The 144,179-nt window shown below is 44.4% G+C and overlaps 1 protein-coding gene across 1 annotated transcript; it reads right to left on the bottom strand.

Annotated features, from left to right (window-relative positions):
* Positions 1–85,014: 85,014 nt before the first annotated feature.
* LOC146210340 (uncharacterized) lies at positions 85,015–139,821 on the bottom strand. The gene is made up of 4 exons (XM_084582312.1): positions 139,666–139,821; positions 139,311–139,481; positions 86,453–86,715; positions 85,015–85,084 (listed from the first exon to the last, which is right to left on the bottom strand). The coding sequence occupies exons 1-4, from the start codon at positions 139,819–139,821 to the stop codon at positions 85,015–85,017; spliced, it is 660 nt and encodes a 219-aa protein (XP_084438438.1).
* Between the last annotated feature and the right edge of the window lie 4,358 nt (positions 139,822–144,179).

Raw genomic sequence — 144,179 nt, 5'->3', positions numbered from 1 at the left:
CGTCTTCTGGTCCCCCAGTAGTGTACCAAAATGAATGCGACGAAAAACAATTTTTTGGCTGTAGGGCACGACGGCATTGCCGGGAACATCCAGGCCGATCTCATAGCTCGAGGTGATGCAAACCGAGGGAGGTGAAGGGAAGAGATCGAGGCAGTGACCCGTACCTACGCAGACATTTTGGTGCACTACTGGGGGACCAGAAGACAGTATCATCCGCCTAACAAGGTGCTAAACAGGGAGCTGTGTCTTGGCGGCAGCTACAAATTCTTATCCATGCCTATCTTTATACATCCGACGAATGTCTCTGGTGTGGACAGAAAACGACACTTTATCATATTACATGGGCCACGCCGGAGCAACGGGAAGTTGCGCTGTCCACTTCGGAATCGAAAGACCAGCTTTGGCGGATTTAACGGGCCAGCAGGGCAGCAAAGACCGCGGGAGTCCTGGAATGGGGACCCAACCACGGAAGCTCTACATTATTTTTTTTTGCACTGAATAAAGTTTGCTCTCCTCTCTCTCTTTCTCTCTCTCTCTCTCTCAGTTTTAATCAGTCACCTGTGAGTTTCAACTTTGAGCACATGAAATATTTTGCGTAAACGAACGCATCGCGTTTCCGCGTGTCCAAGTCACACCACTGCGATGACCTGCATCTCAGCGAAGAGCGCGGGATTAGGTTCGGCCACATAGAATTTTCCCCCCTCCCCAATAAAAAATTGCGTCCACCACGAAACAGCATCATGCCCACGGTGTTTTGAGGAGCAGCACATCGCGGCATCCACCGTCCCAAGGTGGCGGGCTCATGTGTCTATGGCGTTGGACGAATATTTAGGGAAGTGTCTCTAGCATTAAGGGGGTAATTACTCCTTGACATCCACCCAAGAGAATCCGTACGGCTTTTTAAAACAAGCCAGAAAAGTATTCCTTGTGCCGCATTTCAGTCTGCTTAGATGCAGGTATTGCACTGCTAGACTACCAACTAATTTATTTGCAAAATCGGGGCTCAAATATATAGAGGTGCCAGTCGCGTAATTCCGTCTCCTCAACGGTAGGGTCCCGCAACTTCTTTCTCCTCACTAGTTGCCTCTAAGCGGGTTAAACGGCGATAGTTACCAAAAGGTGTCTCTGAGCGCGAGGTAACATACACTCACTGAAGGTAGAAAACGATTATGCTGAAGGTAATTGATTAGTGTCATCATTGCCATGCTATCACCTCGTGGCTCTGTTCACGGCTGGTTTTTCGGCTATTAAGAAATAAAAACAGTACATATTGCAACCTAAAGGGGAACACTCCCCAGTAATGATCTTGGTAGCTTATTTTAATGTAGCGGTTAAAACCAAAATTCAAAAGTCTATTTTACAGGATTCGAACAGATGCTTTATTCATTCAGTGCTGAGGTAAGTAGTGTCGATCCATTGTGCCACTGAAGCAACAGGAAGGACGAGCTTTAAACCCACTATTATTCATTTTTACAATACTTCCGCTATCTGTCGCAGGTGACGCTGCTCAGCGGACCCTACCTAGGGCCCAGGGAACAAATACACCAGGGAACAAATTAGCAAAGAATTAAATCATCTTGTAAAGAACATATCTGGGTTTCAGGAACAATTGCCGGCATAAGGACATGGCTAGGGGTAGTTTATTTAGGAACAGGACATCAATGCAGGCAAGAAAACAGGGATCTTGTTGAATGTCTCAGTGACGATATAAGCCAGTTTGGAAACGGGGCCAATATTATTATGCTGGGGTACATGAACGGCCACATCGACGATCTGGAGGGATACACGGATTGTAACGGGAAGCTAATGCTAGATTTCTGCGAGCGACACGATCTAGTTATAGTAAATAGAGAAACAAAATGTGAAGGCCAAATCACGTGGGAATTCCGCAACAGGCAGACGACCATTGACTATTGTCTAATGTCGCAGGAAATTTATAGCAAGGTCACAAAAATGGAAATAGACGACGAAGGGAAGTGTAGTCTGGGAAGTGATCATAAACGTATTAGTCTGCAGATGGGGCTCTTGATGAAAAGAGAAATGGAACTTAGACAAAACCTAAACGAAAAATTAAACGACGATCAAATATCGCAGATAGCAGCAGACATAGAGGAAGCAATAGAGAAAAGCCCCATGGAAGACTGGGATTATGAACAGGTAGAACTACTCATAAGGAGGAAAATCCAGGAGGTTAAAGTAGCAAACCGCTGGAATGGAAAGAGGAAGCTACAGAGCTGGTGGAATAAGGAAATCAGGGAAGCTATTGAACAACGACGGGCTGCTTCAAGGGAACACCGAATGGCAAAGAAAGCACAGGTATCTCAGGAGGAAATCGACCAAAAATGGGAATCATATCGACAAAAGAAACTTCAAGTGCAGGCCCTCGTCCAAAGTAAAATAAGAGAGTCCACCGATCGCTGGATGGCTGATATACACGATGCCTCTAGAGGCGGAGCAAGAAAATTCTGGAACCATATAAGCTGGCTAGGGAATAAGAATCAAAGAAAGCAGGATCGGATTCAACATAACGAGGGAAATTGTTTAAAGGGAGATTACACAGTGAACTCCATTACATCAGTTATAGCCGAGTCATTTAAGAGCGACGATAGAGTAATCTCCGCAAATCAGGAAGCAACACAAGTTAGCGTAATACAAAGCAGCTTAGAACTGACCAATCTAAACTGGAAAAAGGCAGAAAAAAATATTCCTAAAAACACATCTACAGGAATAGATGGAATTCCGATCAAGCTGATTAATGAACTCGGTCCAAAAAGTATGGAAACGTTGTTAAAAGCTCTGGAAACAGTCATAACGAATAAGCAAATTCCGGACAGCGGGCCGCAGAGTAAAATGAACTTGATTTATAAAGGGAAAGGAGACAGGATGCACATAAAATCCTACAGCCCGATTACCATAACATCTGTTATGTACAGGTTAGCCATGCAGGCGGTGAAATTAAAGGTGCAAGCATGGGTTGAAAGTAACAAGATACTCGAAGAACTTCAGAACGGCTTTAGAAATGGTAGGTGCTTAGATGATAGCCTGTTCCTGCTTACCCAATGCATCGAAATATCTAGAGTGGAAAATAGACCTTTGTATTTGGCCTTCCTGGACATAAACGGGGCGTACGACAACGTAAGCAGGGAACTCCTGTGGAACATATTAAAAGAAGAAGGTATCGGTTATGAGATAATAGAGTTCCTAGAGGAAATATACCGGGATAACAAAGTAGAAATTACGTGGGAAGGGATAAGAAGTACGGAGGATGTCAAAGTATGCAAAGGATTAAGACTAGGCTGTCCTCTATCACCGCTGCTGTTCATGCTTTATATGATAAACCTGGAACGGAGGATACAAGACAGTAACCTAGGTTTCAACCTGTCATATAGATTAGGTGGCAAGGCGGTAGAGCAGCGCCTCCCCGGTTTGATGTATGCAGACGATATTGTGCTGCTAGCTGAGAGTCTGGAAGAATTGCAAACTCTAGTTAAGTATTGCGGAGACGAAGATGACGCTCTAGGCTTCAGTTTCAGCGCAGCTAAGTCGGGTCTGATGATTTTCAACGGCTCAACTGATCAGGGTCTTAAAATACAAGGCCTTGAAATACCTAGAGTAGCAGAATATAAATATTTGGGGGTATGGGTAAACGAAGGATTGGCATACATTGGAAAGCATGAGCAATCAATTAAGGCCAAAGGGCGAAGGAATGCCGGGATAATGAAGCATAAGGCATTGTGGGGATACAATAGGTATGAGGTTTTGAGGGGTATTTGGAAAGGAATTATGGTGCCCGGACTTACTTTCGGAAATGCGGTTTTGTGCCTAAAATCAGAGGTACAGTCGACATTAGAAACAAATCAGAGATCCGTTGGACGATTAGCACTAGGTGCCTACGGCAAAATTACAAATGAGGCGATACAGGGAGATATGGGCTGGGCATCTTTCGGAGTACGGGAAGCTCAGAGTAAAATATTATATGAGTAACGCCTGAGGAAATTGTACAGTAACAGATGGGCAGCTAAAGTATTTAAATACCGGTACCTAAAAAGCGTTGACTCACTATGGAGGAAAAGAACTAGGAAACTAACTAGTAAGTATGCTATTCACAAGGACGGAGAAATAAAGAGCGTTAAGCAACAGGTGAAAAACACAGAAGGTAAAAATTGGATAAATTCGATAGAAAAGAAACAGAGTGTGGAATTATACCGAAAGTGGAAAATGCAGATCAGGAAGGAAGATTTCTTTGATAACTCAAGAGGCAGTGCCCTACTTTTTGAAGGTAGATCAGGGTGCCTTAGAACACGCAGCTAGAAAAAGAAATTTAACAATGGAGATGACGCATGGGCTTTATGTGGAAACTCCAGTGAAACAATTGACCATATTATATTCGAATATAATGGTATCTATCCGGAAGTTGATGCAGGCGCCATCACTGTTCCTGAAGCTCTGGGGTTTAGAGGTAACAGTGGCCGGGTGAATAAACCGGCGGTGGAAACTAGCAAAAAACGGCTGGAAGATTGGTGGCTTAAAAGAAGAGAAGTGACATAATGTTAGTAATGTAGAAACAAAATTTAATAAATAGAATGATGGTTTAGGTAACCATTCTAAATCAATAATTAAGGTATATGGAGAAAAATGAGCATGATAGCTACTGCTACCACCCCGTTTCAAAGGGGGACGCTCCTATATTTCATCCATCCATCCATACCGTTGAGGGAACGGAATCACGCGTGCCAGTCACATGACCTTCTCACAATCTCCTTCATAACCATGGAAACACAGTTTACATAACTCCTTTATCGCTACCTATTTGCAAAGCAGTAATGTTGCGCTCTTTAGAAGTGGTAGGGGGTGCTTTTTTAAGTGAGTGCACTTTATTTTGGGCCCTTAAAAGGACATGCTGCGCAATGCGATCCTTAAACGTGGTCAAAACTAAGCTATAATTTATCTCTCAGGTGGCAACTTGGGCCTCCGGCAGGTGATGGCGAGAGAGACAGCTTCATTTACATCAACCGTCTACAACACTCGTTGTACTAGGTTTAGCCACGTTGTATATCTCCTGATTTTTTTTTTTTTGCTTCGTTTAAAGAGGATGTTTTTCAATCTACTGCTATAAATGCGTTAAAATCTGCTTAAATATAGCGCGAATACTGCCGGAATCACTGCCTACCATGATACACTATTTTCTTTTTGATTCGGAGAGGAGAGATGAACCAGACTAATATGGATCAAAAAGCCCTGTCCTTATAGAAGTTGGGGTGGGTTAATAAACAATTCTTGGAGGGGGCGTCCGAATTCGCACTACGATGCGCATTGTCGAAAAACTGAGGACTGTGCAATTATCGCAAAATTTCTAGCTGGAATGGAAGCCCTCTTTCGCCATCCCAACTTACGGTGGCCTGAATGGTGGTGGTGGTGGCCTCGTCTGGGGAGGAGGTGGTCTGCAAAAAACAGAGGCAAGGGGAGGCAAATAGATGCGAATACTTTTGCTTGTGATTCTTGGCTCACTGTCAACAATTATTTATTGCCTGTCAGTAATTTAAATGAACTCAACATTTCTTATACGCTTTAATGTTCGGGCTTCATATATACTTATGGTGCGCTCCGTACATGTCGTTTATGTGCCTTTTTGTGTCTCGTTTTTTGCGCAAGTATATATAACCTTTCAAAAATACTTATGGTAGCGTGCATATAGTCAGAATACACCCGAGGCGTACAAATGCACCGTAAGCGGGAATAATCTATAGAGTATTGAAGAGTTACATAATCACCTCTATCTGCTGGGAAGCCATGCCCTGGTATAAACTGGCACTATCTGTTTAGCGCCATTCGTATGGATTTTATAGGTATGTAGAAAGAGTCGGCATGGGACAAGTTTTTATTTTTTGGCAGAAACAAGCAAGCGGATTAAAAAATGAGATAGCGCAGCGCTGTCTGTGTCCAGAGGTGTAAAATTTTAGAGTTCTTGATTAACCAGCGAACAAGGCTGAAGCTCGGCTACCACGAAGTGTCTTAGCTGTGCTCGAGGTTCGCGGCCAAAAGCAGAACTGGGTGACTTGATCTGATGTGAAATGCAACACAACTTTCGTTAGACAATTATTGTATTTAGAAAAAACAACAAGATGAATGTCCGAGAAAAAACAGCCGCTACTTACGGTGGTCTGCCAGCTGGGGGAGGCCGCGTCGTCGGCCCACTGCATTGAAAAGAAGAACAACACTCGTTGGCGGTGATGCTCGACACATTCATTAAAAACATATTTAGAGCTCTCGGAAAAAAAGCGGCCCAGCTAATGTATGTTTGCAATACCCCAAGAAGGAAACATAGAATTCTTTCGTGCATAGAAATGTTCAATTCTTTCTGGAAATCTTTTTATGGAGCTGATCATAACACAAAACTTTCGGTGGATATATCTTTCTAATAGAGTCGAACGTCGTTTGAGTGCCATGCTTTCCTCTTATGCAGCAGTGCACGCATGTCGAGCTGCGTCAAGTTAAAACGCTGATTTTGCTTACACTGGCCATTTGAGTAATACAGAGACAAACCGTTGACCAATTATACATCAACTGTTCTCTAGCATAGCGCTCATGTTACAAAACGTACACTTTTTGGTTTCAAAAAGTAAATGTCGAGCGTCATATTAGGCAGTGTGAACTGTGGGAAACAATAACACATCTCCACGGTGCAGCATCATGCATTCAAAAACTCGGCATATATAGAGCGGAGGAAACATAGCATTGCCGGGAGTAGGAGACTGGTTAAAACAAAGGCAAAACATGAACATTTTCACAGTCCATTTTAATATTTATTTATTTGTTTTTTTTTTTAAGTAAGGTGCTTATTGAAATTACATCCTACAGATAATATAGACCCTTACGGAGGCCTTGACATTGGGGGGGGTCCTGGTGGAGGCCTTGGAGGGGGAGGAGGTGGCCTGGAAGAGTATATGCTATTTATGTAGGATATAAATTCAAGCCAGCAGAGTATCATGCCGAAAATGATTGGTGAAACAATTCCCCTTACGGTGGTCGCGCAGCTGGAGGAGGAGGTTGGTAGGCAGGAGGGGGTCGAGTTGGTGGACGGGCAGGTCTGTGACGGGGGAAGGCCCGGGAGAAGGCCAGGACAAGACACCGGTTCAGAAAAAAAAGATGCTATTTACTCGGACTTAGAAAACACAGTCTATTGCATATGAAAATTCAGCAGTGTAAGCACTGCCGAATTTGCAGTATTTGTGAAAGAGGGCGTCACAAATAAACAAGACGCAGATCGCCAAAATAGGCAATTACCAGCCAGATGTTTGACAAAAAAAATTACTTGTTCGGCATATGCCATATTTTTTTTAATATGCGATATTTTTAAAGGTTTTATTCCAGCACCTTCATTTCACGTAATTGACAAAGTGGGGCATGCGTACGGTAGTCTGGCCACAGGTGGCGGAGGCTGGAAGGAGGGAGGGCAGAAATGTGAACAAATGCGTTAACCGGAGTTTCTCAGACAGGCGACAACTTCAGTGGTGAGAACGCGACGAAAAAAAAAACCGGATTGGACGCCCAGCTGAATTGAAAAGTGAAACAAAAAACTTCTTTACAAGGTCTCAACCTAACTTGTCATTAAAACATGCGAAATTAAACACGAGAGCAGAGAAATTAACACGAGAATTAAAAGGCATCAATCTCATCCACAAGAATTCTGACACGTCTGACCATCTGTTATCATTCTTCCCCGAGAAATCTCATATCTTGACGAAACTGGTTGAAGTGAATTGTTGTTTTATCTGAGAACATGCGCACTTGGTTGTTTTTTATATATACGCGTTCTTTCAATAAATTATGCAGTTTATAGTCAGTGCTGTTCCCGTCTACTCGCTTGTCCTACGTTTGTTGCGCTGTGTGTTTTTCAAAAATGATGCACCAACCAGCTCAAATCTCAGTTTTATGCGAGTACATGAGGAGAAACGAGTTGCGCTGAGAGAGTAATAGGAGCAAATAGCAGTGAATCGAACGCCTATACCCTTAGGTTGCTAGCCATTCGCGCACGTTCGTAGGACTTCGTAAAAGTGAGGCTTTACGAAAATGGGAAACGGTCCCTCGCATTACGGCAGCGTACGAGTACTAAAAGAGCGCAAGTAACTTTAGAAAGGTACTAATAATTGTAATTAAGCCGTGAGTCAGCGAATAGGGAAGTTAGGGGTGACACAGTGACACAGCGATGCTTTAATCGGTTCCAATTATTCTAGTTAAATAAACTTTGTCATAGGTTTCAGACAAAAGACTCCTTGAAATTAGAGCACATAAACGTACAGTTGTTAACATCACAGAAATCAAACTAAGAGATTCCCCTCCCCCCCCCCACCAAAAAAAAAAAAAAAAAACATTGCGTTGAACTCCCCTTCTTCAGTCTGCCACTGCCGAAATTGTGGCTACCAGTGAAAACGTCTATGCAATTTTCGTCTTGCTAGTTGGGGCGTTATGACTACGTCCCTGTACGCGTGGTAGACATGGCATGGGTGAGAAAATCAATAAAGGATAGGATCGGAAAGCACACTGGTGGTCCCCAACCTCGTTTCTATTTGGTCTTTTAAAGTGTCGGGAGGGTTATTTTCTTAGGTCTTATTTTCGCTGCCGAAAATCACCGCTGCGCTTCGACATTATCGGCTTGAAAGGAATATTTGTGGAGATTGTTAAATTGCTGAACGTTTTCGGTCATCACTTTGGAAGCTCAGGCACCACAATGTCCTATAAGCCACACGCAAAATTAAAGATCACATGCATAACTAACATCGCATGACCGATGTAACGCTGTGGCTTCAAGTCGCTTTGGAACGTTATAAACCCCATAAACCGAACGCTGATGCATCAGCTTTAAAGGTAAATTAACGTTCCCTAATTTTTCAGACATTATTGGATCAGTACAATATACATTGAGAAATTGCAGAGCATAGCAGTTTTCCTTTTTGTGGTCTCGAAAACAACAGGGGGCAATTTTGTTGCTCCGGCAGTCGGGTGCTGGCAGGCCACATGTGTATAGGAGTTAACGCGATACTCACGGTGGCCTCGCAACAGGGGGTGGTCCGGGGGGTGGCCTAGGAGGAGGTGGTCTACAAAGCAAAGTATTTGTTCTCGTCGGTACACTGTCAGACAGACAATGGGGAACGTGGTAGATTTTCTTACGGAGGTCTGGGCACCATTGAGGGAGGCTGGTAGGGGGGACCAGGAGGCCTAGAAGGTAGGAAAAATGGCAATGTAAATCAGGAATCGAAGGAGCAGATGTCTGATCTTGACTACATCGATCAGTATTTTAAGCCCTCTTACGGTGGTCGCGCCACTGGAGGAGGCCCTGGTAGAGGCCTTTGTGGACGGGGCCTGCATTAATTTGTTACAATAAATCGGTGCTAAAGTCTCTCGCTGGGTGAACCTAAAACAGAATTGAATGTTGGAAGTATTCCCCTTACGGTGGTCTGGCCACAGGAGGCTCATAGGAAGGAGGGGGCCGGGATGGAGGACGGGTGGGCCTATAAGATTGCAACGAGAAGGGTTTAGGAAGGGAGCATTTGTTGCAGTGATACGGTGGGCTAGATTTCAAATTAAGAAATAATTTTTTATTGTTAAATCATGCGGACTTGGAACTACCAGGATGTTGACAATACAAGACATATTAGGGACCAAGCCGTTGAACACACTGGAAGATTGAGTCCGAGGAATTGCAACACTTTAATTCCGCTGACGAATTTACCGAAAACCAGTCCCTTATTGTTCTGGTTGTTATACAAGTTACGACTGCTATTTTAGGCTTGCTTTCCGACTAACACTATCAGAGACGTCAGCTTCGCGCCATCGCTGGTGCCTTCAGCCATATTCGCTTTGAGCTGAGGAAAAGTTGTGCTTGTAATTTTTTCCCATAATGCTCCAGGCCCACCGTTAGGAGTTTTCGTTACTCTGTCTTGTGAGAATAATAAAGGGTTTCAATGAAGAGCGCAAACTTTTTTGAAGTAAGGCACGAGAAACATGGGTGCTATTTTAGCGGTTAGAGCGGCACTTTCGTTTATACAAAAAAACTTAGGCCTGCTCGGGTCTACACAGTTCTTGAATATTTGACTAATCCGAAGCTATACGGGTTCTCTTTGAGATCGAATATCTCATCGAATACAGAAATGAGACATTTAAAAATCACGTAGAATTAAAATTTGCATTGTAATGCATACCTGAGGAGTATGATAATGATATCTGTAATCATTATGCACCTGCGTAAGGGAGTAGGCAGGGAGTAATAGGTCCTTCAAACCTTAGCAGAATTAGTGGAAGTCTATGTCAGGATGCTTTACCGCCCATAAATGGCAGCATTTTATAGGCCCCTTTTTCATTCCATGAAGCAAGGCCAGAATTTGAAGGAGGAAAAATGCTTAACAGGCTAGTTTAAGTTTCATTTCATTAAAGTATGAAGAAGCTGCGTTTGCCGGCTTTCCCATCACTTAAAAGAGCACAAGGACCAGCTCTAGTTTCTGCTCCTTCACTTGTGGGTGATCTCATTTGTCCTGTGGCTCTTGTAGCCAAGAAAGGGCGATATGAAGTATCCATCATTTCTTTATTTTCAGAACTAGAGAATCGTGCAAACCGCTATTGGCGCTATTAAACCGTAAATAGACCCGTATTGGTGCTTACAACGTCCAGTAACGACTCCGGCATGAGAACGCTAAGCAAGGTTTTAGATTTCCAGTTGCAACCGAATTTATATTTACTAACAAAAACTCTTTCATCACGTCTACCAATCTTACAGTTCAGTTTCAGTTTCAATCAAGAAGCTACCTGAAAATTGTAGGGTGCATCTGTGCCACGGACTAAAGTCTAGCTGAAAGACATTCGCATGCAAATTTCCGCTTATGCTTCATTTAAAAACGAGCGCAGTTATATATTTCATCACCATCACCATCATCCTCAGCCTGACTATACCTACTGCAGGGCGAAGGCCTCTCCCATGTTCCTCCAATTAACCCGGTCCTGTGCGAGCTGCATCCACTTGACCCCTGCGAATTCCTCATCGACCCACCCAACTTTCTGCCGCCCACTGCTACGCTTTCCTTCCCATGAAATCCAGTTTGTTACCCTAAGCGACCATCGGTTATCCTCTCTTCGGACATGTCCTGCCCTTGCCCATTTCTTCTTGATTTCCACTAGAATATCATAAGCTCAAGTTATTTCTCTGACCCACTGTGCGCGCTTCCCACTCTGACCCATTCTTCTTTTTCCTATCTCTTATTGCTACACCTATCATTTTCCGTTCCATAGCTCTCAGCGTTGGTCTCAATTTTAGTAAAACCAATACCGGTAATATGCAGCTTAAAAGAGTATGGTTGTAGGCCAGTTGGGGGGACATGATAAGGGACAACACCGCAGAAAAAGCAGGACAAAGGCAAAGAGACAACGGAGTTGTCAATACTACTCCCTAGCCTCTGCCCCGTCTATTCTGCGGTGTTGTTGGCTACTAGGATGGAACAGTTGTATACTTTCCTCTTGCTACTAGTCATAATCTGCAAGTGCTTGCCAAATGGGCTCCTTCCCATTGTTATTCTCCTAGTTATTCATGTGGATCTGCGGTTAATATCTGTATAAGTAGGCGTATTCGCCTAGAGCTTCGCTGGCTATTGTAAACTTCTCTTTCTTCCCGAGGCTTTTGATCATTACCTTAGTCTTCTGCGTATCTATTTTAGGCCTACCTATCTGTGCTTTACCTGTCCAGGTCATTCTTAGCGATTCGTCATCTGAGTTAACAACTCAATGTCATCGGTAGGTATTCTCCATCAACTTTTATCCCTAATTGCTTCCATTCCAAGTCTCTAAACATTTCCTCTAAACAGGTTGTGAATAGTACTGAAGAGACGGTGCATCCTTGCCTAACACTTTTAAAGTAATTTTATTACTTTTTTTTAATAAAAAACTATGGATTACTGTGCAGCCACTATAGATATCTTCCATTATTTTCACACATGAGTCATCTACACCCTGATTTCGCAACGTCTGCATGACTGCAGAGGTTTCGACTGAATCAAATGCTTTCTCCTAATCAATGAATGCTATTTATAGGGGCTGGCTATATTGCTAGTTATGTAGTATGAATATGATCGATGCTAGCGTACCCTTTCAGAAAATGTGTTTAATCTTTTGGTTGATTGATGTCTATGGTTGTCCAAAATGTTAATAGAATCTTGAAAACTTTACAATTCTGTCAATCAAGGGATCAAGTAGGCTTTCGTAAGGGTTACCTGGTAAAGTTGAGATAGAAGAAGCGAGCAGAATCGGCGATATAACAAAGGCGAGTTACTAATATTCAAATCGAAATAAAAATGAAAAAAAAAAAGGCCAGCGCAGGACATGTAATGCGAGGGTGAGATAAACTGCGGTGATTGAGAGTCGAGATTCCAAGGGAACGCAAGCGTAGCAAAGGACGAGATAAAGTTTGCAGGGCGTAGGGGATCAGAGTTCTGCTGGGATTGAGTGCATGAAACAGGCGCAGGATAACTAGAGAGGTATGGGAGAGGCCTTTGTCTGGCAGTGGGTGTAGTCAGGCTGCTAGTGATGATGATAGTGATGATGTATATAAGTGAGTATTCGTACGATGGTGTCGCCGCAGGAGACGGGGGCTGGAATGTGGGACCAGGTGGCCTGAAAAAAAAAAGAAGAAACGAATGCAGGGCTCAGCTGACCAGGGATTTGGTAGAGGAAAAGATGTGTGAGGGTTAAGGTGACCCTCACGGAGGCCTTGCAACAGGAGGTGGTCTTGGGGCAGGAGGCCTAGAAGGGGGAAAATATTTTGGGCCTCTTTGTAAAGTCGTCAGGAACATGCTAAGGGTGGTAATATCGGCAGGAACATGCAAGGTGGTATTAGAAGAGCTGGTAAGAGGTGGTATTAGAAGAGGTTGTCGGGCTAGTTGGTTCTGCATAGTATATAAGAGAAATACGCAACAATTTAGACAGGACAACATCTTCCTGTGTCCTGTCTAAGTTGTTACGCATTTCTCTTATATACTAAGGGGTATTATTTACGGTGGTCTCGTGACCGGAGTAGGTGGCTGGTAAGGGGGACTAGGTGGCCTGAAAAGATGGAGGGAAGTGCACTATGGTCTTGAGGTGCATTGAATTTGCAGATCCGCGCTACATCTCGAGGAATTTAGTGAGCCCTTACGGTGGGGGAGGTCCCGGTGGAGGCCGCGGGGGTGCAGGACTTGGGCAAAAAAATATATTCTAATTATTCGCTTCATAGTATTTATATCGCAACCATTTTTTGATTCAACATGCGAGCTGTTTTGAATACTTGCCGCCTATTTATTGTGAAGACCTATAGACCTGCTGCACCGATCGCTACGTCCTGGCGTTGAAATGTGAACGGCACTTAATGAACGCCACTTGAGGCATAGAGGCGCTTTAGGCTCTCTCCTTATAAGGCGAAATCGCGTGCGCAGCCGGCGTCCTCTAATGTGGTATACGCGTACACAGCTACGCTTACGTTATTCTATAAGCGCCGAACGAAAGTTCAATACGTCGAAATTAATTAGCCAACAGCGTCGAAGCAGTGGATATAATTACGCAGAATATCGCCGCGACATGTTCAACAGCCTCGAAACAACACTGTGAAATGAAACAGCGAAAGGATGAGAGCATATATAAAAGAGAACTAAGAAAAAATTTGCAAGTCAGCTCCACTGTACTCAAAGGAGGACGAATGATTTAACCTCCAATCAGCCCTTTCCTGTGTCAGCTGCATTCACAAAACTTCCTAATCATGATCATACCCGCACCTCATCCCTTGGAAGCTTCTTCTCACGAATGTCCTTACCTTAACACCTACCAAGATATCCTAAATCATTACAAATTAGGCAGATCAGTACTACCAAAAGCGTGTAAGCAACTCAACAAAAGCGAGGAGGTTATGTGGCGTAAGCTACAGACTGGAGTATTCCCGAACCCCCAGCTTTACAGCAAGTGGCACCCGGAAATTTTTAGCCCCAGGTGCAAACGTTGCGATGGCATAGCGGACATGATCCATATGATATGGACGTGTCCTAGATTTGGAGAACCTGACCGAACAGATGAGTCCTGGGAGGCACTACTCTTCAAACAGGACGAAAAAGGGCAACGAGAAGTCATCCGTCTTGCCCTGGCCGCTGCTAAGATCCAAGAGATCCAGGTCGACGGCTGAGGGGGAGGACATGGTTGGGACAGAGATTCGCCTCGGATCCTCACCAACCTTTCGACGGGTGCAATAAATGTTATTTCTCTCTCTCTCTTTCCGAGCACTGAAATGAATTTACCATACTGACCGCAGTTCATGAATATCGGAAAGCGCTTTATCTTATCGGTACTGAGTGGCGCCTAACGAAAGGAATTCACTTTAAATTCTGAGCCTCTATGGAAAGGAAGAATATAGGCCTAAGGTTGAGAGAAAGGAACGAGCAGAGTGGGTGAGACAGCAGAGGCGAGTACTATTATTCAAGTCAAAAACAAGAATGAGAAAATGGCATGCGTATGACATAATGCGAGTGCTAGATGACCCATTGTTTTTGAGAGTGACATTTGGAGTCCAAGAGGCAGCAAGCGTAGCATTGGGCGGCAGAAAATAGATTGGGCGCACGGGACCACATAACTCTGCTGAGAGTAAATGTACGCAACTGGCACAAGAAATGGCTAATTGCAGGGATACCTGAAGGGCCTTTATTCGGTTGGAGGCGGGGGGTGGCGGTACTCAAGCTACTGGTAATAATGATAATTATTAAAATTAATGAGGACATGCGTATGGTGGTCTCGCCTCAGGAGGGGGGGGGGGCTGGAATGGGGCACCAAGAGGGCTAACAAAAAATGCATGGTCCAGCTCACCAGGGATCTGGTAGAAGAAAAGATGTGTATGAGTGTTAAGGTAACCCTTACGGAGGTCTCGCAACAGGAGGTGGTCCCGGGGGAGGTCTTGGTGCAGGAGGCCTAGAAAAGGGCAAAACATTTTTTGCCTGTTTGTAAGGCCGTCAGGAATCGGGAATATGACAGGAGAGGTAATTAATAGCGACATTATCTTACGGCGGTCTCGGTACCGGGGTAGGAGGCTGGTAAGGGGGACCGGGTGGCCTAAAAAGATGAATGAAATTTCACTAAGCTATACATTATAGATTGGATTTCCCTGTCAAGGAATTTAATGAGCCCTTACGGTGGTCTAGCCATTGGAGAAGGTCCCGGTGGAGGCCGCGGTGGTGCAGGAGTTGGCCTACAAAATTATATTCTAATTTATTGATTGACAAACTTTTGAATTTTATTTTTTTATTTAGGGGAACATGCGGGAGCTTTTGCATGCTTCGAACTATGCGTAGAATGTAAAACGAGCACTACTGGCGAGTGTCTCACACCAATTGCGCATCCCGCTGTAGAAAGTAGAACGGAATAAAATAATATTGTCTTAGACCGAGCAAACAAGCTAAAAGGCATTTTCGGGAAAAGTAGTCGATGTCGCGAAATTTTTGAAACCGTCTAACTTGGGAATGTGGTTTTCCTGTATGAAAACGCGCTGAAGGTGTTTGAGTTCGTGGCTTGCAAAGAGCGTGTTGGTTTCTTCCCAAGAATTCAAGCACACTGTTCATATCATTCCTACAGACATCTGGACACATGTTAGTATGCCATTCACTGGACAACAAGCGCCGTAAAGCAGGGATGACTGTCGGGCTAGTTGTTTTTCACGCGCTTCAAAACAAAATTACAGCTGATTTGCATAGTCAATCAAGTGCGAAGTAGGTGCGTAGCACTGCTTACCCCTGCTAAAATTTCATGCATTTTACACGTTGTTAAGCATCGTTTTGCATGAGCACGCTCGGCACGTATCCTCATTCTTTGTGCTTCTAGGTTCTTGTGCCGTTTAGCTGGTATAACAGAATCAGTAGAGTCGCGTTCCCGCTGTCCTCGTAACTGGTGTACTTCAGCACGGCAAACCTGCGCCGCAGTGCTAGAAGGCTTCATCCATTGCAACACGAAGCAAACGCGCCTTACACCATCTTCAGCGGTTCATATTACAAATGAGCGAAAATAGGCACGATGTATTGCATCCCTCTTTGTAATGCACTGTTCTGCGTCTTAAGCGTTTGGGGTGGGATCAAAAAAAAAGATTTGAGGAGAATGTAGGGAATCAGCAAAACAGATGCTCCAGAGTATCTGCATCGACACATTTCGAACAGTGAAAGAAGGCCTCCAGGACGAAGAAAGGTAATCCAAGAGAAGGGAAATGTGCTTGATGGCGAGCGTCAATTAAGGCGAGGAGGTAAACACAAGCTGCTTCACGATGCGATGAGCGGTTCGGAGCCGAAGTCCAGAGATCACCGCGCGTGCACGTTTGCTGTCCTTGAAGGCTGAGGAGTGACTGATGAAGAGATGCCGAAGTTGAGGACGTGCGAGCGACACACGACTGCGCAGTCCGGAGTAACACATGCTTGGACAACAACACCCGGTGTTGGCCGCGACGTTCGAAACTGTGACGCGCCCCACTCTCCCACTGGTTAGATCTGTGCGGCCGCTCCGCCCCCTCACTGTTAGATCGCGTAATGTGGGCGTCGCCAACTTCTCTTTCCCTTCAAATTCATACCGAAACGGACAAAGAGAGAGAGAGAGCGGCTTCTGCTGCAGCTACACGGCCGCTGCGCCTCCTCAATGACGCGCGGCGCCCGGCGCCAATTTCTCTTTCTCCACTTCAAGTTCACGAAGAAAGAGAGTAAGCGTCTTCGGACAGACGTCGGCGAAATCCGTAATTGCGGCTAGTAGTGCTACGCACTAAGAAAACGATAGGACAGTGTACTAGCCATGGAAGCGAAAAAATCGTTGCAGTCGTAGCAATGATTCAGAATATTGCTGCTATTTCGCATCAGCTAAATCTGTAGTGCTCCACAGATATTGCTCGAAATAAATTTCCAGGTCACTTTCATTGGAAACGAGCCTTAAGAATACACAATTCACGAAATCGGCCAAAATGTTTCTTCATTAATTACATTTAGCCTGTGTTCGGTACAAGACCGAGACGCAGTGCAACATGATCCTATTCTACTCTACCCCCCCCCCCCCCCCCCCGACGCCCCCAATTGGCGCTACGTTATCTACGTGCATTGTTTTTATTCCGTGGCCTCTTCAGGCGCGACAGTATAACACTATGTGTTGCACACACATGCACTGATAATTTTACTCTTTGCTTTGTTAACAGGCAACCTCTATTTTTTAATGTGGCTCTTCATCGTCATCAGCCTGACTATACCCACTGCAGGGTGAAGGCCCCTCCCATATTTCTCCAATTAACCCGCTTCTGTGCTAGCAGCATCCACTTGACCCCTGCGAACTTCTTAACCTCATCCCCTCTCCTAATTTTCTGCCGCTCTCTGCTACGCTTTCCTTCCCTTGAAATCCAGTTTATTACCCTAAGCGACCATCGGTTATACTCTCTTTGCACTACATATCCTACCCATGCCCATTTCTTCTTCTTGGTTTCCACTAGAATGTCAGTAAGTTGACTTATTTCTCTGACCCACTCTGCACGCTTTCTATCTCTTCATGTTACCCCTACTATTTTTCCTTCAATAGCCCTCTGGGTTGTCCTCAACCTAAGTAGAACTCTCTTGGTTAGCCTCCACGTTTCAGCCCCATAGGTGAGTACAGGCAAGATGCAACTGTTGTATACTTTCCTCTTGAGCGATACCGGCAAGCTGCTAGTCATAATCTGCGAGTGCTTGCCAAATGAGCTCCATCCCAATCTTATTCTTCTTGTTATTTCATTTTCATGGTCCGGATCTGCGGTTACTACTTCTCCTAAGTAGTCATATTCGCCTACTACGTCCAGTGCTTCGCTATCTAACGTAAACTGCTTTTCCTTCCCAAGGTTGTTCAACTATACTTTAGCCTTCTACATAATGATTTTCAAGCCTACCTTTCTACTTTTCCTGTCTAGGTCACCAATCATTCTTTACAGTTCATTTCCTGAGCTACTTAGCAAGGTAATGTCATCAGCAAATCGCAGAACACTGAGATATTCTCCATCTACCCTTATCCCTAACCTCTCCTATTCCAAGTCTCTGGATACTTCCTCTAAGCAAGCTGTGAATAGTACTGGGGAGATCGTGTCTTTTTGCCTAACATCTGTCTTTATGGGAATTTTGTTAATTTCTTTATGCAAAACTATAGTTGCTGTGCAGCCAGTATATATAGCTTCCAGGACTACCCCCTGAATTCGCAATGCCTGCATCACCGCCGAGGCTTCTACCGAGTCAAATGCTTTTTTCGTAATCAATGAATGCTATGCATAAGGGCTGGTTATATTCCGATTTTTGCTTGATTGCAGTCTAAGGTTGTCCTGATTCGACTAGCGATTACCTTAGTAAATACCTTATACGTAACAGACAGTAAGCTGATTGGTCTGTAATTTTTAAGGTCCTTAGAGTCCCCTTTCTTGTGAATGAGGATAATGTTTGCATTCTTCCATGGTTCCGGTACCGTCGATGACACTAGGCACTGCGTATACAGGGTGGCCAGTTTTTCTAGCACGATACCCCCCCCCCCCCCCCCCGTCCTTCAACAAATCTATAGTTATCTGATCCTCTCCAACTGCTTTCCCTCGTTTCATAGTTTCTATTGCTTTCTTAACCTCGTCCTTCGTCACTGGTGGAACGTCTGACTGTTTTTCCCTACCACCAATCTCTTTACGGTCCTGACTACTTTGGCTACTGCAGAGATCAATATAGAACCCTTAAGCTACTTTGACTATCTTGTCCATATTCGTGATGACGTTGCCCGCCTACATCTGATTTTTGCCCATGCCCAATTTCTTTTTCACCGCTTAAAGGCTTCCCCCGTTCTGTACAGCATATGCTCAATTTTCTCCATTCTATACTTACTTACATCGGCCACTTTGCGCTTATTGATTAGCTTTGATATATCTGCCGATTCTACCTGGGATGTTCGATTGGAAGCTTTCATATTCTGGCGATTCTTAATCAAATTTTTTGTCTCCTTAGGCAGCTTACCGGTATCCTCTCTAACTATCCTACCGCCTACTTCTAAGCGTACTCAGTAATGATATCTCTGAAATTATCGTTCATTGCTACTAGGGTAATGTGCTATCCTCGGTTAGAGCTGAATATCTATTCTGTAGCGAGATCCTGAACTCTTCTGCCCTCCCCCTCACCGCTAATTCTTTGATGGACTTTTCTTACTAATCTGTTGCGTTTCTTCTTCATGCTTAGACTAATTCGAGACCTCTCCATTCTGTGCTAACTGCATCGCACTTTCCCGATTACCTCTACATCTTCCATATTGGCGGGGGTTGAATACAGTATGAAGGCAATTTCCTTTTTAGTCGCCTCGTTAGGACGTTTTCATGTCTAATTCCGGTTCTTCCGTTTGCTGAAGAAGGTATTTATTATTCATAAGTTATTGCGCTCTGCAAACTCAACAAGTCACTCCCCCCTGCTATTCCTAGAACAAATGCCATAGTCACCTACTACCTTGTCTCCTGCCTGCTTTTTCCCTACCTTGGCATTGAATTCGCCCATTAGTACCGGATACTGCGTATTTACTTTTCGCATTGCCGATTCTACATCTTCGTAGAAGCTTTCAACTGCCTGGTCATCATAACTACATGTAGGTGCGTGGGCCTGTACAACCTTCAGTTTATACCGCTTATTAAGCCTAATTACGATGCCTGCCACCCTCTCATTAATAGTATAGAATTCATCTATATTACCCGCTATATACTTATTGACAAGGAAAGCTACCCCTAGTTCTCGCCTCTCCGGTAAACCTCGATAACACTGTACATGTCCATCCTTCAGTACAGTATATGTCTCATTGGGCCTCCTAACTTCACAAAGCCCTACGACATCCCATTTCATACCCTCTATAGTTCCTCTAACAGCACTGCTAAACCAGCTTCACTAGCTAGGGTTCTAACGTTAAACGTTGCCAGGGTCAGTTTCCAATGGCGGCCTGTGCAGCGGAGCCAGGAATTCTTAGCACCCCTTGCTGCGTCACAGGTCTGAATGCCGCCGTGGTCAGTTGTGCCGCAGCCGCTGGTGACTGAGGGCTGAGGTTTGATAGGACAAATAAAGGGCTAATGTGGCTCTTGCTTGCATTCTAATGTTTTTCATTTCTACTGCAAGTATGAGCAATGCTTATAGCTGGAAGGGCAGAAAATTGCTCTCGTAATGCGAAGTTATAAACCACTCGCGGTTAGGGCAAATGGCTTACGGGGGCCCGGCCGCCGGAGGAGGGGGCGTGTACGCAGGAGGGGGCCTCTGGGGACGGGACCTGGGAAAAGAAAAGGCGCGCTTCGTCACAGATACGACGGAGGAGGCGCGCAGAGCTAAACTAAGAGAAACGTAAAAGAAATGCTAAAATACAACAGCAATGGCGACACAATCATTCGCATCGAAGGTCGCTCCAAGTCTCCCTAGAGCAAGAATGAATTGGAGGCTTTATGTTCGGCTGCCGCTGGTGCGACATCCTGGAAATGAATGCATGCATAGGATGGTCTGCATACAAGCGCGAAAATGACGAGGTAAATAGAGAACAAGACAATCCGACACAAGCGCTCATTCGTTCCTTTGTGGCCGTGATGAGCAGAATGAATGAGAGTTCCTTACGGAGGTCTCCCAACTGGTGGGGACGCGGGCGGCCTAGAAGGTGGCCTAGGAGGTGGCAGCGGGGTTCTGGAAAAACAGTTCATTGGGACGATCGTTGAAACCATGAATAAGCAGAATCGATGTCTGATATTTTCTTATGGTGCTGTCACCAAAGGCGTAGGTAAAGGAGGTTGGCGGAAGTTAGAAACGAAAGAATAGTAATTCATTTAGCTGACCCCAAGCACGAGAAGCGCTTGGTAAAAAATATTAGAGGGAAGACCTAGTCTAGAGATTTTTAATTCAATAGCCGTAAAATACATGATGGTCTATTCAGGAGGTTTATACGGCAAGGCGGATATTATTTTCCTTGTCAGTTCAGTCGTTCAGTCGTGTCCGACTCTTCGTGACCCTATGGACCATGTCACGCCACGCTTTCCGGTCTCTCACTATCTTCCTAACATCACATAACTTCATCTGCAGTGATTCAGGGCGATAAAACAACAATACAAAAACAAACATGCAAACAAATAAATGAGCAAAATATTTGAATTTAGGGCTGAAGCGCGAAGTTACACTGCAGGATTGAAAGCCTTCAACATTCAATGGCTTTTAATGGCTGTCCTGCGTTCCGATATTTAAGTAAGATGGACAGTTGGGCAAGTTGGTACAATTGCTTAGTGGGTTGTGCTTCTCTTTGTGCTTGTGCTTGTGCTTCTCTTCTTGTGTATTCTGTCTCTTCGCGCTGTTCCACCCACTATCCGATATTTGAGTTGAAGATTGTGTACTGCCATCATGTATTGTCAAGAGACGTTGTGACATCTGCTACATGTGATTGATTGTCTGTTTCTTTTATATACATTAATGACAAATGACGATGAATATCATGCACAAATAAAAAAATAATTTAATTAATTCAATGTGAATGCCATTCATAAACGTCCCGTTCAACATTGTGCTTCATGACAGCAAGCATGAGGTAAGCTTGCCGCGCTGATTGACGCAGTGGGCTTTCCAAGGCTGTATTGCGGCGCGCAGCAATTTTACAAAAATGTCGTAAACGCAACGTAAAATTTGTCGGTATTTCTATCAAGCAGCGCATATATATCAATGTGCCGCATGAAGAACTACTATCATAATTCCTACATTGTATGTTAGATACCGTGAGCCGCAATGTTGAATTTTATTTTAAAAAAGTGGACTTTTCTAAATCAACTTTTTGACTTGTCTATTCATGGCTTCACCTTTTTAACTTGGGTATTCAACGTCCCTTAACGCTGAAAATTAGAAAGATTATTGCGTTATTTACCTTAAAAATTATATACGCACACATGAAACCTGCACAGACTGCTCTGGAGTACATTTAGCGCAGTTGGAGGGTAAATCTCTGTAGAACAATTTAAAACGTCAGAAAGAACTCCGCGAAAAAAACGCACTCGCACGTGGAAGGTATTTTGAAGCCAACGTGATTTGTTGGCAGAACAAAAAGGAGCTCCACATCTCGAGTGCTACAAAATTTAATTCTAAATCCTCAAACCCACACTGTAAAAAGTGCTCCCCTGCACTGCACAAAACTCCCATCGTGGGACGAGGGAAGAAACAGCTCAAAAGAGAGATATTGGAATCCTCGCTTATTCACGGCTTGCATGAAAAGCGCGTAAGCGATGCATCAGTGACATTGCTGCAGAAAGAGTTGCTGTTTACATGCAAAGGAAGTTAGCGGTTCGTACACGCTCCTCATTGTCTATTACACCTGATTAAATTATGGCTGTTTTATCTGTGATGATTACGTTGCGCTAGTCGATGCGTCTGCACAGGAAGACTTTTTCTCCGGAAGTTTCCAACAGACACCGTTGCAAGTAGCGTTTGTCCCAATCACTCCTCTCGTGTATGTCTGCCTCAGCGCTTCCAAAAGTTATGTAGTCTTACTAGATAGCAAATCATGTACCAACTAGCTAAACTTTCCGTATTACTGTAGTCATACTATTAGTACATTTATAAAAGTTGCAAGGTATGTACGATAGCAAATCAGGCAGCGAAAATTCACCATTCTATTCATTTGAGAACATAAATGCCACAAAAATCAAAAGGGCGAGAAGGGTTCGTACGGTGATCTAGACACAGGAGGTGGAGGCTGGTACGGAGGACTGTAAAGAAACGGCGTACTTTGGTACTGCGGTTGCATATGAGAAACATTAGATACAGATTGCAAGCGACGCTTACGGTGGTCTCGCCACTGGAGGAGGTCCAGGGGGAGGCCTTGGCAATGGTGGGGGTGGTCTATGAGAAGTAACCAGTATTATGCAATGTCTCGCAGAACTTTGAAAGGAGTACCAAAAAGTGAACATTTCTTACGGTGGCCTGGCCAGAGGAGGTGGTGGTTGATACGCGGGAGGAGGCCGTGATGGAGGCAGCGAAGGCCTGCGGTTGTTTCGAATTATCGTGAAACTTCTTTACGTGTTGCTTCTCAATTTTTTTCATTAATGAGTTTGCACTGCTGTATGATTGGAACTCAGACCCGATCATCATCATCATTAGCCTGACTATACCCACTGCAGGGTGAAGGCCTCTCCCATATTTCTCCAATTAACCCGGTTCTGTGCTAGCTGCATCCACTTGACCCCTGCGAACTTCTTAACTCACCCGCCCACCTAACTTTCTGCCGCCCCCTGCTACGCTTTCCTTCCCTGGGAATCCAGTTTGTTACCCTAAGCGACCATCGGTTATCCTCTCTTCGCACTACACGTCCAACATGCCATTTTTATTCAAGAAAAATAACGATAATGACCCGATATCGCAATGCAAATATCGAGCAATAACAGCGAACCTTGGACCTTTCTCAATCAAGAGCACCCACAATCAAAAACGTAAAATAACGTAGGGCGCTGCCCTCTCATTGGTTCGCTGGCTATTTGCTTATTCGTTGCTAAATTTCCGTTACATAACAGCAAACATTTGATGACAGTCAGACTACCAAACTGTTTATCTACGTATTATGCGTAATTGTGCCATTCGACAAACTATAGTTGAAATGCGCTCTTTAAAAGCAGTCCATGTGGCGCTTCTGGCAGTCGCTAATTTCGACATGAGCGCTAAGAAAATGTCAGATTGTCATTTCTGCGTCTCACGCGCGCACTGATGAGTGTTAAGAATGTCTGGCTTTCGGTAAAATGAAAATATTAGCTGGAAAGAAGATTGTAATTGTAGAATCTAAGCATACCCATATAGATTACACTTTGTACTGCGCATACCAACGCGAAAGACGCCATTGTTTTCCTTCTTTCTTCCATTTCTTCTTGCATTCTCCTTAGCCACCGGTCTTGGCCCTCATACTAAGAGATCACGCTGCGCTAAGCTTGCCACTCAGGACACATTTACAGCGGCTGTATATTTCCGCAGCGGGTGCAAGCGCATGTGGCCACCCTACACTTCCGTTTCCCGAAGTTCTAAGGTACGCATGATAGCTTTTACCAGTTCTCCTCGAAATGGATGAATCGAGCTGCAAAAAATTCAATATTACTCCTTGCGGCTAGAGGAGCCAAAAAAAGGCTCATTGGGTAAAGGAGAGGGTGGCAAGGTTGCGTACGGTGGTCTTGACACAGGAGGTGGAGGCTGGTACGGAGGACCAGGAGGGCTGTAAAGAAACGACGTACTTTGGTACTGCGGTTGTATATGAGAATCATTAGACACAGATTGCAAGCGACGCTTACGGTGGTCTCGCCACTGGAGGAGGTCCAGGGGGAGGCCTTGGCAGTGGTGGGGGTGGTCTATGAGAAGTAACCAGTATTATGCAATGTCTTTCGTAGAACTTTGAAAGGTGTACAAGAAAGTGAACATTTCTTACGGTGGCCTGGCCACAGGAGGGGGTGGTTGATACGCGGGAGGAGGCCGTGATGGGGGCAGCGAAGGCCTGCGGTTGTTTCGAATTATCGTGAAACTTCTTTCTGTGTTGCTTCTCAAATTTTTTCATGAAAAAGTTTGCACTGCTGTATAATTGGAACTCAGACCCGATCATCATCATCATCAGCCTGACTTTACCCACTGCAGGGTGAAGGCCTGTCCCATATTTCTCCAATTAACCCGGTTCTGTGCTAGCTGCATCCACTTGAGCCCTGCGAAGTTCTTAACTCATCCGCCCACCTAACTTTCTGCCGCCCCCTGCTACACTTTCCTTTCCTGGGAATAAAGTTTGTTACCCTAAGCGACCATCGGTTATCCTCTCTTCGCACTACACGTCCAACATGCCATTTTTATTCAAGAAAAATAACGATAATGACCCGATATCGCAATGCAAATATCGAGCAATAACAGCGAACCTTGGACCTTTCTCAATCAAGAGCACCCACAATCAAAAACGTAAAATAACGTAGGGCGCTGCCCTCTCATTGGTTCGCTGGCTATTTGCTTATTCGTTGCTAAATTTCCGTTACAAAACAGCAAACATTTGATGACAGTGAGACTGCCAAACTGTTTATCTATGTATTATGCGTGAGTGTGCCATTCGACACACTATCATTGAAAAGCGCTCTTTAAAAGCAATCCATGTGGCGCTTCTGGCAGTCGCTAATTTCGACATGAGCGCTAAGAAAATGTCAGGTTGTCATTTCTACCTCTCACGCGCGCACTGATGAGTATTGAGAATGCCTGGCTTTCGGCAAAGTGAAAATATTAACTGGAAAGAAGATTGTCATTGTAGAATCTAAGCATACCGACTTAGAATAGACTTTGTACTGCGCATACCAACGAGAAAGACGCCATTGTTTTATTGCGTTCTTCCATTTCTTCTTCCATTGTCCTTAGCGACCGGTCTTGGCCTTCATACTAAGAGATCACGCTGCGCTTAGCTTGCCACTCAGGACACAAGCGCATGTGGCCACCCTACATTTCCGCTTCCCGAAGTTCTAAGGTACGCATGATAGCTTTTACCATTTCTCCTTGATGTGGATGAATCGAGCTGCAAAAATTTTTATATTACTCCTTGCGGCTAGAGAAGCCAAAAAAAGGCTCATTTGGTAAAGGAGAGGGTGGCAAGGGTGCGTACGGTGGTCTTGACACAGGAGGTGGAGGCTGGTACGGAGGACCAAGAGGGCTGTAAAGAAACGACGTACTTTGCTCTACCGCTATAGCTATAAAACGTTAAGGAAGGGTTGCAAGGGACGCTTACGGCGGTCTCGCCACTGGAGGAGGTCCGGGAGGAGGTCGTGGGGGCGCAGGTGGTGGCCTATGAGAAGTCACACACATTATGGATTGTTGTTTGCAGCAATTGCCAAGTTGAGCCAGAAAAATGAACGTTTCTTACGGAGGTCTGGCCATAGGAGGAGGTCATGACGTAAGAGGTGGGGGCGTGCGGTTGTTTCAGATATGCGTAAGACTCCCGGGCATGGATCACAACACAGACGGGCGCGGAACTCTGGCTACCGCCGTAATGTTTTGTTTCCAACATGCTCCGTTTGCGTTATGATCAAAACTACCACCCCATCATGAACGCCGCGGTGCGTAGAGCAAAGTCCCGGGTCGTACTTTTTTATTCCTCAAACGATTATAGCAACGACATTGGGCCACACAGAACAATGCACGCGTCACGGCCTGCTGAGTTTCTTTTTGTATCTTTAGTAAACAAGAGTGAAACCTTTACTGTGACACAGTTATCTCTTGTAAGCTCTTAATAGACCTCAGTTAAGATCGTCATCTATGTAATTTATGCGCCTCGTATATTTAATATTTCCGGGCCCATCTTAAACTCTCGTGCTTTATACTCATGTTGAAGACAGCCTATGTTCAAGGAAATGGGCCATATGCCATGTGAGCATGAACGCTTAGTCACCTTTTTAATTAGTCTCTCGTGCTTTATACTCATGTTGAAGACAGCCTATGTTCAAGGAAATGGGCCATATGCCATGTGAGCATGAACGCTTAGTCACCTTTTTAATTAGAATATAATTTTACATGCTGTTTTTCCTTCTGTTCACTATTGAGTATTTCGCTCCTAGTAACCGCTTACCAAAAAGCATAGCCTTCTTAACGCTGTTTCCCACGTAGAACTACGACTGACATTCAAAATCTACCGCATATTTGCGGCCATCTGTTGGCGGTACACGCAGACATGATATTTTGCGCTCTGCCAATACTCAGTACGCTAACAAGACTGTCTTCACATGGAATTGGTAAGCATAGGTAATTCAAAATTCTCCATTTGAGAAGCAGTTGAAATTCTGTTAAATGAACAAGTTACGACATAACTGCGCATAGAATGATAAGGCACGACACGACTCGTACGGTGGCCTGCGCAATGTAGGTTGATAGATTCAGAAGGCCTAGCAGAAACCCACTTGGCTAGAGAGCTAACGTTGGTTGTTTTTATTACTGTACCATATGTTGAAGGAAGCAATATAGGAAATAATATATCTAGGAGATCCGTACGATGGTCTGGCCAGAGGAGATGGAGGCTGATATGGAGGACCAGGACGGCTGAAAGGTAATGGATTTGTTCTACTTCTGAGGCTGTTGGTTAATACCGTCAATATTATAGAATGGGAGGAGGGGTGCTTACGATGGTCTCGCTACTGGGGGAAGCTCGGGAGGTGGCCTTGGAGGGGATAGGGGTAGTCTATTAAATGTCAATGGCATAAGGACTTCCATTCTATAAAGCTGGCAGTATGAAGGGGGAAATGAATGTTCTTACGGAGGTCTGGCCACAGGAGGCTGGTATGCTAGAGGGGACCGTGATGGAGGAGGTGGTGGTCTGTGGTCGTTTTAAAGTATCGTAAGAGCATAGTTGCATTTCACATTACACCCCAAGCAACTATGGGTATTTCCTTAAAAAAAGCTCCCACTTTAAAACACTATGAAGAGCATTTCTGAAGTGAAAAATGGATGCACAAATTTCCAAACAAGGTAGCCAGGAATAGTAACACTACAAAAAGTCAGAGAACAGGTCAGAACAAGTCAGTCAGTGTCCTATGTGTCTTCATTTTGTCAGAGAACAGGGCCCGTATACATGGTCGTCAACACAAAGACAAAAATTAGCTAAAAATACCCAGTTTCTATTACATTGAATTGTCTGCAAAAACTACATATATAAAACAAAAAAAGGAATGCAGGCTAGACATTTCTTGAGTCCTGGTCTTTTTGACCTGGGTTAATGCTGAAGCACGAATTTTAAGTTATGGTTGTTGAGTTTAAATAACTACAGCACCGTCATGCGGCCTTTATAAGCTTCAAAAGAAGGAAGATTCCGAAAAAAGTTGAATGTACTTGGGCTTTAAAAGAAAGGTATTGATCGTTCAACTCATAATACCTCCCGGCTAAGCGACGAAATCTTGATGTTATTGTTGTATCTCGCCGCATGGCTGTATTCCAGTACACATAAGGGTGTGGCTGTTGTATGATACACCATGTGTCTGTATTCATTTAGCCGTCTCAATATAACCTATTTTCCTTTTCTTGAATAAGAAAACGTAAAAAGTAGCACTGTACCTACTTTTAAAAAGCCGAAAAAAGGAAAAATGGCAGCGCCAATATAACGATTAAAAGCACGTTTATGTGTATATAAGCAGACACGCCATATGATATAGGAGCAGCACGCGCTCAATACCAGTATCCCAAATCTTTTTTAGAAAATATTAGAGAAACATTTTCGCGTGGCTAAAGACGCCTGTTTTCCGGATAAGCCGTTTTCATGCTGTTTTTGTTTTTTGTTCGCAATGCAGTCTATGGTGTGTCTTTGCTGCAGATGTGTCATTTTTGTGCCACCAACGGCCGAGTACGGTGACAAAGGGCGAAGCGCCCTACCCTCGTGAGGCATGCTTCTTTTAGTGTGCCGATTTGCTATTGCTTTTTGCCTGCTAAGGGCATTCTATTCCCACTATATTGTTTGTCTCGCAATGAAAATATTTTAGTGTTAGGCAAAGCTGTATCCTACCAACATAGTATATATGCCTGGTCTACGCAATTGTCTACTTGAAACTCATTAATAATGCATTGTAGAATGGCATGCAATATAGAGCGAAGAAGGTCGTACTGAGGACGGGACACTGGAGGAGGTGGAGGCCGGTACGGGAGACCAGGGGGTCTGTAATGAGAAAGGGGAATTAGTTATTTGTATCCCTAAACGATATCACGCGCAGGAGCGGAACTCAGCGGGAATATCTCTTACGGGGGCCTTGGAGACCCTGGAGGTGGCCTAGGTCGAGGAGGAGGTGAACTGCGGTAGGATGCATGTCTTATCAGACCATTCACTAAGAATATCCATTACAAATTATATACGGAAACGTTTGCTTACGGCGGTCTGGACACGGGAGGCGGGGGCTGGAAAGGTAGTGGGGGCCTGGATGGAGGAGGAGGTGGTCTACGAAAGGGGGATGTTTTAACACAGCTTGCCAGACAACTCGCTAGTGATATTCGTTGTAAAATTATGCGTGGAATCTTTTGCTTACGGTGGTCTGGACACAGGAGGCGGGGGCTGGAACGGTGATGAGGGCCTCGATGGAGGACGTGATGGTCTGGGAAGGTTTCTCATTTGATTACGGAGATATTTGACGAGCTCTGTGATCTCGAGATGAATTCAAGACTCACAAGAGAACAAAATATGCAGAACAAATTTGGCGCGCAACTACAACGAAGAGAGAAGTGGGTCGTTTCTTTGCTTGTTGCTTCGTTTTAGTTGCGTGGTTTCTCTCTGTATGTTGCCACAATGCTTGCGACCAATAAAGCCACGCCCTGTAAAATGCTTTCCTGAGGTTGACAACGTATGGGATGAACAAATTGTGCGGTGTAAGCGATTTCCGGTTCACTTCTGGATTAAACTGGCCCTGCATTCGGATGCACAATTGGCTTCCGTAAGCGTGTCATTTATTATGGAGTTTTGTCAAGTGAAAATGCGCTGCAAAACTCAATACTTAATTGTAAATGTGCAATATTTGTATCCACACTACGCCGATCGACGCGTTCTCCATTTCTGCATTTTAAACGCAACATACGATATTGCTTTTTTGATCTCTGATGCAGTGCCCTTACATCGATTTGTTCATATACCTTCCGAACGAAGCACTGTTACTTTAACCAACGACTTTCCTTCAAAGGATTAGAGATAAAAGTTTTCTTAATGCATATCTGTTTGGAAATATGCGTAATGATATGACATATAAATCACAGTACGCAAATGTAGTCAATGGTAAGCAAAATACTTATAATTCAACTTTTCTTTTACGTGCTTTTCGGTTTCAGGCTGCCGAACGATTGTTGTCGCGTTAAATGAGAGCAGAGCTACAAAAAAGCTTCAATATTATAGCTTTTTGTTTAGATACCGTCATTGTGATTTGTGAAACGGCTTACCGTAAGAGTGTTCTTGCAAACCAAATACATATCACAACTGTCTATGATACGCCCTTATTTAAACCGTGCAGCGAGGTTCCCTTACGTTGACCTAAGTCCTGCCGAAGGTCCCGTAGTAGGCCTGGGAGAGGGTGGACAATAATGAAGCGAAGGCAAGGAATGAGATACATGTTGCCGTGCACTGTATGTGCAGATATTTTCTTTTAGATTAGAGCAGGCATGCGCCTGCGCGTGCGAATGTTTATCTCTTGTGAAATGATGATTTCTGGAGGTCGGAGGTATCTCCACAAGATATCCAAATTACCGTTTATGCTTATATACTTGACAAGCAACTAGGTACATTATACCTTGAACAGCTAAACAACCAAGTGAAGGAGCGACGTTGAATTCCGCGTATTTTTTTTTTTTTTTGTCTTAATTCAATGAAGTGTATTCACTCATTCACTTGCGTGAGTAAACGAAGCTTTTTATTTACCTATTACGCTCACACCACATACCCTAATTTTTAGTTCAGAACGAGATTGATCGCCTACTTTCTTTCTTTCCTTCTTTCTTTTTTCTTTTTTTTTTGGAGGGGGGGGGGGTGTCTTGTTGTTTGATTACCGCAGCATAATATTTTCCTCAGGGTTTCGCTTGTCAGTTTAATACCATGACGAACACTTTTGATCCTCGTGCGCAGTCACGGCCGCGGAGAAAGGCAATTTCCGCTGCTGATGTTGCAAACACTGTGTGGTTGATCGTGCGTCGTCAGCGAAAGCGGGCATGCATTCTGTGCCACAAGTGCGGAGAAAGCCTGCGTGCAAGCTGGCACTCAACGACAATGCATCCATAAGTGAGGTGGTTAAAGTTAAAATTTTTTACGGTTGCTACTAATGATGGAACGCTTTATTGCCTGGGACAAACACAGCTCGAGCAGTCGGTGCAAAAAATGTTTGGCGCGGAACTACAAAACGAAGTTCCTGTTCAGCCAACACTGCCTCCACACACTGAAGTTAGACTTATTTCAGCACCTTAAGAACTAATTTAACAATAATATTGCTTGTCCATACCTGTGCTTTAAAGCGTATTTCGAGTTTCTCATAGAGACCGCAATAGAAATCGGAGAGCACGCAGGCATTTGTTGGTTACGCGGCTGGAATTCGATACTTTGATTTTGCATGCCTTTCTGGACGTTACGTCCCTTAAAACAATACCACTCAGTTCTGCACACCATTTTACAGCGCGGAGTGCGGAAAGTGCTCCAAGCAGCGTGCGGCAGTCAGAAGTTTATTCCGGTTTCTCCGCACAACCGGCATTCGCCCCTGTACGTCATTGACCTCATAGAACAACGCAGCCACTATTCGCTTCTCTCGTAATTTTTCCCAGGGTCTCCCCAGAACGCTACGGCGTCTTCGCGATTGTGACAGTCTTTCAAGCAGCACCTGCGCTTATTTTTATTCTTGTTCGCCCCCGTAGGAGTCGAAGCATCCCGCGAGGTCACTGAAGCCATTAAATGAGTAAATAACTCTCGATGGACAAAAAAACGCGAAAGCAAAAGGAACGCAGCAACAGTAGCATGCACGGCGTCCGCTTCTGGGCGGCCGCCTCATTGCTAGCTTATGTCTGCCGCTAGGTGGCGGCACTTGTCTGAGCAAACTCATTGCAGGGCGCCTATAACGACGCTTATAAACGACTGGAAGATTGGTGGCTTAAAAGCAGAGAAGTGACATAATGTTAGTAATGTAGAAACAAAAATTTATTAAATAGAATGATGGTTTAGTTAACCAATCTAAATCAATATTTAAAATATAGGGAGAAAAATGAGCATGATAGCTACTGCTACCACCCCGTTTCAAACGGGATGTTCCTATATTCCATCCATCCATCCATCCATCCATCCATCCATCCATCCATCCATCCATCCAATCATCCATCCATCCATCCATCCATCCATCCATCAATCCATCCATCAATCCATCCATCCATCCATCCATTCATCCATCCGTTGTTGCGTTAAAATGTGTATGCTAGTTTTTGAACATAAACTCGATGCAGTTTTTCCCAGTGAAACTCCTTCGTCACCATAGGCATCCCTGACACCATGCATGATGTGGAAACGTAAACGTTTGGGCTGCATACTTTTATATGTTTTATTTTGTAGCATTCCCTCGTTTTGTGCAAGCTGCGTGTGTCTCAGGTGGGCCTATGTACAGGCAAAATGCAAAACCTACGAGGAACAAACGGGCTTCGTATTCGTTCGCACGAGGAATGTGTAGTTTCTGACAGCCAGGGATACGTTCTCTAACAGCAAGGACAGTTACGGGTAAAAAAAAAATAAAATATTTAGCCCTAATTTTCAAGCGGTCATTGAAAATGCACTCACAAAACCTTGGGCGTACAAACTTTAATTCGCTGCCATTCGATTGGGTAATGCATTGTCAGAGTAAAAGTTACCTCTACAGGCATTCCGTCTGCCTGAGTACGACGAAGACAGAAGCTGCCCTCGAACACATTGCTAAACAAAGAAAGCGCGGAAACAATGACTGCAACCACTCCACCATAGCCACGTAATCATCAACTCGTTCATGCTAAAGAAGATTCCTTCGGTGCCTTCCTTCCACTCATTGAATCGGTGGAGATATCAAAGCTTCTCAAGACAGCGACGCAAGATAATGAACTCCAAGCGACCGCGTAGTTGTTTGCAACCAATTCTCTTGTTCCTTTCGTGCAAATGTTGTTTACTGAAATAATTTTTGCATAATATATTTATTCATATAATCTTAACGAGTGACGTATATTACCGTGTGCATTTTACTGAACATTTTATGTTCCCCTTTTTGTATGCTCCACACCTGTCACTGAGCCTTAAATAGAAAATCTTTGACATGTTAAATGGTCGCTCGCCAAAGAAAAAGAAATTCCCAGTTCTGAGCGTCAGTCTGTAGTCACTTCTGCTTGTCTGCACGCATCTATTATTATAAACACTCAAAACAAAAATGAAAAACACGACGTGCCTTCAGCCGTTTATGTTATTTCGCTGGTTAGGTAGTTAAAAATATCTGGAAAGAGCGGGTTTGAAACCACGTGTTCTTAGGCAGATTTTCCGTGTAACGTAGATAGCCTGTCCTCTTGTAATTTTCAGCGCCGTTTTTTACCACCGCCTCTCAATGCATATACGTCGAGTATTGATGATAAATTACCGCGGCTAATTTTCAGCTTTGTGTCTAGACAATAAAGCACACCTAGATGTTAAATAAGAGCTATAGCGTTACATGGGTTGCAGTAAACCTTACTGTGGTACTGCTGAGGGAGGAGGAGGGGTGTACGCAGGGGGCGGCCTCTGTGGACGAGTCCTGCAAAGGATGAAGCAATACCAGCGACCATACTGTCGGTCACCACAATCACCGAATGATTCATCAATAGTAGTATAGTTTTTAAAAAGTTCATAACTGCACCCCAAGTCATATTGCGTCAATGTGTCTGAGCCGATAGAAATAAAAAATGAAGCTCTGTGATCGAGTCACTTATGCTCTCCGTTTAAGTAACAAGCAAATTATGTTAGCCGCTCCAGCAGCTAACTGTAGGGAGTCAAATACCTTCCTATACGATTATTCGAACAAAAGAAAAATCGAGTCTTAGAGATGCTTAGAACCGAATGTACTGCTACTTTTTTTAACTATTGACACAAGGTTCGAATAAGATCCACCATAGTATTTTTATGCTTCAACTGTACCATTCTAGCATATGCTCCATTAACTATTTCAGCGGTGGTCCATTCGTGCAGCGGCGAATAAAATGGCGAGCGAAGAAACTGGGCGCCAGACAACTGCATGGCTTAAACTCCTGAGGTCAAATTTATTCTCTTACGCCATCATTAGGAAAATTTAATTTTTCGATTCGTATAACATATGCTCATATAGTTATATTGAATTCGTGTTGCAGCCCTTATCGTATTGTAGACCTTGCGCGTTTCAACGATCCGCTTGCTTTGTGAGAATATCCGAAAAAAGACGCAATAATAATAATCGATTCCGCTACACTATCTTCGTTTCGTTCGATTGAATTCGGTAAAAAAAAAAAACTACTCGTACGCATATAATTCAATAATAACAATAATAATAATGATAATAATAATAATAATAATAATAATAATAATAATAATAATAATAATAATAATAATAATAATAATAATAATAATAATAATAATAATAATAATAATTGGTTCACAGAAAGGGGATGGCGCAGTATCTGTCACACTTGTCTCCGTGAACACCTGACCCGCGCCTTAAGGGAAGGGTGGAAGGTGGGAGTGAAAAGTGAAACAGAGAAAGAAGAGCCGTAGTGGAGAGCTGGGAAGTAATTTCAACCAGCTGGGGATCTTTAACATGTTCTGACATCGCACAGCATTACATTTCGCCTACATCGAAACGCAGGCGGTCAGGATCGAACCCGGGTACTGTCTACTCCATGGCTTCAATAAGTGAAGCTCCACTCAGCTAACGTGGCGGGTCAAAACCATGAAAGGGCAAGACTCAGGCACTGATCATTCCTTAAAATACGTATAATGGCAAGAAAGGTATCTTTGTTTAGAAAGTCTAGACTTTCTCCCTTTGTTTTGTTTCTTTCCCTGCTATCGAAAAACGTTATGGAACAACACCATCATTTTTCGGAGGTTTCGGGCTACACAAAGTCGTAACCAGCAATTCGCTAAAAGTGAGAATAATAAAGATTGATACGCTGGGCGGCCCCAGGAAACTGCAAAGTGGTTAAGATGGCCGACTACTGCGCCGGAGTACCCTAGTTCGAACCCGATTGTCTGCGCTTGATGGAGGCGAAACGGAGAGGCATCTGTGTGCTGTGCGATGTCAGTGCACGTTAAAGATCCCCAGGTTGTCAAAATTACCCTGCTGCCCTCCACTACGGCTCTTCTTTCTCTCTGCCCACAAGTGCAGTTGAACGTTGAAGGTGCAGCTGCGGCGTAGCGGTAAAACATCCGCCTCGCATGCAAGAGGACCGGGGTTAAAATCCCGGTGCCACGCAATTCTCAAACGGATAAAAAAAAAAAAAATCCGCGTGTCGATGGAATTGCATAAACAGGTTTGGGGTGCGACCTGATGACGGTGAACACCTCCGGCAACGCACTCCCTCACCAGAACAGGAGTTGGCCACCCTGGTGCAGTAATTGACCGCAACCTCCTATGATAAGCTCCATAAAACCCCGCCCCTCAGTCAACAGCGGCTGCGGAACAACTGACCACGGCGGCGGTCAGACCTGTGACGCAGCAGGGGGTGCTAAGAAAGCCTGCTCCGGACAGGCCGCCATTGGAAACTGACCCTGGCAACGTTTAACACTAGAACCCTAGCTAGTTAGGCTAGTTTAACAGTGCTGTTAGAGGAACTAGAGGGTATGAAAAGGGTGAGGTCCCGAATGAGCCTAAATCTGAAGAAGGAACGCAACAGATTAGTAAGAAAGAAACCCATCAACGAATTAGCGGTGAGGAGAGGGCAGAAGAGTTCAGGATCTCTCTATATAATAGATATTCAACTCTAAACGAGGATGGCGATATTACCCTAGAAGCAATGAAAAATAATTTCAGAGATAGCATTACTGAATGTGCGGTAGAAGTAGGCGGTAGGATAGTTAGAGAGGATACCGGTAAGCTGTCTAAGGCGACGAAAGATTTGATTAAGAAACGCCAGACTATGAAAGCTTCCAATCCAACAGACCAGATTGAATGGACCGAGATCTCAAAGCTAATCAATAAGCGCAATGTGGCCGATTTAAGGAAGTATAACATGGAGAAAATTGAGCATGCTGTAAAGAACGGGGGAAGCCTTAAAGCGCTAAAGAAGAAATTGGGCATAGGCAAACACCAGATGCATGCGATAAGGGACAAGGCGGGCAACGTCATCACGAATATGGACAAGATAGGCAAAGTAGCCGAGCAGTTCTATACAGATCTCTACAGTAGCCAAAGAAGTCAGGACCGTAACGAGATTAGCGGTAGAGAAAAACAGTCAGACGTTCCACCAGTGACGAAAGACGAGGTCAAGAAAGCATTAGAAACTATGATAAGGGGGAAATCAGCTGGAGCGGATCAGATAACTACAGATTTGCTGAAGGACGGGGGGGGATATCGTGTTAGAAAAACTGGCCACCCTGTACACGCAGTGCCTGGTGTCATCGTCGGTACCGGAACCATGGAAGAATGCAAACATTATCCTCATTCACAAGAAAGGGGACTCTAAGGACCTTAAAAATTACAGACCAATCAGCTTACTGTCTTTTACGTATAAGGTATTTACTAAGGTAATCGCTAATAGAATCAGGACAACCTTAGACTGCAATCAAGCAAAGGATCAAGCAGGTTTTCGGAAACGGTACTCTACTATGGATCATATCCATACCATCACTCAGGTGATAGAAAAATGCTCGGAATATAACCAGCCCTTATACATAGCATTCATTGATTACGAAAAAGCATTTGACGCAGTTGAAACCTCGGCGGTGATGCAGGCATTGCGAAATCAGGGGGTAGACGAGCCGTACGTGAAAGTGCTGGAAGATATATATAGTGGCTGCACAGCAACCATAGTTCTGCATAAAGAAAGCAACAAAATTCCCATAAAGAAAGGTGTTAGGCAAGGAGACACAATCTCCCCAGTACTATTCACAGCTTGCTTAGAGGAAGTATTCAGAGACTTGGAATGGGAGCAGTTAGGGATAAGGGTAGATGGCGAATACCTCAGTAATCTTCGATTTGCTGATGACATTGCCTTGCTAAGCAACTCGGGGGATGAACTGCAAATAATGATTGGTGACCTAGACAGGAAAAGTAGAAAGGTAGGCTTGAAAATCAATATGCAGAAGACTAAGGTAATGTTCAGCAGCTTCGGACAGGAACAGCAGTTTACATTAGGTAGCGAAGTACTTGAAGTAGTAGGCGAATATGTCTACTTAGGACAGGTAATAACCGCAGTTCCGGACCATGAAAAGGAAATAACAAGAAGAATAAGATTGGGATGGAGCGCATTTGGCAAGCACTCACAGATTATGACTAGCAGCTTACCGGTATCGCTCAATAGGTAAGTAAATAACAGTTGCATCTTACCTGTACTCACCTATGGGGCTGAAACGTGGAGGCTAACCAAGAGAGTTCTACTTAAGTTGTGGACAACCGAGAGGGCTATGGAACGAAAAATGGTAGGGGTAACATTAATAGATAGGAAGCGTGCAGAGTGGGTCAGAGCAATAACTCAAGTCACTGACATTCTAATGGAAATCAAGAAGAAGAAATGGGCATGGGCAGGACATGTAGTGCGAAGAAAGAATAACCGATGGTCGCTTAGGGTAACAAACTGGATTCCAAGAGAAGGAAAGCTTAGCAGGGGGCGGCAGAAAGTAGGTGGGCGGATGAGGTTCAGAAGTTCGCAAGGGTCAAGTGGATGCAGCTAGCACAGAACTGGGTTAAGTGGAGAAATATAGGAGAGACCTTCGCCCTGCAGTGGGTATAGTTAGGCTGATGATGATGATGATGATGATGGTGAAAGTGCGGCCCTTACGGTGGCCTGAGAGCTGGTGGCCTGGGCGGAGAAGGCCTAGCGGGTGGTGGGCTGTAACAAAGAACAGGTTTTTAAAAGTGGTGCTTATATGCTTACGGTGGTCTAGACACTGGGGGTGGAGGTTGGGTGGCGGTAAAGAGAGGTTGTGCAGATCATAAAAAAGGCTGTACAGTAAGAGAGATGGGAAATAACGACGTTGCCTTACGTTGGCACAGGCGGGCCTGGCGGAGGCCTAGGAGGGGGAGCTGGTGGCCTGGAAAGATGATGCGCATAAATTAGTGCTTTTGAAAACATTAACGATAGAGCTGAACCGAAGGGTTGATCCGTAATTGTTTCATAAAGAACGTTTCCTTGCTTCTATTTTCTATCTCGTTGGTGTGTATGGTTCTTGTTTGAAAAAGGCAACTCGAGTTAGCGTGTTCAGAAGGAAAGCGAAAAAAAAATTTAATGCGGTGGAATGTCACCTGCCGAAGTACAATACCAGTGTGACCGACGGCCATCTAAATTGGATGCAGAAAAAGCGGTTTTCTGTAACCGCGCAGCGAATATGAAGGCCTTCAGGCAAGTCGCCAGTCGCTTAGAAGGAAACTCAACAAAAGTAAGCTCCTAGTATCTGCATTAAGCGATTCTGAACAAATGCGGTTCAAGGGGAATATGGGGCCTTGACACAGACGGTGGAGGTATGAATGGTGGTGGTCTGCATAAAAACTGATTTTATTGGAATGCTTTTAGAGGCGTAACAGAATGAAAATAGTGATGGTATGCAATAAATATTTCTGAGCCACTAACTGATGCAGGTTAGTTTGGGTTGAAAATGAGACCTGCGGTGCGAAAAATATGTTCAGGTGGTCAATTAAAGACAAAAGATTCATGTTCAAATTATATATTGCACGGTGGCCGAGGATGCATAAAACTGCACTATTAAAGAGGCTCATTTAGGTCGCACGTTACAGCAAAAATGGAAACACTATGTGAGGACTTTCAACCTGCTAGGCTGGATCTCGTAATGTTCGGAAATGTTTTCTCTACATAGTGATTATTATCTTACAGAATGGAACGCAATAATTATATGTGCGGCTTCTCCTTCAAAGACAACTGTAACGAAATGTAATTGCAGCTATGAGAAACTGTTTGGTGTAAATGAGAAATATTTTATCAATTGTATATAATTTTTTGGCACAAGGTTAATGCAAAAGCATGCAAAAGAAACATGCTGATTTATTAGACAATAGAGTGCTGTGCTGCCATCTAAACCGCATTTCTTAGGGGCGCAGCTGTCAAAAATTATCTAATCAATGCTAACAATGCTAACCCAGGCAGGTTGATCATATTGGGGACTTATGCGCTAATTGCTAGACTCTGCGCTTGTGTTTTTGCTTCATTTCTATGTCTAGTAAGTCCCCAAAATAATATGATGAATGTGTTACATCCGAAATTAGCACACTATAGAGCACTACCGAGCTCCCCTTTGGAGGACTAGCGGACAGCAACCACATCGCGCTCGTTCTGGAAAAACGGTTGAGAAAATTTGTTGGCTTCATTTGCCTTCCTTGAAATTATTGGTCATTCTTGAATGTTTTTGTTGGGGCAGTAAACAGACAGCACTGCTGCAGGGCGGCTAATGTTAGGGCGAACAATAGCAAACGCTTACAGCCTTCCCCTCCTGCTGTAGAATAAGCAATGTAAATAACGACCATCTTTTAGCCACCTTTTCAGGGGCCTGCATTTTCGTTCACTGCTCGAGGGCGAAGATCATGACTCACTAATAACTTGGCCATAAAGTTCCTCAGCACACCTGCCGACGCGAAAACATTCGGCATAAAGCCGATCGGCACGCGCTGCCAAGTGCACCAATATAAACCTCTCGCCAAGCCTATCTTGTACGTAATTTCACCAAGAGCCTGGTCTGCAAAACAGAGTACCACTACAGTTGTACTTGTCATGACTATATCGAGTCAATATTGTCAGTAAAAAAACTACGGAAGGCACATCAGACTACTTACGCACATGCTGTGAAGGCAAACGCCTTTATTATGATGAATCTTCGCAATTCATCGCAACGCACACTTCTTGAAATTAATGCAATATAATCTATCTTTATTCCCCCGCGATCTAAAATATTACGCACCATACTGCAGCTAAATTCAGCCTGACCCACTCCTGATCTTTCATTATTCAGTATAAATCATGTGCTATTCAAAATATTCTACCATAATGTACCCTCATTTCAAGATTGTCCACCTTCAAACTAGAGGGTTGCAGTCATGTCGAGATTTCGGGACCACTTTTTGCTGACAACAAGGCCGTGTTCCGGTTCAAAGGGGACAAGTGAGGTTTTCTACATTAAAAAAGCGCCTACTGTGGCCTTGCCACGGGAGGGGGTGGAAGTGGCCGTTGAGAAGGAGGCTTGTAAAAATGATTCATTTTAGAGACTATACCGACCGGCACGTCCGCACTCAAAAATCAAGCTCTTTTACGAACACTATTCCAAGTGTAAATACAGTGGGAGGAACATTTTAATGTTGCTGACAAAGTAAATAAAACGATGCCGTCACCATTTTGTCTAGGGGGCAGATGAATTTATGTAGAAAAAAGAATGTGCAGTAGTTCAGATAACCTTTGTTGTTATTAGCAGACGTGGTATTCCTAATGTGTAATTTCCAGGTTGCGGTAGCGGCCTCTTCTTGACGACCAAGCTTCGAACAATGGCGGAACGCCACACAGCAGTGCAGAACCAGCAAATCGCAAGAGCTCTAAACCAGGCGCACTTCCGTTAGTGTCAGAGGCACTTACTGACGCTGATGTGGACGCAAGCTTATTTATACACTTGTTTTCTTTTTCAGACACTTTTCTAATAATAAAAGTACAAGGGCCTACTTTCCCTTTGAGCCAATGTGTTTGTAAGATTCGCAGCCTTGCACTTCACCTTCAGTTACGAAATAAATTAGGCCTACGATAAAAGGAAGCTGCCACAGGAGGCAGAAGGAGACCGAAGGGGTCTGTGAAGGTGGAAACATTTTCATTTGAAACAAAAACACTCAACAGGATGCCAGCGAAAGCTAGAAGGCACTGAAAAAAATTACAATGATCAGGCAAGGAAAGTAGACTGCCCTCCTTTTTACAGAAATTTTGGCTCATTTACACTGTGCCGGCAACAGTTATGCCCTTCGGAAGCGCACTTGCTGCTTGGAAATTCTAGCATTCCTACCGTATTTGATGCTAAAACAGCGCGTAAAAGAAGGGACAAAGAAGGAACACACAGACGAGACGTGTGCTCCTTCTTTGTCCCTCGTTTTACACGCTGTCTTAGCATCATGAACCACCAACAAGCATAACTTCTAATGCATCCGTTGAAAGGGAAACAAAATGAAACAAAAGCATAGAAGCATGCAGGAAAATGTCACGCTGCTCGTACGGTGGTCGCGCCACAGGCGGTGGAGGCTGGGGACTGGAAAAGGAGCGACGGATTCATCGTTAAGTGACTAAGACATCGCAGTTAGCCGGACACTTACGGTGGCCTCGAGGGTGGTCCCGGGGGAGGCCTCGGGGCAGTGGGAGGGGGACTGCAAATATACGAAATGTTTACTATCTTCTTGTGAGGGAGCTACTGAACCTAACCGGTGACGCAATAAGAAAGTTTCCTTACGGAGGTCTGGCCACTGGAGGGGGAGGAGGCTGGTAAGGGGGACCGGGGGGTCTAGAAAGAAAGGAGAGAGTGGGTTGGGATAAATGTAAATGTTGCCTGCTGGGATCCCAGCTACGTCTTGCTGAATATAGGAAACTCTTACGTGGGCCTCGGAGGAGTTCCTGGGGGGGGCCTTTGGGGAGGTAGCCTGCAAAGTTCATATTACAGTTACAGGCTACATTGTCGCTGTGGCTAGTGTTTATTTAAAGAAAGGAAATATCTGAAGAAATCCCCTTACGGTGGTCTCGCGACAGGAGGTGGAGGCTGGTAGACTGGAGGGGGTCGAGGTGGAGGCCGAGGAGGTCTGTGGAGGGGGTTAGTGCTCCATGTTATTGTTAGAAAGCAGTTCAGCCATCAGAAGAAAACAGACAAGTAGAGCGAGTGCAGCTGTGCCACACTCAGTAAATTGTTTTCCCTTCAGTCGCTTCACAAGCGTTCTAAACAATAACCAAGAGCTTCTAATTGGACGAACGAAGCTGCTCCAAAAAATACATATATTACTACCCAAAAGAGGTGAGGGGGCCCTTTCTGGTCAACCATTGATGCCAATAGTGATTTAATTGTTATCAAGAGTAAAAAGCCATGCGCATGCAAGAAGCGTTAAGACATGCGGCAAAATGGAAGTGCAGTCGTACGGTGGTCTCGACACGGGAGGTCCAGGTTGGTAGGAAGGACCTTGAGGGCTGGAAAAGGGCCGGATATTTGGTGAGTTAAAAGAGCCTTTCGGTTGAAGGAAGTTAATGTGACCCTTACGATGGCCTGGCAGTAGGAGGTGTTCCCGGAGGCCTCGGGGTAGGAAGTGGCCTAAAAAAAAAAGTCGTAGGAGTTAGGGGCGCACGGAATTGGTACTTGAAATAGCGAGCTCGAAATATGTTGCCGTTCTTACGGCGGTCTCGCCGCTGGAGGAGGAGGGGGCGGATACGCTGGCGGAGGCCTCGCAGCTGGTGGAGGGCTGCATATGAAAAATTGCATGACTGCGTTTTGCAGACAAAATTTTAAGATATGATAACTGTTTGCGCGCTTTGTACGCCATTTACGCCTAGTTACATTTATTGGCACTTGTAGTAGCGAAAGATTGATCAGACGGCAAATTCTTGAAAGTGCAATTCGCGGGTTGTTTTCAGAACTTTGATGTATTTTCGCTGTATTGTGGTGGCATCCACGTGTGAAGTGCAATGAAACGTGCGTCCTTTACTTGTTATTAGATTCGAGAGCTTCACGGCATCGCCCAGAATGCCGCACGGGAAATTTAACTTCATTCCATCTCTGCCACACGACAAAAAGCGCTGTCATTTGCAATGATGGCAATTGCCATGGATACGCAAATTTCGATGCAAAATTGACCGCATTGTCAACGAAAGCAGCCTTCACGCCTTGTAACAGGAGACGGTCTCGGAGGCCTTGGAAGTGGCCTAAAAAAAAGCCGTAGCAGACACTTGGTATGGAATCGGTACTCGAATATGAAAATACGCTTCCTATGTTATTTTATGCGCGATCGACTGCGCGTGTTTGAGCGCGTTTGCAGCAAAACAAGGGCCAATTCTCAATCAATGAATTACTTAAAAGGCAAGCTCTGGGCTCTGGTGTGGCAGTAGAACGTGTCAGAAGAATAAAATCGGCTCACTTTATCCTGATTAAAAAATTATCTTTGTAATCGCATCAGCTGAGTGCCATGCACATTACGAGGTGTCCCCTATTGGGCGTGTCAATGCTCACGTAAACACAGCCCGTGAGAAACGCTGACGTCGGCTACGATCAACGCGTCAAGAGAGTACACGGCAGACGAGGATTTCGAGTCGTCATGTGATGCCGCGCAGTGGCAATGTGGGACAATTTAACAGAGTATATTGTGGGGCCAGTTGGTCAGACATAGTTCAGCGAAAAACGTAGCGTTAAGACAGGGCTAGAGTGACGAGGGCAGAACAGAGCTACAACGTACAATTGAATGGAATCGTAAGACGAAAAAACGTCCCATCATTAAGCAACAATATTTGAGGTTGCACCTCATATCATGAGCGATAACTGTTGGTTTTTTCGTTTTTTTTTTAGTTTTTAGATTGCCAGTGAAGGGGTGTTATAAATTTTTCTAGGTATGTGCAGTCGTATTGTTCCTTAATGATGGCACGTTTTTTCGTCGTACGATTACATTGAATAGTAAGTTGTAGCTCTGTCCTGTCCTCATCTCTCTAGTCCTGTCTTAACGCTACGTTTTTCGCTGAACGATGCGGGATGACAATGAGCGGTGGAAATTGCTTTTACAAAATTTTTGACATTTCAATCAAAAAGACTGCAATAAAAGCAATAATTTGCAATAAAAGCAAGCAATTTATAACCAGTAAGACACGCACCCCTATTTTCATTAAAGGGCCTCATCTCCAATTCATTATATTAGAGCTATGTGCGACAAGTTATACACGTAGAAAATTTACCGCCATCATCAGTAAGCTCCAGCTCCAAGACCGCGGCAACACTATCCGCATCAAGTGGTTCCCGGCGCACGCGGGAGATTGTGAATCCTCACCGAATCAGAACGAGACGGCCCATTCGGCGGCGCGAGCGCTTACCATCCGTGCCCCCGAGAGGGACCGTTCCGAGTGGTGGTTCGAAACAAAAGACCGAATGACCAGCTACGAGCACGTGACTAAAATTTACCGCCTAGCTCGACGGACAATGCCGCCGCCTCACCCGGCACTTAGTCGGGAGGAGGCGGTCATCCTAAGACAAATGCAAACCGGTTCACTCATAGCCCCGGCAGTGCTACACGTCCTCCACCCAGACATCTACACGAGTGATATGTGCAGTGTATGTCAAGTGGGTCCGGCAGACCAATGGCACATCATGTGGGACTGTGCCAGGTTCCCGACCGAAGCTGCATCCAGGACATACCCACCGGAACTTCAAAGTGCTGTGCAGAATACAGACAAGGACATTCAGCTATGGGCTATCCAGCAGGCCCGGGTGCGCTCTGAAAGCACAAGCCTCACATCCCTCCACAAACGAGCCAAATGAGGTAGTGTAGAGTAGGGTATAACCCCGGGTCGACGCTTGGCCAGCGGTCACGACACTTTAACCCGTCATTTGCAGGTTCCTCAATAAAGTTTTACATACATACATACATACATACATACATACATACATACATACATACATACATACATACATACATACATACATACATACATACATACATACATACATACATACATACATACATACATACATACATACATACATACATACATACATACATACATACATACATACATACATACATACATACATACATACATACATACATACATACATACATACATACATACATACATACATACATACATACATACATACCCTTTCTCATTGATAACGATAGAAAATAAACTAAAACCCAACCCCCGGGCGCGCGACTGGTATATAAACGTATAATTCATGATCGGGATTCAAGGTACAGTTTGGTGAACTTGCCTTAGCCGAGTCGCATGGACGCTGTGAAGCAAATGCGTCGCGTATTCATTCAGCACATACTGATCGTTGCAGTATGGTACGCGGCACCCCTCTCGGCTCTGTTTGATTGTTTTTTGAGTGACAACTTTACAAATTAGATAACACTCTTGACACTCTTGATCCTTGGCGTAGTCAGGATACGTCAGTCATGTTTTGCATACTTCGTTAATGCCTATCTCACATTGTTACTGCTTGGGCTGTCCGGGGACATGGAGCTGAACCCAAGTCCGAACCCTGACTCACCCGCATCACTTGAATCAGTTTCATCGGCAATTGCACGCATCGAGCTCACCCATAAAAATGTACTGTCTGAAGTTACGGTAATAAGAACCACTCAAAAATTATAGAAAACATGGTTAGTAGTCTTTCAAATTTCTTTGATGCGCTTGAAAAAATTATGGATATTTACCAATTCGAAGAAAACAGTTCTAGATCGGCCATCGCGAAGTTATCTTTAGATATCAAGACACGAGGAAATGTGACCACTTGGAAATCGTCGCCCAAACCTGCTTTTCCTTGGTGTCAGGGATGTAAAGGGCGAAACGTGGGTGGAAACGGAGTCAAATTTTATCACGTTTTGCTCTGAGAAGCTTGGTTTAAACATCGATAGCTCTGAAATTGAAGTATAATAATGAGAGATGGGCTATTTGGTGGCTAGTAATCGAATGTGTCATTGAGCGCTTCCAAGAATCAAAGCTGGCCAATTACAAAAAAAAAGTGTAACATTCTCTCTGATGGGCCTAAGTTGAAAGATATGCCGTATTCAGTACGCAAAGATTACTCGGCGCGTGTTCGATTTGCCCGTAGATAACTATTTGAATATGGGCAGCAGAGCTCTTCTAATTTCAAGATGCGCTTTGACAAGCTTATCATTGGCAATAAAGTGTACTTTTATGACGGTGACTCCGACTCCGTGCATGAACTAAAAACATAGCAATCACCGCGAAAATAACGGCACCAGTCTCGCCGCCATATCAGCCTGTTCAAGCTCCCACCAGCGCACCTGCGTATCTAACCATGTCTGTGGTGCTCGCAATCGTCCGTTATTTGATAGAGATGAAGGATAGTGTGGAAACTATTTTAAAAGACAATCAAAGCAATATTGCTGCATTCACCGAAACATGATGACTCCGGACATCAGTAATGATGAACTGCTTGACGATATGTCATCTTTCACCGTTCATAGGCTCAACAGGGCCGGCCGTAGAGGCGATGGTGTTCTCGTACTGATAAAATTGGTTACACCACATTCCTTCACTATTGATGTTACATGTCACCATGAAATTCTCTGTGTAAAAGTTTCGCCTCCCGGAAGCACGAATATGCTGATTGCCTGTTATCGCCCAACGGATTGTGATACCTCTTTTACTAACGATCTGCACTTGGTCCTTCTTGATTTGAATTTTCGCTTTCATAACGCGAATTATAGTCTTTGTGGCGATTTTAACTTTCCCGATATTGATTGGATGAGCTTACCTGCATCCTCCCGCTGTTCCAAAGATTTTATTGACCTCGCTCTTATGTTTAACATTGCACAGAATGTAAGCATGCCAACTCGCAGTAATAACACACTGAATCTAGTCCTTTCCGCCGATCCCTATTTGATACGGTCAATGCAATGTGTCAGTGGTGTGAGCGATCACAAAATGCTGCTATTTCACTTGTCCTTCCCCGCCCCTGTTCGACAGAAATCCATAACACACATACGCGACTACAGGTGGGCAGACGTGTGAAGAATTAACGAAGAGTTAGAAATATTTTACCATTCCTTTCGTGAAGCTCCCTCTCTAAAATTTGTGAAGAAAAACTGGCTGTTTTATGAACACAAACTCTTATCACTCATTTATAAGTACGTCCCTCTCGTTTCTATTCTTAGTAATGCAGAAAACCTGTGGTATTCGCACGCTTTGAGAAAGCTATCCCGAAAGAAAAAACGCATTTTTCGTGCAGCGAAGACATCACATTCTGAGTTTAAATGAGAAAAATATTTTACTTGCCTGAAGGAATACACACAGCTTTTGAGACAAAGAAAAAGTTTCATCACCAGGACCCATTCTGCATTCTTACTTTCAACCCCCCAAAATTCTGGAATATTCTTGCTCCTACGCGTAGTAAAAGCCATAACATTTCCTTACTTAATCACAACTCCCCAGTGCCGATTGATCAGCGTTCCGATATCGTGAATTCATACTTCTTTTCTTTTTTCACTCGTGAACCTACCCTGAACACACCCACCCTACCTCTTTTAAACTTTGCTCAGATGCCCCCCATTCACATCAGTTATGAAGGAATCGAAAAATTGATCGACAGCTTAAAGCTGTCAAGTATCCCTGGCTCTGACAGTATCCCTGCGAAGGTGCCTAAGTCCAGCAAAGTTATTTCCAGCCTTATCTTTCAGATCATATTCACCCAGTCCTTAGATAGTAGTTCGATTCCGAAGGGGGGGGAATGGAAACTAAGTAGAGTATCCCCGGTGTTCACATCAGGAAACCGCTCCGATCCATCCAATTATCGCCCTATTGCTTTACCTTGCATAGCCTGTAAAATAATGGAACACATCATCTACTCCCAAGTTGCAAGCCATCTTGATAATAACTCTTTTTTTTTTAAGAATCAGCAAGGCTTCCGCCCCGGCCTTTCATGCGAGACAGCTCTTTGAATTCACTACTGACCTTCACTTCAACCTTGACTCATCTTTCCAAACCGACGTCATATTCCTGGACTTTTCCAAAGCAATCGATCGCGTACCCCACTAAAGACTGATGTTTAAACTTTCACGCCTTTGTATTCACCCATTGACTTTATCCCGGATTAACTGCTTCCTCACGAACCGCTTTCAATACACAGTCATCGGAGGGCATCATTCCGCTACACACGTAATCTCGGGCGTGCCGCAAGGGTCCGTGCTTGGGCCATTGCTGTTCCTTATCTTTATAAATGACCTCCCCTCTGGCATAGCATCATCCATTCACCTGTTCGCCGACGACTGTGTCTTATACCGCTGCATTTCTTCACACGATGAGCAAGTAATCCTTCAAAACGACTCACGTAAAATTGATACCTGGTGCTCAGACTGGATAATGGAGCTGAACTTAACCAAATGCAAATTCATGTAGGTCTCACGTACTCGTTCTAACATTTCCTACACACATTCACTAAAGGCAGCTATCATATCACAGGTTGAAACTTACAGGTATCTCGGCGTCCTAATCAGCAATAAACTAACGTGGAATGAGCATATCACAAAACTACCTGCTGACACTTCGAGAACTCTGGGCTTTATTAGAAGGTCACTTTCACTATCACCGCCATCCATTCGCAAACCTGCGTACGAAACTTTCATTCGCCCGAAGCTTGAATACGCATCCGCAATTTGGTCCCCTCATCAGATGTACTTAATTACCGAAATTGAATCCATCCAGAATCGCGTTGCCCGTTTTTTATCTTCAAATTATGACTTTCGGTTCAGCATCAGCCGTATTAAGACATCTCTCGGTATCAGCCCTTTAGCCCTAAGACGCAACATTTCTCGCCTATGCCTGTTCGATAACCTGTACCACAACTTCCACCATCCCCGTGATTCTCTACTAGTGCCACCATTGCGCACATCATCTCGTCTGTTAAACTTCATGAGCATCCAGCGCTTACATGGATCTACTAACGCCTTTATTTCATCTTTTCTACCAGCCGCAATTCAAGAATGCAACCAGCTTCCCGAACACATTGTAACGGAACGTGACCCTACTAGATTTAAATAACGCGTGACATGTCATTTCGCTTCATAACCGATTATTTACTCTTCCTTTTTTTGTAGTGCCTCCCTCATTTTAATTCTTGTATTTGAACATTTTGACTTTTTGTGTCAGTCTGTAGACCACGAACAATTGTTATCTTCATGTGTTACCCCCCCCCCCTTATGTAACACCCCACCTGGGGCCTTTAAGGGTATAATAAATGATGATGATGACAAACTCGGAGACCGCTTTGGCGTCTCCGTATGACCTTCAATATCACACACGTAGCTCCACTGAAAACAAGTTTCTATGATCATCACTACACCCATATCAGGGCAAAGGCTTCTTTCATACCCCTCCAGAAACTCGGATCCTGTCCCAGCTACATCTGTTTGATCCTGGAAGTTTGCTAATCTCATCCACCCACCCTAAACTTTTGCCATCCCCCCCCCCCGCCCCTAAGTTTGATCCTTTGAAATCTATACCCCCTGCTCATGCCCATTCTTCTTAGCTTCTACTATCAGTTCAGTTCAGTCGTTCAGTCGTGTCCGACTCTTCGTGACCCTATGGACCATGTCACGCCACGCTTTCCGGTCTCTCACTATCTTCCTAACATCCCATAACTTCATCTGCAGTGCTTCGAGGATGCAATCTAACCACCGCGTTCGCTGCCTACCCCTTCTCCGGCGACCCTAAACTTTTCCCAACATCAAATCTTTCTCCAGCGACTCCTCTCTTCTCATCAGATGACCAAAGTAGCTGAGCTTTAACTTTAGAATTTAACCCCCCAATGAGCAGTCAGGGTTTATGGTTGACAATATCGACTGATTTGATCTTTAGGCAGTCCAAGGAACTCTCAAGAGTCTTCGCCAGCACCACAATTCAAACGCGTCAATTCTTCGGCGGTCAGCCTTTTTCACAGTCCAACTTTCGCATCCATACATCACAACTGGAAAGACCATAGCACGAGTTATACGGATCTTGTTTGGCAGACTAATGTCTCTGCTCTTTACTAGGCGGTCAAGGCTAACCACTGCTCTCTTTCCCAGAAGCAGGCGTCTCCTAATTTCATGGCTGCAGTCTCCTTCCGAGGTAATCTTGGAGCCCAAGAACAGAAACTCTGTCACAGCTTCCACTTCTTGTCCATTGATGCTCCAGGACTTGATAGGGCAAGACGCCATGATCTTTGTCTTTTTAATGTTCAGTTTAAGCCCAAACTTCTCACTCTCTTCTTGTTTGCGCATCAGAAGTCTCTTGAGTTCCACTTCACTTTCTGCCATTAAAGTGGTATCATCCGCATATCTAAGGTTGTTGATACGTTTTCCAGCAATCTTCACTCCAGCTGAAGACTCGTCCAGACCGGCCTTCCTCATGATGCACTCTGCATATATATATATGCCATTAACTAGGTGTTGTTCGCTGATCAAATCGGAACGCTTTCTGTCTCTTACGTTAAACTTATTTCCATGGCTCTCTGCGTGGTCCTCAGCTTAAGTTGAAGATATTTTCCTTAGCCTCCACGTTTCTGCCCCATAGTTGAGTACAGGCAACTGTTATAACGTATCTCTTAAGGGATACTGGTAATCTGCAGTTTATCACCTGGCAGTATTCACCGAGTGCTCTCGACCCCAATCTGATTCTTCTATTTTCGTTCCATGACCTGAATCTGCGGGCTGTCCTAAGTAGACGTTTTCCGTTACTACTGTCATTGTTTATAACGTTTATAACAGACAGCTGCGGCTATCCGGGGTTATTGAACAGTACTTTAGTCTTTTCATCCCGGTATTAGGACGAATTTTTCTTTAACTACCAAGTTTTTGTGGAAGCTGTATATCTTTCCTTTGGCTGCGCTTAGGAGGATGTCAATGAGTAATTACTCTGTTATTACTTTAGCCTTCTGCCTACTGGATTCTGTAGTGTGTTGTGGTTAACCAGTGCATGCCCACATGTTATTAGACCATATATGACCATACGACAAGCTTTTCATAGGCTAATTACGCCTCGTAAATGATTACAGTTAGTAAGTAATTGTGACTTGTAAGTCATTTTTGTGGTAACCTATTCGATAGCTTATGTTGAATATACTCGCCCTGATCTTGTTTAATTATCTTAAAATAGATAATTTTGACTAATATTTGATTTTTCGCTAAGACGCAAGCTACTTGCTGAAGTAACACTGGGGTACATAAAATATAATTTCGGTTGATAATGTTAAAAACCTTGAAATTAATTTTCGTTGAACCTCTCATTGAAAACATATGTAGAACATGTAACAATGGAAGCTTGCCGTCTATTTAATTTCAAGGCTGCCCATCAAAATATTAAGGAAACGTATTTTACTAATGTCCGCTCTACCTAGACTACGACGCCGCAGTATGGGATCCTAACTGAATTACTTATAAAAAGAAATTCGATGCTGTTCACAATAGGGCAGCTTGTTTTGTGACTACTTACAAACATATAATACTAGCATCACCGCAATGAAGAAAGCTCTCTCATGGCATGCTCTCTAAGCACGCCGTCCCTTATCTAGGCTTACAATGCTGAAACAAATACTACTGCTTCAGTTGATAGCGACTTTATCTAAAACCGCTGTTAAGAAAACGTTACAGCACATGCTGTGCTTGGAGGAAGCCGCAGAAGAGCAGGCTGTGGTTTTTCCGAGAATGCCCCAAGCAGGACGCTGATTCCTATCTTGATATTCATCGATAATATTCTGACTTTATTTAATATTGTACTGGTAATGATAACTAATAAGTGAGCAGATGTTATGTGTGATATATCAAGCCTCTCATATAGGACCTAATATAGAATTTAAAATTATAAACGTTTTCTCTTTGATAATTGAGGTCCTTGCCTTTAAATGGGATGCCCATTTTGTTACATTCTCACCGCATTAAACTGTTCGTTATTAGTAGATCAAAAGGGTCACAAAAAAGAAGTCTCGCCACAGGAGGCTTGGCAGATAGTTATTATTATGGTGTGACTTGCATATAATGCAGTGTTGTAATGAGCGTGCGAACAACGCTTCTTACGGTGGCATGGACACAGGAGGCTGATAGGCAGGAGGAGGTCTGAAAAGTTGAATAATTTTCGATGTTAGCGCGAAGACAGTTCAATTAGTATTAGTAGATTTCGGAGAAAAAAACAGTGCGCAAAACAGAAGGGAAAAACGCAACTTGCAACTGTTTTATCAGTCGAGCGAAGATATAAAGATCCCAAATCGAAAAACTATCAAAGAAAAAAAAATGGCATCATAACCACGTGCCTCAGAAAAATATAAAAAGAAAACATGGCTCAAAATTTATCCAAATAACATTTTCATTTTTGTATATCAAAACCGAGGGAGTATACTTATACAGTCGTTTACGGATCTTTTTATATAATAAGCCTCGACAAGTTCACGGCCTGTAGTGTCTTTGCTCTGCTCAGGACGTTTGTTTCCCCCAGCTTGGATTCATGTTTTCTTTTTCCCCGCATGCTATGAGAGTACCGGTGTCATTCTCAATCGCAAGGCGATTGTTAATACATAGGCCCGTTTGGCCAATGTAGATGAAGACAGGCTATCCGTGGCACTAATTATTCGACTCAAGTCAGCAAAGGGAATTAATACATGCTGCCACAATGCAAATTATATACTAACGCAACGCGATTTAAATCACGGAAATAACATAACCCGTACGGTGGCCTCGCCACCAGACGGGTTCTGTGATTGGACAAACGCTGAGGTTAAGCTCTTGACCTCAGCGTTTGTCCAGTTCCTTTGTCCGTGTGCAACTAAGCAGCGCAGCAGTTATGCGAAGATGTTCCAACTAGCCCAGTCCCAAGCATTTCTTAACTTCATTTCAAGGTCACCGGGCTTCTTTGTTCCCTCCGGACCACCTCTTCAACGTATTTGTGTGTTCATCAATTTCATCGCTGAAGCCCGGTGGCGAAAGCGTACTCAAAAAATTGCGCTTAACCTCAGCGTTTGTCCAGCTCCTTTGTCCGTGTGCAACTAAGCAGCGCCGCATTTATGAGATGTTCCAACTAGCCCAGTCCCAAGCATTTCTTAACTTCATTTCGAGGTCACCGGGCTTCTTTGTTCCCTCCGGACCACCTCTTCAACGTATTTGTGTGTTCATCAATTTCATCGCTAAAGCCCGGTGGCGAAAGCGTACTCAAAAAATTGCGCTTAGCCTCAGCGTTTGTCCAGTTTCTTTGTCCGTGTGCAACTAAGCAGCGCAGCATTTATGAGAAGATGTTCAAACTAGCCCAGTCCCAAGCATTTCTTAACTTCATTTCGAGGTCACCGGGCTTCTTTGTTCCCTCCGGACCACCTCTTCAACGTATTTGTGTGTTCATCAATTTCATCGCTGAAGCCCGGTGGCGAAAGCGTACTCAAAAAATTGCGCTTAACCTCAGCGTTTGTCCAGTTCCTTTGTCCGTGTGCAACTAAGCAGCGCAGCATTTATGAGAAGATGTTCCAACTAGCCCAGTCCCAAGCATTTCTTAACTTCATTTCGAGGTCACCGGGCTTCTTTGTTCCCTCCGGACCACCTCTTAAACGTATTTGTGTGTTCATCAATTTCATCGCTGAAGCCCGTTGGCGAAAGCGTACTCAAACAGTTGCGCTTAGCCTCAGCGTTTGTCCAGTTCCTTTGTCCGTGTGCAACTAAGCAGCGCAGCATTTATGAGAAGATGTTCCAACTAGCCCAGTCCCAAGCATTTCTTAACTTCATTTCGAGGTCACCGGGCTTCTTTGTTCCCTCCGGACCACCTCTTCAACGTATCTGTGTGTTCATCAATTTCATCGCTGAAGCCCGGTGGCGAAAGCATACTCAAAAAATTGCGCTTAACCTCAGCGTTTGTCCAGTTCCTTTGTCCGTGTGCAACTAAGCAGCGCAGCATTTATGAGAAGATGTTCCAACTAGCCCAGTCCCAAGCATTTCTTAACTTCATTTCGAGGTCACCGGGCTTCTTTGTTCCCTCCGGACCACCTCTTCAACGTATTTGTGTGTTCATCAATTTCATCGCTGAAGCCCGGTGGCGAAAGCGTACTCAAAAAATTGCGCTTAACCTCAGCGTTTGTCCAGTTCCTTTGTCCGTGTGCAACTAAGCAGCGCAGCATTTATGAGAAGATGTTCCAACTAGCCCAGTCCCAAGCATTTCTTAACTTCATTTCGAGGTCACCGGGCTTCTTTGTTCCCTCCGGACCACCTCTTCAACGTATCTGTGTGTTCATCAATTTCATCGCTGAAGCCCGGTGGCGAAAGCATACTCAAAAAATTGCGCTTAACCTCAGCGTTTGTCCAGTTCCTTTGTCCGTGTGCAACTAAGCAGCGCAGCTTTTATGAGAAGATGTTCCAACTAGCCCAGTCCCAAGCATTTCTTAACTTCATTTCGAGGTCACCGGGCTTCTTTGTTCCCTCCGGACCACCTCTTCAACGTATTTGTGTGTTCATCAATTTCATCCCTGAAGCCCGGTGGCGAAAGCGTACTCAAAAAATTGCGCTTAACCTCAGCGTTTGTCCAGTTCCTTTGTCCGTGTGCAACTAAGCAGCGCAGCATTTATGAGAAGATGTTCCAACTAGCCCAGTCCCAAGCATTTCTTAACTTCATTTCGAGGTCACCGGGCTTCTTCGTTCCCTCCGGACCACCTCTTCAACGTATTTGTGTGTTCATCAATTTCATCGCTGAAGCCCGGTGGCGAAAGCATACTCAAAAAATTGCGCTAAAACCTCAGCGTTTGTTCAGTTCCTTTGTCCGTGTGCAACTAAGCAGCGCAGCATTTATGAGAAGATGTTCCAACTAGCCCAGTCCCAAGAATTTCTTAACTTCATTTCGAGGTCACCGGGCTTCCTTGTTCCCTCCGGACCACCTCTTCAACGTATTTGTGTGTTCTTCAATTTCATCGCTGAAGCCCGGTGGCGAAAGCGTACTAAAAAAATTGCGCTTAACCTCAGCGTTTGTCCAGTTCCTTTGTCCGTGTGCAACTAAGCAGCGCAGCATTTATGAGAAGATGTTCCAACTAGCCCAGTCCCAAGCATTTCTTAACTTCATTTCGAGGTCACCGGGCTTCTTTGTTCCCTCCGGAGCACCTCTTCAACGTGTTTGTGTGTTCATCAATTTCATCACTGAAGCCCGGCGGCGAAAGCGTACTCAAAAAATTGCGCTTAACCTCAGCGTTTGTCCAGTTCCTTTGTCCGTGTGCAACTAAGCAGCGCAGCAGTTATGAGATGTTCCAACTAGCCCAGTCCCAAGCATTTCTTAACTTCATTTCGAGGTCACCGGGCGGCTTTGTTATTCCCTCCGGACCACCTCTTCAACGTATTTGTGTGTTCATCAATTTCATCGCTGAAGCCCGGTGGCGAACGCGTACTCAAAAAATTGCGCTTAACCTCAGCGTTTGTCCAGTTCCTTTGTCCGTGTGCAACTAAGCAGCGCAGCAGTTATGAGAAGATGTTCCAACTAGCCCAGTCCCAAGCATTTCTTAACTTCATTTCGAGGTCACCGGGCTTCTTTGTTCCCTCCAGACCACCTCTTCAACGTCTTTGTATGTTCATCAATTTCATCGCTGAAGCCCGGTGGCGAACATGTACTCAAAAAATTGCGCTTAACTTCAGCGTTTGTCCAGTTCCTTTGTCCGTGTAGAACTAAGCAGCGCAGCATTTATGAGAAGATGTTCCAACTAGCCCCGTCTCAAGCACTTCTTAAATGGTAGTCGGTAGGATGCCGAGGCCGCGTTGGCTAGTGAAGGGGATTCAGCTCGTTTTAATAGCCCCAAAAACTTATTGAAATTCAGCCTGAAATTCATTTGATATTACGTGCATTCAGTATTTGTTATCAAATAAAGAGTCACGTCACGAAATATCCTTTATTGCATTTTAGATATTTTTAATGCTTCGTTGGGCACACACTACTGCCGCTAAAAATGCTCCTTTGTTACTTTGACAAATATCAATGGAAGGTGTAGGATGCATTGCAGTGGCCTTTATTGTCCCGTCCAACAATGTTTTCTACATTTGTGTTGGCGTTTTCGCGTCCTGTCGAATTGAAAATTAGCACTACATTAAGAATTTCCACGTTGATAATAATGATTTTTATGCTGTGGTCTAGTGGCCAATAATTGCCCGAAAATATTACACAGGCCTTCAGACAACAAGCAGCATATCTTTGGAGCATGGCAGCTCCACTAGGTGGGGCACTCAACATCTCTACGGAAATTGAGAGCCTAATTTTGAAACTAAGCTGCAACGGGTCTTGCGTTCTATTCCATCCACTTCGATCACGTTCTCACACGATACGGAGATATCAGCATGATAAGCGACTAGGAATTTGTTGTAAACATGTGCCGATCAAAAGCAATGCATTTTTCTGCTAGATCAAAATAAAAATCAGGTAAATATTAGTTTGCGATTATTCCCGGACAGCTGTCATGTATGCGTACTCACGGCTGTTTCAGCCGACTAACAGACGAAACTTGGCGCATAAATTGCCATTCTATCAACTGTTGAAAATAATATCAAATGCAAAACAAAGAGAACAATGTGAAAAAATTCAAAGAAACCTAATTTACGAGTGCAATTTGCTTTCGTTTGAGTGGACATACGAATGCTTGAAATGAGCTGGCGGCATTCTTATATCCATCGCACTGAAAGTCCTTACAGCAACGAATTTCCGGAATCCGTTGCTTCCAGCTTTCTTTCCATATAAATAATAGGAATAAATAATAGGGCGAGTTGGTGGCAGATCATGGCAGAAGAAAATAGAGCAGAAGACGGAAGTAGACAACAAGAGCGCTCGTGTTGTCTACTACCTTGTCCCGTCTTCTGCGCTATTTTCTTCTGCTATGAGAGAAACATGCATAATCTTTTCGTCAATAACTTTTTCGATACCACGATTGATGCCCAATCTGCAAGGACAACATTAGGCAAAACTGTAATGTGTTACAATGTGTTATGTGCTTTTACTGGCATCCTATTTCTATATCTCCACACTCTATTCTGTTAGTGAGTTGATTTCATCTAAGCGATTTTATTTCCCAGTATTGTTTTTTTGCAACACATAGGAACATTCGGTTTTTGGAACCGTTCCTATGTGATGTGAATAACTTGCGAATCATCAGGCTCTAGTACCAAAAATAACGAGAACAAGACAATGAATGCTGCAGGCGAAAAGATTTAAAGGAACGAAGGACATGCCAAGATATTTGCACTGTGGGCGAACGGTTGAGTGGAGGAGTTGGAGGGCCAGAAAGAGAATTAATTCGCAGCTCAGCTTATTACTGCTTCGATTTAAATGTTTACTACAGTTATTCTGACTTGAGGAGGAGTTGGAGAAGGTCTTGATGCCAGAGTAGCTGACCTGTGGTAAGATCATCTTTTTCCCTTAATGGCCATGTGAATATAAGGATCACGAAATGAAGAAGGCGCCATATTTTTTTACGAATGTAGGGTTGTTAAGCGCAAGCAAGGACAAGAGAGGCAACACACACACACTAAGGCGCTATCAACTAACTATAATTGATTGTTAGTGCCTGTGTTTGTGTCGCCTCTCTTGTACTTCTTTGCGCTTAAAAACCCTGCATCAAGATGAACTACCAACTCGCCAATCAGGAAGTTTTAATTTCTTACTGTGGTCTGGCTACAGGAGGAGGAGGTTGATACGGGGGACCAGGATTCCCAAAGAGACAGAAGAGATCATCACAGTAGGAAGTAAACGCTCTCAACTACTTTCCGCAGAGTGTACTGCGCTCTTACAGTGGTCTTGCCACTGGAGGGGGCCGCTGGGAAGGCTTTTGTGGAGTAGGCCTAGAAATGTATAATGCAATTATTTTCATGATACGGCGGTTGTGGGATTTGGAAATTGATGTTGGCCATTACGGTGGCCTGGCCGCAGGTAGGTGGAGGCTGGTAAGCAGGTGGACGCCGAGAGGGAGGCCGGGGAGGCCTGTGTAGGAAGTTAAGATTACATAGTCCCCGAGAAGAAGTTGAAGTATGTTGGTATGGATAAGTTATCACCTTTTACCGGTGAAGAGGCTTTCCTCGCTCAAAGCTAAGGTTTTATAAGCAGAGAAACGCCTTGAAATGCTCATCGTCATCGCCGGAAGTTTGGCATGTAGACTGCGATACACTGATATATTCGTGCATGGCAATTTAGGAACTAGACTTGGCAATTCAGAAATAGGCTTGGCAATTTACATACCGGCGTTCACTTTGACACTGTATACACAGAGTCTAACTCTGTAGAGGAAATCTTAAATACATAAGAGGCAATAAATGCCTCTTTAGACAAAAGAAGACATCCGGAGAAGCCGATAAAGATTTTTACCAACGACGCAAGTTGAATGGAGTCCCCTTTCAAGAGCGAGCAATTGTAAGTCATATGACATAACGGCTGTCTCAGGGTACTAAGCTATGTGCCTAGCTCCGTTAAACCAGCCGAGGATACTTGAAAGTTTTGTGCACTAGTATGTTTTTTTCTTTGCATTTTCTAAACTTTACTTTCTTCATAGAGGCCAATTAACTGCTTTCCCAGTTATTCTGCTTCAGAAGGTAATTTAAGAAAAATAGCTCACTGAAATGCTTGCACGAAGCTCCCTTTATATAAAGAGTTTCTTCCTAAAGCGACGTTTCCCACAAAAGGATGCTTTCTCATGACAAGGGCGCCACTTGAGTGTCCGCAAATAAGTCTAAAAAAAATAAACTTTTCGTTCCTCGATTGCAAATTCCCTGGGTTGATAGATAACATGATAGATAACGTTGAACAGCAGTATGCAATCAATGGCTTTTCTACAAACGAGCTACAGCGTTTGACAGCTTAAAACAAAAATTAATATTGTAAATGTCCTTTACGTAGCATTTATCTTTGATCACCGAAAATATTAGTGACTGGTCAGCCGACTATAAATATAGTAAGTTGATTTCACGGGGATAGGACCCCGTTTATTAAACGATTGCTATATTTAGCATGAAAACTTCGTGACATGACGAGAAGTAAAAACTGATTTTCACGAAGACAAATAATAAAATGGGATCCTAGGTTAACGGATGTGACGTCCTAATCCGCACATTTCACCGGGGCACAAATATGCTGGGTAAGAGGCCCAATGTTATTTATGTCATTAAGGAACAAAATGTTACACACTGTAGATGAAGTCAGCGGAAACAGTTTTACGAAGATGTTGAAGAGAAGCATACGTCAAAAGATAGGATCAGCATGTGTTTCTTCTATGCCTTCGTCAAAATTATTACGCTAACTTCATGTACAATATGGAGAACTAGCTAGCGCGACAACACGCTTTTCAAAACTTTGCACAAATAATTTTAGCCCAACCAGACATCAAGCACTTAAGGCTGCTTTCGTTTCATTTAGGTTGTTTATCCTTCCAAAGCGACCCAAGCTATACCGGAGCTACAGCTCCGTCGTACGTTCTTTAGATTAGTCTTCTTAAACGACATTATGAACAAAAAACTTGACACTGACCGTGATGCTTACCTTGCACCTCCCACATACATTTCCCGTAGAAGAGACCATAGGCGTAAAACACGGGAAATTGCCTGTCAGACATCTGTACTTAAATCCGCTTTTTTCCCCACACACAATAAATGAATGGAACAGCCTCCCAAACGCAATAGTTCCATAAGATGACAGCAGCTTTCCAGCCGTTCTTAAATCACATTTACGGAGACTAACTGATGCATGCATCACTGTAGCATGCACCATAAGCTATTGAGTGCTCTCCTTCAACAGAGAGCTTTTGCATGCTACTTTTTTGCTATATATCTATGTTAACCCTTTTATGACTTGCACATCATTTTCCAAGTGTTTGTTACTGTTCTTACCTGCATTGTTGCTGGGTCCTTTGTATGAATTTACATCTGTTCAGAGTGCTTTTGCATTTCCCTTTGCGTACCCCCGTACACTAATGTCCAGTAGGGCGATTTGTACGTTCTCAAATAAATAAATAAATAGATGCCTTTGTGAAGTTCTCCAGTTGATCTGGGGCTCCTTAAACTCCAAAGACTTCGCATATTTCACGGGCAGCTTAACCCCTATCGAAACCCGGCCGTTGTAGGTGCGATCTAACCTCGGCCAAGTAGCCCAAACAACTGTCCGTTCGCCGCGATGTGAATCCACTATAAGAGAAGGTGTTCGTACGGTGGTCAGAAGACAGCAGGTTCGTAGGGAGGGGGATGGTGCTAAATGCGTCATTTTTACGCTGTGATCATGAGAGAAAAAAGTGGAAGCAGTGACATCAACTATACTACGCTGAGTTTGATGAACCCTTACGGTGGTCTAGCCATAGGAGGCGGTCCAGGTGGAGGCCTTTGTGGTGGCATAGAAGCGTATAATGAAATCACTTTTTTTCTTAAAGCTCTGAGTTAAGCAATATTATGTTGACCCTTACGGTGATCTGGCGACGGGAGGAGGGCCTGTGAAGTATTAGGTTAAAGATGCCTAGTATTGATAGAAAACCTTCTCTTAATATCAAAGGAAAACATTAAAAATTAGTATGGGTGCACCACCCACGTTCGATTTCACCACTCAAAGACAAGAGACGCATTTACATCAAAAGCGGGTCAGAAACCACGGCTGTAATTCAAAACGTTGGAAATCGAGATCCCTCTAGTGAGCAATGAATGTTTTTCTCCCAGAAAATTTTAATGAAAATATCGCGAAAATCTCCAAAATCAAACTATTGTTGTGGCAGTGTATGCTAGATACCGAATTCATCTCCCAATTATTAAAGTGCCAATTGAAAGGGCCTTTTAGAAAATTGTATTTTTGTCAAAGGAGGGTAGCGTTATTCTTTCTCTCAACTTCAGTTTGTGTACTCATCGCATGGATATTTTACCGGGCGTACACATATTGCTGTTAGAGGGGAAGACCTGATTTCTACGATAATTGCAAACGCAGAAAATGATGGCAGGAATTTGTTCCGGAGTAATAAAATTTAAGAACATAGAAGAATAGCGATAGCTAGAAAAGGAGGGCCCTATAGGTTAGGCGGTTAGGAAAATAGCGGGGCGTCAGTGTGCATTCTCCAATTGAAAACCACAACCCTCGCCCATTCAGCACAATACTTGGCGCATGCGCACTACTGCAATATTCTCCTGTATTCCCCTAAACGATACGGTCCCCCTTCTAAAGCAAAGCAAGTTCGGGTGTTCGCTGTGTGGTTTCGCAAAAGAGGCGGAGGCTGATGCGGAGGAGGACTGAAATAGTAGTGGAGGCGTGCTTCAGCTTGCCCTAATCTAAAAATGCTGGCTTGCATGGTGGTATTTGCAGAAGTAATGTTTATAGGCGTCACACTTACGGTGGCCTGGCAACTTGGGGTGGGCCAGGGGGAGGCCTTGGGGGTGGTCTGTAAAATGATCAAGTTTGTAAGACTGCTTGGCCTAGTGGTTGTAGTAAATGATTGAATGAATAGAATTATAAGTGTTCTTACGGTGGCCTGGCCACAGGAGGAGGGGGCTGGTAAGAGGGACCAGGGGGCCTAGAAGGACAAGGGAATTGATACTCTGATTATGACCGAAAAATGCGCAGCATACTCAACTATACTCGAGAGAGTTTATTCTACCCTTACGGTGGTCTAGCCGCTGGAGGGGATCCCGGTGGAGGCCTTAGTGGTTGAGGAGGTGGCCTATAAGCGCATAATTTATTTGTTCATGGCGTAGACTTCTGAGTTTAGCTAAGGTATGATGAGCCTTACGGTGGTCTGGCCACAGGAGGTGGGGGCTGGTAGGCTGGAGGAGGCGGAGACGGAGGGCGGGTGGGCCTGTATTGACAGACAACCGTTTTGTATTGTCAAAGGTGCTACTTCCACTAAAATGAAAACGTTGAAATATTAGATACGGGTGTTGCCATTCACGGTCCATTCCGCAGTTTCTAGGGTGTGCAATCTGATCAGAAATCACAAGTGCAACTGAAAATGCAGGGAGACGTCAAAATCAATTTTATCATTAAAAAGGCAGTTTTGCTACAAGAAAAATTGAATTATGAAGTCACCAACGTCTGTTCAAAAACTGAACAAAGTCAAAACAAATTCTTTGAACAAAGACTGTTCAAAGTTAAGAGATGGCAGTATACGCTAGAGAAATAGATGTGGCGCTTAATAAAAAGCATTAAATTAGGCAACGGGAAAGTCATCACAAAAAGAATGCTTTTCTGTCCGCAGGAGGAATAACTTTATTTATGATTATAAATTTATTTTGATTATTGTCACTATCTCCTCATTACCAGGCTAATTTACCGGCTATATAAACATTGCGTGTTAGAACACAAAATCCTAATTTCTATGGCGCACAACAATTAAAAAAAACTAATTGGTCCCGGGCCAACAAATATTTAGGACATGAATAAGCTGGTGTGTTCTTACGGTGGTCTTGGTGCAAGAGGGGGAGGCTGGTAGGGAGGACTGTAAAAGGAGCGAATACATGCTTGAGCACACATATGGACAAGTAATATTTATGGATGTGACGCTTACGGTGGCCTGGCAACAGGGGGTGGCCCAGGCCTTGGGGCCGGTGGAGGGGGTATGTAATATGGCCAAATGTATCAATGGTATGACCCTAATGGGTATATCCAACGAGATTAAGCGCTCTTACAGTGGCCTCACCACAGGAGGCTGATAAGGGGGACTAGGGGGCCTAAAAGGAGCAGAGAAAAGACTCTGTGACCACTTGCGCTATATAACGAAGATTTTGCACGACCCTTACGGTGGTCTAGCCACCTTTGTGGTGGAGCCGGTGACCTAAAAGCGTGTAATTTGATTATTCATGGCATCGATCTTTCAGTTTAAGAAAGGGCTCTTACGGTGGTCTGGCCACCGGAGGTGGGGGCTGGTAGGCTGGAGGAGGCCGAGATGGAGGGCGAGTGGGCCTGTGCAGGTGTTGCGTGAAGGGCTGAGTTTTACCCCATTTAGGGTGGTATATACATTCGCGTTAAAAGTTGATCAGAAATCACGGCTCTAATCGAAAGCATGCTGAAACATCAAAATTCATTTGGCCAGCAATAACTATCCCTTTTTGGTTAAGAAAATGTTCCAAGAAAAACATTCATTAAAGATGTTGCCACGCATCTTCAAAAATTGTCAAGATAGCTCATGGCAATCTGCGCTAGGTAAGATTATCCGGTACTCAATAAAAAAACATGATGTTAAGCACTGAGAGGGATTCTTTGAAAAGGATGATTGTTTTGAAAGTACAGGTATACTGTCCTGTTCACATGGCATTATATCCACACTGCATGGATATTTTATCTGGAGTTCACATATTAAATGATAGAATACAAAATACTTATTTATACCATAATAGCGCGCATAAAATGTGAAGAGGAATCTGTACTGAACAAAATTTAAGAACATCGATAAATCGGGTCTCGGCCCAGGAGGCTGATATGGCTGGAAAAGGAGCATACATGGAGGGATAATATTTATAGGAGTTACGCTTACGGTGGCCTGGCAACTGGGGGTGGTCCAGGGGGAGGCCTTGAGGCCGGTGGAGGTAGTCTGTAATATAGTCCAATGTGTCAAACTGCATAGTATGGTACTGATAATTACAGCCAGTGTTTAAATTAATAGAATGATAAGTTCTCTTACGGTGGCCTGGCCACAGGAGGCTGGTAAGGGGGGCCAGGTGGCCTAAAAAGACCGGAGAAAAGGCCCGGTAATGGTGACAGTACAAGTAGGCTCAGTGACCTCAACCATAGAACAGCGAAGGACCCTTACGGTGGTCTAGCCACTGGAGGTGGTAACGGTGGAGGCCTTTGTGGTGGGGGCCTATAAATGTAAGATTAAATTATTCATGGCGTCGAGCTTTCACTTTCAACGATTGCCCTTACGGTGGTGGGTAGGATGGAGGGGGCCTCGATGGAGGGCGTGTGGGCCTGTGCAGGTACAAATGAATATATATTCGCGTCAAAAGCTGAACAGAAATCACAGATTTTATCGAAAACGAGGGAAAATTGGAAAAGTTATTCCAATTTTCAAATCTGGTGACCGAACTAATGTTGCTAACTATCGCCCAATATCGCTGACATGTATATCTTGCAAACTTCTCGAGCACATCATTGCATCTATCACGGCACTACATTTAGAAGGCAACGGTTTCTTTTTTCCACAACAACACGGGTTCAGAAAAGGGTTATCATGTGAGACACAACTACTCGAGTTTACTAATGAGCTGCTTCACGGTATGGACGAAAATCTTCAAATCGACTGCATATTCCTCGACTATGCTAAAGCCTTCGACCGCGTTCCACACTGTCGTTTAATCGCGAAACTCTCATCCTTGCACCTTGATTCATTAACAATTTCTTGGATAAGAAACTTTTTATCATTTCGTAAACAATTCACTTCTGTTGATAACAATTCGTCCCCTCTAATTGATGTAACATCAGGCGTACCGCAAGGTAGTGTAATAGGCCCTTTACTGTTTCTGATTTTCATCAATGACTTGCCGTTAAGCATCACCTCAACACTCGGAATGTTTGCTGACGATTGCGTCATTTATCGCAAAATCCGCTCTGCTAATGACCACATCGTCCTTCAAGAAGATCTACACCGCATTAATAACTGGTGCGCATCATGGCAAATGTCCCTTAACACTGATAAATGCCAATTAATGACATTTAGCCGTAAACAGACTATTCACCGTTTCACTTGCTTGCTTAATCACAGTCCAGTCACCCTTGCGTCCTTATACAAGTACCTTGGCGTGCACTTTTTACCAAATCTCTCATGGAAGACCCACATAGAAAAAATTACTGCCAAAGCTAACCGTACATTAGGTTATTTAAAACGTAACCTCAGAGGTGCACCTTCTTCCACGCGGCAGTTGGCATATCAAACATTTGTTCGCCCACAACTGGAATACGCATCTTCCATTTGGTCACCCCACCAACATTACTTAATTCATTCCCTAGAGCGCGTACAAAATCGTGCCTTTCGTTTCATTTCTCGCAACTATTGCCGACATTCCAGTATAACTAACATTAAGGCGTCGTTATCCCTTCCATCCTTAGAATCTCGCAGAACAATATCTGTCTTTTCCATAAAATTGTTTATAGCCATCATTCCTTCACACTACCTCTCACAAAACCGGCCCGCACATCTCACCGATTGCATAATCACCTCAGTTTTAAACGCCTTTCGGGAAGAACCACTGCATTCAACTCATCAGCCCTGCCCCGTGCCATCATTTATTGGAATAGTCTTCCTGATAACATTGTTCACACTTCAGATTATGTTATTTTCAAAGAAAAAATAAGCAACATTTTTTTCTGAAGTGTGCTGTTACTGAAGTGTGTTCTATAGTGGGCTTTTCAAATTTTGTTCTCTTTTCTTGTGTTTGCCATTGTATAATGTTAACATTTTGAACATAACGATGTTAAAATAACCATCTTCTACATGCTTCTGTTTCGCACTCCAGTTATGTAACCCCCCCCCCCCCCCCCCTCACATAATACTCCAATCGGAGCCCGTGAGGTATTTGAATAAATAAATAAATAAATAAATAAATAAATAAATAAATAAATAAATAAATAAACGCCAATGTTTATTTGGCGAGCACAAATATTTTTCCCGGTTGCGAAACGTTTTGCGAGGAGAACACGTAAATAAAGATGTTGCTAACTCTCCTTAATAACGATGAGTTAACAGAGGCAATGTGCTCTAGGTAGAAATTATTCTGGTACCTATTCAAAGGATAAAGGTAAGCAATGGGAGGGAATAAAATGGTTTTTCAACGCAGTTTTATTCTCCTCACGAATAACATAAAACTATGTCCACATTACATGGATAATTTGGAAACATTGAATTTTAAGAGCTTAAAGTCCTTATTTCTATAAAAATTGAATGAAAATAATGCGGAAATAGGAATTTCTGCTGTGCCAAGTTTCAGAACATGAATAAGTCGAAAATTCATACGGTGGTCTCGGCGTAGAAGGCTGATAGGGAGGACCAGGAGGGCTGCAAAAGGATCAATTGCGCATTTGAGCAGATATGAGCGCTATTTGCGCAAGTAATATTTAGAGGAGTTAGTGCCTCTTACGGTGGCCTGGCAACAGGGGGTGGTCTTGGAGACGGTGGAGGTGGTCTGCAATACGGTGCAATGTGTCAAACTGCATTATGTGGGGCTAATGGTTACTGATTAAATACATAGATCGACTCTTACGGTGGCCTGGGCACAAGAGGGGGCTGGTAAGGGGGACCAGGGGGCCTAAAAGGACAGCGAAAAAAGCTCTGTGTTCATAACATCGAACAATAAGAATCAGTGACTTCAACGAAAAAGTGGTGAATTACGCGACCCTTACGGCGGTCTTGACGTTGGAGGTCGTCTCGATGGAGGCCTTTGTGGGGGAGGAGGTGGCCTAGAAATGAATAACAGTTATTCACGGCGTCGAGCTTGTGGATTTGGAAAGCTACGATGACCCTTACGGTGGTCTGGCCACAGGAGGTGGGGGCTGGTAGGCTGGAGGGGGCCGGGGTGAAGGGCGGGCGGTCCTGTGAAGATGTCAGGTTAGAGGGCCTGTATTCGTGAACTTAACCTTATTTTGAGAAGCGCTACTTCTCCTAAAACGAAAACTTTAATAGGTCAAATATAGGCTTTTTTATCCTAGGTCAAATCCACGGTTCCGTTTCTACGACGCGAGATGGAGTCACATCAAAAGAAGGTCAGAAATCACAGCTTTAATCTAAAGCGTTGGGAACCAGACAATCCTTTTGGTCTCGAATAAATGTTTTTTTTTTTCTCTGCAGGAATTTTTCTGAAAAGTAAAATTGAATGCTGCCGTCTGCATCGCTTTAAAATTGACCATTCATTAGATAGCAGGGGGTGACAGATCGATAATTCTTCTGATGCTAATTGAAAAGCAAACCATTTTTCACTGGGAGGTACACTCTTGAAGAAACTAATTTCTTGAGTGCACAGTAATATTCCCTCTTAGCATGAGTTTGTATCAGCATTACTTGGGTGTTTTACTTGATGTGCTCATATTGCACCTAGCATAAAAAAATGTTTATTTCTATGATGATTTCACGCATAAATCCAAAATTAGGAAATTGTCTGCGGCCAACAAGTTTTAGAACATTCAAGAATCAATTCATGTGTTCGTACGGTGGTGTGGGAGCAGGAGGGCTGGAAAAGAGCGAACGTGTATTAGAACCAGTGGTATTTGCGGAAGCAATATTTATAGCCGTCGTTGTGGCGCTTACGGTGGCCTGGAAATAGCAGATGGTCCAGGGGGAGGCCTTAGGGATGGTGGCCTGCAATGCGGCCAAGCAAACTGCATGGTGTGGGCCTAAATGTTATTGGGAATGATTAGCTTCTTTTAGCTACAGGAGGCTGAAAGGAAAAGGTGCTCAGACAGGAAAAACTCGCAGCTGTACTACGGCAAGACGCTTACGGTGGTCTAGGGAGTCCCGGTGGAGGCAACTGGGTTTGGATAATTTTACTCATGGACTCTATGATGATGTAAAGAGCGTTGTCACTGTTGTACTCGGGTGGGCATAAATAAATTCCACTTGCAGAACGTCTAAATAATCCCGTATAAAAGACCAGAATTCACTGAAATACGTGGTATATATTTAAAAAATCTCGTACGTTTGCCTTAGCCTCGCCGGCTGTTGACTTAAGGCAGGGCTCCTACCAAAACGTCGGCAAATAAATAAAACTACAAAGCACTATGAAGCATTTTTTTACGTGTGCGTAATCTAGCAAACAAGTGTGTCTATTTTTATACACGTGCGAGCGCGCGAGCGCGCGTGTGCGTGCGTGTGCGTGCGTGTGTGTGTGCGTGCGTGTGTGTGCGTGTGTGTGTGTGTGCGTGCGCGCGCGCGCGTGTGTGCGTGCGTGTGTGTGTGTGTGTGTGTGTGTGTAATCGAACCTGATATCAGTGGAATGAGGTTGAAGGTGTTTAGATAGGTTTATGGCCAAAAGCCCTTTCAGCCGTCTTCTTGTCGACATTCTTAAGGTGTTCACGGAAAGATCATTCGTCCTCAGTTTCACCTTTGAGAATATGCTAATTTGACCTGCGTCTTCAGTTCCAAAATGATCATGTGTGTTGCCAAGCCAAGAGCTGTCAAACCACCACTACACTTCCACTCAGAACGCTCAAAACTGGCGAAGAATAGCGGCACTATTTTACTTGCTGTCCCACTTTGAAAGACAACCTAGATTAACAGATCGCCTGGCCAGTAACTGCTGGCTGTCCTCACTATGTCATTACCAGTGCATGCGAGAAGGGCGTCCAAAAGATAAAAAAAAAACCCCTAACGGTCACTCTAAGGAGCGGCCGCGAAATAAGAAGGCTATTTTTCCCTATATTCATCGCACATATCATGGGTTTTTAAAAAAGGCAAGGTATAACGTCGATGGTGTTTTTTTGGCTCCAAACAAGCAGAATTTGTCTGCCGGTACAACAAGAAAACACTGGTGCGCGCAAGAAGCGTTGCATTAGGCGTGCAAATCCTTTCACGTAATGTGGTGTACTTGATCCCCGTAACATGCGGGGCTTTAAAAACAGGTCGCTGCATAAATACGCACCTCACTGAACATCGTGTATAATTAGAAACTGGCACGTACCTTGCACGTCATGTAAAGAAACACCGCAAGCACTAGGCGCCCTTCCAAGCTCAACTGTATCGCAACCAGACGATCGTGGAAGCGTACCATAATGCTAAGACTGAAGCATGCTGACTAGGAAAAAACATTTTTAAATCATCATCATCATCAGCCTGACTATACCCACTGCAGGGCGAAGGCCTCTCCCATATTTCTTCAATTCTGTGCTAGCTGCATCCACTTGACCCCTGCGAACTTCTTAACCTCATCCGCCCACCTAACTTTCTGCCGCCCCCTGCTACGCTTTCCTTCCCTTGGAATCCAGTTTGTTACCCTCAGCGACCATCGGTTATCCTCTCTTCGCACTACATGTCCTGCCCATGCCCATTTCTTTTTCTTAACTTCCACTAGAATGTCGGTAACTTGAGTTATTTCTCTGACCCACTCTGCACGCTTCCTATCTCTTAATGTTACCCCTACCATTTTCCGGTCCATAGTCCTCTGGGTTGTCCTCAACTTAAGTAGAACTCTCTTCGTTAGCCTCCACGTTTCAGCCCCATAGGTGAGTACAGGTAAGATTCATTTTTAAATAGTAACTACTAATCATATTTTCTGTCTTGCTACTTGGTGTTTTTCTTTCTGTAGTTTTCGTGAACCCTATATATTCTGAGCGCGGAATAAAATGCTTTTGTTGCTAGCAAGGGTTGTCCTGTGTAGTCTCTTCCTTCAGTGTGCTCGTCTTTTTTGCGCTTGAGTTTCCATTCTGCATATTTACCAACATGCCCAACTTTTCGCCCACCTTCAATATTTATAGCAGTTATTGTGGCACTTAATTATGGCGGCCTTGCAACAGGAGGGGGTCTCGGAGGAGGACTTGGGGCAAAAGGAGTTGGGCTACAGCGTGGTAAATTATTTTTAAAAGCTTTTTAGAAGGTGCCCTCAAATAAAGAGGACGAAAATTTTTCTTACGGAGGTCTGGCAATAGGAGGAGGAGGCTGGTAAGGGGGACTAGGAGGCCTAGAGAAAAATTTAATTGTGCGCATATGAAATACACTGCCTCGTCAGTGTTTTATTCCGCTAAGATTAAAGGTCGCTTACGGCGGTCTGGACACGGGAGGTCCGGGTGGGGGTCTCTGTGGACCGGGAGGGGGTCTGTAGAAGAGAATTCGATTTAGATTCTAATGTTAATCTTAAATGGTTAAAACTATTTCTACCGTATGAGGTAGGAATTGGCCTATTGATAAGAGGGAGGCAATTAACTCAAACAGTGAAGAGGAGAGAATTGGTACGTTAATTGTTCGGTCCCTCTGAAAAAAATGGTGATGCAGCTCCTCAGCAGACTTGCAGTTCATTCAGTTGTTTGACTGGAAATGATGGAGGAACAAGTTCCAACAATTCCAACAAGTTGGAATTTGTTCTTTTTATTTCTGTTCAGTGTTTTGGCGCAATAAAGTTGATTCTTTACTAAAATCCATAATTCGGGCGGTGATGTATGGTGTGCACATTACTAACCATCCCGGTCTTTTTTCATGCTCGCACATGCCCTCTTTCAGGCTGTTATTCAAAGAAACAGTAATCCTTTCGTATATATGGAATAATGAGTTCTGCCTCCCGTATGTCCTCGCAAGAACATTACGTCCACGCGACCGCTTTACCTTACCAAGAGTACAGACAAGATACGGCAAACGTGTCCGCGCCTTCTATGTACCTGATGTGTTGAACGACCTGCCAGATAATGTTTTATCTTCCAGCACACAGAAAGAAGTAAAATCTTAAATCTTTGATCTGTATGTGTAATTTTGTTTCTTTTCTTTCTTTCTTTGTTTTTTTATTTTTTCCCCTGTCATTTCTTACTGCCTTTCTTTAGTTTTAGTTTGAGTCTTGTGCAATATTGACTTATTGTGCCGCTCCCTAGCTTGCTCCATTCTGCCGAGCGCTGCCCCGCAAGCCCATTGTTGGCTTGGGCAGGCTCGTATTTGTATGTCATTTTTGAAATAAATAAATAATTTATATAATTCATATATATATATATATATATAAGGATGACGCTGGAACACAGCTGAATTTTACTACATGTCATACGTGCGGCGCTTTTCAGTTGTCTTACAGCGTCGTCCTTTTTTGTTAACGCGTTCTCATTTCGCTGCTTTTCACCTTCAACTATGCACCAACAATCTACGCTTCTTGAATTCATTTAGTGAACAATGCTTGTTCGCCATTATTAAAAAAGAAATGCTGCGTGAGCCTAAACGCTTCACTCCAGATAGGGAGATGTCAGCCTCGGGAAATCGTGTTGCGTTAAAGGTTCTGGTTAACTCTTCATATTTTTTTTGTGTTTGTTTCCCGCACAGATAGCAACTTTGTGTTGCTAATGTATATCTATTTGTTTAGTCTAGCGGATTTCAGATTCATATCCAAAGCGATATTAGCGATTAAAAAAATATCCGATTATGGATTTTTCTGTTTTATTTCGTAGTTTATTAACTGTTTAATTACAGGAAATTCAGCTCAACACAAACACACACAAGAAAGGGCGCTTTCCCGGTCATAGGAAGTTTTTCCGGCCGTATTGGTTTTATTGAAAACATACCTTTTCAAATGACTTAAATCGCGACTGCTTGCAAGGGCAGCGTCGTCTTTCCGTTCATCTCTGAATTTCTATTTCATGCAGTTTCTCAAGCAAGCGAAGTATCGCTAATAGACAGTATTGGAGCCCCTGCAAGGCATACAGTTATAGCAGCAAAGCAAAACAATTTATTCAAATTTTGGTTTTCTAGCGGGATGAAAAGTAATCGCTTGAGTTTCATTTTTGTGCGCCATTAAAGGAACTAACCAGAATGTGTAATAAGATTATGGTGCAAATGTAAAGATCCCTTCTCATAAGTACAGGTCGACTCCTAAAATATTCAAAATGCGAGGCTCTGTCATTTTAATTTGGCACTGAGAATTATCTAAAAACGACTGAACTGGCATCTCGCGGCAAAACTGTCATTATCGCTGCATCTGATCTTATCACTGCGTCACTGCATCTAGAGAAAATGTAACAAATTTTCTTGAACGCTCAGCGTTCTAAAGTTTTTGAAGGGTGCTCGCGTTATTTTTGTTGTGTTCTCTACTGTCAGCGTAAACCGCGCTCCTTTCGCATCATTATGATGTGCTTTTAACGTTTTTCCCTAGATGGCGCCACAGTATTTTGAGCTCCATGTATGAAGCTGTGGCCCACTACAACCTTCGTCGATAAGACACGTTAAGTAATAGCCTTAAGTGTAGAAACTAAAATGGTCGCCACTTTGTACTAAAAGTGCCTAACGCGTGAAATTTATTCAGCTTCCGGTAGATTACTTGAGTCAACAAGCAATCGCTATTGCGGTCGGTGCTGGTGGTTTCCAGCCTGCGACTACATAAAACTGAGGGCATGCACGGATTGAAGAATTCTCATAAAATATTTCTACAGCATTTTTACAAAATCCGCTAAGGAATCAACTACTCGAGACAGGAAGCTTTCCATTTGCGCAGGAAAAAAAAAAATTGGACGCTTAATGTAGTTTTCTGTCCCTTTAGCCAGCCATTCCCCTGGGAAATTTCAAGGGCTTTATCAATGAACGTAAGGACCCAGGCGATTCCGGGAGGCAGTCTCAGGGGAGAGGAATTATAAAAATGCAAAATGAAACGTGAAATTTATATTATTGACTTTTGAAGCACTTGGTACTTATCATCGGAAAGAACTTAAGCATTCGTAGTCCGAAGTGAGTGTTTCAAAACCTGCAGTTTTCCTTTCTCTGAACGGGGCATAGCTGAAAAGGCGAGGGGTGTTGACGGGAAAATATATTACATTAGAACGTTCTTTATTTCCATCCTGCCTTGCCGCAGCTTGCCATTTAATAGATGCGGTTCCTTTGTACAGCGTTACTTTTCTGCCCAGCTACAGGCTTTCGTGCCAGGTTGCGGGGTGGAAGGATTGGCAAGGAAATGGAGCTTCCCTTGAAGTAGAAATTGGAATGCTGAACGGTGTATATTTTTCATGCCTGATTAAGTCGTCGCCAATACTTCATTCGCAAAGGTAAATTAATGCTTCACAGTGCCCGCGTGCCTACGTAATCGGTGACATCTCGCTGTGAGGTTTTTAGATTTCGCATCTCTGTGTGGTCTACCCCTGGTTGCGTTTTAAAAGAAAACTGATATTCATATGTCCCAAACCAAAGCGACCGAGAAAGGCAGATCATTTTCGGTGTGCCCGCCTCACTGAGCCTCAACGTGAAGCTTAATGTCGTCCTTGAGGACATCAAGCGGAGCTAATCTTGCAAAGCAAGTTAGTCCCCGGCTAGGAAGCCTGTTCGGTTTGAGGCGACATGTAGGCGCACGTAAAGCGCCACAGTAATCAGAACAACATCGGGAAGAGCCAATACGGCTTCTTTCCAATAAAGGCTATGCAGATTTTTTTTCTTTCCGTTCTGAAGCATGTTGTCCGTCAGCAGTGCCGAAAATTAGAGAGCACGTTTTCTGCATGGTTTCTTAGAGATGGTCCCTACAAAATGCATATGATGGAATTCATTCATCCGCTTTGGGTGCCAACAATGAGTCAATATAAACTGCTAACCTACCTCAGCTTCTACAAAATGGGACCAGATCAAACGTGATGATAAATTGCCATCAGAATTTAGTACATTCGCCCGGAGCCACTTTCACAGTGGCTAAGCACGCTAGCTTTCTTAACCAAGCATTCCATTTATGCTTTTTCGCCGTTTCTATTCTACGTTGTCCGCTGGACAGGCCGCCATTGGAAATTGACCCTGGCAACGTTTAATGCTACAACCCTAGCTAGTGAAGCTCGTTTAGCAGTGCTGTTAGAGGAACTAGAGGGCATAAAATGGGATGTCATAGGGCTTAGTGAGGTTAGGAAGCCCAATGAGGCATATACTGTACTGAAGGATCGGCATGTACTGTGTTATCGAGGTTTACCAGAGAGGCGACAACTAGGAGTAGGTTTCCCTGTCAATAAGTATATAAAGGGTAATATAGATGAATTCTATAGTATTAATGAGAGGGTTGCAGGCATCGCAATTAGGCCTAATAAGCGGTATAAACTGAAGGTCGTACAGGCCTATGCACCTACATGTAGTTATGATGACCAGGCAGTTGAAAGCTTCTATGAAGATGTAGAATCGGCAATGCGAAAAGTAAAGACGCAGTATACTGTACTAATGGGCGACTTCAATGCCAAGGTAGGGAAAAAACAGGCAGGAGACAAGGCAGTAGGCGACTATGGCATTGGTTCTAGGAATAGCAGGGGGGAGTTACTAGTTGAGTTTGCAGAGCGCAATAACTTACGAATCATGAATACCTTCTTCAGCAAACGGAGGAACCGGAAATGGACATGGAAAAGTCCTAATTGAGAGACCAAAAATGAAATCGGCTTCATAATCTGTTCAATCCCCGCCATTATGCAAGATGTAGAGGTAATCGGGAAAGTGCGATGCAGTAACCACAGGATGGTGAGGTCCCGACTTAGCCTAAATCTGAAGAAGGAACGCAACAGATTAGTAAGAAAGAAACCCATCAACGAATTAGCGGTGAGGGGGAGGGCAGAAGAGTTCAGGATCTCGCTACAGAATAGGTGTTCAGCTCTAACTGAGGATGGCGACATTACCCTGGAGGCAAGGAACAATAATTTCAGAGATATCATTACTGAGTGTGCGGTAGAAGTAGGTGGTAGGTTAGTTAGAGAGCATACCGGTAAGCTGTCTAACGAGACGAAAGATTTGATTTAGAAACGCCAGAGTATGAAAGCTTCCAATCCAACAGAACAGATCGAATTGGCCGAGATATCAAAGCTAATCAATAAGCGCAAGGTGGCCGATATAAGGAAGTATAACATGGAGAACATTGAGCATGCTGTAAAGAACTGGGGAAGCCTTAAAGCGGTAAAGCAGAAATTGGGCATAGGCAAAAACCAGATGTATGCGATAAGGGACAAGGCGGGCAACGTCATCACTAATATGGACAAGATAGTCAAAGTAGCCGAGGTGTTCTATACAGATCTCTACAGTAGCCAAAGTAGTCAGGACCGTAATGAGATTGGCCGTAGGGAAAAACAGTCAGACGTTCCACCAGTGACGAAGGACGAGGTGAAGAAAGCATTAGAAACTATGAAAAGGGGGAAATCAGCTGGAGAAGATCAGATAACTACACATTTGCTGAAGGACGGGGGGGATATCGTGCTAGAAAAGCTGGCTACCCTGTACACGCAGTGCCTGGTGTCATCGACGGTACCGGAACCATGGAAGAAATCCAACATTATCCTCATTCACAAGAAAGGGGACTCTAAGGACCTTAAAAATTACAGACCAATCAGCTTACTGTCTGTTACGTATAAGGTATTCACTAAGGTAACCGCTAATAGAATCAGGACAACCTTAGACTTCAATCAGGCAAAGGATCAAGCAGGGTTTCGGAAACGGTACTCTACTATCGATCATATCCATGCCATCAATCAGGTGATAGAAAAATGCTGGGAATATAACCAGCCCTTATGCATAGCATTCAGTGATTACGAAAAAGCATTTGACTCTGTTGAAACCTTGGCGGTGATGCAGGCATTGCGAAATCAGGGGGTAGACGAGCCGTACGTGAAAGTGCAGGAAGATATATATAGTGGCTGCACAGCAACCATAGTTCTGCATAAAAAAAGTAAAAAAATTCCCATAAAGAAAGGTGTCAGGCAAGGAGACACAATCTCTCCAGTTCTATTCACAGCTTGTTTAGAGGAAGTATTCAGATACTTGGAATGGGAGCAGTTAGGGATAAGGGTAGATGGAGAATACCTCAGTAATCTGCGATTTGCTGATGACATTGCCTTGCTAAGCAAGTAGGGGGATGAACTGCAAATAATGATTGATGACCTAGACAGGAAAAGTAGAAAGGTAGGCTTGAAAATCAATATGCAGAAGACTAAGGTAACGTTCAACAGCCTCGGGAAGGAACAGCAGTTTACATTATGTAGCGAAATACTGGAAGTAGTAGGCGAATATGTCTACTTAGGACAGGTAGTAACCGCAGATCCGGACCATGAAAAGGAAATAACAAGAAGAATAAGATTGGGATGGAGCGCATTTGGCAAGCACTCGCAGATTATGACTAGCAGCTTACCGGTATCGCTCAAGAGGAAAGTATACAACAGTTGCATCTTGCCTGTACTCACCTATGGGGCTGAAACGTGGAGGCTAACCAAGAGAGTTCTACTTAAGTTGAGGACAATCCAGAGGGCTATGGAACGAACAATGGTAGGGGTAACATTAAGAGATAAAAAGCGTGCAGAGTGGGTCAAAGAAATAACTGAAGATACCGACATTCTAGTGGAAATTAAGAAGAAGAAATGGACATGGACATGAGATGAAGAAGTTCGCAGGGGTCAGTTTGATGCAGCTAGCACAGAACCGGGTTAAGTGGAGAAATATGGGAGAGGCCTTCGCCCTGCAGTGGGTATAATCAGGCTGATGATGATTCTACGTTGTGTAAGTTGATTGCAGCGCCACTGGTCTAAACGTTTTTCTTTTGGGTACCCCTTTCGGCTCTATTCCGTTCCTTCTGTCTGTTCTGCCCAAGCAGTGTTCAGCAATTTACGCTAGTTTCGAGGCCTTCAAAAAGAATATTGATCATTTTTCTTGAGGTACAAGAAAGAAAAAAACTACCGTATTTTCGCGATTCTAAGCACCCTCTCTTTTGCGGCGGAGAGCGGTCGTTGGTAGAGCGACATCGGGGCCCGCATTCGTCTTGTGTTTCGACAGCTGGCGGCACCGCGTCACTGTAACGTCACATGGAATCGGCGGCCGTTGGGCGGAGCTCACCAAGCGGAGGGGTGTCAGCTGTTTGTGAAGTGAACTGTAATCGCGTTTGTCGAAGTTTGCCAAATAAAATGTTGCCCTTCTCGCGCCCATCTTGTCATGGTATCACCGCGAAAACAAGTGGGGTGGAGGGGTATTTTATATCATTGGAATCAAAACACTCTCACCCCTGACTTTTGGCATCGCGGTTGTGAGAAAAATGGGAGTGCTTAAGATCGCGTAAATACGGTAATGTTGCATGTAGGAACATGGTGCCGGAAAAAAATTCGTATGTAGAAGATATACATAAAAACGCAGCGCATGCGCGCTTTGTGTTAGCTTACGGAGCTGTCGGTGGAGGGGGTGTGTACGCGGGAGGAGGCCTCTGCGGCCGGGTCCTGTGAAGAGAAAAGGTGCGCACCGTCACAAAGGGGAAACAGAAATACAACACTAGAGCACACATCAACGCGCCTTGTTTTGCGTGTAACTATTTCCTGTTATCTGCATGAAAAATGAAGGCGTCGCAGAGGCATTCTTGAACGCTATCCACTGCACTCGGCGTAATTCGCGGAGAAGTAATTTAATTACCAAGTTAATTTACTAGTACAACAGGCCCTAATCAAAAGAGGACTTATGACTTGTTCGCATCTAGGGTTTGTACCATTTATGGCAAAAAAAGTTGTTCTTTGCTTTATCTCTTTTCAAGGCAGGAGATGCGTCGAATGACGGAAACACGGAGGTAGTGGCCTTGATGGTGGTCTGGGAAAAGGGGAATTGGGATGACCACTGAAATCGGCGAGCAGCATGCAGGTGTTAAAGGAGGCAAAAGGAATTCGTTACGGAGGTCTCGCCACAGTCGGAGGCGACGGAGGCTGGAATGGAGGAGCGGGGGGTCTGGAATGAACACAGTTTGTTTTAAGGAACCAAGAATTCCCCATATGTCAAGGCGAATTCTAAATGGAGTCAAAACTCAGAAGGAAGGCAGGCGGGTTATGAGCATGTCCAGCCCAAGCCACGACGATATAATATAAAGCAGAAAAGCACTAGGCAAGCACCATCGGAACGCTTCACTTCAGCAGACGCCTTATCACTGATATCGCTGAAAAAAGAGCTTTAGCACATTTTTGCTTAGTTTAGGAGACCTATCTATGATCCCGATCACGCACTGTATAGGTTCAAATAATCCCTTTGTTAACGGCACTATTAACCAAATATATTTCGACACCTGAAACTTGCCTTTATACTTGCCATTAAAGAGAAAGTCTTTGTAAAGCATGAATGCAAATAAAGTCTTTGCAACATTTTGATGTCTGCCGAAGGATCTCTCAGGTTAAGGTTGTATTTATTGATGAATATATTAATTTGCAGAATGTCTCTTTTTGCTGTTTCCTTCAGGTCGCAGAACAGTCTAGATCTGAGCTAGATAGTTCATGTTGCAAACAAAACAACAGCCGAACAGGAGAGAATACATAAGAAACCGAACACGGCAGGCGAACAAGTGATATTTATTAGAGTGCAACAAATAATATAAATGTTTCATCGGTTACCATCTCTCTTTACGTTCGTTTTATTTCCTCGGTTCTTTAAAAAAAAAAAGCCACATGTTTCCAACATTGCGCTTCTTTCCTCCAGGCGCTTTAGAGCACCACTTTTCATTTTATAACTTTGCTTTTATCTATTGACTACTTCTGTTGTATTTTTCATTTACCTTTCCCACGTTCACACTCTCCCTGTTAACCTTTTATCCTGTGTAATCCTCTGGTTGTGTTCTCATTATTGTGAGGTGTTTACGTTCGGCTGTTGTTTCACTTTCTTGAGTTCTTTCCGCAACCGCATTTAGAGTGCCTGTCAAATATATGCAGCCACGATACCGCAAGTAGCCAGACCGTTAAAAAAAAAAGACGCAATAAAAGCAATGTTTTCGTCAATAGTTAGACATCATAAAAGGCCAATGGTTTACGCAACTGTCTAAGCGATTACATTCAGAATGGCACGAAAAACACTGCATCAAAGCCTGCTTTCTGCTTTTTTGCTTTTCTTTTATGTGTTTTTCTGTATTTCCTTCATGTTTGAAAGGCATTTATTTTTTGTTCCTGTCTCGCTAAAGACTTTGATCTTGATCCCATGTACCCAACCCCTCTGTTATGCCGAAAGGCCTTGAGGGTAAGTAAATAAATACATTATCGTCCGATCCAAACAAACCCAACAGATATGACGGGGCTTACAACAATGATGAATTCTTCGATGCGTTCACAGACATTCTAGCGCTTTTGTGCATTCTCTGAATTAAAAACCGGTAATTTTAGACAAGAGCCAACATTCCTTGTTTTTATCAAGGTAGCGTATTTTCAGGGAAGCCATTTATCAAGATATAAGGGAATTCGTACGGTTGTCGGGACACAGGAGGTGGAGGCTGGTATGGTGGACCAGGAGGGCTGGAACAGAATAGAATACATTTGCTTTACTTCTGATGTTGAATACCCCGCAATATTAAACAACGTGAGGAGGGGTGCTTACGGTGGTCTTGCCACTGGGGGAGGTCCGGGAAGTGGTCTTGGAGGGGATGGTCTACAAAACGTCACCGGTATAATACACTCCCTTTTGTTTAACCTTGCAAGATCAGAAAGAAAAATACAGTTTCTTACGGTGGCCTCGCCACAGGAGGTGGAGGTTGGTACGCGGGAGGGGGAGGCTGCTTTGCGGCAGGAGGCCGTGATGGAGGAGATGAAGGCCTGCGGATGTTTCGAATTGCCGTAAAGCTCCTTTCTGTGGTTGTGAAATTCGCAAAATTGCGTCATCAATGAGTTTCGACTGCGCTATGTTGGGAACTTGGACACGACACCGAAATGCCCACTGAGATGATGTCTCTTAAAAAAGCCCAAGGAAAACCGCAAAGCCGCGTAGTGCGCAGCCCACTCATTGGTGTTTAGGTACTACGTCTACTGCATATTTAAAAAAAAATAAATCAACGCTTGACGACCGTGAGGTAGCGACGATAGTTTTTTTGCGTATTAGCCGTAACTGTACCATCTTTATTAGGCACATCTTCGTTCAAATACGCTTTGAAAAACCGATCCATATCTCTTCTCACGGCTCTGCCACCAATCTCATTTCTAAACGTGCGCACTAAATAACTTACGCTGTGAATTTTGCCTCTTAGGCACGTGCGGAAGAGTGCTCACCATGCCTGCTTCAGGGAAAATGGAATTATTATTTGCGTAAAGCTTGCCATTCAAGAATGCAAGCATACCTGCAATGAATGCACTCATTACTTGCCGATACGAAACTCATTAGATTTTTGCTTCGCTCTTTCTTTTCGTCCCCTCATGGTATCTTCCTTACCGACCGACCTTGATACACATCCCTCTTGAGCCCTCTTGTCTCTCAGCAATTAACATCTATTTGAGATAGTGATCTTGCACATGGGGCCATCGTACTTTTCCGTCTGCCAAAGTTACAAAACACGCCCGATAGCTTAGCTGTTTTTCGCAACCTTAGCATGGCTGAATGGGACTACGAAAGAAAAAAGTTCAGAAGCTAATAAAATCGTAATATTCACAAGCTAGTTGACTAAAGAACAAGCGGGAAGAGTTCGTACGGTGATCTAGATACAGGAGGTGGAGGCTGGTACGGAGGACCAGGAGGGCTGTAAAGAAACGGTGTACTTTGGTACTGCGGTTGCATATGAGAAACATTAGATAAAGATTGCAAGCGACGCTTACGGTGGTCTCGCCACTGGAGGAGGTCCAGGGGGAGGCCTTGGCAGTAGTGGGGGTGGTCTATGAGAAGTAACCAGTATTATGCAATGACTTTCGTAGAACTTTGAACGGTGCACAAGAAAGTGAACATTTCTTACGGTGGTCTGGCCACAGGAGGGGGTGGTTGATACGCGGGAGGAGGCCGTGATGACGGCGGCGAAGGCCTGCGGTTGTTTCGAACTTCCGTGAAATTCCTTTCTGTGTTGCTTCTCAAATTTTATCATTAATGAGTTTGCACTGCAGTATATTTTGAACTCCGACCCGATATCGCAATGTATATGGATGGATGGATGGATGGATGGATGGATGGATGGATGGATGGATGGATGGATGGATGGATGGATGGATGGATGGATGGATGGATGGATGGATGGATGGATGGATGGATGGATGGAATATAAGAGCGTCCCCTTTGAATTCGGGTGGTAGCAGTTGTTATCATGCTTATTTTCTCCCTATATCTTAAATATTGTTTAAGATTAGTTAAATATACCATTATTCTATTTAGTGAATTTTCGTTTCTACATTACTAACATTACGTCACTTTTCTGCTTTTAGGCCACCAATCTTACAGTCGTTTTTTGCGAGCTTGCACCGCCGGTTTATTCACCCGGCCAATGATGAATAAACCCCCGACCTTCAGGAAGAGTGACTGCTCCTGAATCGACTTGCGGATGGATACCATTCCATTCCAGTATAATATGGAAAATTCTTTCACTGGAGTTACCGCATACAGCACATGCGTCATCTTCATTGTTAAATTTCTTTTTCTAGCTGCGTGTTCTAAGGCACCTTGATCTAGCTTCAAAACGTAGGGCACTGCCTTTTGAGTTATCAAAGAAAGCTTTCTTCCTGATCTGCATTTTCCCCTTTCGGTAAAATTCCACAATCTGCTTCTTTTCCATTGAATTTATCAGATTTTTACCGTCTGTGTTTTTCACCTGTTGCTTAACGCTCTTTATTTCTTCGTCCTTGTTACCAGCACACTTACTGGACTGGTTAGTTTCCTTGTTCTTTTCCTCCATTGTGAGTCAATGCTTTTTTATGTATAGATATTTAAATACTTTAGCTGCCCATGAGTTACTGTCCATTTTCCTCAGGCGTTCCTTATATAATATTTTACTCTGAGCTTCCCGTACTTCGAAAGATGCCCCGCCCATATCTTCCTGTACCGCCTGAAATACGGTTTTGCCGTGGGCACCTAGTGCTAATCGTCTGACGGCTCTCTGATTTATTTTTAATGTCGACTGTACCTCCTATATTAGGCACAAAACCGCATTTCCGAAACTAAACCCGGGAACCATAATTCCTTTTCAAATACCCCTCAAGACCTCATACCTGTTGTATCCCCACAATGCCATATGCTTCATTATCCCGACATTTCTTCGCCCTTTGTCCTCAAGTGATTGCTCTTGCTTTCCGATGTATGCCAATCCTTCCTTTACCCATACCCCGAGATACTTATATTCAGCTACTCTGGGTATTTCATGGCCCTTAATTTTAAGATTCTGATCCGTTGAGCCGTTGAAAATCATCACACCCGACTTAACGGCGCTAAACCTGAAGCCTAGAGCGTCCCCTTCGTCTCCGCAATACTTAACTAGAGTTTGCAATTCTTCCTGACTCTCAGCTAGCAGCAAAATATCGTCTGCTACATATATCGAGCAATAACAACGACTCTGGAACTTTTCTCAATCAAGAGCACCCACAAACAAAAACGTAAAATAACGTGGGGCGCTACCGTTTCTTTGGTTCGCTAACTATTTGCTTATTGGTTGCTAAATTTCCGTTACTTAACATTAAGCAAACGTTTTATGACAGTGAGACTGCCAAACTGTTTATCTACGTATTATGCGTAATTGTGCCATTCGACACACTATCGTTGAAATGCGCTCTTTAAAAGCAATCCGTGTGGCGCTTCTGGCGGGCGCTAATTTCGACATGAGCGCTAAGAAAATGTCAGGTTGTCATTTCTGCCTCTCACGCGCGCACTGATGAGTGTTAAGAATGTCTGGCTTTCGGTAAAATGAAAATATTAGCTGGAAAGAAGATTGTAATTGTAGAATCTAAGCATACCCATATAGATTACACTTTGTACTGCGCATACCAACGAGAAAGACGCCATTGTATTCCTGCGTTCTTCCATTTCTTCTTGCATTCTCCTTAGCCACCGGTCTTGTCCTTCATACTACGAGATCACGCTGCGCTAAGCTTGCCACTCAGGACACAAGCGCATGTGGCCACCCTACAATTCCGTTTCACGAAGTTCTAAGGTACGCATGATAGCTTTTACCATTTCTCCTTGATGTGGATGAATCGAGCTGCAAAAATTTTTATATTACTCCTTGCGGCTAGAGAAGCCCAAAAAAGGCTCATTTGGTAAAGGAGAGGGTGGCAAGGGTGCGTACGGTGGTCTTGACACAGGAGGTGGAGGCTGGTACGGAGGACCAAGAGGGCTGTAAAGAAACGACGTACTTTGCTCTACCGCTATAGCTATAAAACGTTAAGTAAGGGTTGCAAGGGACGCTTACGGCGGTCTCGCCACTGGAGGAGGTCCGGGAGGAGGTCGTGGGGGCGCAGGGGGTGGTCTACGAGAAGTCACACACATTACGGATTATTGTAACCAGAAAAAATAGCGTTTCTTACGGAGGTCTGGCCACAGGCGGCGGGGGTTGGTAGGCAGGAGGGGGAGGCCGTGATTGAAGAGGCCTGTGGATGTTGGAAACTATTGTAAGACCTCACCTTTCGGTTCACGTCACTACACTATATGCATGGCAGGGGCGGAGAATTGGCGTTAACCAATTGTCAGACATCCTCGTTCGCTTCGGGCCGAGTGAGTCGTAATGCCTTGTTGTGGAGAAGAGCATTCTATTTTGTGTACACCGATGTGCCGTTATAACTTACAAATGGCCCATGTTTTAAAAAATGGCGCTAAACATATGGCGTGTGCAGCATTATCAACATATTAAATGAGCGCAATTCTTCATCTCTGGTTCTTTTTTTACATCAGGAAGCAAAGGCCGGAAATCTGCAGTATATTGAAAAATATTGTGGGGCGAGGTGTTTACACAAGTTCCGCGCCCTGAAATATGTAGCCAAGGTGGCTAGCTACACGGATGTGTAATGATTAAGGACATGCATGTCTCCGCACTTAGGCATCGCTATTCACTTTACGGTAGTTTGACGCGGGAAGGAAGTGATGCTAATACGGTAGACGGTAACGTAATTACTGTAATGTCATCCTACTTAATACTGCACAGTACTCCGCCACTAAATTTACCGGGTGTTGTTAACTATGCACAATGTGAAGTCATCAATCTTCCTCCATCGAGATTAACGACATCAAACAGAAAGGCATTATTACTGAGCTCATTTAAAACTTATACACGTGCTTCGTCTATAAATCTCTTTTACAATGAGCTTCTGAGCAATCATGCAGGCTTCACATTTCTTTTACAGTGGCCACATCCCGTTTTAAGGTGTTTCGCATTTAGGCGATAGGTATCTACTTGCTATTATAATCTTCATCTGATTCAACCCTAAATCCACAAAACAAATCTGAATACCACTTCAATAATCTTGCAAGCTGCAGAACACTAACACCATTTTCAAATCATTAGTCGGGCGCCAAGTGTGCCCTTCATCTTTTTTTAATTTATTTAATGTGTAAAATCGGAGTCATTCTGGTTGTATGCGCCCACCCTCACCGTATATTTTTCTTGATGTCAAATATGCAGGAATTCCAATAATTTGACACCTACTCTGTAAAGTGGTGGATTATGGTCTATGTAGAATAGGATATAATGTTTGCCGTTTCAGAATCTGCTTCATCATCGCAAGTTTCACAACTGATCAAAGTGACTAAATAAGAATATGATAAGAATCGGCTCATACGCTTGTGTTGGTACGGAAGACCAGGACAGAAGTATAATAAGAGGGGGTTAATCTAAGCCCTGCTGACGTTAATAAAAATTTAACTGAACATTTATTGCAACGAAAGCCTGGCAGGAGGCCTTAGCGGTGCCGAGAGACGCCTATGAAGAGATTGATGCTTAAAGATTGTTGGCGAGGCCAAGTTTACGAGTGGGTAATCATTCCAAGTTACCCACATCAGCGTAAATGTGTAATTTATGTTAGGTTCAAGTCTGTAACATACTTCCAGCCCTAAAAAACTTTAAGCACATGCTGATGTCGCCCACTTTATGTACCCACAGAAAGTCACCCGACTCTCTTTTTTACTTATTCTATCAATGGCAGCAGCCGCGATTCCTCTGTCATCAGTCATGACGAGCCCATTTTATTTCGTTCGGAATGCAGAGGATAATTGATCTGTTTCAGTTAGTCATCGCAACCGCTTCAAGCGCTTCATCATTTGCATCAGAAATGTCTGCTTTTCAGATAAATCTCGTTCCTGGAACGACTGAAACAACAGGGGGGCAAAATATTTGGCAGCTCCTCATGCGCAACAGCGAAATAATACGTCAGTGGAAATAGGTGAGGCGATATTGTGTGGTGCAAGCAACTTCACTCTTGTAGACCCAAAAAGACAACTGTTTTAGGCTTGACTTTTTAAGCAATGCATCTGACAGCATTGTTTTTCGCGTCCAATACCTGATGGCGGCAGACAAAGCATTCTCGTCCCTTAAATTCCCCAGAGAAGTTTCCCCGTCTACCTCAGTTAAAAAGCAGTGCTACTTCCAATAAGAAGCAGCCCTCTAAGGAGACTGTGATAAAGGCAATTAAAAGGTTAATAAGTGTCTCGACGGCGTGAACACAACAGACCTGAAGGTTGTAACACTAAAAAGGCAAAAACAAAAGGGCAAGATTGTACAGTATCACAAGTGGTGAACCAGACGATGTATGACAAGACGTAGTGGTCATACATGCGCCCGATTTGCCTAAAAGAAACACCACCCATGAAGACAGAGGCCTGAATGTGCTTGGAAAGGCTTTTCGCGAAGCATGGTGACAAAGGGACCAAGGTCATCTGTGGGGGAGATTCCAGACCAAAAGGCAGCAAATTGTGAGGGCACTGAAGCCTCTTGAAAGAACTGTGTAGCTGCAAATCCTTTAAAACACGAATTGACAGCCAGCTCAAATCATTATCAAATTTTAGGCATTCTTGAGTTAGAAGTACTCTCCTGCTAACTGTTCCATTACCAATCAAATAACAATTACAATTTTATGAAAATAACCACAATATCGGTGCAAGGAAAAATGGACTAAAGTTAAGAACACAGTCTGTACTTGGACGTGGACCCCTTTAGCACCTCGATTAAGTTTGCGTTAGTTTTGCGAGTCGGGCAGCAGCAAAAAAAAAATCCCTTAGACCCTAAAATATGTTACTGCAAAGGAGGTTTCGCAAACTGCGTGAGGGGATAAGACTGCCCAAACAACATATGCTGTGTGAAACGTAGCCCCTCGTAACAGCGTGTTTTTATAAGCCATCCACTGTCAAGAATTATTCAAAAGTGGAGCCTTACGGAGGTCTGCCCACAGGAGGTGGAGGTTGCAAGGCAGGAGGAGGTCTTTGAGGTGCAGGAGGAGGTCTGAAAGAGTATGTGCAATTAGTGCCATTCAAAGGGCTGCCTTCAAAGCGTGACGGCAGGCTCGGGCGCTGCACGAGCTGCACCCCCATTTAGGCTCAAGAACATTCAAAAATTTTCGCCTGACTGCTAATCCGCAAACTTTTGATCAAAATACAGTCCCCGCAAAAGTGCAGTTTTTGAAGTAGCCCAAAGTACTGCTCACGAGTTAAGTCATGCAACGTTGCTCGAGGTTCCATGCAATCGCGGGGAGAAATAGAGCTTAGTTGTTAGATTTGTTATTACAGTTGCATCTTTGTGACCTGGTGGTCATGAGGTCAAAGAGCTGTTGAAGCTCGTGCGGTTAACAGAACTAAACCAGTTTTAATTTTGCCACGCATCTCAGAAAATGCTGAAATGAATAAAAGGAGCACCAAGGCCTTTTTTCCCCGTTGCAGCCGCATTTCAACAAGGCCTTACGTTCAGTTTCTTGCTCGTAACGTAGCATTTGAACAAACCGATAGGCAACGATTCAAAAGCATTTTAACACATAATAAGGAGCTGTTATTCAGCGGTGCCTAATGGCAGAACGATAACGGCACATTTTTCCAGCAAAACGTTGCTATGCTATGCGAGCAGCTTTATCGCAATATATCATGAATGACAAGCGAACTCGTCCGGCTTCAAATTTCAATGTCGCGTTTTTATACGGGAAGAAAGGCCGAGTATAGAAAACTGGGCGAGTTGGATTAGATTCACCTTAAAGCAACGCGAAAACAAGACTAAAAGGAAGAGGAGACGGCACAAGCGCTTGTGTCGTCTCCTGTTCCTTTTAGTCTTGTGTTTTCGCGCTGCTTTAAAAAGAAAGGCCGGTTTTTACAGCCTTAAGCACACATTTGCAAATGACATTTTCAAGTACTCGTGAAAAAAACGTTTGCTTTGTGGCTTCCGGTTCTGCTACGAGGCCCAGTTGTGCAATATTTGTGATCTTTGCTGTCGTCAAATTTTGTTGGAAACTGAATCATCCACTTGTTGTCCCACTAAACGTGTTGGTAATTCCTTTACACAAAGCAGTGAGAAGAGCCTAGTTCCCAGTCTTTGGGCATTGAAGTTTGACAATGTGTAGGCGTCATAATAATGGGTTCATTCGAAGGATATGAGAGAGGCTAATAACAATGAATCATGAAATGCGACCGAAATGCTGTTGTTCCCAATTATTGTAGTGAAAACCATCCAGCTTCTTCTTTACTGGTACTTAGTAAAGGTCGTTGCACTTTTTAAGATGCGATCCCACGTAGGAGATCTAGAGTGATGGCTGAGAAGCCAGCTCAGGGCCGTCGCCGAGTGCACTTCTGCGTGGTGAAATTTGCTTCGTATTTGGCCAGCACTTACCTGGGACCTCCGTAATCCGGTGGCGAGGGCGTCGTCAGGTGCGGCACGGCCGTGGGGTCGGTGACCTCGGGTATGTAGTTCTGCCACCAGACCTTCCACCACTCGCCCGCTGGGCCGGTTGCACGGGCTCCGGTCGAGGCGCGCTTCTGCAGGACGCGTGCCTCAACCGGAGCTCCGACGCCCGATGACTTGGAGGAAGACCGCTGGTTGGCGCATACTACGGCTAAGCCGGCCGCCAGGACCGCCGCTAGCAGCAGGCGTTTCTGCATAAATACACAATTCGTCTCATCCACACGGCAACGATGAAATTATTTTTTAAATCAGTCCTTTCCTTTTGGTCTGAGAAGAAAATGACAAAAATTACTATTCCTTCTATATTCATCCTATACTTTTTGCGTGCTCTAGATATTCTGATTTCATAATACTAATTGCAAGCAGAACGAAATATAGGTAAGAGGAAAGTCTAATTAGCCATCAGCTTAGGTACACATTTTATTTTCATACGATCATTCAAGGCTACCCTAGATCAACAGCACAGAGAGGACACATTTGTAAGATGCCAACAGAAAGAAGATCGAACCAATTCATTTCATGCTAAATAGCAAACGTTTCCAGGTTCGTTGCGATTTCAGAGCATGTTAAAGAACGCCTGTGGTCGAAATTATCCTGGACTTGTATGCTGTATGCTATTTCGGGATAATATTTATTACGGGCTCTAATTATGCTCCAGCTAAATAAAGCGAAAGTCTTAAAAAAGACTCCTGAAGGAAGAGGACGATGAGGAGGAAAGGCAGGGAGGTTAACCGGTAAAAGAAGCCGGCTTGCTACGCTGGGGTAGCAAAAGACTCCTGCATTCTGAAATTAAGTAAGGGCATAGGCTGCAGCGCATTGGTTCTTTTGCTGAAGTCAATAAATGGGGGACGACTAATGAGTTGAATTTTAGACATTGGATTGGTTCACGCAAAAGTTATAGACCGTCTCGAGAAACGGTTAGCTATCGCCATGTTTCGATTGAAGCATTTCTTTATTTCAAAGAAAACTGTGACCGCAGAGCATTTTAGGAACGTAGCGCATAAGGGAAACGCATATTTTACAAGGCGCGAAGGACGAAGATGAGACCTGATTTTATTTCCACAAGTGTGCAAGCGTACATGGCTTGAAGCGTGACAGAAAAACAGATGCAATGCGCATGCCGAAACCAAAGCCAATTATCTCGTTTTACGCCTTGCCAAAAACGCCAGCTCTTTGTCCGATAACGCGAGTGAAGGAGTACTAACGCAACAGTCCCCGAACTCCAAAGTTCTTTCGGCTTCAATTTGCTCCCTTTTGATGCAGTCTATTTTTCCTGTAAGTATTGCATTTATCGAAAAGGGGTTTGCATTCTATTTTACGTTCCTTAATGCATGTGAGGCAGTGAAGAGGCAGGTTACGGTCCTTGATATTTCCACATCCTTTTCATGCTCTCTTAATCTTTCACTGAGGCCCGTTTGACCCACATACACTTTCCCACATGACAGAGGAATCTCGTTCCTCAGTGCAGTCATTCAAACTGTTCTTGTTTTGTTTTGCAAGCAACAGTTGGCTCAGTCACGGGATGACTGTCGCGACTAAGCTTACAAGGAGTGGAGAATACTACTCGTACGTTGAGCGATCTTTTTTAGATGATGTGAAAGGATATGAATGTACGGGTTTGCAACTGTCTTTTTCTGCTTCTTCGAGTTATCAGGTTGTTGGTTATTTTCGTTTTTCCGTTCCTGCCTTAGCAAGCCTTCAGCAACGGAAACCAGCATATGAATCGGGTAGCCTACGGTCGCTAATCTAGATGATTGCTGGACGAAGCTAAAGTCAGTTAGGCGTTCACATGATTTTTTGAGGGCATTCTTAAAATGAGATGTGGCTACGGCTTTTTTACCGAATGAACCTGCAGTAGTGGCTTCTTGGAAAGGGGTGCATACGCCCAACAGACATGCTTGTCAGAAAATATAATTTTTAAGTCTAAAAACCGAATTGCCCCACCTTCTCGAAGTTTGTGAGTCAAAGGTAATGGATTAAAACACTCATGAAAAATGGTGACTGTATTAAAACCATCATGCTTGTAAAATCGAGAGCGGATGTCTAAAACCAGTGAAAAGTGGTCCACCAATCTGAAAACAGATCCCTGTAGACTGTCTTGCAGTAGCCGGTCAAATTCAGCTATTAGTAAGTCACTGAGAATCGGAGCTATGCATGAGCCAATACATATGCCATCTTTTTGAAGGTAAAAACTGTCTTTCTATTTAGCAAAAGTTGAATTAAGATATAAAGTTAAAAGTTCTAAAAACCCACTAGCGGTTATTCCTGCGGAATTTTCAAAGGCCACCACTCCAAGTTTATCGATACATTCCTCTACACATTCTAACAACATATCTTGAGCCACAGAGTAGTACACATCCTTGATGTCAATTCACATTGCACTGAGACGGTTTTATGACAAGCGTTCTGAACGTTAACAACATCTTCGGACCTCTTCACCAGAAATGGGTCGTTTACGCGCAAAAGGGCCAGTTTGGCCTGCAAAAATTGGGCTATTGATTTCTGCCAGGATCCATTTTCAGAGATGATAACACGCAAAGGGCATTCATGCTGTGAGTTTTTCCGGAGAAGAACAAATGTAAATGGCTTTTGCTGCTATATTCAATAGAATTTACCAGGTGTTGCAGGTTCAATCTGTCACATAGTTTCTTTGCTTTAGTTTTCAGCTTGGACAAGTTAAGTTATTAACTTGTCCAACTGTTGGGACATTTTAATCGACAAAGAAAAGTTACGTGTTACCCTATTCCTAACAACTCTAATATTAAAATTAAAAAGAGCTAAACCACAATCTGAGACTTGCTTTGCATCTTGGATTCAATCAGTTTTGCTACAATAAACCTATCTCACCGACATACTGCCGCCAAGAACTGCCCGTAGTAATAGTCTCAAAGTGAAATATATCAAAAATACTTTTCGCTCTATCTTAATGCTTGTTTTTGCTGTCGCTTCTTTGTTTCATGGAGATGTGAAGGCAACCTGTGAGTGCTTAAGGGCAGCTTGTATGTTCGTTGGTTTAAATCACTTCCTAAATTATGCTGCCCTGTAGAGGCTCTCCTTTTGGACTTCTCTGTAGTTTATTGCTTAGTCATCTTTATTTTTTGTTAAAGCAATACTGCTTTTCTAAGCCCAGAAGTCTCTTCTGGAGGGCTAGTTGGTGTAAATCACCCATTTTTCAAAACTGCGCGAATAAAGTAAGGACAAACTGAGAAACAAGGAAACACACACAGAGCGCACAACTTCCAACGTTTATTCCAAAAAATTACGGCAGTCTTTTTATACCCTCTGCAGATACCAGCAACAAAACAAAACAAACCATCCGTAACATTCAAAATAGGGGCAAGTTATCAGCTTAGAATTTCTCAGTCATTCCGTGATAATGAACAGGCACCTGTAGCACAAGTAGCTAAGAAACCGCAAAAATGTAACCTCATCAAGACGAAGATCGCGTGACATGTGCCTTGGCCACCACAAGCTGAAGACGCCAAGAAGCTAGATGACAACCCAAAAGAGGGCTTACAACCAGGAAACCATATGCAAAGCATTAGGCTCAACAGGAACACGGTAAAAGGCGATGAAGAGACCACTAAAACCGGAGCTGAAAAATGCGAAACCCAACAGGAACGCGGGTAAAGACTAAGATGAGATCACTAAAGTTGGAGCTAAAATAATCCATAGCTTACCAAAAAACATAACACGAGAGTAAAGATGAGAAGAACAAAGCCAAGAGAAAGGTGAATATGATGGTACCCATTGCTCTATTTCTTTATTTGAAATGGACGGCGTGCTTGTACATCAATCTCCAATCCTCAACTATTTCCCTTTCAATCTTGCCTCCCGCATTTGCAAGAAATTCTTCTAAAACGCACAACAGTCGCATTTTTCTTCACTTCAGGTAGTTAATGCCCAGATTGCCTCCGGAATTGCTTGACAAATTGCGCTCATGCTCACTGGCCCTTTCAATGAAGGTCCACTTTGGCCGATGTACATCTGGCCGCTCAACACCGGAACTTTATATACGACTTCGGTGGCGTATTCTGTGCATATGGTGCTGTGGCTTAATCTGCATTCCTGTTGCCTACCATCACTGTTCATCATAGCGCACACCTTAGACAACTTGCAAGGTGCCGAAAACAACAGCCGGACGCAATATTTGCCTGCGATTTTCTTGAGATTATGTAACACACGATCCTTTGTAGCAGACCTTCGCAAACGCTAGTAACTTATTGCCTTGGATAACCTGCCGCATACAGTCTCTCTACATGCATTTTAAGACTGTATTCTAAATTGTGCAAGAAGAAGCTAGGTGAATAATTGCCTTCTTTACCAACTTCGAATGAGCACTGGTAGAAATTGCTTTTTCAATCGCGGATGCAAGGACCAACTCGTGAAGTGCAAGATCACATCAATAAACTGAATTTCACTGTCTTTAGGTAATCCATGCGTGAAGTTAAGCCCTGTTCCTTCAGATTTGAAAACATTAAGAACGATATGTCGATGACTGTCTTATAGTCCTTACCTTTTCTTCCACGTCTAGCCTCCCCGAATCCGTTAGCAACGTTTTTGATGTTTTCAAATCTGAAGGAACAGGGCTTAACTTCACGGAGTATAATACTGAACATTCAAGTCCTCTGGTAATCAGCATGAACTCTAAGGCAATATGTGCATGCAAAGACGCATGCAAAGCATGCCTGATTGTATGTACTTATTGCTTTAGACTATGCATTGCGACAAAGGCACGAAGAATAGCAATGGCCTGTATTACATCACCTGTAATGCGAAATTGTTTATCGTAAAAACTTGACAAAAATTGCTCACGTTGAGCAGGAAGGAAAGCGTTAACCCAGGATTGTCACCTAAGCAGTTGTGTTTGTTATTGTGGTCGGCACTTGAATGAAATGACATGCGAACCCTGAGACTGCCTCTATCAAGATCAATTTTAGCCAGCTCATGTTGCCGCGGTATTCCAATTGTCAACTCGGCAGGCTTCGCTTTTCGGACCTTTCATTATTCACTGCCAAAACTAAGCCGAAAGCTCATGTGGTACGAAAGCTCATTGAGAGCGGAGATATTAGTCATAAAAAAAGCACTTATTTTTTTACCCGCAAAAATATCCTGCAGAATTTCACTTGCAGGAAGTATTTTTCATTTTCCCTACACAGTCATGAGAACAACACATTCGCATCAAAGTACTACCACTGCGCATGACGGATCTGGCATAAGTCTCTATTGAAAAAAAGACATGGCATAACTACGTGTGATATAGTGCACTAAGTGTCCTGTAGCATTGCTACGGTCTGTTGGCCTTATGATCTTGTAGCGCACAGCGACGCTGTAAAGCGGAGGCGCTAAGATGGACGTTTTCAGCCGACGAAAGAAGAAAATAAAGCTGAACGGCGCATGCACGGTGCGCACGCACGTCACGAGCCTGCCACGCTGGTCGTTCTGTTCTGGTGCTCCGCTGCGACAACATAAATTCGCTACCATTGTGGCCGAAGCATCCATAGATCTGGTTCGCCCAGGTGGAAGCCATCTTCCATCTGCACCCTGTCCCCCCCCCCCCCCCCCCCCGGAGCCATCTCGGTTTCGTCACTTTCCAACCTGCCTGCTGAGGTGGCTCAACAAGTGGCGGGTGTCATCCTTGGAACCTTGGGCGACACTCCATACTAGCAACTTAAACAGTGCATTCTGGGCCACACCACGGCGTCAGAGACCGCGCGCCTCCAGCAGCTGCTCACCGCCGAAGAGCTTGGAGACCGCCGCCCCTCCCAGCGACTCACTACCATGCGGGAGCTCCTGGGCGAAATCAGCGCCGACTCGAACGGCGCACTCTTGAGAGAGCTCTTTCTGAAGCACTTGCCTTAGTCCACCCACCTCGTCTTGGCTGCTGCGGGGGACTTGACCCTTAACTGCCTCGCCCAGCCAGCTGATAGAGTCCATGACGCGACTTCTCGTTCCGTTCCCGCCCTCTCCTTTCCGTCATTTCATGATTAGATACCCGGATCGATCAGCTGGCCGCTTCTCTCGATGCTCTTCGGACGTCCTTTCATACACAGCACATGTCCTCAAGTCCTGGCCGCCTTTCACCTTCGCCGAGAGGTTCGCGCTCTTCCAGTCCTCGCAGTGAGCATATTTGCTGGTACCATCACACTTTTCGACACCGCGCCCGCCAATGCACTCCACCATGCAACTGGCCGTGAAACGCAATTCGAACTGACGGCAGCATGGGACCTCGCCCTTCACCCTAGCCGCCTTTCTTAGGAATAGAACGAATTTTCGGCCTGCGCTTTCTCGCCGACACTAGTGCCGAAGTCGCGTCCTACCGTCCACCAAGGCTGAGCGTACTTCCTAGCCACCTGGACTTACTCTCTGTACGGCCAACTGGACCTCCATAGCTACGTATGGTCTCTGCGCTCCAATTCTGGACCATGGCCTGCGGCGCATGTTTCGATGTTTCGATCGTCGCCGATGTACATCAACCCATCCTCGGATCCGACTTCCTAATGCATTTCGGTCTGGACGTCAGCATGCGTCGCCATCGTCTCATCAACAGCACGGCGTACTTTCCATCATTAGCGTTATATCGGTTGTCGCTTACACTGGCATCCGCACGCTGATCCAGTCATGCCAATACGCCCAATTCCTCGCAGACTTTGCCGAGGTCACGAGGCCTTGTAACCTTCACCAGCCACCCAAGCATGGCATAAACCATCACATTATCAGGCGTGGTCCATCCGTCGCAGATTATCCGCGCCGCCGCTTCGGTGACCGTCTGACGATTGCAAAACAGGAATTCGAACAAATGCTCAAGCTGGGTATTATTCGCCCTTCGTCCAGCATAGGGCCTCACTCGCTTTGTCAGGTAGCTAAGCGAGCTCCGCGTTATTGGCGTCCGTGCGGCGACTACAGGGCTTTAAACGGTCACACGGTCCACGACTGCTATCACCTTTCACACATCCAAGACTTCACTGGACACCTAGATGACTGCAAGACCTTTACTAGAGTGGACATAGTAAAAGCGTACCATCAAATCCTTGTTGAACCAGCTGATATCCAGAAGACGACCATCAGTACACTCTTCGGCATGTTTGAGTAAGTGCGCATGCCTTTGGGCTACACAACGCAACTCAACTTTCCAGAGATTCATTGCTGAAGTGACAAGCGGACCCGGCTGTGTTTGCCTACATCGACGACATCCTCGTCGCGAGTCGTACTCCCCAATATCACGAGCGTCACCTCCAGGAACTCCTTCAACGCCTCCAAGAATTTCGCTTGGTAGTCAACGCCCAGAAATGTGTTTTCGGCTCTTCTAAGCTTGAGTTTCTAGGCCCCCACATCTCGGTGCAGGGCATTCGTCCATTGCCTTCGCACGTCCAAGTTGTTAAAGACTTCCAAGCACCCATTACTTCACGCAAGCTCCGCGAGTTCTTCGGCCTAGTGAATTTTCCCTGAAGCTTTATCCCGCACTGCACCGAGCTGTAACAGGCAGCAATATACCAGGCAGCATACTGATTGGTCGGTAAATTACAGGTCCTTAGCTTGCCCTTTCTGATGAGTTCAGACAATGCTTGCTTTCTTTCATGGTTCCTTTATCGTCGATGACACCAGGCACTGCGTATACAGGGTGGCCAGTTTTCCTAGCACGATATCCTCCCCGTCCTTCAACAAATCTACAGTTGCCAATCCTCTCCAGATGCTTTTTCGCTTTTCACAGTTTTTAACGCTTTCTTAACTTCGTCTTTCATCACTGGTGGAACGCCTGACTGCTTTTGCCCACTTCTTATCCCGTTATTGTCTTGACTACTTTGGCTAATGCAGAGATCAGTATAGAACTCCTGGGCACTTTGACTATCTTCTCCATATTTGTGATGACGCTGCCCGCCGTTTTTAGTCTGCATATGTCTGCATTTTTCCTGCGGCCAATTTCTTTTTCATCATTTTACGGCTTCCCCTGTTCTCTCAATTTCCCTCACAGCTTGCTCAATTTTCTCCATGTTAAACTTCCTTATATCGGCTACATTTCGTTTATAATATTTCGCCTCCTTAAGCAGCTTACCGTTCTCCTCTACTATTCTACTACCTACATTTACAGCGCACCCAGTAATGATATATCTGAAATTATGGTTCTTGCGTATAGACTAATGGCGTCATCTTCGGTTAGAGCTGAATATCTATTCTGTACCGAAATCCTGAACTCTTCTGAACTCCCCCTCACCTCTAATTCCTTGATGGACTTCTTTCTTACTAATCTGCTTCGTTCCCTCTTCAGATTTGGACTAATTCGAGACTTTACCATCCTGTGGCCACTGCATCGCACTTTCCTTATTACCTCTACATCCTGCAGAATGGCGGGGTTAGAACATAGCATGAAGTCAATTTCATATTTAGTCTCCCCGTTAGGACTTTTCCATGTCTACTTCAGTTCTTCCGTTTGCTGAAGAAGGTATTCGTGATTCTTAAGTTATTGCGCTCTGGAAACTCAACTAGTAACTCCCCTCCTATTCCTAGAACCAATGCCACCCACTGCCTGGTCTCCTGCCCGCGTTTTTCCTACCTTGGCACTGAAGCCGCCCATTAGTACAGTAAGTGCGTCTTGCCTTTCCGCATTGCCAATTCTACATCTTCATAGAAGCTTACAACTGCCTGGTCATCATGACTACATGTAGGTGCGTAGGCCTCTACAAACTTCTGTTCATACTGCTTATTAAGCTTAATGACGATGCCTGCCACTCTCATTATTGCTATAAAATTCGCCTATATTTCCAGCTATATACTTATTGACATGGAAACTTACTCCTAGTTCTCGCCTCTCAGGTAGACCTCGATAACACAATACATGCCCATCCTTCAGTACAGTATATACCACATTCGGCCTCCTAACCTCATTAAGCTATATGACATCCAATTTCATATCCTCTAGTTCCTCTAACAGCACTGCTAAACTAGCTTCACTGGCTAGGGTGGTAGTGTTAAATGTTTCCAGGGTCAGTTTCCAATGGCGGTCTGTCCAGCGGACAGGTTGCCACACAATATCTCTTCCAGTCACCTCCAATTAACTTCGTCTTGTGCCAGCTACGGCAGCTTATCCCAGTAGATATCCTCAATGCGCAGTTTTAATTCTGCCCCCTGGAATAACGTGGATATTCTGAGCGATGCGTTTCAAGCTCTTCCAATTGGACAGTTTCGATCGTCATGCCCGGGTGTATAGTCCGTATGCTTTGTTGCTGATCATTAAAGACTGATACCAACCACTTTCCACTTTGTCCAAGGATTAAACTTTTGGACCACCTAGATCATATGAGATGAATGCGTCGTCAAGGCACGTGGCTAAAGAATTTTCGTCGATAAAGTTTTACAGTACATGAATCCGATATTCTCTCACGCTGTTGAGAATACACTTGCAACCTTTCGAAAGTAATAGTCACGTCACATTCACTTTCGTGTTAATCGCGAAGCTTGTCTGCAGTGTAACACCAGTGAAAATAGATTTTTTTTTTATCGCGTATAAGCATCGCTGTCGCGTCTAAGTAGTTTAATACCAAAAACTCTACTATTAAGACGCGAACTGTAGTTTTGGCTCCAGGTTATCATAATAGGCTTGTAGAACAAGGGGAATATAGGGTTTTAGAATTTTAAAATTGTATTTCGCCTGGGTGTTCTGGCGACGGAACTTTTGGCCACACCAGTACGCCCAACCGAGACCCTTAAGCGCACCCAATTACACCCGGAAGCCGGCGTCACACTTGGACGGATGCCCTCACGGCTGTCACTAGGTATAAAAGATTTTTTCCACTAAACGTAAGAAGAATGAAAAGGCTTGCAAACAAAAGTAGGCGCCGTCTTAAAACTTGTAATAGCTTCTGCAAAGGCTAAGCGGGAGTTGTGTGGCTTCAGTCATTACACGAATCACAGGATGTATACTGATGATTCCATTTGTCGTTTGGAGAGTTGTATGCAAAAATTAAAATATGAAATTTGTGTCTGAGCAGTACGACAAGTGGGCCCATTATGGCTGTGAAGCGACATTAGCGGTTTGCGTCAAAAATACGTTACGTAGCTTATCACTGGTGTGAATGATGCGGCGCTAACCAAACGCGAAGGACTCCCGAAGCATGCGATTGTGCTGAGCAGCCAGGAAAACGGCCCATGCGTGCCTTTCCGTCTTAGAGGTACGTGACTCGCATTGCACTGCAAACCACTAGGAGGAATTTCTCGAATATCCGCAATGTGATGAGAAAACCTGTCTTTCCTTCCTGAATCTCTTCTAAAAACGGGTCAGGCGGCGCGCATGAGCTCCTTCTCGAAGTTGTTACAGTCGAGAAACTCTCCTCCAGTGCGTCAGTCCAGCTGTTACTCAATGAGCGTCCCTTGCCGCATCGCAGTGCGAATCAGTTCTTGACGCCTAAAGTGGTTTTCAGAATTATATTCAGCATTCATTTTAGCATTAAATTCAGTTTTCAGCGTCTACGGCGCACCGAACCAAATGGCAGACACGGGGCCGAACGTAAGCAAATGTTTGCAAAACTGAAAACCAGCGGAGCTATCTTACTTTAGGAGGACACCCAAGAGCGCTGTCAAGGCAACACACGTCGAAGAAGAATTGAAACGCCCCGGGCATTTTTTTCGTTTTCCTTTCATGCTTACTGTACTCTTGACGGCGAGATCGTCTCTTTTTGACCCCACTTCGTGCGAGAAGGAAAAACGCGTTATCCATCACGTTTTCTGGCAAAACTGTCTTCGCGCCGCTGAACTCAACATGGCTCCAAAATGAGCGTCAGTACTTCCTGTCCATACATCGACGAACCAAACCAGTGGCCTTACTGCAGTACAAACAAGATAGTTGAGAAAATAGATATATAATTTGGAGATATTTTAATTACGAAACCTGTGCGGAGTTTCACTCTTCAGTGCTTGCGGGGCAGGAACCCGTGATATTTCCGAACCACTGAAAAAAATCGGCATCACTGCTCTGCATAGTCGGGCTCTGCCACAACAGCAGCGAGTTTGGTTACAGATTTCCTTCATGGCTTTTTGCTTATTCACGCACAAGTTGGACGTAAATTTACAATGACCGTGTGTGACTCGCGTCAGCATCTTTGGCTTAACATGCCGAATAAAATGGTCTGAAAGATGAAGGACTTCATGGCAACCCCCCATGTTGATTCGTCAGTGACAGCAATGTTTATCAAACGGCTGAGTCTATTCATATATACTCTGATTGGCAAGGTTTGTTTGTTTTGGTTTATGGGCTTTAACGTCCCAAAGCGACTCGGGACATGAGGGACGCCACAGTGGAGAGATGACCTGGGGTTTTTTAACAAGAAAAACAGCCTATGGCTGTGGGTCACCGGCGCACCTTCTTGGTGTTTCTCATTAAAGGTGCTAATTAAAGTGCGAAATTACTTTTTCACACGCTCATTTGACTCTACTGCGTGTTCATTCGTAGTCATGTTAGCTATTGCATTTCTTCGTGGGGAACGCATATACCACACAAATAGTAGCCCTACAATACATACACAATCAAGCCATACGCATTATTACGTTCAATTACTATTTATGCAGTATTGTGCCCCATCTGCACGCTCTCAAGATCCTAGCAGTCCTATCCATGGTTCATTATTTTCTTTCATTCTCATCGTTTAGTTCATGTATGAATCGCATCCCATTCTGATATATACCAGCATCCTCGACGAAGCTTTACAAGCTTCACACGTCAAAACTACCGAAGCCTAGACATAATAAAGGCAGATACACAGTTACCTTCCCTGCGCCATTTTAGTGAAATTCATTACCACACAGTATCAAGCAATTATCTGAGCCTCATGCTTTCAAACGTAATTTTCGTACTTTTCTTCTATCACGCTAAATAATGTTTTGCCTTGAATAGAGCATACGGAGAACTGACTTGAATTATTTTCCTCTGTTTATACATATATACGCACACTTTTAAACAGGATAGAATAGCCAGGCGCAGGGAAAGATGAGCGCCGGAGACAAGCGATGGCGATGCCGTGGCGCTGTCTGTTCATTGTCTTCTTGCGTCGCACGTATTCCGAAGTCACTTCAACCTCCAGCATATGTCTATGCTTCGCCACCTGTGCGTTCGACACCAACAGCTTTTGCCTCAGACATATCATCTCCAAGGCAGGCCTATTTACTATCACTGCGGCATCCCTGGGCGCACTGTACGCTATTGTCGGCGCCGCTTATCTATGACCTTTGCTGCATGGCCTGCGCCACCTTATTTCGCCCCCAGTTCCCAGTCCCATTGGGTCCTCCAACAGCACCCCTGATCGTTCGGACTTCCTGCCTCGTCATTTGCCATCACCACGTCGCCGCTCCATTTCGCCAATGCGCCGACGACCCAGCCGGAAAACTAGCCGCCGCAGTTCGCGAGGCACCAACTGAGTATTCGACAGAATTACAAAGTCCTCGTCTTCCTCCCGCGAATGTTATTCCTGTCATCGTTGAACGTGTTCATACTCTTGCGCTCGTCGACACCGCTGTATCTGTTGTCCGCTAAAACTGTGCCGCTCCCTCCGAAAGATAACTACACCTCTCTTGGGGCTATTGCTTCGTACCGCATCAGCTCCCAGTATACAGCCGACAGCTGTATTCACTGCTCGCGTCCTCATTGCTGGGGCCTTGTGCATCATTGAATTCGTCGTTCTGCTCTGATGAAGTCATGCTCTGATGACGTCATTCTCGGCTGGAATTTCCTGTCCCAGCATCATGCTATCATTGACTGCGCCAGTCCTCAAGTACAGCTCATTGAAACAAGTGATGCACCGTCTGATGCCATGCTCCAAGAGCCGTGTCCTCGCTCTTCGTCCAAACTCCTCGTAGCTCATGACACAAACATCCCACCAATTAGCGCTGTTCTAGTTCCCCTCACTGCCTCTTATGCCACCGCCGCCACAGTCATCTTTGTTGTCTGCCGCCACTTGCAAAAGTAACTTGCAAGGGTGGAAGAACGGGCTAGTTGGTAAATCATCTTGGAAAGCAAAATAGCGCACTTCAAAACACAGACACAGGAAAGGAACGACAACACAGCGCTGACTTCAACTGGTTTTTTATTAGAGGGTGACCCAATATATATGTACGAAAATTGGGCGCGAAAGAATTGATAACAACTGCTGAGTTTGCACGTGGCGTAAAACACCGAACGCAAAGTTAAAAGGCGCACGATAACAATATAGGTCAAAACAAGGCAGAACGGCAGGGCTATGAAAAATAAAGAAGAAGCGAAAAAGGGGGTGGCCAATAGGTAAAAGCATTTAAAGATGGCACGGTCTGAAGGTACGTAAACTGAAATCGATAAAAAGCCAAACGGGGCATTAAGCGATAAAAAACACAAAAGGGGCATTAAGAGCGATAAAACAACCAAAAGGACAATAAAGAACATTACAAGACCAAAAGGACATTAAAACAGAATACCTAAAACAACCAAGGCTAGGCCGCTAGACGCTGAGCAGTGTACCCGGAATCTAAGCATTAAAACTACTGTGCGTCTGGTTTAAATATTCTAACTCGCGTTTAGTCAGCGCGATTGAGGGTGTGCTAACACAATTTTGACCTAGCCTTAGAATGTGAGCGGCTTCTATGATTTCGCGTGTGAACTGATGTGCATTTCTCGCAATGACAGTGCATTTATGAAGGGATGGCTCACAGGACTGAGAGGGACATTTTAGGAAGTGAACACCTAGGTTTCCTTTTGTAGTATTGTAAACACTGTTTGAATGTTCCATAAGTCGTTCGTTTAGGCAACGCCCGGTTTGCCCCACGTAGGCCTTGCCACAGCTCAGGGCAATCTTATAGACGACACCAACTTGGCAGGGAACAAAAGGTGCCTGGTGCCTAACAGGGCAGCCTGTCTTTCGCACAGCCGGGGCACTGACTCTGCGACAAAGCTTGGAATGTTTGTCAGGCGCCGAGAACACAACACGGACGCCTGCCTTTTGCCCAATCCGTTTGAGCCTGTGAGAAATAGTATGAAGGTAAGGCACCACAGCAGCCTTGCGTTGATGCTCAGGAGCAGCTCTCACTTGACCCCCTTTAAGCTTCTGCAAGAGGGAGCCCGCTACTGAGGTCAGCAAATGTTCAGGGTAGCCAGCATTTATCAGCCGCTGAGTTTGCTCTTCGATGCTCCGGCCCATAGATTGTACACAGGACTTCTTCAGGGCATTTGTGAAACAGAGGTTCACAATGCCCCTCTTTACAATCTTAGACTGGGCTGAACTGTAGGGCAACAAGGACTTGCCCCCTCTCGGCGGGTACCACCGGCACAGGTGGTCATCCGCCCTGGATAGCCTTAAATCAAGAAAGCGTAAAGCTCCCTAATCCGGTGCCTCATCGGTCAAAACAAGGGGAGAAAGGCACTGTTCAAAGCGAGAAAGCACTTCTGAAACTGAGCTCTGAAAAGTAAATTCGTTACTAGCCAAAGGATTGTTGCTAGGCAAATGGAGTTGTTATCAATTCTTTCGAGCACACCTTTCGTACCTATATATTGTGTCACTCTCTAATAAATTGTGTTAGCACACCCTCAATAGCCCTGACTAAACGTGAGTTAGAATATTTGAACTAGACGCACAGTAGTTTTAATGTTTAGATTCCGGGTACACTCCCCAGCCTCTAGCGGCCTGGCCTTGGTTGTTTTAGGTATTCTGTTTTAATGCCCTTTTGGTCTTGTAGTGCTCCTAATTGTCCTTTTGGTTCTTTTATCGCTCTTAATGCCGTTTTTGTGTTTTTTATCGCTCTTAATGCCCCTTTTGTGTTTTTTTTTTGCTCTTAATGCCCCCTTTGGCTTTTATCGCTCTTGCTGCCCCTTTTTGCTTTTTTTCGATTTCAGTTTACGTATCTTCAGATCGTGCCATTTTTAACTGTTTTTACCTATTGGCCTCCCCCTTTTTCGCTTCTTCTTTATTTTTCATAGCCCTGCCGTTCTGCTTGCTTTGACCTATATTGTTATCGTGCGCCTTTTAACTTTGCGTTCGGTGTTTTACGCCACGTGCAAACTCAGCAGTTGTTATCAATTCTTTCCGCCCACTTTTCTTACATATATATTGTGTCACTCTCTAATAAACAACCAGTTGAAGTCAGCGCTGTGTTGTCGTTCCCTTCCTGTGTCTGTGTTTTGAAGTGCGCTATTTTGCTTTCCAACTTGCAAAAGTTCCGCCACTTTGACGCCCATGACATGAATAAAACTTCTGGTAGCCAATCCTCTTGCGTCTCCGCTATGTTGATGGAAGGGGAGTTCCTCGGCCACATCGGGCCCGTGGACCTTCTGTTCGCCTTTGATGACGTGCCTTTCCATGTTTGCCAAGTTGTCGCTTTGAATCCAACTCGCGTGGCTTCCGATCCGCTGCAGCGGGACCTTTTTGACCACTCTGTGGTCCGCGCTCTAGAGCAGCGCTGCCGCGAGGAACGTCTTGACTTTCAACACAATTCTGCTCCTCCTTGACACCCCGCAAATTTTCTTGGGCCGCACGACGACCGTTTACCACCTCATCGATACTGGCGCTCACCTATCTCTCCATCAGCGGCCGTATCGTGTGTCCCTGACTGAGCGCCGTGTTATTGCCGAACAAGTCGACGATATGCTCCAACGCGGAGTAATTAGAGAATCCTGTAGTCCATGGTCGTCTCCTGTAGTCCTAGTTAAGAAGTAGGATGGCTCAATACATTTTGTGTAGATTATCGCATTCTCAACAAAATTACTCGTCAAGATGTGTACCCCCTCCCAAGAACCGACAATGCCCTAGGCTGGTTACAAAGCTACTTGCATTCCGGGTATTGACAGGTGCCCATGGCAGCGGCGGAGAATACGAAGACCGCCTTTATTACCCCAGACGGACTATACCAATTTAACGCTTTTCCATTCGACTCTGTATCACCCCAGCCACATTTGAAAGAATGATGGATACCGTACTACGTGGCCTGAAATGAAATATCTGTTTGTGCTACCTGGGGGATATTGTCGTCTTTTCAACCAACTTCCCCACCCACTTGACTCGACTTCGCCAGGTCTTCTCCTGCCTAACCCGCGCCGGTCTTCAACTGAACATTTAAAAGTGCCGCTTCGGTGCCCGCCAGCTCACAATACTCTGATACGTTGTTAGCAAAGATGGAGTTCTGCATAATCCTGAGAAGCTGCGCCGTTTCTGAGTTCCCGAAACCGACTTCTTAGAAACAACTGCGAAGCTTCGTGGACCTCTGCTCGTACTTTGTCGTTTTATTCGGAATTTCGTATTTATCACAGCCCCCCGTAAATAACGGCTGAAAGGCACCCCTAACCTCTCCTCTTGGTGGCCAGTCCGCGATGATGCATTCGCGACGCTGCGCCATGTTCTGATGTCACCGCCAATCCTTCACCACAACTACCCTACTGCTGCTACAGACCTTCACATCGATGCCAGTGGTGTCGGCCTCGACGCCGTCCTCACCCAGCGCAAGCCTGGCTTCTCCGAATAGTTGTCGCCTAGGCAAGCCGTGCCGAGTCCAATTACTCCATTACTGAAAAGGAGTGCTTCACCATCGTGTGGGCTATAATGAAGTTCCGCTCTGACTTACACGGCCACTCCTTCGAGGTAGTTACGGATCATCACGCTCTCTGCCTGATCGCGTCTCTCAAGGATCAGTCTCGGCCGCTGAGCTGTCAGGCTTCAGGAATACGACATCCGTGTAGTGTACAGCTCTGGCCTCAAGCACTCTGACGCCCACGCTCTTTCTCGTTCACCGGTGTGCTCGCCTGACTCGTTGTCCCCTCCTAAAGCATCCTTGACAGCCCTCAGCATTGAGAATATGTCTTCTGAGCACCAACAAGATCCTTGGGTTTCTAACCTGCTAGATATCCTTGGCACCACTTCTGCGCCTATGCATCCTCGGGCACTCAGCCGACAAGCCTCCCATTTCACCCTTCGGGACGGCCTCCTCTACTGAAGTAACTACAACTCAGACGGCACAAAATGGCTTCTTGTCATTCCGCACCACCTTCGCTCCAATGATTGTGCCCACCATCATACTGACCCGCAATGCGCTCATGCTGGTGTCCTGGAAACCTATTATCAAATTCGTCAAATGTATTACTGGCGGGGAATGTGCAATTTCGTACGTCTCTACATTCACTCTTGTACCACCTAACAACAACGGAACGCTTCTGCCACCCCGCTGGCCCTCTCCAGCCTTTACCGTGTCCAGCTCGCCCGTTTCATTGCGTGGGAATTGACTTGTATGGTCCGCTACCATGCAGTGCCGCTGGTAATTGATGGGTCATTGTCGCCGTCGACCACCTGGCCCGTTACGCGAAGACTGCCGTACTTCCCATGGCGACAGCTCGAGAGGTAGCCCATTTTTTTCTACATCACTTCGTTCTTCGAGACGGAGCCCCTGGCGAGCTACTGAGTCTTTCTTTCCGAAGTAGTCCAAGAGCTACATCGTGTTACAAGCACCCGCAAACGAACGGAGTGCTTCAACTGTACGCTCGGGGACATCCTTGCAATGTATGTTACATCTGACTCTGGGAACTGGGACCAAGTACTGCCATTCGTTCGCATACAACACTGCCACGCAAGCAACTACTGTTTTTTGCGCCTGTCTTTCTCTTATACGGCCGTGAACTATCTTGCAACCTTGACACGATTTTGCCATACTATCCGAATGCCTCTGAGTACAGTGATTTCTCAAATATTGTACAGAAGGCCGGGGAATACCGTCAGGTAGCTCACACTTTTACCTCCAACACTCAATGCTATGGCAAAGATCACCATAATAGCGACACGGCTGCTCCGATGTTCCTCGCCGACAGCTTCATTTGGCTATGCGTTCCTACCTCCAACAAACTTGAAACCAAGTAACATGGACCTTATCGCGTCTTAGAACGCGTATCACCTGTAAAGTGCGTTATCGAGCCAGTCACCCCTTCTTCCGACCACCGCAGCGGTGGCCCCGAGGTTATTCATGTTAGCCGCCGCAAGTTGTATTACAACCCTCTTGTCGTCTCTGCCCCGTGAGTCGCCAGGATGGCTACGTCTTCACGCAGGGGCATTGTAAGGAAGACGGCATCGCTTGTCTCGCGCTGAAGCCGTGCCTTCGGCTGGCAATTCTATCCTGCTATTCCCGAACTACTGGCACCGCCAGACCAAGTCATTAAATCGTCATTTCAATATTTCTTTATCTATATAACCCAAAATACGTTTCGTTCATTTTTACATAATCTTATAGTTCCGCGTATTCTACAATTACTTTACGTAACGGTTTCAATTTTACCCGTTGTTGTTTACGTGTCATCATTTCTTGCATACTTGTAGGTCCCTTTTGCAGCCGTTGGATTTGGGACAACCCCCTGCATTTATCAAATATGTTTTATTGCTGGTTTGATAAACTCATCGACTGATTCTGACAGACATCGCACAGGACACCTTGGCCTCCATCGAAACGAGATTCGGGTTCAGCAGTAAACCACCGTGGAGGCGTTTTTGACGTATGTTTGTTATTCCGAATAACTCTGCACATCAGCTGGCATCGCGCAATGTCATCAATATTGTCAGCACCACAGGGTTACCTTGGGGCATTTTTCGGTGGTAGGTTTATTAGCGAATTACCACACACGTGCATTCATGGACCGCTTAAGCACATTAGTGTATGCTTAATCCTCGTCCACAGAGTTATTGCTTTGCTGAAAGAGAAATTGCTCATTAAAATCTTGCATATTTATTCCATCTGTGGGATAACGTTGCAATGCCTGGAAGGCGCTTCATTATTTACGCAGCGTAGAAACAATGCCAGAAGACGGTCATGAAGAAAATGGAACAACATTATGGGCATTATTTTCAAGCAATGAAAAAATTACGTGATATCAGGGGGCTGAGTCGCTTTCAGATATACAACCTCAAAAGCATTGGCTAAACGCTACCATGAAATCATTTCCATAATATTCAGGGATTGTTGTGAAAATGCCACGACGAATCTGCTTTGCAGGTATGGATTTAACTATCCTACGCCGGCCACTGCTTGCCTAAAAAAAGGTCATGAAGGCGACAAGCTGTGAACGGGATCACTATAGAGACTGCTTTATGGAATTAGCACGAGACATTTCAAAAGTAAGTGTTTTAACATATTTTGGTGGATTCTGCTGTTTTGCAATAAATGTGCAAATTAGGTTGGGTAACTAATTTCTAATACTTAACTCATTACCAAGTACATTTGCATGTTCGCCATTTGCGACAGCCAGCCATGAGCAATAGCCGTACAGCATTTTATAATGCAGCTGACAAGATTAGCCTGGGCTAAAAAATGTCGGTCGGCGTGCTTTTTGACGCTTGCTCTGCGCCCACGAAGTGGCGCCTATCGCAATGTAAGCGAAAGAAGGGGCGTAACACATGTGCCACGTGTAGTACCGATGAAGGTCTCATAGGGCGACAAAGACACTGTTTTTTTTGGTTGTTGGAATTTGTAAGGTAAGGACGCGCTAAAGTGGCAACCACCAAACAAATGTAGGGAAAATGAGGAACTTGATTTGCTATGGCAGAAGGAAGACATAAGAAGGAGGACATCCACCCACAAAGGAAAGGAAAGGAAAGCTACTTGACAGAAACTTCGTATTTAAAGAAACATTCATCCCGGGAATCGGGACCACCGCTTTTCGGGGCTGTCGCTCTACTGACTGAGCTAAACCAGGACGGTCAGAAGAGCAGATGGTATGGCGAGAGCGAATTGATCAATAACTTGAAATGGGAATGGTGTTGATCTTTTATTGAGGGGAATCCCCCAAGGCGGAGTAGACCGTCCTGGTTAGCTCAGTTGTCAAGTGACTGCCGCGGAAACGCAGTAGTTCCGGATTCGATCCCCGGACCAATTTTTCTTTAACTACGAAGTTTCCGAGGAAGCTTTTTAGCTTTCCTTTTTAGCCATATGGCTGCCGCTTGGGTGAATGACAATAAGTAATTACTCCCTTAAATCTACACCATCTCCGGGGATTCCCCTTCGATGAAGAACAAAGGAAAGCATAGGGGATATCCGAATCTTGCTTCCGATGCTCATCGTTTTTATCCTTGAGTGTGTGTTACCTCGAGTGTCGCATAAAACGCGATCTAGCGGGATTGACCACTCTCTTACGCCAGATTCTAACACCTCGTTAAGCTAATCAGCAAACAAACGCTTAGAAAATGAGCCAACAGAAGATTTTCACCATCCTAAAACATTATTCATATTGCAGTTCTTGAATAGTTGGCTGCATACCTGAAAAAGCTTATTTTAAAAATTAGCGTTCACATTTTGCAAAAAAAGGATTTTCCTGAGCGTCACTTCGGTCGGAAGAACTGTCATAGACCTTGCACGGGCATTGAATGACCGGTACAATGTTTTCGATATTATTTGGCACGTTTTGTGAAGAGGCAGTTAGTAGAAAGAAAAGGCACATAATATAATGAAAAATACCCCAATATCCTTCGATCTTTTTGAACCTCTCTACAAAGTATGTCGGAGACTAATTTCAGCGTAGCCTTAAGTACCTTGAAAGAAAAAGTTCACTGGTAGACTAAGAAAATATTATGAATAAAGCTAATGTGACCTTAAGAAGCGTGTTAAGAAGCAGCCATTGCGGTGGATAGAAGTATGGGTGCACGTCTGCACCAAGAACAGAAATTCTTACCATGGGGAGGAAATAACCAGGTACATCAGAATAGATTCGCAGGCTGGCGTTTGAAAATTGTCCGTATTTTGTGAACGACGCCTTATTGGTATCCATGTGCGGCAATGCTAAAAAATACTGGAAATGGTTTCAAGACTCAAAATGTGACGTAACCTAAAAAATAGGGGCAACGTTAAAAAAATAGTTTAGGCTAGATTAGCGCAAATGATGAAAATAGTGGCGGCAAGGGTGATTTCAAGACCGCGGGATAGCACAGTCACTGAGCGGCATTTATGGCTCCACCTTTTTACACACTGCGTGAACGAACCCCGAATGTATCCAGAGTGTCAAAACAGAGTTTGTGCGCCCCCTGCTCCGGACGCCCTTGGCAGTTCTTCGCTGCAGCAAGCGCACTCTCAAGCAACGTAAATTATGGCTGACTGGGTAAACCACCGTGTAATTTTGGAACTAGATATGTGCAAGACCTGCAGCACAGCATATATGGCCCCAGGTTGAGTGGCCTCCATCTGGCCGTGTTCTTTGGCTGCTGGTGGCAATGGCGGGAGTTTCCTACTGCTCTTATGACATCAACAGACGCCACGAGCGTTATCGGAAATGATTTGCTGAAGAGATTATGGTTTTGTGAAATATGCAGCTCCATGCATCCTGGTCATGGCCAATAGGGATGACCTTTTAGAATAAGGTCATTCGTTCAAGTATCCAGCAGGGATTCTTATATTGTGCAGTCGCTGCGGCTGTCCGAGGACTGTTTGTTCCATGTGATGCTCTTACAAGGTTCGCGTTTTTTTAAACTAGAATAGGTCAAATCCTGAAAATGTACTTTCTCCATGGGACCAGCAAAATAACTCCACTGTAACAACTCAGAAAAATGTATTGAGCAGCTGCACGTGCGTACCTCCCTGGTCACGCGTTGTCGTGGCTACTTGGCGCTGTATTATTAGGCACACCATCCTCGCATGCCACCAGTTGATCCCGGTGACCACAGCAGGAAGGCAGTGGCGGAAGCTCGCCTGCAGGACCGGTCCTCAATTGGCGCAACTTTATCCCGGGGGCCACGAGGTCAGCGTCGGTACTTTCGCCGCATCCGGGCCAACAGCCGGAAGGTCACGAAGAGCGCAGTAAATGCCCTCGGCTAATGGCCAGGGCTTCACACTGCTTGGTGAACCCGGAACGAAGCCCCACAATGTGTTTTTGTCTACCTCGAAAGGTACGGGTTATTACATGAAGAATGGGCAAGGCAGTCACAAAATTATGGCCTCGATCGTCTTCTTGCAGTGTTCATAAGGCCTTCCTATGGTAGATCGCTCCAGCCGCGAAATGAGTTGACCATAAAAATGATTCAAGGCGAGCAGTAGTGTATGTGGGGGAATGGCTAATAATGGCCATGCAGCGACAGAAACAGCCAGAAAGATGATTCGTCTTCCTAAATATGAATGATAAAACTTATGCAAGAGGGGCCTTCGATGATTTTTTCCTCTTATTCCAAAGTTACGTAAGGATGATCATGTTTCTAAAGCAGACACGTTAGTATATTATGAGTAATCGGCAAAAAATAAAGCGAATAACGCGATTCTATATTTTTTCTAAAATTGGAGACTAGACTGATGACGGCTCCGTACCGTTGAAGCGAATTATACTTTAGGGCACCCAAGCGTTGGATATAAAACAAATTCATGGAAGGAGAATCAAAATGATAATCGCGCTGTAAATGTCAAGTGTTGTTATCAGTATTTGTCTTTTCTTTACTTGCTGCAATACCCAGAGCGCCACAAGCGTCATTATAGTGTGTGTGTGGGTGGGAGGAGGGTACCACAAAACAAAAATGCAAACGTGACGCATAACGCCAATATTATGAAAAGGTATGCGTTAAAGTTACGCCTAGACAGTTGCAAGTATTAACAGATGATACTTGAAAGTCTGAAAAGAACGTATTTAGGAGGAATGTAGAACTTCCTGTGTTGAAAAAAATTTGAACAATCTTTTATGACACTAAAACTAATATTCAGGTTTACATTCGAGCAACACCTTGTTGAAGGACGTAGGCGCGAGTGCTGTCAGCCCACTAGCTGCAAATTACGCCAAATAATAGGCATTTTGTGGTTAATACTAGAGGAATTAGATCAGTAAGAGGAATAATGGAGAGCAGAAGTCGGAGAACTCTACGTGTCGAACTACTGAAGCAATCGGTCAATGAAGGAACGGGTATCTTTCAGTGTAGAACTGTCCTGGCTTAGCTAAAAAGAAGTTGCCCTGCCAGTTTGTTACAAAAGAAATAAGGTTGAGGCGAGCCTAAGTTTTATTACCAATCTTCTATGCAGTGCGTTACAACAGGCTTTTCCTATAAAAAGGAAGAGAGCGTCAACAGGTATGCTTCCCAGTCAAAAAAGAGAAAATAACTACAAAAAAATGTGTGAAAAACATGAAAAATGTTCTATTGTTTTGTCATAACGTCCGAAAATTGTTATTTATGCAACACTTTTTTTTTTTCAAATATTTGTTTTCTGAAGTGCTTTTGTGTCGTAACAACGAAAAATTCTAATTTTGCTGCATTAATTTCTGTTATCATAACAGGTTTACTTTTAGAAACCACTCAGGAATTTTGTAATTTCTGTGGTCACCACGTCATCAGAAACCACACAAGAATTTTATTGTGACGAAATAAAAGGTATTCCGACAGGGTTAATAAAAAGTGCTAGTGAAGGAACACCTTTTACAAGACACACTGGTTATGGAGAAAAATCGATCAATACAAAAATTTATCGACGCGTGTGTACACGTATTCAATTATGTTAGCGGATGCTTATGATATAAAGAAAGAAGTATGAAAAAGAACCCTTTGCTGAGGGCTTGATCGTCTTATCGACATTTTAATTTTCCAGAGGACGAGGAGTGTTGAAAAAGTATTTGAAAATATTAACAAAATTCTAAGTATTTTAGAAATGCCGTTTAGGCCAAAGAAAATGAGACGTGAAGATGAGACTGCGACAGATTCATCATCATCGTCCTCACTATCAGCCGAACTATACACACTTCAGGGCGAAGGCCTCTCCGACGTTCCTCCAATTAACCCGGTCCAGCGCTAGCTGCATCCACTTGACCCCTGCGAACATCTTAACCTCATCCGCCCACCTAACTTTCTACCACCGCATCATTACTCTTTTCTTCTCTTGCAATCTAATTTGTTAACTCCCTTAGTGACCATCGGCTGTCTTGTCTACGCACTACATGCCTTGTCCATACCCATTTCTTCTTGATCTCGACTAGAATGTCATTAATTCAAGTTATTGCCCACTCTGCGCGCTTCATATCTCTTAAAGTTACATTTTTCCTTTCTCAGCCATCTGTGTTGTCTTCAACTTAAGTTCATTAGCCTCCACGTTTCAGCACCAGAGGTGGGAACATGTAAGATGCAACTGTTGTATATTTTCCTCTTGAGCGATACCGGTAAGCTGCTTATCATAATCTATCATAATGTGCTAAATCCCAATGTTATTCTACTTGTTATTTTCTTTTCATGGTCTGGACCTGTGGTTACTACCTCTCCTAAGTAGACCTACTCGCCTACCATTTCCTGTGCTTCGTTACTTATTGTGAACTGCAGCTCCTTCCCGAGGCTGTTGAGCATTACCTTAGTCTTCTATATATTGATTTTCAAGCCTACCTTTCTGCTATTTCTGTATAGGTCATCAATCATTCTTTGCAGTCCATCTCATCAGTTACTTAGCAAGGCAATGTCATGAGCGAATTGTAGATTATTGAGATATTATCCATCTACCTTTATCACTAAGTGCTCCCATTCCAAGTCTCTAAATACTTCCTCTAAGAAAGTTGTGAATAGTACTGGGGAAATGGTGTCTCCTTGCCTAACATCTTTCTTTATGCGAATTTTGTTGCTTTTTTTATGCAGAACTATGTTTGCTGGGCAGCCACTATATATCTTCCAGCACTTTCACGTCCGGCTCGTCTACACTATAGTGCCTAGAATATATTGGCTAGTGTGCCGACCGTGGCCTCCCGGGTGGCACTCCGAGCGATGAATGCCGGTGGCCGCCGCCAGGATCGCTGCAAACTAGGTGAGTACCAGCCGCGCCTCTCGCAGCCTACCGTGCTCTCACATCTTCGGCAAGAGTACTGCCCGCCCTGTATTTTAGCTCTTATTAAGTCGCAATTGAGACCCAAACTATAACTGAAGCCGCCGACTAAAAGTTTCAGGGTGTGTTTTCAGTCTTGGACTGGAAGCGGTGCCCATATTTAACGCTTCTCGCTTGCTAAGGCTTCTGCAAAGTTAGCGCAACTTAGAGTCTCGGGCATCCCGTACTCACAAAGGGAAACACAGAATTTCTATTCTAACAACAATTAAATCATAATCTTTTATTGATACAAAATATCTTTGTAATTTTTGGAACAAAGTGAAATGCTTCAGTTGTATTGGCATGCACATATGGGTTCTTTCTGTGCACTGTGCATTTGCTGACAATTAAACACGTACGCGCAGTTTTATTTATATATTGTATATATGAACAACACAGGAAACAAAGTCGCGCAACATTCCTTTTATGTATATGTAATAAAGAACACAGGCATGGGACAGAATTGCATTAACAGCAGAACACAGACGAGGAATATTTACTTACAGCGGCATATGATTTAAGGTACATCACGGCCTGTGATTGCACACCGGGCTTAGTCACCATCTTTTGAATGAAGAGGCTAAAGAAGTTTTGTTTTTCTCAGATTCATAGGCTCGAGACGCGGCCGGTTCTTCGCGGGGAAGCTCGTTGGTAATGCGCCGCTTACGGTGAAACATGATCCCAATATATAATTGCATCCATTCATATGACGTGTGTAGCGCAAAAAAACGAAGGACGCAGAAAAGTTACACAACACCGGTGCTGCGTGTAGCACCTAATTATGCACATTTTCTTGTCCTTCCTCCTTTTGTCATGGAGCACCGTTACCGACTCGCCGAAGTTTCCACCCTTGTGAATATAACTAAAAAAAAATGTTTCACGCAGACTAAAGCAGTTGGTCTTTACCTTCCGTCATTACTATCGATGCTTCGTTCCCATTCTGCAGAATGAATACGCAGCATCAGATGTTGCAGTAAACATATGAAATACGCACCTTATTCTAGCGGTAGCCCCGTTTGCCAAAAAAGCAGGTCTTCTTTGTGTTTGGTGAGAGACACTGGAGAAACAACACTCAGGAACTCGCTTCACCATTGGCGACACAGTGAAAAAAGAAGGGAAACAGACGGGCACAGAACGCGCTCACAAAACGCGAAAAAGGACCGATGCAATCATCGCCGAGCAGCTAGAAGTGCGGAACGACTCGCGTGTACAAGCACATACAACGGAAATAAACCGCTGCACCTTGGTGAACGCAAAAGACGCGCAGAAGTAGGTTGAACACGCACTTACAACACTAACAGATTGCCGTCTTCTGAAGCGAGAAAACCGCGTCGTCTGCTCCGGTGGTACGATGGATGGATGGATGGAATATAGGAGCGTCCCCTTTGAAACGGGGTGGTAGCAGTAGCTATCATGCTCATTTTTCTCCATATATCTTAATTATTGATTTAATTGGATTGATTAACTAAACCATCATTCTATTTAATAAATTTTTGTTTCTACATTACTACCCTTATGTCACTTCTCTGCTTTTAAGCCAGCAATCTTCCAGTCGTTTTTGCTAGTTTCCACCACCGATTTATTCACCCGGCCACTGATATCTCTAAACCCCAGAGCTTCAGGAATAGTTACTGCACCTGCATTAACTTCCGCATGGATACTATTACATTCGAGTATATTATGGTCAATCGTTTCACTGGAGTTACCACATATAGCACATGCGTCATCTTCATTATTAAATTTCTTTTTGTAGCTGCGTGTTCTAAGGCGCCCTGATCTAGCTCCAAAAAGTAGGGCACTGTTTCTTGAGTTATCAAAGAAAGCTTCCTTCCTGATCTGCATTTTCCACTTTCGGTATAATTCCACACTCTGTTTATTCTCCATCGAATTTATTCAATTTTTACCTATTGTGTTTTTCACCTGTTGCTTAATGGTCTTTATTTCTCCGTCCTTGTGACTAGCATACTTACTAGTTAGTTTCCTAGTTCTTTTCCTCCATTGAGAGTCAACGCTTTTTAAGTACAGGTATTTAAATTCTTTAGCTGCCCATCTGTTGCTGTCCAATTTCCTCAGGCGTTCCTCATATAATATTTTACTCTGAGCTTCCCGTACTTCGAAAGATGCCCAGCCCATATCTCCCTGTCCCGCCTCATTTGTGGTTTTGCCGTGGGAACCTAGTGCTAGTCGGCCAACGGCTCTCTGATTTTTTTCTAATGTCGACTGTACCTCTGATTTTAGGCACAAAACCGCATTTCCGAAAGTAATTCCGGGCACCATAATTCCTTTCCAAATACCCCTCAAAACCTCATAGCTATTGTATCCCCACAATGCCTTATGCTTCATTATCCCGGCATTCCTTCGCCCTTTCGCCTAAGTGATTGCTCATGCTTTCCAATGTATGCCAATCCTTTGTTTACCCATACCCCCAGATATTTATATTCCGCTACTCTAGGTATTTCAAGGCCTTGTATTTTAAGACCCTGATCAGTTGAGCCGTTGAAAATCATCAGACCCGACTTAACGGCGCTGAAACCGAAGCCTAGAGCGTCCCCTTCGTCTCCGCAATACTTAACTAGAGTTTGCAATTCTTCCAGACTCTCAGCTAGCAGCACAATATCGTCTGCATACATCAAACCGGGGAGGCGCTGCTCTACCGCTTTTCCACCTAATCTATATGACAAATTAAAACCTAGGTTACTGTCTTGTATCCTCCGTTCCAGGTTTATCATATAAAGCATGAACAGCACCGGTGATAGAGGACAGCCTTGTCTTAATCCTTTGCGTACTTTGACATCCTCCGTACTTCTTATCCCTTCCCACGTAATTTCTACTTTGTTATCCCGGTACATTTCCTGTAGGAACAATATTATCTCATAACCGATACATTCTTCTTTTAATATGTTCCACAGGAGTTCCCTGCTTACGTTGTCGTACGCCCCATTTATGTCCAGGAAGGCCAAATACAAAGGTCTATTTTCCACTCTAGATATTTCGATGCATTGGGTAAGCACGAACAGGCTATCATCTAAGCGCCTACCATTTCTAAAGCCGTTCTGAAGTTCTCCGAGTATCTTGTTACTGTCTACCCATGCTTGCACCTTTAATTTCACCGCCTGCATGGCTAACCTGTACATAACAGATGTTATGGTAATCGGCCTGTAGGATTTTATGTGCATCCTATCTCCTTTCCCTTTATAAATCAAATTCATTTTACTCTGCCGCCAGCTGTCCGGAATTTGCTTATTCGTTATGACTGTTTCCAGAGCTTTTAACAACGTTTCCTTACTTTTTGGACCAAGTTCATTAATCAGCTTGATCGGAATTCCATCTATTCCTGTAGATGTGTTTTTAGGAATATTTTTTTCGGCCTTTTTCCAGTTTAGATTGGTCAGTTCTAAGCTGCTTTGTATTCTGCTACCTTGTGTTGCTTCCTGATTTGCGGAGATTACTCTATCGTCACTCTTAAATGACTCGGCTATAACTGATGTAATGTAGTTCACTGCGTTATCTCCCTTTAAACAATTTCCCACGTTATCTTGAATCCGATCCTGCTTTCTTTGATTCTTCTTCCCTAGCCAGCTTATATGGTTCCAGAATTTTCTTGCTCCGCCTCTAGAGGCATTGTGTATATCAGCCATCCAGCGATCGGTGGACTGTCTTATTTTACTTTGGACGAGGGCCTGCACTTGAAGTTTTTTTTGTCGATATGATTCCCATTTTTGGTCGATTTCCTCCTGAGATACCTGTGCCTTCTTTGCCATTCGGTGTTCCCTTGAAGCAGCCCGTCGCTGTTCAATAGCTTCCCTGATTTCCTTATTCCACCAGCTCCGTGGCTTCCTCTTTCCATTCCAGCTGTTTGCTACTTTAACCTCCTGAATTTTCCTCCTTATGAGTAGTTCTACCTGTTCATAATTCCAGTCTTCCATGGGGCTTTTTTCTATTGCTTCCTCTATGTCTGCTGCTATCTCCGCTATTTGATCGTCGTTTAATTTTGTGTTTACGTTTTGTCTAAGTTCCATTTCTCTTTTCATCAAGGGCCCTATCTGTAGACTAATACGTTTATGATCACTTCCCAGACTACACTCCCCTTCTTCGTCTATTTCCCTTTTTGTGACCTTGCTATAAATTTCCTGTGACATTAGACAATAGTCAATGGTCGTCTGCCTGTTGCGGAATTCCCACGTGATTTGGCCTTCACATTTTGTTTCTCTATTTACTATAACTAGATCGTGTCGCTCACAGAAATCTAGCATTAGTTTGCCGTTACAATCCGTGTATCCATCCAGATCGTCGATGTGGCCGTTCATGCCCCCCAGTAGAATAATATTGGCCCCGTTTCCAAACTGGCTTATATCGTCACTGAGACATTCAACAAGATCCCTGTTTTCTTGCCTGCATTGATGTCCTGTTCCTAAATAAACTTCCCCTAGCCATGTCTTTATGCCGGCAATTGTTCCTGAAACCCAGATATGTTCTTTACAAGATGATTTAATTCTTTGCCAATTTGTTCCCTGGTGTATCAACATACCTACCCCTCCACCCTTTTTTTCCGTTCACGTTCTGTTGCACCCTTCCCAGACGTAGCCTTCTATAAACGGCGGATCTTCTAGATCCCTGAGATGAGTCTCGCAAAGAGCGTACACACCTATTTTGTCATCCTTCAACTGCTGTTCTACCTCTAGCCATTTCGGTCTTTTTCTACCTCCTTGCATATTTATGTAGCTGATCCTAGTGTTAAATTTCTTTTTTGTACTTTTCTCAGCCTCCATTATTACACTTTCTTCTGCTTCACTTCTAACTACCTCTGTGCACGGAGTCCTCGCGGACCCCTTAAAAAAGCTACAGCCCTGCCTGCCAGGCGCCAGCCGATCTCTGCTCCCACCCTTCTGTTAAAATGAATGCCATCTCGCTGAAAAGCCCTACCAAAACCTGCTTTATGTACCTCCCTGTCTACCTCAACCACTTCGAAACGCTTCTCCAGGCTTAACTTTCTTATGTCCTGATTAACTGTCACCACGTCCTTTTCCATCTTTCCGTTCAATCCTAGCACCTCTGGTACTGTGCATACAACTACCTGCGTCTGCTGTGCTATCTCCCTGATCTCGTCAACTTCCTTAGCTAAGCTTTCCACCACTGCTGCAGCGTCACCATTTAGGACATCATTTAGCCCCGCGGCTACTATTACCATACTGCGCTCTGCGGAATTCTTCAACAGCCTATTTTTACTCTCTTTTAGCACTGCCCTCATTGTTCTTCCTGGGAAGGCTCCAACCAGCACTCTCTTATCACCCCTTACACGTTCCAAAATATCTCGCTTGCACCCTCCCTCCCGACAAGCAGCGCCCTTTGTCGCTGTCGATTGGGTTTCATTGCAAATGGCGCCATCCTCGCCCATAGGGAAGCGCGGGCGCTCGTCACACTAGCCAGTATATTCTAGGCACTATATCTACACCCTGATTTCGCAATGTCTGCATGATTACAGAGGTTTTTACTACGTCTAATGTATTTGAGGCAAAAAGCTTCACTAGGCTCATCAACACCGCGCTTCGCGTGAGCCGGAGCTCCAGATTTGCCACTTCTGCGCATGGGCGAAACCGAGTGGCAGGCGGCAGTCATCGCCGCTGCCGCCGCTGACTCTGTCGCCTGACCTTTCGCCACCGCCGCGCGCTACTGCGCATGTGCGCCGCCGCGTCTCCTCCTCGATAAGGCGCGCTTGATCATAGAGACTCGCCACGGAAGAAGAAGAAACAGTCGGACGGCGCAGAAACACCGATCCAGAAGTGGAAGCTTGGGCGTTGGCTGAAAAGTAGCGAAGATGTGAAAAGCGCAAGGCTAGACGAGCGGCTGAAACGCCAGAAGTACGAGAGGAACTCTTTTCGCTTCGAGATATCCAGTCTTAACCTTAGCTAAGCCATAGCTACATTTTTCGTTATCAGTGAATATGTACAAGGGCTGGCTAAATTCCGAGCATTTTTCTACCACCTGGTTGATTCAGTCAGTTCAGTCGTTCAGTCGCGTCCGACTCTTCGTGACCTTATGGACCATATCACGCCACGCTTTCCGGTCTCTCACTATCTTCCTAACATCGCATAACTTCATCTGCAGCGCCTTGAGGATGCCATCTAACCATCGCGTTCCCTGCCTACCCCTTTTCCGGTGACCCTCAACCTTTCCCCACATCAAATCTTTCTCCAGCGACTCCTCTCTTCTCATCAGATGACCAAAGTAGCTGAGTTTTAACTTTATAATTTGACCCTTCATTGAGCAGTCAGGGTTTATGGTCGACAATATCGACTGATTTGATCTTCTTGCCGTCCAAGGAAGTCTCAAGAGTCTCCGCCAGCCCCACAATTCAAACGCGTCAATTCTTCGGTGGTCGGCCTTCTTCACAGTCCAACTCTCGCATCCATACATCACAACTGGAAATATTATAGCACGAGTTATACGGATATTGGTTGGCAGTGTAATCTCTCTGCTCTTTACTAGGCGGTCAATGCTAGCCATGGCTCTCTTTCCCAGAAGCAGGCGTCTCCTAATTTCATGGCTGCTGTCTCCTTCCGGGGTAATCTTGGAGCCCAAGAAGAGAAAATCTGTCACAGCTTCCACTTCTGGTCCCTTGATGCTCCAGGACTTGATGGGGCAACACGCCATGATCTTTGTCTTTTTAATGTTCAGTTTAAACCCAAACTTCTCACTCTCTTCTTGTACGTGCATCAGAAGTCTCTTGAGTTCCATTTCACTTTCTGCCATTAAAGTGGTATCATCCGCATATCTGAGGTTGTTGATACGTTTTCCAGCAATCTTCACTCCAGCTGAAGACTTGTCCAGACCGGTCTTCCTCATGATGAACTCAGCATTAACACCGATGTTTGGGCCAGTTGGTAATGATCTATATTAAAACCCATTCGCAGCACGAATAAAACAACGAGAGGAAGAAAACACACACGACAGGACGAATGCTGCACTTCCAACTAAAGTTTATTATGAAAAAACCAAGCTTAAGTACAGAGCTACTATCACCTTCTGACAGTCAAACATGTGTGTCTAAAAAAGCCACTTCATTATCATGTAGATAGAGGGATGGGGTGCTGACACATTGATCGCCTGCTTTTCTGATGTGATATGCCTCAATTATTTCTCTTTCTACCTGATCCCTTCCCCGCCCAAGAAACGTAGTTTTCCGAAAAATGGGTTTGCACTTAGTCTCTGATTGCGAGATTGCTGCCTTTTCCTTCTTTCACTTGATCGTGGTGTTCTTTTGCTCTCTGATTAAAACCTACGTACACACGATTACAGGTGAGTGGAATGCTGTACACTATCTTAGTAGTGCACCGAGTGATCGAACAAATCGGCTTTTCTTTTCTCACCATCATAGGACAAATTTTTGAAAGCTTACTCGGCGCATATATCCAACGTATGTGTCCTTCTAAAATTGAAATTCTTAAGAATTTCATTTTTTAGAAGGACACATATGTTGGATGTACAATCCAATGTCACAAAAGGCACTCCTCCCCTATAGTAGCGCTCATTCTAAAATAATCAAAAGAGCAATTGCCATGAATTGCCTCAATTCCGCGTTAGAAAAATCGTGTACGCATCTAATGTCCGAAAGTGTCACAATGCAAACAGAGCGATTGCGTATGTCTGGCTTTCCTCCTGATACTTTATCTGCAGTTGCAGAGAGCCTGCTTCAGAAGAAAAAGTGTATTAAAAAGAAAGATAAGCAAGATCAGAGGCAGGTCACTCAAGTAATTCCGTACCTTCGTAAATTATCTCACAATCTTAAGAAAGTTTCCAAAAGATATGATGTAAACGTGGTCTTTTCTGCGCCGAGTAAGCTTTCAAAAATTTGTCCTATGATGGTGAGAAAAGAAAAGCCGATTTGTTCGATCACTCGGTGCACTACTAAGATAGTGTACAGCATTCCACTGACCTGTAATCGTGTGTACATAGGTTTTAATCAGAGAGCAAAAGAACACCACGATCAGGTGAAAGAAGGAAAAGGCAGCAATCTCGCAATTCCCTCCCGAGACTGTAAGTGCAAACCCATTTTTCGGAAAACTAAGTTTCTTGGGCGGGGAAGGGATCAGGTAGAAAGAGAAATAATTGAGGCATATCACATCAGAAAAGCAGGCGATCAATGTGTCAGCACCCCATCCCTCTATCTACATGACAATGAAGTGGCTTTTTCAGACACACATGTTTGACTGTCAGAAGGTGATAGTAGCTCATACTTAAGCTTGGTTTTTTCATAATAAACTTTAGTTGGAAGTGCAGCATTCCTCCTGTCGTGTGTGTTTTCTTCCTGTCGTTGTTTTATTCGTGCTGCGAATGGGTTTTAATATGCACTCAGCATATAGGTTAAATAGGCAGGGCGACAGTATGCAGCCTTGTCTCAGACCTTATTGAATCGGAAACCAATCAGTTGATTACATTAGTTTAATATTTGGATAAGAGTCGAACAGACTGGATCTGGGTAGTCAAATACAGGAAAGGCCATTTGCAGCAAAAAAAGCTCTTTCACTGGCATGAAACCACGCTCGCTTTCCTTAGTAATTGTTGAGGGCCGCCATATCCCGTTTTCCCTGTTCAGTGGTTTTTCGAGTCTCAGTTATTGCGACAGGATAATAAATCAGTAGCATCGCACTGAGATCCTACGAAGCATTTTTAGTTAGCTTGGAAACTTTGTAAATGAGGATGATTTCTTGCAATTTCATTACAATCACACACCGAAAGGGCAAATACCAACTCAGACGCCCACCATTCACTGGCTTTTGAGAATTGCGGTTTAAAAAGTTTGTGTTCGACCGCAACCTTAAAGGTAATTGTGCAATTCGGCCGTCGAGCCATTAAATACTAAATCATCATTCTCCCCACATCTGTTATTGGGGCTCTGTAATAAACACACAGCATGCTTACAACGCCAAACGCAGCCCGGGTGCTTATTCTAGCAGAATACACCTGCGCCCCAACTCGTTTCGATCACAAGTATCATATTCCGAAAAAGCGGAGAAGGCCTGTTGCCCCCCAGGACAGCAACACGATTGGGGATCAAAGGTATGCAAAAAAGCCGCTCAAAAGCTATACCGTGAATTTGTACAATTCTAGTCTTTTCTACTTATTCCCAGCCAGTTAACTTTTTGCATGCGTCCAGAATCGCTTCTTATATGACGCAAGCGTAATGAAAGACGGCATACCCTATTGCAAAAACCAGCGTCTCCAGTGCGAAACCAGTAAGATTTTCGCGCTGGTTTTTCACTGGATCTGCTGGGCACGCTGGAGGTCTGCGATATTCACTGGAGCAGTAACGGGAAGACACTGGCTGCACTGGTGCGATGGGAGAAAAACGCTGGGATTAGACTTTTGACGCTGGGTGTGTCGCTGGCATCCGCGATGCACTGGGAGAAGTGCTGTATGTGCGCTGGGCCGCACTGGTCCCAGTGCCCCAGTATAGCCGGTGCGGCCTGCGGCGTCAGCCGGAGTAGCATCCCTCAGGGGCCAACAGGGCAACAGCGTACTTTCAATCGATCATCGGGGGGCATATGAAAAATATGGTTCAAGCAAGCGCTTTTTGCTGCGAAGTCGTTGCGCATTTCTAAGAAAACAAAGGCAGTATCTTTTTTCTAGAGTTTCCATGTTTCGATAGGTCGTTTCGAGAGCGACAACGATTGCCGCGCCTCGATCTCATGACAGACTGACGATTAACGCACTACTAAAGCTGCAATTGAATAATGTGGGCTACCATGCATAACCAACTTCACAGCTGATCTTAAGGGAACTCTAACGCAATGATTACTGCAGAAATGTTCAATGCGGGCTGAATCGCAGGCGAGCGCAGCCTGCACCACGGCCCAGTATCAACAGCAGAAAGAAAAGCTAAAACGAGGAAGAGAGTAGTTTACCGAGCGATGGGTCCATGAGAGAAAAAGCAACAACATACAGCGCTTGTAATACATAATATTTGGCGTGTTTCTCAAGCTTTTGCGCTCCTTCTTACTCTGCGTATCAAGCAGCCGAGCCCTCGGTCATCGCAACGCTTCCCGCAATGTTTACATACAAATAAGGTTTAGTTACATGCAATTAGGGTCATCGCTGCGGCGATTGCCGGTATTGAAGCTTGGTCGCACGTTTTTCCTTGAAGGCTTCTACTAAAGCTCCGTGTTCAGCGAAAATTACGCCCACGGTAGCAGAGCACCACCCAAGAGCCAGCGTTGGTAAATTTGCCAGCGATGTCAAACTCCACATGTTAAAATCATTCCACTGCACAAAATAGCGCGCATAGGCACCGAGAACATTAGTTGCAAGTCGTGAGAGCAGACAGCAAGCTAAAATGATCAAGAAGTTGCAATTGTCAGGGCGGTAGCAATGGCCTGTAGGCTGCGAAACATGAAGTCCCAACCTTATAAATGCGGGTCCTGACATAAAATGCAGAAATGTTTGCAGAAAATCCAGTTCTCGGCGTGGCCGAGTGGTTAGAGTGCTCAGCTAGTGATTGGAATGTACCTAGGGACTTAGTTCGAGGCACGCTCGGTGCAGTGTTTTTTTTTTTTTACTTTTTTTTTTAAGGTTTTTTATGTACCTAACTTGTTTCCTTACTTTTTACTTTTTAATTTTTATCCCACGCCTTTTTTTTCCGGGCGAACAGTGCCGCCAGCGCGGAGCGTCCCAGTATGCCGCGTCCCAGTGCGCCCAGTATCCAGCGTCATACTGGGACCATAATCAGGTATGGCGCTGGGGCGCTGGCTCCCAGTGGCACTGGTTTTTGCAATAGGGTATCCAGCCATCTAAAAATGAATGGCAGAACACCAAGGTCGGGATAAGCCTGATACCTTGAAATAAATCATCCAAGAATTCACTTCAAAATGAGCGATGGCGCACACTTTGTCGAATGAACTTAGAGAAGCTTAATTCGGGGTAACGAGCAGTATATTATTATATGTAAATGAGAAACACAAAGCGAGCCCACCATGCTTCAAAGTTAAAGTGTCAAGTGGCCAGAGTTTTGCAAACAAATCTTAGTCGATAATTTCGCGCTGCGTGTTTGTTTCCTTAGAGAGGACCCGTAGCCCAACGCCTAAACAGGTGCGTTAATATTAGAAGCGCCAAAAAAAAAGGTGGTCGCGAGGTGTAGTGCTCCTTGCACGAAAAGCTACCTGGCAGGTGGGGAAAGTTTGCACGAACCGAAAAGTACGTTCTCAACATATCAGGAGTCCAAGAACGACACACAAAAACGCTGAGCAAAGTAACTCCCCAAATTTGAGGATATAATTTTTATCTTCCAAAAAATATCTTTGCAGAATAGAATGAGAAGAACCACAAGCCTCGTTTGACAAACTATTTTATCCTCAATCCGCTGGAGGAAGTCAGGAATCCAGTCACAGCACGTAAGAAGCACTCTTTGGGAGAATATAAAACGGTGTGCGACAAAGAAACGGCATAAACGAAGAACCGCCGCACGGAAAATGTTTGCATTGTCCAAATAGGGAGACGGGAACTTCCCAGAGTTTGCATACGCACGTCTAAACAGTCTGCCTCGTTTCGTTGTAATGTTGGTCGGGGCAAAGCGCTTTCCTGCTTTCATAAAGAGCACTCGCAGGGTCTCTAAAAAGACGTTTTTCAGTTTCTTTTGTTTTCGGAAAGAGCTGAAGCGACAGCATGCGTATACTTTACGTCTTAAGTTTGTTTTTAAGGAAATTATTGTGCGGTATGGAATTAGCGGCATTCAATCCGAGGTAGATTTAAATGGTATGGCATCACAACAGACACGATTAAGCCACAATGTTTATGCCAACTAACGTGCGTATTTGTTTTTTATTCTGCGCCACCTCGATCCCAAGGACGCCTTTTGGCCCAAAAAAGCCTCTGTCGCGTTCCCTTTCGTAATTACAGCGTAAGAGAGCTGTGCACTGCCGTCACCCTTACCAAAAAGCTTAATGGGTTTCTGATCAAATGTTGATTAGATTTCTCATGATGCACATTAACATTTCTATACATTTTCTTGATGCATTTTTGATGAGTTTCATAAGAAAGTTGGCCACCGTGTTTCTGGTTGGTACCTAATGTGTGCATTTCTTGTGTGTTGTTCATGAGTGCTGACCAAAGAGCGCCTGATGGCTTTCACTTTTGGATAAAAAGTAAAAGCTAAAACGTAGCGAAGCACGTCAACTACATTAAAAAAAGTTAAAAAAATAAAATAAAACTAAGCGAAAAAAAAAACTGCATCTCCGTGCGATTCAAACTCGGTACCTCTTACTCCGTAGATTTCTACGCTAACCACTCGGCCACTCGGGGAACTGGTAGCGTTGGTAACGTATTTGCTTCTTATGTCTGGACTGCATTCATAAGATTGGGACTTAATGTTTCGAAGCATGTTTCGAAGTGTACAGGCCATTACGGCTGCTCTAACAATTACAACTTCTTGACCATTAGAACTTGCATCTAATGTTCTGGATGCATATATGCGCACTATTTTGCCCACTGGAGTCATATGAACCTGTCGAGTCTGGCATCGCTGGCAAATTTATCAGCGCTGGCTCTTCGGTGGTTGCTACCTTCGGCGTAATTTTCGCTGAACACGGAGCTGTAGCACAAACCTTAAAGGAAAAAAAGTGAGACCAAGCTTCAATACCGGCAAGCGCAGCAGCGACTGGTAAATCTTATTTGTATCTAAACATTTCGGGAAGCGATGCGATGACTGAGAGCTCGGCTAATCTATACGCAGAGCAAGAAGGCGCTCGAGAGCTTAAGAAACACGCAAAATATCATGCATTACAAGCTCTGTATGTCTTTTTTTTCTCTCATGGGCCCATCGCTCGGTAAACTATTCTTTTCCTTGTCTCCTTTTGAGTGATTACTTTGTAAACATAGCATATGTGAAAGGAAATTCAACGCACATTACTGCCAAATGATCAATTTATTGCTTAGTTTTGAGTTCAATCATTTCAGGCCACCTTTCCTGTCTGGTAGTAATGTAAGGGCATGTAGTATTCATTAAACTCTTTTAAAAATATGTTGTTCGTCATTAATTATGTATACGTCCTCCAAAATCATCAAGCAGTAATAGTAACGCACATGTAGTGATGGTTAATAATAATTTATTTCTATACTGAACTGCTCAGATTGCACTGTGTTTCAAGTTGAAACACACCGTGTCCTCACAATGAGTGGTCGCAATGACCGAGAAAATACACATCATACTTTCCGTTGACTTTTCACATTCTGTGCTTACATATTAGCAGTTCACAAAAAAAAACTTTGATTTCCAAAACAAGAAAAAGTAATGTGAAATGTCAGCTGAAAATCTGGTTTAAGGTTGTTGCTAAAACACAGAAGGATTGAATGTCTGTTGAGTTCCTTTGTACTCATTAAGAAAACAATAAGACCAAACCAGAAACTCAAAACCCATTTTCGTAAAGGGCAACTCCCATCGGTGCGGAATGATTCCGATTATATCGCATTGCCCTTCCAGACAGCAAAATCCTTCGGACCAATATTGGAGTGAGTTGGCAAAGAGACGGTCCTATATAGGGGCGGACATTTAGTATTGGGTCTGTTGTTAGTGCTTTTGATGTGAGTGAAGCGGTATGAAAATTTTTCTAGTGCGCTACCGTTCAGGACCCCAGACGCCGATTTTGTCTATGCAGTCCTAAGGCCTGCCATTGTAACCCTCAAACCGAAAGAGAGAAAAATAAAAGACGGTGCCTTCACATATTTGGCCAAATCGCCTAAATGTTTGAGTGTTCCTTCCAGTACTAATCAACGCTTGCATCATGATGTTTTTTTTTATATAAATATCAACCTGAGATCATCTTGTAAGAGATCGGCTCTCGCCTAATTTCAATCTCGTTCAATAGATAAAAAAGTTGAGGAAACGTATAGTCAAGTTTTTTAATGCCTCATCTAATAAACGACCAATGCACAGACGCTGAGCCATGATAGGCGTCGAGGCAAAGATTTACGATAAATTCTCATCAGAGTCGAAGCTCTACATTGGGCGGCATCTTCTCTGCAAAAGGTGCGAAATGAAGCAGCTGATGTAGATTATGACGTTCCGGCCGCGCAGCCACTAAGGCTGCACCGCGAGGGCGCTATAAAATGCGGCCATTAAGCGGTTGTATTCAGCAGCGGTATCCCGGCTGTAAGCGATGCCCCGGCAGCGCTATTCATAGCGCCAGACAGCGGTTAACCCCTATGAACCCGCCGCACAATGGGGACGAGCTGCCGCGCACTTTCTCGGCCGCTCTTTTGAGGTCGGCCGCTCTTGACGAGGAAGGGCGCCACGATTTGCTGTCGAGTTCTAAAACGTCCATTTATTTTCAGAGGCTCTTTATAGCCACGTACCTTCCATGAGATCATTGGGATGTCATGAAGGTATTTTTGACGCCTGTTTCACACTGCTTGACATGAAGGAGGCCTTCGACTAGGTTTTGAAAATTTATTCACCACCCTTCAAGTAGTTTGCCATGCCAGCGACCATGAACAGTTGTTAGGTCAACAATAGCTAACCGAATATTCACCTGACGCGGAACGAGTTTTATTGATCACCGTCGAAGTATACCTTGACCATATCTCCATAGATGCATCTGAAGAAATGAAGCCCTTTCAAAGGATCAGTAGCATCGCTGTCACTCACTGCAAGAACTCGGATTTTTTCCACCTGAAAATTGTCCATGGTGCATACTTGCCCGGTTTCAACACGTTGTGAGCCAGCAGTGTGTTGTCAAGAAAACATCTTGCCAGCCATGCAGTAATGGGATTTTCGCTTGGGACTACGAAGGCTTCATGGGCACTTTCTAATCTTTGTCTCCTCAGTCACGGTTAATGGGGGTGAAGCGTGAGGTCAAGATATTCAGGCTTCACCTTTTTGACAGGTTGAGACGCTTTCCATATATAGTCCTATATAAGCACTACAATCGCTCTCCGGTGACCCGACGCCTCAGCGAATCCCGCCCCAAGGTGCTGGTATGCAGAGTAAACAAACGGGGTAGCCTGAAGAGTTTACGGGATATATGCTTCATACGTCATCCTTGCAGCTGACGTCCACAGAGTCTGTAAGTCGGCGCATTATGGGCACATTTTGTTATGTAGCTGTGTTTTTAAATCAATCTACCTTGACATCATCGCGCTCTGTCACAGTCGGTGTGTTTGACGCGGTATAAGAACTGGTGACTGCTGTGAACCCCAACCTTAATAATGAGGCCATAATTGAAGTGTGGTTCGCAAAGTCCAAGATATTTAAAGCAACTAAGCAACAACATTTTGAACCATCAGGCTGCATTCACATGAACATTTGGCGATATCAAATTTCAGTACGATACGTAGAAGATGATCAAACCATCTTTCATCCAAATATTTGTTTTTCATAAGCAGTCCCACCTCATATTTGTAGCCATTTTATTCCAAGAAATTACGACACTGCGCCAGCTTTCACGTCATGGTCGGCACACGGGGATGGACACAGTCAGAGCTGCGAACGGCTCGCTTGGGCATCAAGGCTTCGTGCCTTGATCGATGTGGGACAACATTTCTTCTTTCGGGGTGGAAATTGCGTGTTCCACTGGGAGCTTCTCCTGGTCGTTCCAAATGAAGCCGTCTTAAATGCGGCTTTTGCCAAAGACACTAGCTATTTTCAGTGCAGTTTCCGACACCACCACTGATAGTTCGTCGACTGACAAGTCAGGACAGCTTAGTATAGTGTTACTCAAAGAGCAACGGTGAGCATTTGTTAAAATAGTGTTTTCTCTGGCGCCTCAAAAGTGGCAGAAACTGCGTAGACAGTGCAGCGCGCCGATGCACGGGCGAAGAAAAAAAGACACGGGTTCCAACTGCGGAAACAGATTGTGCACTGAAAATTCCATCGTGCTGACTGTGGGATTACGTCTAGTTTCTCCTAATCTTCTAAGGCGGGATTAATTTGGTTCATATTTAATACCGTTTAAGAACTTTCCTGTAAAATTCGATATTAATTTTTTTTTGCATTGTCATTGTGGTGTGCTGCTGTGTACAGCTAGCCTCTTGATTGGCGTCTAGGTATGCCATCATGTACCCAGGCTCCACGCATACAGAGCAACGGTAAAAAAGAATGCGACAGGTAGAACAGAGAAACTGAAAACAGCCCGAATGGTTAAGGCATGATGATAAACGTCTTTTGAGTGCGGATGTGAACGAAGTGTGGGTAAAGCACTAAGGAAGTGCGGCAAGAGGAAAAATTCGAGGAGTGAAGGCATCAGTAGAGAATTGCTCTGTAAAAAGAAGGCGGCAAGCGAGCAGCCGGTCTTCTTTTATGAATTTTAGACATTCTCCGGAAAAGAGAGTAATGCTAACTGCTAGCACATCCGTAGACATTCTCTCAACTAGATTGTAGATTTTCGCAATCATCTTGTAAAATATATCCCATTAATTTTGTTTCTTATTGTGAGCGCAGGGCAAATTCACAAGCGAGACATTGCTACGCATCGAAAGCCATTTGAATGATCACAAAAATATTTTTCCCAGTTGCCTCAGATTTAATACCGAAGCCCACTAGCTTTTTTTTGTGTCTTTCAGAACGCAACGAAATCAGTGGTCTACTTGACAGATTTGACTTACACGTCGTCATGATTTCGGAAACATGGTCCTGTGACAGTTCCGAAGCCCTACGTGTACCTGGCTACACTTCCTTTTCGTTAAACCGCAGCCAGGGCTGTGGTGTCATGCTTTACGAATACTTTAGACTGCGAGCTAATTGACTCTTTCTCAAACATTACGGCACATTTTGAAATACTGACCTTAAAAAATAATCAGTGCATCATATCTGTTGTATATAGACCACCGGTAGGAAAACTACCTGAATTCGTTTTGTTTCTCGACTGTTATTTTTAGTGGATAAATGTGAACAATTACCGCTTAGTGCTAGGAGGCGATTTCAATATGGATCTTCCAAGTGCCACTCCGCAACGAACTGAGCTTTACGAGCTCCTAGAGGCGCTTTAATGAACGTAATTAACCAAGCTACGTGCACCCAACTCAATACATCGACACTGATAGATCTTTATTTTTTAATAATATTATTTATTCATTCCTCAAAGGTTTCTGGTGAGACAATACATGAGGGAGTGGGCGTTACAGGGCAAATAAGTACAACAAAAATCAAAATGACATGTTTTCTTTGAGCCGCTTGAATATTTTGGGGTCGATGAATGGGGGGAGGGGGTAGCGACTTCGGTGGGCAGGCCATTCCAATCCTGTGCAGTGCGCAGAAATAATGACTGCTGAAAAGTAGTGTGCGTCTGAGAAGGATACACTGCGTTAATGTGGCTGGAGCGGGAGATTGGGTGGGCTCTTTTTATGTACGGGTTATCAAAGAATGGAAAAATTGATGGAAAAGGTTAGGACGCGAAATTCTGCGCTGTGAGGCTTGAGAGGTTAAGTTTAATTGTGTTTTTAGTGCGGAGATACTCGAATAATAGAAATATTTGACAAAATGAATTGTGTTGCTCTGTTCTGAACTGATTCGAGGGCATTTGTAAGGCTATTTTGGTATGGTACAAAACTAGCATTAGCATACTCTTTTAGGACGCACAAACCTTTGGAATGCAAGTTGTTTTATTGGGGGAGAAGCGATGGAAAGGTTACGTCGTATATAACCTAGAGTGCGATTATCAGGATTTATTATCTGGTTAGCATGATGTATCCAGGTTAGGTTACATGAAATATGTACACCGAGGTATTTCACTGATTCAGTTTTTGCAGTCTGGATGTTGTTGATGCCGGGAGAAATGTAGTTACGACGCCGGTGAATGGGCAACTTTTAGAGACATTTAAAGATTTCTGTATGCGAGAAAGACACCGAGAGAGAACTTGTTATTGCTCGGTACACGACGTTAAAAACTAATTCATGATAGAATGAGCAGCTTCAAACACCATTACACCATACCAATTCAGATTTACAAAGAATCGCTAGACAGAAAGCGCGCTAGTCCTCCAAAAAGAATTATTTTGGAAGCTTATGAGCGCGAAAAATATAGGCTTGCGATATTAGTTGATTTTTCAAAGACGCTTGGTCGCATTAACCACACAACTCTTACTGAAAATATTATGGTTTCCGCAATAGCTTCTTGGTTCTTTTAAAAAGCTACTTGCATAATCGCCGTCAACAGGCCAAAATTAATGATTTTAAATCAGAGCTGAAAACGGTCCGGTGCAGTGTTCCGCAAGAAAGCATTCTGGGACCCTTACTATTTAACATATACATTAACGACATAGTAACATGGACACATCTGACTTGAGAATTTACGCTGATGACACTAGTTTGCTTTTCCCCGGCCCACCCTTACCTGATCTCCAAATCAAAGCTAACAAGGTGCTCTATTTGATAAACAACTGGAGTATTTCAAATTCATTGATTTTAAACATATCCACGACCAAAGCCATGCTATTTCGCCCGCGTGACGAGATCGAAAATTCAAATATCAGCCTTTTTATTGGTTCCTCTATCATAGACATAACACCCTAGGTCGTAAGCCTAGGTATTATTTTCCATGAGAATATGTATTTGAATCCGAATATCAGCGATATTCGTGCAAAGCTCGCTCGCACAGTTGGCTTGATGTCGCGGCTACGGTTTCTTTTGCTCTAGGATATCAACCTGTTACACTGATTTATTGTTCTTTCCCACTTTGAGCTACTGTTTCCTGATTTGGGGCATTACCACGCAAAGCGATATTAACGTTCTTTCTAAGTTACAGGAAAAAAAGTAATAGTAATCATTACAAATGCTAAATTTGACGCCCATGCAAAACCAGTCGTTGATCAACTAAAGACACTACCTGTTGCCGCATAATTCCAGTCCACAGCACCATTCCGGCATAGCGAAAAATGACACAGCCTCGTTTACACTACGACAAAAGTATACAACACACGTAGCTCTGACCTCGCATCCGAACAAACCACCAACAACTCAGGGTATGCCTTCTTATTGTGACAGCAGATTGTGAAGATTACCGATGTTTTCTTTTTTTTCTCTTTTCCCATTCCCGCTAATTTTTCTCGTCAAGCCTCCAGAAGGCTTTTTGCCTACAGCTTTGTGTACTACTTACTACGAGCGCAGGAAAAGCTTGGTCAACAAAGCAAAAAACGACAAAGGTGAGGACGGGACAAGCGCGTCCTGTGCCGTTTTTTTGCACTTTGCATTGTTGACGATGACCCAAAACGCCCAAACATTTTCCCGTCCTTAGGAAAACCTTTACAAGTAACCATCCCGTTAACATGTAAACAAAGACATTTTAAGATATGTGTACATGCCCTAGAATGTCGAACTTGGCACCCGGTCGTGCTGGACGGCCACTCGCAAACTGGCCGCAATTTGTCTTGCATTTCGGTACTGCGTTTGATGAGCAGTCGCTGAGGAGCTGGTAACCATTTCCAATGCAGCAAGGCTTCGCGACTAGTTGCCGAGAATATTCCAACGAGAAATCCCTCTAAGCTAATCCGCAAAGGCCATCGGGTGACCTGAGCAAAGGGCGGCAGAGTAAAGCACCACCGGCCAATGACACCTTATACCGAAATCCAGTGGTTCTTTTTACTTGTAATGGATACCATTTTTCATTGAGGCGATTAACAAATGCGCAGAGTGCGGCAACAAAATGCAAGAATGTCTATAGTAAAAAAAATGGGCGTTTCCTTTTAACCATCCGTCGCGCCGAATAGCATCGGCACCCTTAGTTTGGCAGCTTCCCGGTGTAAAGCTCCACTCCTTATCCAGTGTTTCTGCAAGAGCTCAGTAAATATTGCCGGTGGTCAGAATGAAGCTCTAAAAACTTCCCTATTGCAAATAACAGCCCGGAAACTCTGTGAATATAAACTTGCGATATTTATTTTTCGATTATGTTTATAATCGGGTAGAACCCAACTGTCATCCGTCGTTAGCCTGCCGAGGATCCTGGGCTAGTATCTTCAGGAAACACGCTTTCATGGCTGTGAGAAAATTTTGACACAACATGTTCTTCTATTGTGCAGCGGTTAGTGCACAAAATTGAAAAAAATATATATAAATACAACATCAGGCGATGATGATCCTTGTGGAGGGGAGCAAAATAGCATTTACGCTAACGTAACATTTTCCGAAAGTTCATGATGTTACCATCAAACGCAAAAAAATATGCAAGTTAAGGAACGAAGTTACTGCGAGCAGCCAAAATGCTTTTTCGCGTTGCAGTGGAGAATTTGTAACCTCAGCCCGAGGTAGGATATTTGGATCTCCTGTCGTGCACTGGCTAAGCCACCTGTCCGCACATCCCTTTTGTAATCTCCAAGCGGCTAGCAAAACGCACACAAGAGAAACAGAAATTTCGCATCGGCCGTCCATTTGCAATCTTCGGAATGGGGACAAGGCCGTCGGTTGGATAAGCGCTTCTGGAGCGCTGGTGATCGGGGTGCGCAGACATGTTGGTGATTGGCCGACCGCCGTGTGCACCACGTGCAAGGGGGCATCCACGGGGTCCAAGGAATGACCTTCTCGCGGCCTCTAAGGGTCACAAGCCAGCCACGAAGTGGGCTCCATCGCAGAAGAAGCCGTGTGCCTCGGTCACGAACTGAAACGCACGAACGCGTGGTTACATCCTCGGCGCCTTGGGATTTGGGACAAGTGTTTGTGCACGTAATTCCAACTGGGAGCATGTGATTGTACATTTCACGGGCTACTGGACTTGATGGGCTGCCCAACATGTTCTGACGCTGCGTCATTGTAAAACATTCAGCTGCTCAACGGAGTCATGCAGACTTGACCCTGCGATCCCTCCGCTCACTCTCTACTGACATTTGTTGGCAGGGAAATCCTGGAAACCCAGTCACCGCTCCGTGGGTGCGGAATGAAACCTCGTTCTGTGAACGGGCAAGAGATGATTTTTACAAGTTGCATTCAGCGATGCGACACTTTTTTAAATATTTGGGGTATGGCTGGCTACTCAGAGTGCCAATGTAGGAAGCTTGTACAGAGGACATGTCGCCAGGATACGCAAGTCAAAATGTAACATATGCAAGGGAATCCGCGCAAAAGACGACACAGCAAACGTAAACGATGATAAGAGACCTCAGTCGCCCTGTGTTGTTCCTTATGCCATTAATCTTTGCCGAAGATCATAACCAGCAAGCACACAAGAATGACGACTGGGCTATTTTGCTGACACTTACGTTTCAGATCTCTGCACTTGAGTGTCGAATGTGTATGGCCTTCCTCGAAGCGGGGTTTCATATGAGCATTTTTCAAAAGATCCTTTCTAATTTTCGCTGCGCATAGATGACCACAAATGCGTTGTAAGAAGAGGATCCTCCTCCTCAGTAGGCACAAACAAATCCACTCATGATCGTTCTGTCAAGGGTGCTTTTATCAGAGTCTCTTAGAACATGGACTATGCCAAAGGGGGGGGATTGTTCAACGCTCTTACTCCCATAAATTCACCTGTCTATTCTAAGCTACTGTCTACGTGCCATCTTCGCTTCAGTATCAAACCTAGTTAGCAACCTTGGCCAGTCTTGCAGCGGAAGCGTTATCTCGATAAACTCGATCTAGCTTGGTAGCACTGGCCGGTCTATGCGAAGCTGGCCACGGGACAGCGCCTAGACGGACACCGTCAAGACATGAAGAAAAAAAAAAACAGCTGGCACATATTTTACCTTTAACGGCCCTCGAGAAGAACGCTCTCAACATTCAAAACCTCACATAGCCTCCGACGGGAATCGAACCCGTCGGGATCCTATAGGGCTCGTTCCTGCAGCTTGATTGTAATGCTTCGGCCAACTTAAGCTGCACACATCACACGTCAGCGGAGGTAAGTCAGAACAAAGCTAGCAAAACAATGGAGAATCAAGATAAACCACTTAAAAGCCCGGCGAAACGCACTAGCACGTTCGTGATTCGACCTAAACCGCGCGATCATATTTTTGTTTTAGATTTCTGTTTCTTTTCTTACTTTTTAGTGTGCTATACACGTTGGATTCTTTAGTTGGGGATTTCCATCTTCAAACCTTTTGACTCGGCCTTCGAAGATTTCCTACTCTGCCTGTAGACTAGGCCTCGTAACAGAGTACGTCAAGTCACGGCCCTTGCGAAGCTTAGAGACCGGCCAAACAGCCCGGTTCCCGTGAGGTGCCATGATTCCGGCAAAGTTGGTTCGACGTAGTGGCCGTTAGCTAAGCTATAGCACCACAAAACAGTGCAGCGCATAACAATAGCTGCAATGCAGGGAGTGACCTGGAATTCTCTGGAAAATCTCGAGGCCTCAAAGGGCGCGAGATGTGTAGTGGCCGTTATGGGCACACCAGTTTTTCAAGAGTATGCATTCAATGGGCACATTCAACTTCTGTTCCCATAAATTTCAGCATACATTTTGCGATGGGGAATCGAACAGACTATATAATTGCATGTCATTAATTCTAAGTGAGCTGACCTTCATTTCCCTAAACACCAAGCGACATAAAAATACGTACGCTGCCGCGTCAGCTCTTATACCGTTTAGAAAGATCGCGCGCGTGGGTGTAGAAAGGCGTCTCCGCTCACTCTTTGTACGTTTTCCATTGATCAAAAACGCCGTAACAAAAGCACTGAGCGTCCCATTGTCAAAGCGGCACTTTCGCTTGGCGGAAGACGCACTTTGTGACGGCGGCGGGAGCATTCGTTGCGACCGCCTCCTTTGTTCGCGAACACAACCCTTGACCCGGCGGCAAACAGAATATGAAAGGCGCTTTCCGCGTTCTCGCGTGGCACAATGAAGCGACAGCCGACCATTCACCGAACGAGGGCCGAGACGAAGATCCCGGCGTCGCCTTTGGCCAAGCAACCTCACCTAGTGCATCAAGGGAGCACTTCTGCCCGGACGGTCTTCTTGGACAACGCGTCACTGCGATGGAAACGGTTGCACATACGCATTCCGCGATTCGCAGGCACCATATTTTTGTGCCCCAAATGATACTCGAGATGTTGATCAGCACAATCGTGCATTTTCATTTCTTATGCGAAACAGTTTGTGTCCACGATGGCCCCGTTTGAAATCACTGTGACGAAATTTAGCTGCTTCGATTTCAGTTATTTCAAACATTTAAAATTATGGGGCATTATAGAACGAACGTTTCTTCTTTTATTATTGTTGAGAGACTTTAACACATGCGAAATTTACTCCTGTGCCTCAAATCCAAATGAATCAATATTCGAGCAGCATTGACCTGTAAGACAACAATGAGAGCTCATGATTACAGGACTCAGTGCACAAAAACGAAGCCCAGCAACGTTTTGAGTCAGCGCTTCGTCCTGTTATCCATTTCGTTGTTGCGCTTGGTTTTTGTGCAAGCATGAACCAACAACAAATATTGCTCAATAGGAGCTGATGGGATCTCGTAGGAGCTTCCATTCAGTCTTGTAAGCAAGGCTTATATAACCGACTAATATTTTCCATCGACAACTCTCCAGCAACACATGACGGGCACGTGTTGTGATGGCTAAATCCCGGAATCACTGGCTGATTATTGCGATGCAAAATTGGTTCCAGTATGTGACAGAATTCTCCGATGCACGAATAAAAGGGCAAAATTAGCTGACGAGCATGGGAAACTGGAGCAGTGTTCCAAAATGCCATACTAATGAAAAACTCAAGATCCCAAAGTGACAAATACTCCGCTAAAATAGGACGAAATAGCGATAAATATCCCATTCAGCTTTGAAGGTATTATATGCACGCAGAAGCACTTTCTGACGGGCTATTTGGTACATGATCTTCATTTTTATAGCGCTGAAGAAACACCACAGGAAGAAGGACACAAAAGGACAGCAGCGCAAGGAAATATTTACAGCGCACATGTCAAAAGAGGTCGTTCTGAGTAATGACCTTGCACTACCGAAGTTTGAACTACCATATAAGGTGCATGTGCTACAGCTGGAGAATTGCAGCTACACCACGTTTTTTTTGGCAGCGTATGCTGCGCGCTGCAGAAGGCGTAAGCTGATTCCAGGCGGCCAGAGTCGCATATTGTCAGATTTTAAAAACAATTTTTCGCCGTCCAGAACAGAGAATAGAAGAGGAGACATCTCGGAGTCAGGGACCCCGCGAGTTTGACCGAAAGGGAACTAACGCTATTCTCAACGAGAACTCGCATTTGTTTTAGACGTGCATTTTAATGTGAAGGCCCCGTTTAGAAGGGGCCCTCCATTACGGCACCTCTTTCTTCTTTCTCTCCCATCCCTTACGGCACGGCTCACACGTCCACCGAGGAGTGACATATATTGCACTTTTCCTTTCCTGTCAACCAATATACATTTTCTCGATCAAATGCGTTTTGCTCAACAAATCAGAAAAATATTTTAGCTTTATTCGTTTTCGATTGGGCTTCAAGAGCGGACCCCCCCCCCCCCCCCCGTAGTGCTTCACTTTCCACTTGTCGCGACAGCGGTGCGACATTGTGGACGATGTGCTATTGTGTTATTCTGCTAAACAGTAAATTAGTAATGCTAGCTAGTAGTGCGAAGTGGTAGGAATTAAGTTTGATTTTGTTTATGAGGTTTCCCTCCACTGGAGGGCTCCGAAAATTTCGACAACCTGGAGTTCTTTAATGGGCACTGACACTGCACAGCACACGGGTGCCTTGCTTCTTCCCTCCAACGAAAAGCGGCCGCCAAGGCCCGAATTCAATCTCGCATTCTTGGGCACACTAGTCGAACGCCATAAACACTGCGCCACCCCGGCGGGGTGCATGCGAATTAGTGGTCATAATATGAGCCCAAGCTTTGTTGATATGTAATGCCTCAGGTAGCAACTGGTGCCGAATGTTTCGTCTCAATCGCTGTCTCATTAGCGCGGAAGGTGGGACACCCCGAACTGTTTTGAAAGCCAAACAGTGCAAAGGACCAAGACAGCAGCATTTTTTTATCCATAGTATGAGCACTGACTTACAAGTTATTCGTTGAAAGCAGCACAATTTACGGACCAAGTGAACAACGTGGATTCAAAGCATGAAATCTCATGTTGCCCTACGCACAATCTTGTTTCTTTTTACTTCCACAATTCCACGTGTTAAGCGGTAATCTAGAGTGAGGCTTATCTTTTTTATTTATTTTTTTACGACCTGCGTCGGCAACCCTATGCCAACCAGTCTGGGAATTTCGTTGTCACTTAATGCCACTGCATGCAAATGAGGTGTTAGCAAGATGCGAGCAAGGAATGCAGAGCGAACAACAAAAATATTTACCAGCAATGCATTGAAGTAGGATGGACAGTTGGGCGAGTTGGTACAATTGCATAGTGGGTGGAACAGCGCGAAAAAAACGAAACACTCAAGAAGAGCTCGTCTGTTGTGCGTCTCTTCTTGAGTGTTTCGTTTTTTCGCGCTGTTCCACCGACTAAGCAACGCATTAAATGCTTGTTTTTCATATATTTTTTAAAGGCTATGTCCCCTGAAGATTTCTCCAGCTGCCCGTAGTTAATTTGAGATGGGAAACTGAAATAAATGTCTCATGAATATTTCTGCGCTCTGTGAGAGTACCGAGGAAGCATCAAAATTGTTAAGGCGGCAGTTCCGTCTGGTGCTTTTACTTAAGAAAAGGATTACACTCTGTAACGGAGGCATTTTGAACGGCGATTACTTCACACTTGAATTGTATCTGAGTGTAAAGCGCATGCATAGATCAACGTGGCTGCCCGCTCAAACCCGCTTGACTCTGTGGAATCACTTGCTTCTTTGTTACTACTCCTAATGACCCTTCAAGAAGGCTGACATCATTAAAAAAACGAATGAACACTGTGGGGCGAGAGACTGGCCTCCTCGAATGCCTGCAGGTTGACGCACGGGATCTCGGCCGGCTACCAAGCTCAGTCGTGCGCGTGCCGGCCGCATTGTTGTCTCTGTACGGCTTCCCACCGCCGTGACCGGGAAGAAGACACCTTCGCGCTTGCCCGGGGCTTCCCGCTCTTTCCTGCTTCCTGCCCTTTATCTTTTCCTCGCGCGAACCTTCCTCCGTCAAACTGAAGGCGCACATTCTCGGTGGCGAGCCAACAACGGCTGCGTAGCCATTTGCAACTAACGTCCAAGTACAACAATTTATAGCAGAACGTAGAGGCGTATACATATGAGACTCCATTGCATTGAAACGAACTGCAAAGATTGCCAGGCATCTCTGCGGCACTCACCTGGTCATTCGTTCGAAATTACTATTTCGTTAACCACATTTAGTGCATGGTCAGAATGCTTGTTTTATGTACCGTTGGCTCGATCAGCTGTGAGATTTAACTGCCTGGTGAGCACATCGGGACGAAACACCTGTTGTTCAGCAAAAGGAATAAACTTGAACAAAAGGAAGAACAGAGCGCTCTTCCAGAACCTTTTGCGCAAGTTTATTCCTTTTTCTAATATGAACCAACAGAAGAAAACTTATTCAAGCAGTCGCAGGCGCGATCGATGCATTATTTTAGACTCCCGGGTTGCGATGGAGTGTGCGCAACGATCGGTGTGCAAAGCCTTGCGCACACTCAAGCCCAAAAAGCTTAAAGACAAATTCTCCAACTTTCGACAGCACTTCTGACGAGTGTGCACTCGCTCGCCCGGATATGTGTAGAATGCGACCACTTGCTTCGCAACCATCGAGGACTAAGCTTGGAAACGCTCGTCTTGCTTAAGCGGCAGTTGCTTCTTTGTTTTAAGTCAGTACAACATTCATCTGGCTTACGAGTTTCACGGCGCCAAAAGAAATTTGCTCGCTAACGCAGGAAGGAGGAGGATGGAGCTTTTAATACCGATACTTACAACAAGGTCCTAACACCTTAATGGCTTCGCATTCTCATTTCCTTTCTCGTCCTCCGTTGTGCCTTTCAATGCGTTCCTTCCACCCGCAAAAAGAGTTGTTGCACCAAGTAGTGGGACCGTTTTTCAATGCACGCGTTTAGGGAACCAAGTACGAAAACCTCAGTTTCCGCCGTTTAGAATGTAATAAGAGCTGCGCGAATGTGTAGTGTAGGCACAAAGCCAAACTTTGCAGTAAAAAGCGATATCTTGCACCTGCCAAATTGGGACTTGTGCACTGGATTATTTCCCAGTTTTGATAGCCAGCAATGACGTCGGAAGCAGCGTGTGACTGACGGCGAAATAGAAACTGCCCTGCAGCGTACTGCTATTTCCCTTGGTGTGTCAAACAGCTGACATCTCAAGTGAAAATGTTAACCGCCCGAGTTTAATTCAAGGTGCCGCACTGGTGGCTTGCTAAATACATGCTAAATCTAAATACGCGCGAAGGGCCTAAATTAATGCTTTCTCGCTGGTCGTAAGAAATAAAACGGGCCTTTGATTTCTGCTTTTATGCCAATGAAAAGGAGAAAACTGATTCAAGATGCGGCAGCTAATTGCGCCAGCAAAATGCAGTTGATAAAATTCAAAGGTATTCGCGTGATTAACCAGACTATTCTTCTGGAAAGCAATGGCCGCGCGGACCCGTTTCGATGGAGGTAAAATGCTAGTGATGTCCTGCATGGGGTGCTTCCGGCACTTCGTAGTCCCTCATGACCAAAGCTGCTTCTCGGGCGTTAAATCGTGGTTACAAAAATAAACATTCGCTCTTATGTCGAGCTTCCTACGAATCACTCGCTAGAACTACACTAGGTTCGCAATTATTGTCCGAGAAACAAAATTTTCAAATAAAGCATGTGCATCAGCGGTCGCCGTAAGCAGGAAACGAGGCCTGCTGCGCTGTCGGTTCACCGGCCAACAAGAATTAATCCTCGAGGCGCCTGAAATGCCTATCCGGCCCACTAGACAGATTTGTATGCTTGTCATAAATTAATGCCTGTGAGCGATTTTTCGTGTTCCAAAATCCTCCCCCTGTTAACCGTGGCAGAGCAATATAAAGTCCACCAACTTACGACTAAGAGAACTAGCGCGAGGAACAAAAAGGAAATCGGCATGCCGCTTCCGGTGTGGGAAACATGGTAGCACTGAGAAAGGTGACCATTGGCGAGCAGCCGCGGCTGCCTCGCCGATAGCCTCCTCCCGCGTCACTCACCATGCTTGAGAAGAGGCTCCTCCTGCGGGGCGAGCTATGGGTGCATTGTGTGTCTAGGAGCGGCGCCGCCGTTCCACGTGCGTATCCCAGGGTGTGCGCGGTCGGAATGCGCGCTCCGGAGCCAACTGTCGCTTTAATACCTCCGCCGGGGCCAAAGGTGACAGCCCTCACCTGAGTGAGGATGCGCGGTTGAGAAGCGGCCGATCTGGGTCAGACAATATGGGACGCACGAAAGTGAGCGCGGGAGAGGGGGCGCCCCTTTCCAGGGAGCGTTTCTGAGAGGCCGGACTGTCCCTGGCTTTTGTCGCCGCTTCTCGGGACGGAATTCGGCATGCACGGCGAGCATTGTGCGTACCTTTCTGTCCACAATGGCACCTTCGATCCCGGCAATTAGCCGGCCCCGCGTGAACCGCTTGTCGACGACACTGCAGACGTCGTTTGCTTGGGGCCTTCTCGGAATGTCTCTGCAGCCGTCAGCAGACCCCACGTGTGCACTGGGCAGTCCCGACATCGAAGGAGGTTGTTCGGCAAAATGGTGGGGCAAAAAGCTCCTTAAGAAAAAAAACAGACAAAAAACAACAACGAAATTACGCTAACCACATAAATGATGGAAAGCTCTAAAAAACAAATGGCTCGAGAAGATTTTTATCCCAGGCATTAGCCTAAAATAAATAGCTAGAAAGACTCTGAAATTATGAAATGAGCAAACGAATGATGGGTGTACATCAAAGGCCAATGTACAGTTTTTCCCATGGAGCTCAAAGGCATAGTTTCGCATGAAAACCCGCATGTATGAAGCGTGGTAACAAAGTTGGAAATCATGACTAATCTAAGGCGCAAGCATTCTCTGACGCATTTTGCAAGTGATTGCACAATCTTATAAATAAACAAACAAAAAAACTAAAAGCACGATCGCCATGAAATTGGGGCAGCACTGGATGAAGGAAGAAGTTGTCTTCCCAATGTTGGCGTGTAGCTAAACTCATTTACTGTCGGGTGATTCAGATTTTAGATGCCAGTTGCCGGCAACACTCCCTCCTTTCTGATTATTCAGTAAACCATATTCCCTAGCAGGTTATAGAATGTCATCAATCTGTGAAAAAAAGCAAAATGAGGACATCTTCTCACATAGCCACCGACAAAGGACGCTAATTTCTGCAGATATTGGAAATCCAATTCACCTCAAAGCGAATAAAATTTGTCGGGTTAGTTGGTTCATAGTTCAATGCAATAAAAAGCTGCGCTAATAAGACACGCTGCTGGGTTTTGTGATTAGATAGTAGCGGAGATCGCGTATATATGCCTTGGTTTTCTTCCCGAAATAAAGTTGTCAGTCAGCGTTTGTGTGCGTTCTGCCTTTTCTTCGTCCGTGTCTTATTAGCGCAGCTTTTTATTGCATCAAAGCGAATTCACCTCGAAAACATTTTTCAGAGCGTGAGGAGGTCATGATTGTTTTTAAGCACCCAGCTGCTAAGAGTAGTTTTAGTCAAATGATTTGCGTTACTTATAAGGGCACCTGAGCAACATCACAAATGGTATCGATTGATAAGATGTCTCGCTCCTATTTTGTCCCTGTCTTTTAGAGCTAAATGAGCCATAATACTCGAATTGCCACGAATGAACTAATTCTGGGATATTTTCCCTTAGCGGGAGAGTAAAGTATATTAACGGTTTCAGCAATGTATACCTGGAAACTTGGGATTATGCATATGCAACGAAACATAATTCGCAATACTAAATTGAAATATCAGATTCAGCCTCCCTTGGTTTAGTACTCAAAACGGAGGCATAATACTCGCTTCGTTCTGCGATGCACCGGTGAGAATCGTTAAAGAGAATGCATCCCTTATAACAGGACGCGCCAAACTCAAGTTCGATGTGAATGGACGATACCCCAAGAATACGCAGCTCCCACGACTTCCTAGAGTGTCTTCCGACGTGCACTGCCAGTGAATCAACAAACTGTTTTTTCACGTGCTCTCCATGCCCTTGTTAGTTTGAAGCATTTGTTACTGGATCAGCCTTGTGGGAATGTGTTGGCGCCGACTGATTATGTGCGTCTGCTCTGTTGAACCAAATGCTTGCTCACCAGTCCCTTCTTGGTTGCCGGTAGCATTCAATAAAAGATAAAATATTTTATGAACAGTATCATTAAACCACTTAAAACTTCTGCTCGACCGTTGATTTTTCTACGCGCTTTTAACCTTACGTTAAATCAGTCCTTTGATACGTCCAAATTCAGGTTAATAGTATACACATATTAGCAACTTCTGAAACACAGTCAAGAATCTGAGACAGCAGCGGTGGCGGGAAAATCTATTCCTTCTTCATTATTTTCCTTTCACACAACTAGTCTGCTGATTCAACATGGACTATGATGGACACAAATTCAAATTTCTTTATTATACGAAAGATAACACCTCTTCATTTCTCTGTGAACTGCCTGAAAACCATCTCCTGACTTTGCAGAAACTATCTAGTGGAGATTTATGGTCATCATCATTATCATCACCAGCATGACTATACCCACTGTAGGGCGAAAGCCTCTCCCATATTCCTCCAATTACCCTGGTCCTGTGCCAGCTGCACCCACCTGACCCCTGCGAACTTCCTAACCTCATCTGCCCACCTAATTTTCTGCCGCCCACTGCTTTCCTTCCGTTGGAATTGTTACCCTAAGCGACCATCGGTTTTCCTCTGTTCGCCCTATATGTCCTGCCCATATCCATTTATTTTTGATTTCCCCTAGAACGTTAGTAACATGAGTTATTTCTCTGATCCACTCTGCACGCCTCCTATCTCTTAACGTTATATACATACCATTTTTCGTTGTATAGCCCTCTGGGTTGTCCTCAACTTAAGTAGAACCCTTTTCGTTAGCCTCCACGTTAATTTACGGAGATATACGGTGATTACGGTAACTATGTTTATTTAGGTCAGAAACTGCATTAGCAAAAGATGCTCCTAAATAATATTTCTTCACGCTCACTACGCACCTAATGTATTCATAATGAACTTCAGCTATCTTGCATATAGCCTTATTATTACCAGAACGCGCATTGCACAAAGAAGCGTTCGCATGCAATCAAAACAAAACGCCCACGTCGTAAAAGGGCGTACTGCCAGCACAATTGCTTAGTGTTGAATGTGCGATAAACAAGCGAGCAGAGGCATTTTTCGTAAATGTTAGTTTAAGGGAATGCCTTTAGAATTAGTTCTTAATGTACCCTAAATTTCCGCTCCTGTGGATACAATCTGGAAGAGTGCATTTGTACCGATACCTATACAGTTATTGCTCGACAACGACATGAAGATAGTTATGACATTAACATGGAACACTAATCGGCTCTTCTAATCGGTGATGCGGCGCAGAGCCCTGAGAGTGCGAAGAAGCACAAAATGCGTCACGGCCAATAATAACTGAGGATTGAAATCAAAATATCTCTTTCGTTCGCGGGAGGAAAACGTGCAGCGTGTCGTAAATTTGCACACACCATCAGCTTAGGCTTTAATTCGTACGTTTTGCGTAGTTGTCTGCAATAGCAACGTTTTTCTTCCCAAGAGTTCAGGAAAACAGTCTTGCATGTACACGCCTACGTAGTTTTCATATAAGAAATATTGACCTAGCCTTTTATGAAATTGGAAAAGCTATATTTGTTGTATTATATAGTCAAAGCACGCTGATGCATAATTCATCCTGTATAAAAATGCAATTCGTCTTTTTTTTTTACTGCCGGGTGCCGCATTTTTTCGATCATAACCTATCTGAACAGTAGTTCTTTCCCATTTTTAGACGGCAAACTTTAAGAGGTTGGTCTCTTACTGAAGAGCACCCTTTGTGCAAATAAGTGCTGAATACGCATTTCAGAGCAGGTCATCCTTGGTAGCTACGCTTTTTTAACATGCTGCACTGTTTTAGTTCAGTGAAACCAGCCGAGAGTTATTAAGTGAAAGTGGCCTGTTTTGTCGTTTTTTTATTCTTCCCTCGTCTTTTCTGCACCCAGCAAACTCGCATCATAATAAAGAATGATCAATTCTGGAAGTGATCTTAAGAAAGTGTGTGAAACTAAAAATGCTAATCCTTTCGTGGAATATGCTGTGGCGGTGGATATAGCATCCCGCTGACTTGTGGAAAGGTTTACATCAGACAAACAGGCCGGTGCATTAATCAACGTTTCAGAGAGCACGAACTATAGCTGAAGAACGGAACAGCCTCAAATTTGCCACTTGACTGCAAGGAATGCGGGAAAGAAAAATGAAATTTTGCGACGACAGGCAGCAAGAAACCAGAATAAAGCAGGCACACAAAATCGCAAAAAGTGGAAGTACCTGCGCTAGTACTCTCTCGATCATGACGCTTAAAAAAGAAGGGAAATTTTTAGATGATTTAGGCGCTGCGGTACCACCCATGCCCCTGTCTTCTTTGTGATTGCATGTGGGTTCATCACCTGTTGTTCCTTTTTTTATTTCCCTCTAATGGCTATATAAGCAGCTGCTTGTTTGCTTCAATAAATTGTTGCCTGTCGTCTCTCCATCTACGTGCCGTCGTTGAAATATTAGAAGCAATGCCCCGCAAAGACTGTAGAAAGGAAAAAATGGCCTCGCTTTTGAATTTTGCACTCAGGAATGAAATGCCAATTAAAATAAACACAGCTGGTTGATTTTTTTTTTCACGTACCAAGTTAGCACTTATTTAGCGTTGGCGTCACGCAACGGGCATCGCATGTTGCAGTGTTTCCAACGCTGTCGTCAAACTTGCCGCGTGTAGCCCGACCTAGCTTTTGGCGGTCATGTTATAACAAGGTCGAAATTTCATATCCACCAAACTCAGTTGCATTCAAGTCGCGACACGGCACAGGGACGGATCAC

Source organism: Amblyomma maculatum, chromosome 1 (genome assembly GCF_055883805.1).
Source record: "Amblyomma maculatum isolate TAMU_Amacu chromosome 1, ASM5588380v1, whole genome shotgun sequence".
NCBI classification, from domain to species: domain Eukaryota; kingdom Metazoa; phylum Arthropoda; class Arachnida; order Ixodida; family Ixodidae; genus Amblyomma; species Amblyomma maculatum.
Note: the sequence above shows the minus strand (reverse complement) of the source record. Positions and strands in the feature narration are given on the sequence as shown.

Bases quoted from the DNA above. Each gene is read 5' to 3' on its own strand.
- LOC146210340 (XM_084582312.1), bottom strand. From the start codon at position 139,821: ATGTCGGGACTGCCCAGTGCACACGTGGGGTCTGCTGACGGCTGCAGA. The intron at 86,716-139,310 runs GTGAGTGACGCG...GTATTTATGCAG, and splicing joins GGAGCCTCTTCTCAAGCATG to AAACGCCTGCTGCTAGCGGC. The intron at 85,085-86,452 runs GTAAGTGCTGGC...ATACTCTTTCAG, and splicing joins CCGGATTACGGAGGTCCCAG to ACCTCCTCCTGCACCTCAAA.